This window comes from Schistocerca serialis, unplaced genomic scaffold, assembly GCF_023864345.2.
Source record: "Schistocerca serialis cubense isolate TAMUIC-IGC-003099 unplaced genomic scaffold, iqSchSeri2.2 HiC_scaffold_1451, whole genome shotgun sequence".
Classification (NCBI taxonomy): domain Eukaryota; kingdom Metazoa; phylum Arthropoda; class Insecta; order Orthoptera; family Acrididae; genus Schistocerca; species Schistocerca serialis.
The window spans coordinates 1,324,082-1,468,260 of record NW_026047682.1 but is presented as its reverse complement, the minus strand read 5'-3'; the positions used below and the strand labels follow the sequence as shown (position 1 = coordinate 1,468,260).

At 43.8% G+C, this 144,179-nt stretch overlaps 1 protein-coding gene across 1 annotated transcript; it reads right to left on the bottom strand.

Annotated features, from left to right (window-relative positions):
• Positions 1-36,776: 36,776 nt before the first annotated feature.
• LOC126443323 (uncharacterized) lies at positions 36,777-100,775 on the bottom strand. Its single transcript, XM_050090916.1, has 7 exons — positions 100,616-100,775; positions 90,813-91,065; positions 81,073-81,239; positions 69,461-69,588; positions 58,650-58,825; positions 49,835-50,043; positions 36,777-39,310 (listed from the first exon to the last, which is right to left on the bottom strand). Exons 1-7 carry the CDS (start codon positions 100,770-100,772, stop codon positions 37,833-37,835), a joined length of 2,568 nt encoding a protein of 855 aa, XP_049946873.1. The 5' UTR covers positions 100,773-100,775; the 3' UTR covers positions 36,777-37,832.
• Between the last annotated feature and the right edge of the window lie 43,404 nt (positions 100,776-144,179).

The window sequence follows — 144,179 nt, the reverse complement described above, 5'->3', positions numbered from 1 at the left end:
TGCAGGAACGTAATTGAAATCTGACATACGAATGTCTTCACTCAAATGACTGGTAATTTACAGAAAATGTATACGTACCTGCAAACACAATATTTGGACTAACCAATCGTCACAATGAGAAAAAGGTAAATTTAAATTATCACTTTTACCTGTATCAGATTTAGCTGACGCACACTAGACAGCATTGTTTCAGAAATGTAGAAATAACATGTCCATGTTTCATTTTTCAATACGCCTTAAAAGGGCCGAAAGGAACGAAAAATAAGCCACCAGTTAATTAACAAAATTATGTGGAGCAAATGTTCCAACTGACCACGGTTCACGCTGGCATAGCGCCTTAAATACTCAACTGCGACCTCCACATTCCGTCACTTGATGCTTTGGCTTTTGGTCAAATTGTGGTTCCGCACCCTGTGTATGCCAGACAATGCGTGACAGAATGTTGGTCAAATGCTCAGGAATCAAGTACACCTAACCTTTGGTGGAGAGTGCTAACAAAGGCAAAGTGACGGTTGCGTTGGTAGCTATCAGTAACTTTAAAATTCAGCACACAATAAGTATCATACATTTGACAAAGGCGCTAAGAAAATAGATGTATAATACAGAAAGTCCTCTAGTAAAGTAGTAAATGTGTAAACGCCGTGACATGAGTGTCAGTCGCGCTGTTATGGGGCAACACATGAGACACTACGGAATCGGTATTATTGATAGCAAAGACTGTGCACCGCTGGTCGATTGCCAAAGCATTGAAAACGAAACAAAACTTTTAACTGATTCGCTCACATCGATCCTATCACCATGCGTAAAGACGGTATTTTTTAATATCGTCTGTGATTCAGTAGTGATGAACGAGAGACTGTTCAATACGGTGATATTAATTTCTTTTTGTATCTCTATATGTACCTAAAACATATGGGCAATGACCTAAGTTACCACGCAGACGTCGACCAGAATTCAATATTTGCTGCGATTTTCCACGTAGCCTATTTACTGAGCTGTCAAGGTGAACGGTACGACAGATACGACGTTTACACCGGACACTACATCCATAAGGCGAAAATTTCGGAAACCGTTTTTCTCTACTTATGTTTACATATTAAACCTTGACAGGTTTTGCTAGTCCTTATTGCGAGATTCATGATTTTTACGAGTATCGTCTCTGCAATGCAACTGTCCTTGGTACAGCGAACTTATTGGTGCTTTCCTAATATGGAGAGGAGACATTAACAATTATTGGTGGGTATGGATTTCTTACGTACGCCAGTGAAAATATAAGGAAGAGGGGAAGGAGGAGATTGCACGTAATGGGATGCTCAAAAGTACTATCCACGTCCGTTAAAGTGTTGCAAGGTGCTATATTGAGCGTCCAAAGTTAAGCTTACTAATGCACGGTTGTGAATTAAGTGCAGATATAAGTTGCGCAGCAATTTGTTTTGCGGCTTTGTGGTATAGACTATTCAAACACGATGGAGAATGGACGGCATACTTGACAAGAGGTTACAAAAATGATAACTTTACGTGTTTCCACATTGTCAACAAGCCAAGTACGGGCCTGTTTTTATATACGACCGGAAAGTGCAGGAGACCACAGCACCATATCGGGAAAGAAGATGTCGCAGCGATGTAAACATGTCGTCCACACGGTTCAGGCGATCCTTTTGCTGAATCAGGAGACAGAGCGATTAATAATTATATAGTTGGTAGCTGTAGCCAGGAGAGCTAAAAGCAGGCGGAAAGATGTCCGCCGTTTGCGTTTTCAAGGTGTATTAGGCGTAAACTAGACCAAAAATGGAAAAAAAATGCTTCTTTAGTAGGGTCACTCGATTACTGGGTTGGCGCGTTTGTCAGGGCAGGATCGCTCGTAATGAGTGAGTCGCGAGTGTCGATGTTATGACGTCACCATACTGTCAGCGATAGACGCCCTCCCGAGATCTGAATATATGTAACACCACTGAAGCGAAGGGAACAGTTGATTCTGGGAAGCCCGCCATATTTCTAACATTTTCCCTCGTTTGATACTTGCCTAATCTGAGCGTAATATCTCGCTAGGCGTTGTACGGAAAACTATTTGGAGCACTGTTAAAACGAAATATCGAGGAATAGACAGATTCCTTTCTATAAGGAAAGGGCTTTACTTTTTCTGTCATCATAGAGGCCGCACAGATCAGATTTCGCAAACATGATTTCAACCTGTACAGTGGCTGTTCTGCAGAGCAGTTCGTCGAATCATCTGCTTCCCGACTTTGGGGAACAGCGTCGCAGACGTCGACACCTTGTCTGGCAGCACGGCGATAGTGATGCGGAGACGAAGAAAAAAGGCGATGGACCTATCTGAATTAATCCCGAACTGCTACTAAAGTTCATCTCGACAAGAGCACGGACCTGGCACAAGAATGCCGTCGCGAGAAACACCGTTCCCAGCTGTAACGGAATTTCCCGGCCTACAGCTGTTTTCACAGCTATTTATTGTAAACACCGGGCCATTTTAATTATCCGTTTACGTGACCGTGACGAATTACAGCGCGGTGAAGTAGAAAGAGCTGCGATTACGACGATAATCCCAAGGCTTTTCTTAGCAGTAATTTAATCGAAAGAACGTAACATTTCTTATCGTGTTTTCTGCGGATTAAGGGAGACAACGCTATGCCGTTTCAGTCTGTCCCCTAAGCAATGAAACTAAAAGACAGATTTGCCCCGAGTGGAGAAATCGCTTCATCGTATCGCTAGTACGGACGACCTCCAGATTCAGCCGTTGACAAGAGTCTGCTATCGACGCTTCCTCAGCTCCCAAATAGAGCAGTGCACACACCTAGAGGTGAGTAACATACACGGTAATGAATGACTTCGTTAAATGTATTGATATCACGTTTCTTTTTTTTCTGGTCTCTCTATAAACCTACGGCACAAGAGTAACATACTCTGTGTCGCACGGTGGTGGTACGTGCAGGTACGGTGAAGTATAATCTGTCGAAACAAAGAGGTGCTATCAGTTTCTTCTGACCAGAAGACATCGTAGCTTCATATACTACAAATATGTTACCGATTCTGAGTAAACTGAAAGTACCTAAGTACTTCCTCCAGAACCGTATCTGCACTGGCTCCAAAACTTTAATAGTAGCAGGAAATTTCAATATCTACGTCGAAGCATCGGTCTGGACGAATCAGAAGAGTCCTATTGTCTGTGTCATGTAAGAAGGCGGCCCAATTTTCAGCTGTTCTCCTCATCCCCTCCACTAGCCACTGGCGGCCACTAATATTCATGCTCTTTCCGAGCGGCTAGCAGCGAGTTACAGCAGTGAGCGAGAATCTCGCTCCTACGTGCAGCACTGTTGCCGCACTTCGCCACAACCGAACTGTCCATCCAACCATCAATTTTTTTCTTTCCTTTATTTTCTTGCAGCAGTACAGCTGTGAATGTGTACCTCGTAAATGTTTAAGAGCGATTAAAAAAAAAAAGTTATATGACGGCAATAAACGTGAAGTGCATCACAAGCAGGCGAGGCGGATTATTTACATTTATAACTGTTTCAAACGTGAATTTAAAAGCGCGTCTCCTACGGTTGATATTTGAAAGCACAACAATGGCCCCCAGAACCATGTGGAGTCGGCAAAGAACTGTTAAAGCGAATTGTAAAGGGAAGTGTCAAGACTGTCGGAACTGTAGAAACAGTTGGTTTCGTGTCGCCGGAAAGCATCGAAATCGCAAAGAACCTGTACCACAAATGGATAGTTTTAACAATGTTGTTTTAAAGAGATCCGTGTGAATGATGAATGCCTGACATAACAAAAACGTGTTACAATTACGCAGGCTTCAATGGTAAGCGCTTCGTCAAGGTAAAGAATTTTCAAAGACATTGGTTCCAGATATGTTAAGAAGAGAGTTTTTAGTTCAGACAAATGATATAGGTGCAGCACGAACTACATCCCATATAAAGATTCACGATACAAGAGAAGCAGGTAGGTCAACAGTGTATTACCTTGATGAAACATGGGCCAATTATAATGATTCCAAGAAGATGTGCTGGAAAATTATTGATGGTACTGGCGGTTTTAAATTTCTCATAGGGATAGGTTTTCGGACAATTACTATGCAGGCTGACTCTTCTCGTTTTATTTCTGAGAATAAACTTGTATTTACGTGCAAGTAAAACAGCAGTGATTACCATTCTGGATGAACGCTGCCAGCCTCGTGATGTGATTCACAATTCTTGTCATAGCTCGCTTCGAAGTCGGTCATTGCCAATTATAGTTAAACTGTTATAGAAAAAAACATCAAGTACAAACACCTGAAATGTGGATATTTTTCCCCAGCTTAAAAATAAAAATAGTAAGCATCGTATAATCTAGACTCGTGTCGATCTTCTGCAGCTCGTTAATTTATACTATACCAGTCACGTGACAGAACGTTCACACACGACTTCCTTGCACATGAATGCGGTCACAGCATTTTGCGTTTACTCACGTGTCACTGTCATTGTAGCCACATGGAATTAATTTGGGCAAAGGGTGTTAAGACTATGTGGAAGAAAAAGAAACAAAACATTCAAGGTACCATACAGTGAATCGCTTGTACATGAGGCAATAAGCAACGAGGCAACAGACAACATCCCACCTGTACTGTGGGCATAGTCTGTGTGGCATGCTAGGAAGAAGAAATTGACAGGGAAACGATGATTGATATAAGACTTGAACCTATCATCATAAATTTAATACCAGATTGTTCAGAAACAGACTCAAACACAAGTGAAGATGGTATTTCAATGTAGACTTTGGAACAAAGTAATATTTCTTAGTTTTAAAGACTCATGGCTTAAAAATGTGTTTGTCAACAGATCAGTTGCATACATAATAATGAGAAATTCCTAGCCTTTCTGATTAGGACTTGTATCCTTTCAATTATGCAAACCACAAATGTATTGCCCAAGAAGAAGTTAAGCTTCTCCCACCGTATTGTAAACCTCTGTCATTTTCAAGTCACTTACTGGACAGGGCTCAAAAATGACAATGATGGTTACCTGTCGACATATCGGTAGTTTTCGATGTTATCGGTCAGATTCCCTGGAGTTATTGCCAGGTGGAGCTTAATTTTTTGCTTGTTCAATTGATTATCGATGCGGTCTCTCACTGTAACATCTAACGTGTTAGTTTACACTCACAATGCCCGTTAACAAAGAAAAATATGACAACTTACTGACCATTCTTACGGTAGTCTTTTACATTAGTCTTTTCTTCCACTAATTCTTTTTTTACACGCACTGATTACACTCAACTACCCTCAAACACACACACACACACACACACACACACACACACACACCTTAGACACAGAGCAGAAGCAGTTGTCAAGCAGATATAATGATTTCGGTTTGTGCTCGAAGTTAATTTTGTAGTGTACTAAATTTCTACTTATAATGCATTTATAATCGCAATAAATGGTAATTATTGCAAGCAGTTTCAATGTCGTTTTGAGAAAAATGGTACTTCACTTCTTCACAAAACTGTGTCAGCTGTTCTCGAACATTTACTATTTCCCTCGTAGATTTGAACCTATAATACTCGCTTTTGTGTGGCTTTTCGCGTAACTCACGGCGGAACTGCTCGTGTTTAATACATTCTCTTTAACAATTTGGATCGATACGAACATTAGGGATGGCGAATAGTGTGTTAAATTAGCGCGTCGAGTGTTTAATAATTTATTATTTATCGCCTTGTTACAGTCGTTTAATCGCTGATACCTTGAGCGAGAATAACGTGCAACGAACAGAAAATAGTGCCACATGCAGTCGGGCCGTGTTTCGATGTATCAGTGTCGATTCCTGCAGATTTCTCGTACCACAGTTGTTGGAAACGTAAACCACGCCTTCCTGGTTACGTCACTGCAACGAAATAACCAATGTTCGTAGAGGACGCAAGTATGCGAAAACCACCAAACAGTCAGCACTTCGGACTGAGTGAGTTTCAGTGCGACACGGCGTCTGTTGCCACTGATTCCAGCAGCCGTGGCTGTCTGTAATTCTGGACCGCCAGCCGAGAGTGACAGCAGGTTGCCTCTGTTGCGCCTTGCAGTGCTGACAGAAGTTTATTTTTCAACATTTCGCTTAATTTGGCCGAATTTGAACATCTAAAATGTTGTAAAGTACTCATTCAAAGGTATAACCTGCCGTTACGGCTTTCACACAGTAAGAAAAGTATCACAGTTGTAAACTCAAGGCGTGTCGCACGGCGCTGAAATACGCGAACGTTATTCACCCAGTTTTGAGCACTTGGCGACTTCGAACACACGTTAAGAATAATTTCAAAGCGTTCCTAAACTTTTTCTCGCTTACATACTTAACGTCAGGTATTACAGACGTTAACTCGTCTGCAAAGTAATCAGACGTCCGAAGTTGTTTAGTGCGTAGGCATTCCGAATCCTGTACTGCACTCGCGAATCAGAACTCGTGACGTCATGCCGACATGTTTCTGACGATGAAACGCAGCACTTGTGTTTATTTCAGTATTTTTACAGTTTTCTGGAATTTAGGTTGTGATGCACGAGCGATCTGTTGCTTTCCCCAACCTACGTTAGACTGAGGCGAAGATTTGGTTGCTTGTTGGCGAATTCTTGAAAATTTATCGTAATGTTTGCGTTTCATGAAATAAAACTTCCTTATTCTTTTTTATCGTCTGTGACGTCACCTTTCGTTTGTGATTTGCTGATCAAAGAGAAGCGATCACACACCACAATTTTTTTGCTCTGTACAAGTCTGCAGCGCCAGCCGGAGTGACCGAGCGGTTCTAGGTGCTACAGTCTGAAACCGCGCGACCGCTGCGGTCGCAGGTTCGAATCCTCCCTCGGGCATGGATGTTCAAAATGGCTCTGAGCACTATGGGACTCTAACTGCTGAGGTCATAAGTCCCCTAGAACTTAGAACTACTTAAACCTAACTAACCTAAGGACAACACACACATCCATGCCCGAGGCAGGATTCGAACCTGCGACCGTAGCGGTCGCGCGGTTCCAGACTGTAGCGCCAGAACCGCTCGGCCACAAGCGGCCGGCGGGCATGGATGTGTGTGATGTCCTTAGGTTAGCTAGGTTTAAGTAGTTCTAAGTTCTAGGGGACTGATGACCACAGAAGTAAAATCCCATAGTGCTCAGAGCCATTTGAACCCAACTCTGCAGTGCTTTGTCTGGCTATCACGTGTTATTATTTTCCTCATAAGAGACAAAGCAACGCATGAGAGGTCTTTGAGACGCGTCATGTTCTCTGCGGCTTGTGTGCAGAAAAGTTGTCGCAATCGTGCTTGCGCATTAGTCGTATCTTACGTGACCAAAGAATGAATGATGGTGATTGAATGTCACTTGCCAACTTCTTTATCTGACGTTCAAATGACACAATTAAAGTGCAGTGTAAATTTTTATATGCGGCCTATAACGACGGCAGCATCTAGATTTAATTTGTGCCATTTCCAGTGCAATATTTGCGAGAATCGAAGTAGATTTCCTATTAGTTTCCGTCAGAGCACTGAATCACGTCGGAATTACATTTGTGGCGGCATTTGCTAATTATATTTGACTGAAACCTGTAGCAAATATTATTTCGTTTAGGCAGATACTGCTACAGAAGCCTTACCCTTTACTGATGGTAAGTCACTGTTTGGGAATTATCGGTAGCCACTGACGTCCGATTTACCGACATTTTAGCATGATAAAGTACTGAAAATCTTGAAGACTTCTGAAATGTCGTGTATCATTTAGACTACATATCGTCATAAAACGCAAATTTGAGTAACAAAACTGTGAAATTGCTAACTTTAACTTCGCAAACAGGTAGATCAGCACAGTAACTGTCCAGTTTGCTCCCCGCATCCAATCGCAGCACAGGACGCGTGATGTCACATAAAAGTGACTGTCTTCACACGTGAGGGACGGGATGATTAAATAAAAGTTCCAAGAATTTTATGAATAATGCGTAACTCGAAATCTGAGCTCCAAATGGCTCTCACTTTCGTGACACTGTAGTGTGTGTGTGTGTGTGGTGGTTTCCGTTTTTATACTCGGCTATCACAAAGTATGCAACACAATTGGAGCACCGTAATGAAGACCTGTCCAAAACGTCTCGTGGGTAGCGAGATCAATTGGCTGAATTGTCGGGAAATGTGACGTTGACGGATGAAGAGTGGCCGCACCCAGAACAGTTTCAGAAAAAGGCCGCCATTTAATCGAGAATGTGTGGAATTCGCTCTCTGAGGCACACATCGATTGCCCATAATAACGGAGTAAGATCGCTGGTGACTTACGAATGTGTACAATGTTTCTGGGTGCTTTTAATTCTTCACGTGTTCTGTCCACCAGCAGAATCTTTGACAGTGTGGTGTCTCACACGATACTTGGGCTGGCAGTAACGGCACTATACCACTGGGTGCTCATAATCTGAAGTTGAGCCACTCACAGGGGTCCAGTGTGGACTGTAACTATTGTATGGTAGCGAAACTTGGTATACTAAAGCCCCCTTGCGGAACCTGGAAAGGAATTATTTTCGATTTTGGCCACCAAATGGCTCTATCAACGGAAGAAAGACGTATAGGAATGTTTCCATATGTAATGGATTGGCAACGGAACGTGGGCAGGAAGGGTCAAACAAGTGACAAAGGCAGAAGGTAGGTCTTGCTATTAACCGCCAGGTTCAAATGGTTCAAATGGCTCTGAGCACTATGCGACTTAACTTCTGAGGTCATCAGTCGCCTAGAACTTAGAATTAAACCTAACTAACCTAAGGACATCACACACATCCATGCCCGAGGCAGGATTCGAACCTGTGACCGTAGTGGTCGCTCGGTTCCAGACTGTAGCGCCTAGAACCGCACGGCCACTGCGGCCGGCTAATTAACCGCCAGCTGCACTACTTGTTCAGTATGAGAACCGAAGACTTCGGCGAGACGTTGCACAACGACAGAATCGCACCTGGTAACTAAAATCGGAACTGATTTCCTCCGGCGCAAACTGGTTTCGAATTAACGCCTTAGCATACCTGCCAAGTTTCGTTGCCATACGGTAATTACAGACCACAGTGAACTTCGGTGAGTGGCTGCATTTTACTTACGACCACCCGGTACTTCCATGCCTCTGCTGAAGGAAAAAGCGATTCGCGAAAATTTCGCTGTCGCATTTGTGGCCCATTTGGTCATAAACCATTTAGTAGTTAGCCAGTTAAAAAAAGTTTGCAGTTGTCTGACTTCCGTCTTGTTTCACCTTTTTGAAGCATCAACACTCCTTAGGTTCTGCAAATACCCGTCTTCCCAGTACAGGCGACTGTCTAAACTGGAGCAGGTCGCAGCTACCGATAGGGGGCGTCGACATTGCCCCGTGGCGTAAGGATGTATTCTGTGACGTCATATATACTTACGGATACAACAGAACGCGGTGATGTTTTCATGGCTGCTATATTACGCATTTTTTCTGATATAGGTGGAAAAGTGATGTGTTGCATAGCCCGAGGTCTAGGCTGGGTTGACAGGTTACAGTACCGTCATCAGTTAGCGGAGCCAAAGAAATGGAGTGTTACAGTAACGATAATTCTTGCTGTGTCAGATATTTTATGCACGTTACATTTCGACGAGTGTCTTATATCCGTTTTGATGTCGTCATGGATCCTAATACAGTTGGAAGGGCAGGTTCAGTATTTTTCAGCATTGGGCACAGTTCGTAGCTAGTGTAAACAAACGTACGTTTACACCTGTGTAAATTTGCGTGTGCACAAGACGGACGCAGCCTTCGCACAAAGAGGCATCGGTGCAGCCAGCCTCGTACGCCTGTTGACACGTGGGCGCGGGCAGTCGACACGTCCCAGGCGAATACAGGCCGTGCTGTCCCGTCCACGGTTTTGTTTCGTTTGCTCTGTTTTGCTGCGCCGCACTATTAAGTTCTAGTCTTTCGTGCGCTTTCAAATTTTTGTTAACCCATTGGCCGAGTGGCCTAAAAAGGAACAAATGGATCTGAAGAATATTATCGTGCATACTTATGACTCGAGTTATCGGTATCATCTAGTGTGTCTTCTGAATGGTATAATGGATAATCGAGTTGAACTTTTTACTGCTAATGTTATGAGGAAACGTGCTTTCCAATGCAGTGGCAACGCGTACCAATTGCTAATGGCCTTTTGAATAATATTCATGTTGATTTGAGACACACTATGTAGTGCCTGTTATCTATCGCTGCATTCTCGAAAACAAACAGCATGAGAAACTAGGCTGTAGTAAAATTATAAAGATTACAACTTAATTAGAGCAGTCAACTACGAATATGATATGGAAAGTTTATTTACACAAAACCATTGCCGGTTGCCGATTTTCAAAAACAAGTTGTTAGGTGGCTTTCAAAAGCTGATCAGTACTTTGAAAGGTGGCTACACTGAGCCACTGCGCCAGAGATTGCGCCAAAGAGTACTGTTAAGCCGCCTCCACAGTGCCTGTTAAGAACTCGTGGCAGTCAGTGCTTATTGAGAACTCGTAGTAGTCAGTGCGTGGGGAGAGCTCGTAGAAGACAGTGCGTGGGGAGATGTGCTAGTGGGCACTGCTTGTCGTGAAGTCGGAGTGAGATGTGATAGTGGAGAGTGTTGTTCCATGTTTTATGCAGTTATTTGATGGGAGAGATAGCAGATGTTATTCTAATGGAAATACTGTAACGATCAGAGTGCTTTTCGTCAATATATATGAAGGTAAAATATTGCGTGTTTTTTCATTAATTCCATGTTTAAAATAATGCGTCATTACAGGTTCAGTCAACAAAGCATCTGGCGTGTGTTCTTGTATTAGAGTGTAATTCTGGTTTTCTTGCGTAATTATAGTTTTTCTAATTTTCTTTTATCACGTCAATATAATTGGTATTTAAAATTCTTGTCTTGTTGAAGAAGAACCGTGCCAGATGTGCGTTGAGTCACACTCCCACATACAGAACAGTTACTCTTGTGCTTATTGGTTTTGTAGGTTTTATAGTTGCTGGGGACTTAATTAATTAACTGTGTTTACGAAAATTTTCTTTCATTGTTTGTTGCAGTCAGATTGCGTAATAATTCTAGTCAGGGCCAACCGTTTACGAGACACAGCGTAATCGGACATACAGCTACTAAAAACAAAAAACTAAAAGTATTTTCAATAATATTTAATTAAGCCCCCATGCACGTGGCGACAGCTGCTTCGGATCGTCCCTTGGAATCTTCTGATTGTGAAAATAGTAGACTGTAGTATTGTTGTAGTAATTTGTAGTTCAGTAATTGTAGTCTGTATTGAATGTGTAGATTCGGTAATTGTCATTCTTCTAATGGTATTTTTTTCTCAGAATTTGATTTGTTGTCTTGTTTACGCGTTTGACAATTTAGTGCAATTATTTCAATTGTTCGATTGATCGTGTTTGAGGGAGACATTGCATGTAAATGGTATTGTTGGAGATAAGGAGTCATTGTGTGTGATTTTCGAACAGTGACGAATTTTTTTTATGTTTCGCAAATGATTACGCGATCGATGAAAAAGGCAAAAATGATGGATAGTGAGAATGACGAAATTGTTAACATGGCGAACTCGCCAACAGAGGAAAACAGTATGATGGATAATGAAGTGGAAAACAATGTAATAAGTCGGGAAAATAGTCCGGAACCATTTCAAAATTTTTCGCAATCAGATAATTTACAGAATACGAGATTAACGATAGAAGATTCTGAAATAGTATCGAACACAGATAGCTTTATGACTATGCAGAAGGAAGTTAGTTTTGCGGGAAATGTTCGGGGCGAAAAGAATTTTGAACCATTAAATATGGAGCAGTTGATGGGTGCAATATTAAATTTGGGATCTGAATTAAAAACAGTGGCAACACGTTTAGAAACACGGATGGGAACAATGGAAACACGGATGGGAACAATGGAAACTCGGTTAGGATCAGAATTTAAAACAGAGATGGGAACTTTGGAAACACGGATAGATTCACGAATAGGGACATGTTTCAAAAATATGAAAGATGAATTAAAGAAAGAAATCAGAGAAGAAGTACAACCAATTTTGAATGCTCACAATAATAGATTAATTGCAGTAGAAATCAGACAAAGGGAACAGGATAGAGAACAGGAAGAAAGAGATCGCGTGATAGTACAGAAATTTTCAGAGTTAAATTTACAACGTGCAAAAGATAAGGAAGAAATATTTGAGAGAATCGAAGAATCCGTGCCAAATGACAGATTAAATAACCTAACACAACAATATGAACAGTTAACTACTAAATGTGTCAATACTGAAACCCGAGTCACGACACTTACGGAAGACGTAAATAAACAGAAAGAACAAATAGGTGACTTGTCGGAAAGAGTTGAGGAGATTTCAGATAAATTGACAAATCTTAGTTTACATGGGGACAGAGATTCGGATGATACAGCTCCATTACCATTCGCAGAAACCGAAGAGTACCAGAGCATAAATAAACATGGTGAAAATCAGGGAAAATTTAATGAACGCGTTAAAAGGGAAGTTGAGGCATTACGAAAGCAAGTCAAACAGATCGAAGGCGAAATTGTAGGAAAAGATAGCAGAAGAAATTTAGAATCACAGGTAGCAGAGGGGTTTGAAGAAAATAATTTGTTTCATTTACGGGATGCAACAAGAGAGCGCCAGGCGCGCGAACTTGACAATAGTCAACATTGGGACTGGCACAGACGCGGTAGGTCTTTGTCGCCACGAGGCGAAAACTTTGACTATAAACACATTTTGACTGTTCGGAAATTTAAGATCTTCCGCAATTCTAAGAATGACATACATCCATGTTCATGGCTAGATCAATTTACGTACGCACTTCCGCCAGATGTGCCACTAAATCACAAACTGGAAATTATGTGCGGCTATTAAAGTCCTCAGGGGATTCACTACTCTAAGTGAATATGTGCCGTAGCGAGCATAGGGCCCCGAGCTGTAGTGGTGCTATTTCCCTTTTAGTTTTCTGTACCGCTGCCTACTCTTTTACTATTCTTTGCATCTGTCAAACCAACTCTTCGACTATCAATCTATCTAGAGAGTAAGTAAATAATAACCGGATTTAACTAATTTACCCAAAAGTGGTTTCGGAAATTACCATGTGGAGTTACTGTACCTTCAGCAGCATTCATTGGTAGCTTAAATGAAATTTTACCTGTTTATCTTCGTACCAATATTACTTCATATGTTGCCGATATTCTTATTGCTAAATGTTCTTGGAGTGAACACAACAAAATTTTGGATTCATTATTACGTATTTTTGCACGAGTTGGCATTACTGTGAACTTGGAAAAATCTGAATTTGGTCGTTCATAGGTGAAATTTCTCGGTCACATTATTTCTATAGAAGGTATTCTTCCTGATCCAGAAAAATTAAACGCTGTTCGTAATTATGCTGTTCCTACCACAAAACGTGAGTTTCGTAGTTTTCAAAATTTTTGTGGAACGATATACTTTTGAAAAATTTTTATGGAATGACATACTTTAGAGAACTAACAGCTAGATGTAAACATGCGGAGAGTACAAGGATACCGCGCTGTGTTTTGGCGGCGGCACATACTCAAAGCAACAGTCAAGTCTGCGCGCCGCACAAGGCAGTCGTGGACCGCGAACAATTGCTTCCTACGTCACGCGCCTACAGCTGATCGAGCGCTCAGTGCGAATGCACTGACAGCCGTAAACAAATACACAGTTTAATTTTTCCGACTAAATTCAGTATAAAGCTATAGTGACTTGATGAATTATGTTATTAACATTCAGTATTTTTCAGGATACGGTTCTATAAAATATTTAAGAACTTCAGGTAAACTCTGTGTGTCTCCGACGTTAAGAGGACTTGCTATCGAGAAATTTTCAGGAAGAATGTAATTTCGATGAAGAAACTAATAAACTAAAAAGGGTAACTATTAATTGAGTTCATTTTTCAGGTAACATATTTCCACTTAGGTACGTACTTTAGACGTAATTTGCTGCTCGCGATTACGTGATTCATACTTTGTGCTAATTTCATGTTCTATGAATTTACTTGTGAAGCGACGTGATTGCGTACGTTAACTGATTTTGACAATGATTATTAATGAACTGGGTTGTAACTTGTGTATATTATGCATCGCTTGGCTGCACTGCTTTTTTTCACCGATGTCATATTTTTTTTTAATTATGTGCCTGCTGTGCTTATTTATTTAAATTATAATTGTCACCTGATTAGTTGTTCTGATATGTATGTAAGTTATACTTTGTAATTTATCTGCTTGCGCCTTCATGTTTACTTATTAAGATTACATATGAACATTTATTTGCTTATGCTGATATGATGCTAGTGACCTGTTTGCTGCTGTGCGTATGGATTGCATATTTATACATTTCTGTTTGTTGTCATAACTACTCTTTAATTTGGTGTATAGAAATGCTGATACACTGTGTATAAACATAGAGTTTAGGTCACACTATTGTATTAATTATAGATTGTTCGCTTGGCAGAGCCTCGTTGTAAGAATTGTGCTGCATACACTTGTTGACATTCTGTTCTCTACTGGTATATTTACTCGCTATTGCTTGTTTCGCTTACGCTCAGTGCCTTATATTTTTAAGATAAGAAAATGAACTGCTATAATTCGACGAACGACATTGGTACAAAGAACTTCGTTGAGGTCACATGAGCTGCAGGTTTTATGGAAGCTGCATAAATTTATGCTAATAGGAAGGAAGCTAACGACATGACATACCAATACTAGGTTTAGACCATTAACAGTTATTACACTGCATTTTTCGTGAGCAATTGAAATAGCAAGTGACACTTGACACAAAAATACTCCACATGTTTGCTTCTGCCATAATTCTTGAAATGGTGTACACACTGTGAAATATTATGATTATTCACACTCCGTAATCGTACTTAATTACTGAGAGTTATTCGAACTAAGTCTGTTAGAGGTCATGTATGCATTTCTTTGTTTATAATTCATAATGAGTAGAAGATTGGGCTCAGATGGATTACACAGAGGTTGTGTGTTGACAATGTGTCTTCGGATTGTATGGGATGATGAGGTTTGCATTAGGATTTTATCTGTACTTGTTCGAGGAGACTGACTAGAGGTAAGAGTTGTGTTGGAAGTGAGGTGATATTGGCAATAAGGTTCATATTTATCGACGTATTAAAGAGGTATTATTGAGGTATAGAGATTATATGAAGTTGATGATTATTGGAGTTTTTGTGGACAAGAGGTAAGGTAAATGATATTGATGATAAGAGTTATATGTATCGACGTAAGAAGTATTAGTGAAGTATTGAGATTATGTGATGCTGATGATTATTGGAGTTTTGGTGTATAAGAGGTAAAGTAAGTGAGGAGCATATTTTTTTTTGTTGGTCTTATGGAACAAGGAGGATGAAGATAGCAGACTAGAACACTAAAGTAGAAGGAAGATAGTCTATACACACACTTTGTTAAATCACTAAGCAGTATATACTTTTTTTTGAAGAGAGGAAGTATTTGCATATCTTGGCTCACTGACAGTTGTTCAACAACAGTACATTTGATCTGGCTTGGCAAACATTGGTCTTGACATGATGACTATGACGTTGACTTAACTATTATTGACTGTTATACATTGCTGCCACTACTACTTGATACACATGATGAACATCAAATTTTGACAGAATTGCATTTACACAGTTAACACTATTCAATTACACAGTAGTACTTAATGTGAATGAAAGATGAGTGAGTGTGTTTTCCTTTCCTAATCCTACCGACCTATCTCGTAAATATTATTTTATTTGTTTGTAGTGGCTTGTACTGACACCCATAAATATTATAGGTTTACTGATATTTGAGTATTTGTGACAGTTAATATGACAATTATCTGATGCCATATTTGTGTTTATTAGAATTTGTATGTTTAGTGTAAGAGCATTGTAAAAGCATTTGTATGTGCATTCAAACTATTGTTCATGCCTGAACTGTCAGATTAGTGAAGGTGAATATTATGGACTGTTACCTGCACTTTTTTCAACGTAATGTGTGACACTTAGGAATGATTAATTTCAGCTGTTGAACTGTGTTATCAGTGATAGTGAATATTATGGACTGTTACTTGTACTTTTTCTTTGGTGTCACTAGGACATGTTTAATTTTTGCTGATGAACAGTGTGATTAGTATGTGCATTCAAACTATTGTTCATGCTTGAACTGAGTGATCGGTGATAATGAATATCATGGACTGCTGTCTGCACCTGCTCAACATTGATGGGTGCAACTGATGGACTGTTTCTGCTGAAATGATGTCACTTGTTGGTGTCTGCACCTGCTCTCAACATTGCTGGGTGCAACTGATGGACTGTTTCTGCTGAAATGAAGTCACTTGTTGGTGTCTGCACCTGCTCTCAACATTGCTGGGTGCAACTGATGGACTGTTTCTGCTGAAATGATGTCACTTGTTGGTGTTTGCACCTGCTCAACATTGCTGGGTGCAACTGATGGACTGCCTCTACTGAAATGAAGTCACTTGTTGCTGTCTGCACCTGCTCAACATTGCTGGGTGCAACTGATGGACTGCTTCTACTGAAATGATGTTACTTGTTGGTGTCTGCACCTGCTCAACATTGCTGGGTGCAACTGATGGACTGCTTCTACTGAAATGATGTCACTTGTTGGTGTCTGCACCTGCTCAACATTGCTGGGTGCAACTGATGGACTGCTTCTACTGAAATGATGTCACTTGTTGGTGTCTGCACCTGCTCAACATTGCTGGGTGCAACTGATGGACTGTTTCTGCTGAAATGATGTCACTTGTTGGTGTCTGCACCTGCTCTCAACATAGCTGGGTGCAACTGATGGACTGTTTCTGCTGAAATGAAGTCACTTGTTGGTGTCTGCACCTGCTCTCAACACTGCTGGGTGCAACTGATGGACTGTTTCTGCTGAAATGAAGTCACTTGTTGGTGTCTGCACCTGCTCTCAACATTGCTGGGTGCAACTGATGGACTGTTTCTGCTGAAATGATGTCACTTGTTGGTGTTTGCACCTGCTCAACATTGCTGGGTGCAACTGATGGACTGCCTCTACTGAAATGATGTCACTTGTCGGTGTCTGCACCTGCTCTCAACATTGCTGGGTGCAACTGATGGACTGGTTCTGCTGAAATGATGTCACTTGTTGGTGTCTGCACCTGCTCAACATTGCTGGGTGCAACTGATGGACTGTTTCTGCTGAAATGATGTCACTTGTTGGTGTCTGCACCTGCTCTCAACATAGCTGGGTGCAACTGATGGACTGTTTCTGCTGAAATGAAGTCACTTGTTGGTGTCTGCACCTGCTCTCAACACTGCTGGGTGCAACTGATGGACTGTTACTGCTGAAATGAAGTCACTTGTTGGTGTCTGCACCTGCTCTCAACATTGCTGGGTGCAACTGATGGACTGTTTCTGCTGAAATGATGTCACTTGTTGGTGTTTGCACCTGCTCAACATTGCTGGGTGCAACTGATGGACTGCCTCTACTGAAATGATGTCACTTGTCGGTGTCTGCACCTGCTCTCAACATTGCTGGGTGCAACTGATGGACTGCTTCTGCTGAAATGATGTCACTTGTTGGTGTCTGCACCTGCTCAACATTGCTGGGTGCAACTGATGGACTGTTTCTGCTGAAATGATGTCACTTGTTGGTGTCTGCACCTGCTCTCAACATAGCTGGGTGCAACTGATGGACTGTTTCTGCTGAAATGAAGTCACTTGTTGGTGTCTGCACCTGCTCTCAACACTGCTGGGTGCAACTGATGGACTGTTTCTGCTGAAATGAAGTCACTTGTTGGTGTCTGCACCTGCTCTCAACATTGCTGGGTGCAACTGATGGACTGTTTCTGCTGAAATGATGTCACTTGTTGGTGTTTGCACCTGCTCAACATTGCTGGGTGCAACTGATGGACTGCCTCTACTGAAATGATGTCACTTGTCGGTGTCTGCACCTGCTCTCAACATTGCTGGGTGCAACTGATGGACTGCTTCTGCTGAAATGATGTCACTTGTCGGTGTCTGCACCTGCTCAACATTGCTGGGTGCAACTGATGGACTGCTTCTGCTGAAATGATGTCACTTGTTGGTGTCTGCACCTGCTCTCAACATAGCTGGGTGCAACTGATGGACTGTTTCTGCTGAAATGAAGTCACTTGTTGGTGTCTGCACCTGCTCTCAACACTGCTGGGTGCAACTGATGGACTGTTTCTGCTGAAATGAAGTCACTTGTTGGTGTCTGCACCTGCTCTCAACATTGCTGGGTGCAACTGATGGACTGTTTCTGCTGAAATGATGTCACTTGTTGGTGTTTGCACCTGCTCAACATTGCTGGGTGCAACTGATGGACTGCCTCTACTGAAATGATGTCACTTGTCGGTGTCTGCACCTGCTCTCAACATTGCTGGGTGCAACTGATGGACTGCTTCTGCTGAAATGATGTCACTTGTTGGTGTCTGCACCTGCTCAACATTGCAGGGTGCAACTGATGGACTGCTTCTACTGAACTAATGTGACTTGTTGCTGTGTGTACCTCGTCAACTTTACTGGGTGCCACAGATGGAACTGCTTCTACTGAAATGATGTCACCTGTTGGTGTCTTTTTTTTGTATAAACTAATCATTGAAAGCATTTTATGTGAACATTTGTATAAACTGATTTTTTTGTGTATTGTGTAAACTATTATGAAAGCCACATGTATGAAAAGAATTTGTATTGCCTACTGTATTTTATATATTAGATTATTGAAAGGTCAGTGCAAAGCCAAAATTTTAACTAGTTATGTGATATTTAGGTATTAATATTATCTTTTATTTTTGTCTGTACTTTTCTGGACGAATTTGTTGGTATCTTCACCACCAATGCTGGCAAAAATACCATCAAATTCTGGCCTGTGGAGGAGGGGCATATGAAAGGTGGCTACACTGAGCCACGGCGCCAGAGATTGCGCCAAAGAGTACTATTAAGCCGCCTCCACAGTGCCTGTTAAGAACTCGTGGCAGTCAGTGCTAGGAGAGAACTCTTGGCAGTCAGTGCCTGTTAAGAACTCGTGGCAGTCAGTGCTTGTTGAGAACTCGTAGTAGTCAGTGCTTGTTGAGAACTCGTAGAAGTCAGTGCTTGTTAAGAGCTCGTAGTAGTCAGTGCGTGGGGAGAGCTCGTAGAAGACAGTGCGTGGGGAGATGTGCTAGTGGGCACTGCTTGTCGTGAAGTCGGAGTGAGATGTGATAGTGGAGAGTGTTGTTCCATGTTTTATGCAGTTATTTGATGGGAGAGATAGCAGATGTTATTCTAATGGAAATACTGTAACGATCAGAGTGCTTTTCGTCAATATATATGAAGGTAAGATATTGCGTGTTTTTTCATTAATTCCATGTTTAAAATAATGCGTCATTACAGGTTCAGTCAACAAAGCATCTGGCGTGTGTTCTTGTATTAGAGTGTAATTCTGGTTTTCTTGCGTAATTATAGTTTTTCTAATTTTCTTTTATCACGTCAGTATAATTGGTATTTAAAATTCTTGTCTTGTTGAAGAAGAACCGTGCCAGATGTGCGTTGAGTCACACTCCCACATACAGAACAGTTACTCTTGTGCTTATTGGTTTTGTAGGTTTTATAGTTGCTGGGGACTTAATTAATTAACTGTGTTTACGAAAATTTTCTTTCATTGTTTGTTGCAGTCAGATTGCGTAATAATTCTAGTCAGGGCCAACCGTTTACGAGACACAGCGTAATCGGACATACAGCTACTAAAAACAAAAAACTAAAAGTATTTTCAATCATATTTAATTAAGCCCCCATGCAACTTGCGTCAACCGCCATTTAAAAGAATATTCGTTTCTGTGCAAAATATCAAACCTTCACGATCGGTTTTTCTCTGGAGATGTGAAGTTATCGACTAAGTTTTCACATGCAGAGCCGCGCGGGATTAGCCGAGCGGTCTTGGGCGCTGCAGTCATGGACTGTGCGGCTGGTCCCGGCGGAGGTTCGAGTGCTCCCTCAGGCATGGGTGTGTGTGTTTGTCCTTAGGATAATTTAGGTTAAGTAGTGTGTAAGCTTAGGGACTGATGACCTTAGCCCATAAGTCCCTTAATTTTTCATTCTTGAGGCTGCACGGAAAGAAGTTCTAGATTTAATTACAGAATTAAACACACGTTAGCTATTAACGATACCTGTGTCTTGGTCTATGAGTACGTCAGTCAGGTGCGAAACTGCGTTGGGTTGCATGTTCGTACTTAATGAATAGTGTACTGGAAAGGAGTAATGAAAGTCGGATACAAGCAGGCATATACTCACCATTTACGTACGTCACCGTTGATGGCTTACGGCAAGATGGCAGATGGTGATGTACGCAGTGTAGGTAGTAGCATTGAAGTCACTACATAGTTTTGGCACTGTGTGTTTAGTTCGTACAGAAGTGCTAGTACATTCTGTGAATGAAATATTAGGCGCTGCGGTGATTAATTGGAAATGCACAGAAGTACTTTGATTCCTAACATTATCAGGAGAATCCTTGGAGGCAGGTTTTGTGTGCAAATATTATCTATATTATTAAAAGAATTTGTAAATACAACATTGTCAACCTTTCCGACTATTAATTAAGAGAACTTTTAGCGTCACATGAAAACAACAATGGGATCGAAATCATGAGTTGAGTCGCTCAGTGACCATACCGTCACAGCAATGGAAGACGACACAGGAGGCGAAATACAGGGCTACCAATAAATTATTCACTGGTTTCCAGAACTCTACATATTCCGAAATATTATCCGCCTCAGCGAGTTTAGACTGTGCCGACCTCCTCATATTAACAATGCAGCGCCTTGCGAAAATGCCGACAAAGCGAGAGAAGAGTTTTCGTGTGTTGGAATGTGCGGGATATTTGACCAAATGTTGCAGCTGCGGCCGTGGAGGAGGGTGAGCGAGATTTTTGTACAAAGAAGTCAATAGCAGCGACAAGCCGCGAACTCTGAATACCGCAGCAAGGTGTGTGGAAGACCGTGCGTCGGCTGTTACACTTCGAACCGTACCGTCTGCAGCCCGGAAGGTTGCGGCCGGCGCCTTCAGATTCCCGCCACAACGGAGGGATCACTGGAGGATGAACCTCCATGCTGATCTTCAGCGACGGAACAACCTAGAATTTACCTGAAAAGCTTAATCTCCGCAATGTGAGTGTGGGCTACTGAAAATCCTCATGAAATTGCGGCGCACGAACCAGATTCGCATATGGTTAATGTTTTCTGTCCAGTGTCACAGACAAAAGCTGAATGGGCCGTTTTTATTCTGTGAAGGAACTACGACGATCCTCGGTACGCCACACTCTCACATTGCGGACATAAACATTTTCGGATAAATGCAAGGTTGCTTCGTTACTGAATATGAGAATGGGGACGAAATGTCCATCCTCAACCGGTCCGTGCATTGTGGCGCAAATCTGAAGGCGCCGGCTGCAACCTTCTGCTTTTAATAGTTGTGAGAAATGCAGACGTCGCGGTTCGATGTGTGACCGCCGACGCACGGTGTTCCACACACTTTGCTGCGGTATTTAGAGTTCGCGGCTTGCGCCTGCTGTTGACTTCTTTGGACCGCGTACAGAAATCTCGTTCACCCCCCTACACGGTTGCAGCTGCCATATTTGGTCAAATATCCCGCATATTACAACACGAGAAAAGTGTTATCTCGCTTTGTCGGCATTTTGGCAAGGCGCTGCATTGTTAATGTGAGGTGGTCAGCACAGTTTAAACTCGCCGAGTTTGCTGTTATATTCATATACCAATCATATTTCTACATGTAATATTTAGGAAAATTTATAATTCTGGAAACGAGTGAATGATTCATGGCAGCTCTGTATTTCGCCTTCTGTCTGTCGTCTTCCGTTTCTGTAACAGTATGGTCACTGAGCGACTCAACTCATGGTTTCGATCCGCTTGCTGGTTTTATGTTATGCCAAAAGTTAGTTCAATTTTAAGTCAGATCGGTTGACAATATTGTATTTACGAATTCTTTGAATAACGTAGGAATATTTTCACAGATAATCTGCCTCCAAGAACACCCCCTACAATGTTTACAAACAAAATACTTCTGCGCCATTACTATTAGTCACAGCAGCGCCTAATATTTCTTTCACAGAACGTGCTGGCACTTTGCCCCTTCCTGACCACACAGCGCCGACACTGAAGGTACCGCCTCTGATGCCAGTACTTACACTGTGTACGCTACTGTCCAGAATCTTTCCGTAAACAATGAACGATTACGTACGTAAATGGTGAGAATAGCCTACTTGTATCGGACCCTCAATACTCCTTTCTGGTACACAACTTATGTACGTACAGTCATGCTCAAAAGTATCCGAACGAATCGAATTGCATTTTGCCTGAATCGCATGCAACCCGCATAACGCAGCTGTTTAGCAGGTCCTCTAATAGCCTCTCAGTACAGTCGTTTGACCGTTGAAAATGGTTCCAACAAGTCACCACTAGGAAACACTGCTCCGTATCACAGTAACTCAAGATGTAAAGTAATACCACGACACTACAAATATCAGGGAACCCCCTATCACATATAAACTGTCCTTAACGCTTGTAAGCTCACATTTATTACAATAAATGACATACCTCAAATGTTACCACTCTCATTGTTACGTCAGATAGGTAATGCACGTAGTAAGTTCGTCATATTCATGATTTTTTCATGAAAGTAACATACCGTACTTATTATTTAACGCAAAATGGCATTAAAAATTTAAGTTATTCACGAGCAGCTAGTTGAGAATATCTATGGACTTCAAATGACACGACGAACCGTCTCGTTCTGCATATTGATTCAAACCCAGGTCATGTAGACTAAGCAAAGATTTCGTGACAGACGGAAACTAACAGTCATTCCTGACTAGGTGTACAGAGAGTGATATACCTCGATTTTAGACAGTATCAGTTAGCAAATATCAACTATAAATTACATAACGTAAACATTTTTAACGGACGCGGATTCCTACCCAGCATCTGTTGTCCTTGTTAAGGAACTACGAAAGATGTTAAATATTGCTTCTTCACATGTAACTTATTTGAAATGCCGTGACGTGAAGCTTTGTGTTGGACTGGGGTTCGAACCCAGAACCTATTCTCCTCACACTGTCACCCGCCTACTCCTGTTCCGCTCGCGAATGTCGCGTGGTTGGGGCGATCGTCGGCAGGGCCTCTTATATTGGCTGCAATTCCTCAGTTTTTCTCGTCGTGGCCATTTCGCTGCAAGCCTGAAAGCCTCGAGGAGACGCGTTGGCACGCCACTTTTTCAATTACATGCCACACGTCCTGTGGATACATTCAGTCGAGACCGTTCGTAGCGACATCACTTTTAACGACTTATTGGCTACAACATCGAAATCTAATGGTTCTATCTAAACCTTACATCAATGCTGCATTTAGGCTATAACACAGGAATCTAATGGTCCCATCTAAACCCTATATGAACGCTGTATTTATTAAGTCCCTTACGACGTCTCTTCTTGCGACTTACCCATAAAAACTACGTATTTTTATTCCATTTTCGGGCAATTGTATCGGATGTAAGATCCAATGTTAGTTTTTTTTGTCGCTTATTTGGGGAGGTAACTCTTATTTTCAAACATTCGATTTCTGCAGATTGTTGGTTTCAAATCAGGCGTCACAACGAATACATCGTCAAATGCAAAGTGAGTACGTACACCTTAGATGCTAAAAGCAAACTAATATAACAGAGTACGTTAAATAGGGCAGTATATTGTAGTATGTGTTACTGTACAGCGTGTAGTTCAGAATCGCTAACAAGAGATCCATTTTTTGCATTCACATGACACAATTGTATCGTCAGTTACTTTCCTAACCATTTCAGGAGCGAAAATTTTTTTGATTGATTCAGATACTTCTTTCCCAGCTGGACTTCTTCTCTGAGGTTTATGGGCCAAGTTCGCAGAACCACTTTTACGTATTCTTGGAGCTGCTTCTGGATACACTCTACCAGAACTCGTAGCATATTGGGAGTGTTGTCGTGTGCATTGTTTCTTCATTGCCCCCACCCCTCCCCGTATCTTCTTTATTTTTATTCTCTTCAATGTCTATATAATTCGACTCGAAATCCCTTAACTCTGATACTTGTTCGTCTATTAGATGTTAAGCGAAAATTTCCGCCTCGTTCAGGTCTCTATGACTCATTGTAGAAAATCTTCCTCAAAAGAAACACGTTTGCTCAACTGTGACAAACTGCTAATAATAATGGTTAGTCTATAAATCAACCATGAAAATGAAACTAAGCAACTAGACATTCAACAATTCGCCATCAAACTTGCGTTGTGGGTTGCCAAAAGAAATTTAGACCGAATTAGAATTGCGGTCGCAGGTGGCGTCAACCCAGTGCAAAATATGCCCTTGGGCACAAAAGTTAAAGTTTTTTTTCGTTATTATTTCCCATTTTCAAAAGGGATGATGGGCGATCTGTTATGTTATAATGTGTGGATAAAAGTCGCATTTCAAGATCGCTAAAACTCCTGTACTGATTACTAGTTTCAGATCATTGACGAGACTTCTTCAGATATAAAATACAAAAAGGTAGCATAAAAGAGGGCAACTATAGCATAACACGTTTTATGTTTAAAATTCCTGCATCATTTTCAGTTTCGTGCAGGCCTATGAAATTCTTTTAAAAAATTGAACAATTTTTTTTTACTTTATTCAGAATGGGTTGAATGTGTGGAAGCCCATTCTGAGCAATTAAATTGAGTGTGTGCGCAAAGCAGGGGATGTGTTTCCAGGCTGTGAGTCTTATAGCTGCCACAATATTAGCAGCATTGTCGCTAAGAACACACACGACTTTTTCTGGAATGCCCCATTCCCTTGTGACATGTCGCAGTTCTTCGGAGAGTTTTCCTGACGTGTGCCTTTCGTCGTATTTAAAGGACTGTAGGAGGGTAGATGCCAGCTCCAGGTCTTTAACGTAGTGTGCTGTCACCAACAAATAACTCTCATTTGTGGTTGAGGTCCACCCATCCATTGTCAGCACAACCGCTACCGCAGAATTTATTTTGACTCTTACAATGGTGTGCTGTTGTTGTAGTAGTGTACTGGAAATGGTCTTCCGAGCTGGCATTCTGTAAGCTCCATTTAGTTTGCCTACAAAACTTTGGAAATGTTTGCTTTCCACTATGTTGAAGGGTAAATAATCCTTTACAACAATCTCCAGAAGTGTGAAATCTATCTCTTGATTTCTTCTGTTCGAAAGAGGTTTCGAAAAATACGTAGGTAATGTCCTGTGTTATTGATGCCTGCTGTCTGATAATGAAGTGATACTGTTATTTTCTGGCACCGACTGCTGTTCGCTTCTGACAATTGCTGGTGTTGGTTCCGGATTGTCCGCGTTATTTGTGCAAGAAATATCGGAAGATTCAGGAGCAGGGGGCGCTAAGCGCCTGACTGACAATGACACTGTCGGATGCAGCACTCGAACATGACGCGCTAGATTAAACGTATTTCCTCCTTTATATGAAACACACTTAGAACAACAGCTGCACTTTGCTTTCCCATCACCTAAATCGGCGAAGAAACCCCAAATTCCACTGCTTTTACGCGATCGCGAGTTGCTAGCCATAGCATAAGAGAGTGTTGCGACGAGACGACGCCGCCACTCGGCTGATAACCCGAGGAGAGTTCGTCGAGTGACGCCTCGGTTTCCGGGCTCGCGCCCCTCCGCCACGCCCACCAGACTCAACTGTCTCAGCAAGCTGGAGAGAGCCTTTAATCTCCCCTGCACAGCCGACACAGCTGTAAGACTAGGCGACAGTCGTAAATGGGAGAATGGCGATGTTGAACAGCTGAAAAAATTTTTTTTGCCGTAGTCTCTTTCATGGTTTCAGACCACCGTTTCTCACTTCTCTTTCGCGCTGCATCTGTCATTTTCTCACTGAGGCAAAATTTTCGCTTTAGTTTCCTGTTGCAGTTTCTCGGGCTCGCTCTTTGGCCGGCTTGTATCCTCATTCATTCGCAGGACTGCACAAGATGAGGTGCCACTTCCCCTTGCGCAGTTCTCATTTATGCCCTTATTTATCTAAGATTGCTGTAATTTTTCAGGGAATCCAGCGTAACTGGACTGTCTGTGCATATTTCTCGCGAGTCGTCCTGAGCTTCTGTGCCTATATCTGGAACAAGCAGCATTTTCTAAAATATATTTTCCAGTTTCTAAAATTATTCTCTGTTCCACGGCTCGAAATGCCTCGATAATGCCCACGCGTAGCTCATACATGTGAACAGTCACAGTTACTTTCATCATTTCCACCGGAGGATAGCGATGGATTTGCAGATATGTGTGCAAACTGAGGAAGTAACTTAATGAACCATGATCGCTGCACCTCAGAACTCTAACGATGCTGAAATGACGGTCGAGTGGAGGATGATTAAACTTTGCTATCAGCACACGAGTGACTGGCCTTTTCCACTACTATAGACATATTCGTAAGGTACAAAGAACGAAATACAAAAGGACTGACACGTCAAAAAGAGTGAGAGGTAAACTATTTAGTGCTCGTTCCACAGTATCGAACGTGAAAAAGTGCTCATAGCTCATAAGGTATGCATTTTAGAACTTAGTTCACTGGACCGTTTCTCTCTGATCGCCCTTTATAGAAGTGTCCTTCTTATTCTACTGAACTGGATAATGCGCTATATTGCAGTATCAGTAGCTTCGGAGACATTTAAGCTTGCCTCTCCATTACTTAGTACTTACGTATTCCACTTTTTTCCGTATCGTTTCTTCCTGACTAATGTTTCAAACTCAGTCTACTCTTCACCACTATTAAATTGTGAGCTGAGTCTATAACTGCTCCTGGGTATGCGTTACAATCCAAAACCTGATTTCGGAACCTCTGCCTGACTATAACGTAATGTAACTGGAATCCTCCTGTATCTCACGGCCAGCATGTTCTCCAGACATAAGCCCTATCGAACATGGCTGGGACAGATTGAAAAGGGCTGTTAATGTGCGACGTGACACACCAACCACTCTGAGGGATCTACGCCGAATCGCTGTTGAGGAGTGGGACAATATGGACCAACAGCGCCTTGATGAACTTGTGGATAGCATGCCACGATGAATACAGGCATGCATCATTGCAAGAGGACGTGCTACTGCGTATTAGAGATACCGTTGTGCATAGCAATCTAGACCACCACCTCTGAAGGTCTCGCTGTATGGTGGAACAATATGCAATGTGTCGTTTTCATGACCAATAAAAAGGGCGGAAATGATGTTTATCTTGATTCTATTCCAGGTTTCTGTACAGGTTCTGGATCTCTCGGAACCGATGTGATGTAATACATTTTGATGTGTGTATCTACAGGCAGATAGGATTTGCAAACCTTTTTAGCATCAAATGCTAAGCATTGTCCTAACAGAAAGCCTGAAGGTAGTACTATTGGACCTCCACTTACAAAGTCAATACCGTCTTCAGTTGCTCATATCTCTGTTTTAAGTATGTGGGTATTTGCAAGTAACTTGAACCCTTCTTAAGCTGTTTTAAATGTGTGTTTATATCGTCGAAATTTTTTCACACTGTACCATACTGCCCCTATTCACTCAATGAGTGAATATATTTGCTGTATGTATGATTGAGGGTTTGCAGAATAGTATGACGTGTTTATCATATCTGTAAATATCTTGCATAATATTTGTTTTGCGCTGGTGCTCTTTCAATGAAAGACAAATACACATTTTAAATAACTTTGTTTATTAACGTTTTATACATGCACAAAATAAAAAAAAAACAATTGACACATTTCTTAATATTCGTTGTGTCATATATCTCTGTATTATTCTTTAAATAATTGTTTTTTTATGCTATAAATTCTGCTTCCATTGTGTTCAATGCAACAGGAGCAACGACGTATCTCCGTCGTCTGTCTGTAAACCAGGCTCTACAGTTTCAATATTTATAGGGTTATAGTAGCAGCCCTTGGTGCTGCAAGCATACATATGTTTACATATTGTTCTAAATCATCTTGTATGCAACATTCACTTACATAACATACAACATCGTTTAGTAACGCTTTCACATATACTTGCCACCGTATTTGTCTGTTGCAATCCGTAGCGCACTGCGTAACCAATACAACTTCACGACACTTTTATACAGGTCGATGATGGTTGCCTTATTGCTACAGATGTTCATGTGAAGAGGAAGTTGAAAAGGATCGTAGTCTGTTGTCATCAACTTCTCAGTGTGCTTCATCGGCTAACAATGCTCCCCCTAACTCGTATCTGTAAATTGTGTTTTACATTACGACGGACATCCTCAGTTTCTACTATAACTTCACACTCACGATCTCATGCTAATCCCACATATACATGTTTTGAACCATAAGCTAACATGTACGTACTGGTAAATAGTAGCATTCTGAAATGAACTGATAATATCATAGAGCTGTATGGTTTATATACCTCTCTGCAGTATAGATGACCTCGAAATCCCAAGACTTAATGCAATAACATGCAAAAATTATATAGCACGACGACAGGGCAGTTAACACACTTTCTAAGCAGTGAAGACATAGTGAAAATGACACTGTGCCGCGACTCTCGTCGGTAAGTACTATTTCAGTATCCACAGTCCAGTTCACTTCAGGATACAGAGACCAAGACCATGGGAGAAGCATAACTGATAAATCATATGTAATTATTTGATGAAATTATGACATACACCTCAGGATCCAGAAGACAGCCCCTGGGTAATTACATATCCTGATGATTAAGCATGTAAGTAATCGAATCAGCACATGTGAGGGTAAAGAGATCTCTGGAATTAGGACGATTTGATCATGTGACGTCACAGCAGCGGGCAGGACGTGCAGCTGCCTCAAGCATGTTGCAACATGTGACCCTGTTTCTGTTATCATAATACTGAGGCCATTGAAACTGGAATATTTAGAAAGCGACATTGAATTGTCTGTAAAAAGAGCACTCACCCCATGCTTGAGATAAGCACATCAGCCTTCTCCACTGCTAATCCATTTCAAGATCCTCTACTGATGTCTGGGGAGATCGAATCCTGTCTTCATGAATGGGTCCTTGACTAGATGCTTGTTGACTATTGGTGACGGATTCCACTGAATTTCCCGTAAATGGTTGACAATCAAAGAGAACACAACGAGGTTTTCTGCTGTGCATGATGAGGGTTTCCTTGATTTCAAGTGTTGATGTTCTGCCTGTGGAGCATCTCAATGACTGGCCGGCTGAGGATTTCTTCAGAATGTTCTTCCAGACCTTTAGGAGAGCTGGTTTCTTAGAGCTGGGGGTGGGATGATGCTGAGAACAGGAAGTGTTAGAGCGATTGTACTCTGAATACATTCCATAATACCTGATTCAGTTGGACATCTATCTTCTTAGTATGAGCACTATTGATTCTGGTCGAGCAGTAAGCTTCAGCAACAGAGCACCTATGATAGGGTTAGAGCTATGGATCTCAAAACACGAGCATTAGCTCCCCATAAGATACCACCAAATTTTTAAGACTGTTGTTTCTCGTTTTGGCTTTAGGTGCTACTTGTAAGTCAAGAGTTCTATCTAGCGCTGTTCCTGTGTATTATGGTGTAATGCAGTACAACGAGACTTGGTCTCTGAATCTGTCTTCTGGTGTGCACTCTGACTGTCTCTTGCATACACGTAATGTAGATACAATTATTTTCTGTGGATTTAGGTGGAGCCACTATTTCTTGATGTATACATCTAAAACTTCCATATCAGTGGATAAAGAGGTTTCAGCATCATAAACGTTGAGGCTCTGGGCCACCAAGCAAATGTCATCAGTATAAATCAATTTTTTTGAAGACTTTTGGTAAGCTGTGCATGTACAGACCAAAGTGGTAGTGGACTCAGAACAGACATTTGAAGTAAACTATCATTTGGTTTAATTACCCTGCATCTGTCATTGTGAGAATTGATATGAAATGCTCTATTGTTTAGCATGTTGTTAAGTAAGTCCTTAAATTTACTACACAATCGTGAATTTCTAAAGAAGTGCTTCTCACCAAGCAGTGTCGAGAACAGCTGATAGGGCCAAAAAGGCAGCTACACTTACTGATTTCTGCTCATACTCATTTTCGATATAAGTAACTAGAGAGAGTGTCTCTTCCGTAAATTACTTTCGCTTTTTAAGCTGGGCTAGCGCATTTATTCTTAACGAAAGAGTGTGTTTCAATTGTTACTATATGTTGAGAGTTGCACTCTGTAACTTCGTTGGTGTAACCAATAGTCTATGGAAAATGTGGTTTATTAGTCAGCATGGGATGTTTTCATTATTTCTATTTGCTTAATTCTTTAATATCTGAAAACAGTTTACTATTCACATTCACCCGATAGGTAGTTTCCAATTACTTACACAGTTCCAAGATATGCTATTAGATGATGGCGTTCAAGCCTACAGAATTCATAGCCACATTGCATTTACCATGATTGGCATATCATTACGCAATACTACGTAACTTCCTTAAATTTGGTTAAATCTAAGGCAATTCCCTGTTTATTGTTTCTTTTACAAGCTAACAATAGTTGATTGGCAACCAAAACGTGTAATGATTGGTAAAGCAATGTGGTTTTGCGAACAAGAAAATTGAAAGGTTTCGTAATTAAGTTTTAATGTTTCAGAAATACATAAGATCACTTATCTGCAGCACCTGATAAGTCAGGTCTTAATAACATGTCATTAATGTCAAGATCATTCGTCGACTACTTCAGATTGACTTTGTTAAAGAATGTCTGTTTCTCAATTGCTGATCCCAATTACAGTCACTGTTGACAGGGGAGAGGTGAAAATGAAAATGTTTAAGTTTAGTACAAGCAGCAATGTGCCTTACCAAACGTGTTACTCTTTGAACGGAAATGCACTTAAAGATGTGGTGACGGTGTTCATCTTTAATCTGACGCTCTTCTTTGGTTTTGACGCAGCGTGTAATCCTGGCGGATTGGAGAACGATGTTATTCTTACAGCTGAGTCCTGGCATTCGCCTTATGAGTGGGTTAAAACCTTACTTTAAAAAAGCAGCACCTGCGTTTATTTGTCCATCGTTAAGGCATTTTGTTTCCTGTTACATTGTATTGGTAGTCTTTAAGACAAATGCTTAGGAACTAAACTCTAGTATGATACGAAGGGATTTGTAAGATAACTTTGTAGGTCGGAGGTAAGTGCTATGTTATGTGGGAGAAACTGCTGTCTGAATGGTGTAGTGGTCTATGTCTTTGTATAGTCAATAGCATAGCTACATCATATTTATAATTTCTGCTGTCATGACATTACATAGGTTTTGTTTTCAGCAAATGTAGTTATGTCAGATATATATCTTACTGAAGGTAATATTACAGATAGGGAAGTGGTCATGGATGTAAATGAGGTGGAAGATGTAACTGTACGAGATCAAATTTGACAGTGTTCTGAGATATCTAAGTCGAAACGAGGCCCAGGGAGTAAACAGTCTTCTGGCAGGATTACAGGCAGCCTCGGGAGAGCCGGCCACGGCGGAGCTCTCCCACCTGTTGTGCCAGGCGTATGAGATAGTCGAAGTACCCACAGGCTTTAAGAAGAATGTAATGTTATCAATTCCAGAGAAAGCAGTTGCTGGCAGGTGTGAAAATTACTGAACTATCGGTTTAATAATTCGTCGTTGTAAAATACTAACACAAATTCTTTACAGAAGAATGAAAAAACTGGTAGACGCCGACCTCAGGGAAGATAAGTTTGGATTCCCAAGAAACGTGGGAACATGCGAGGCGCAACCTGACCAAATGGAGGGGCGGTTGGTAGGACACGTTCCGAGACGTCGACAGGTAACCAATCTAGTTTTGAAGTGAAGTGTGGGTGAAAATCGTAGAGTAAGACCAGGTGGTGGATACAGTAAGGAGATTGGGATGGATGTGGGCTGCAGTATGTACTTGAAGAGGCCTGCAAGTTATACAGTAGAATGGAGAGCTATTTTTAAAACCAGTCTTCACACTGAGGGGCGGAACAACATCTCTCTGTTATAACAGCTTATTTTCCAGTTGGTGTATTTCTTCATTGTTTGTAACTGACTGTCAGAGTACCTCTGAAGATGACGTGAGGAATATATATTTATTTAAAGTAGGGATAGTTGAATATCACGGGTTGGTGATGAAGGATAGATTTCGTTGATCCACTGTATTTTAATCTACTCGACTTGCTTAGCGATGATTCCTGCTTGTTTTTGAAGGGGCTGACCTGCTCGTTAATTCTGCCGCATGTTGGGGCGCGACAATAGTACGCAGTGTCGTCTGTGTACAGGGCTGTTGTTTCGATCCTCGACCTTTAGCGATGTCAGCCGTGTTGTTGGTGTGTAGCACTGGAGACGTGACTGTCCCACGTGGCGTCTCTGCGGCTGGCGTAATACTTGTCGAATGGTGATCACCAAGCAGCGCTTGTACTTACCTATTTCCAGCAACATTTTTAGTAATCTGCACACTTTGGCATGCGAAGTTCAAAAGTAACGTTTCAAAGAGCAGCCCAGCATGCCACAACCAATGGAAGGCGCGTTCGCCGTGCACGAGAAAGCTTGCTGGCGTTGTGCCTGCCGTGTTGCGTTCAGCCTGCGTCGCTCTGCTGCTCAGTCCTGGGACCGGGTCGCCTGTGCTGTGGTTGCCGCTGAACCCGGCTTGTTCTTGTGCCATTATGTTGCTCAATTCCTTGAACAATTTTAGTCTGTCTCGAAAGCTTTCCCTGTCACTGAGAGCACGGTAACCTGTGATTTGATGTTGTTTTTAGGTCTTTCGGGTTGGGAAATCATCTTGATTTTAGCTTGCTTCTATTTTAGAGAGACTATTTTCAGTTTCATGGCCGCGATGAAGAAACGTCTGATGTGTTTGAGGCAGGTGTCTTGTGAAAGGAGTGATTTATTTTGTTATCTTCCAGTGCCTCCAGTCTCTGATCTGCTTTCTTTCCATTTCATATTCGTCAATCTTATAAAGTAGTGGATGTTAAGCGGTTGCATTCGGATTTTCGAATATTATTTCCTCGTCGGTTTCATCGAATTTTGGATACCACGGATGACCGTGAATGTTTTTGTAGCACTTTGAGGAACTTTTTTGAGGTCGTCAGTAATCAATGACATTCTCATCTGCTATTAAGGATGGTTGTTCGCAAATGGTGTGCTATGACCTGTTGGAACTTTTTTCCAAAAACTACTGCTATTGTGGGACCTAATTCTTGTGATTACCTCGCGCATCATTTGGTGGGTTTCTCTTCTTATTAGGTCATTGAAAACGTTGAAGCCAATCGTAGCATATCCATTTGGTTAGTGCCGTATGGTCTACAGAATTTCCCTACTGTTTAATTTTGTTTCTTATGTACGTCAGGAGTCTTAAGGAGTGGTCTGAATAGTTGATTGGTTAGGTTTTGTGTTAAAACGTATCAATCTGATTTTTTCGACTATCCGATTTCGTGAGTTTATGATCGTTTTAAGTTTTTTCCTAGTTTTTGTGATTCACAGCATAATAAATGATAGGTATTCGTTAGCTATGCAGTCGCCAAATTCAGTGTAGCTTCAGAATCTGGGTAGCTATGTTGTACGTAGTATATGTCCAAAGATAGAAGTGCCATAGTGATTGATAAAAGGCGGCGAGTCATTTCTGAGTCTAGCGTGATTCAAAATGGCTACAACAAGTTTAATATCTTTCTTGTTCAATTTTTCAGCAAATATCGCAGATCTAACACTGAGTCTCCTGTTCCTTTAGCTGGGCACAATGAGGGTATATAATTAACGAGATCAGTTGGCGGTTCCTCGGCAGGATACATCATTGGTGTGTTTTATATGAAAGACTATGAAGCATCTATCTCAGCTTCTACTACGGTCTGTTTTGCGTGACAGATACAGCTATCTAGATTGATTTCTCTACCTGCTCATGAGGTACGTGCTGCGACTATAATACCAACTTCTTTTTCTCTTGCTATGCCTTTAGGGAGTTTGTTTTTAGAGCAGAAACCCAGTGTGTTGACAATGCAGATAGTGGCAATATCTTTCTTAGGCTTGAATGTGAAGGTTAATTCTTGTTTCCTGGTGTCTCAGGCCAGGTTGGGCATTGGCCTCCTTGTCTATCAATATGGCGATATAGACGTGGATCCGTGTTCCCCAAAGAACGTAGTAGGAGCTTTTTAGAAACTGCTGTTATTGTTTCCCTTCTTTCAAATATCATGTTGGGAAGGGCTGTAGTGAAGACTCAGAGTATGTTTTCGTGTCATTCTTGGACGAAGACCGTGATTATTTTGATCAATGCGCTTAATGTGTTCAGATTTGTTGGCTGAGACAGGCTGTTTTGGTCTTTCTTTGCAACTCTCATCACTATTAACGTTATCAGTGTTGCAGCTCCTGCATTTTGATGCTTCTTGTTTCGGGTCTGTTTTGCCATTAAAAATTCGATGCGCTCGACTCCGTTCTTCACATTTCTCTTTATATCGCAGCTTATTGGAAAGTGTTGCAATATGGACGTAGCTGTTATTGAGGAGGTAGTCTTTAAATAGTCCAACCTTGTGAGGTACACAGTGCATTCTGATATGGTGAACAAGTAGCTTGTTAGTTGGTTCTTTGTAACTATAGATGACTGGAAGGAATAGCGGGGAATTTTGATTTAGTTTCCCGGTACCTTTAGGTCCCCTTCAGTTTTTTCGTTTGTTGTATCACGGTCAAAATTGGTTATCACAAAGGCGAGCGTGAGTCTGTGTGGTTTCTCTTTTGCTTACTGTTTGGCGTGCGGTGTGATTTCTGTTACTGTTGCTTCAGATCGGTAAGTAACTCAAACTGTTCTCTCGGGTTTCGATATCTGATGGGTGTGTTGTGATGTTGGCAAATTTTTTCGGATTTTTTTTGTGAACGACTTGGTGGCCCAGGCAACTGTTTTAGTGCAGGTTACAACGATTTGGCGGTTTCTTTGCCACCTTCTTAGTTTATAGTTTATTGTAGGGTTTGCTAAAGTGCCATAAGTTGTGTTAGATGTGCGTTAATTCCATCTGCATCCAACCAGTTGTAAACCTTGTTCTTCGTGAGATGTATTTGGATGAGTGTAAAGTTTTTGTAATTGGAGTATCGTGTTTGTGGCGGCTTTGCCTGTTTACTTCGGGTTTCTTGTCCGGGTTTTCGGCTAGTTCGCGTAGCGTTGCGTTTCTGGAGATCTGGTGGAGACAGAGTTCCCTGCTTCAGTCTGGTGCGCTGAAAACTGTTGTTGCATATCGGAAACAGGACGATCCATAGTCCCCCCCGCTCTGCTTGAGAGCGCTCGCAGTCAGCTTCGAGTTCTGTGCCTTTAGCCTCGGCAGATGCGGGTTGGTCGTCCCTGTCTCAAGTGTGGCGGTTGTGCAGACTGCCGATCCCAAGTCTGAGTCGCTCTGACAATGCTGCGTTTGACGGCAGTGGCGCGAGTTACGCATGATGCACTTTGCAGCGGACATCATCTGAGTAACACGTGTGCTGTCGAACATCTACGTACATGTAACAACAGTTCAAGCAGTTTCGGCTGCGAGAATGCTTGTCTCCAGATATATCAGAGGAAAGCCCTTAGTAGGTATATCGGTTGCAGAAGTTAATGCTTGATACCCCACGAGTGAAAGGGTTGTAACAGCTGATTCCCTGACCACCCATATCTGCTCGCTGGTTCGCCTTTTTGAAGACCAGAACGTGACAGCAGCGGCTGTAAGCAGCAGCAGGTAGTGGCCAGTGGTGGGGCTTGCAGTCCGCTGCTGCTCCTGATTGGCTGAAAGGCCCACGTGTAGAAGGATTTCGTGGAAAGGCTCGGAGCTCGGGGAATCGAAAGCTGGCCGTCGGCGCCCGTGTGGCCGACGTGGCGGGTCGCGGGCGCTCTGGAGCGGAGTTCTGTGTCGCGACGCGCAGCGTTCTCGAGTTTCCAAACGCCTTCTCGTTTGCGCGCATCCATTACCGCTTAAGAACTTTCCTGTCGTTATCTGCGAATGTCGCATTGTAATTAGTGTGGGCGTTTACGGCGAATTGTAGCTCAGGGAAAACTCGGTGATGTTAGCTTAGTGGCAGTGGTGCTCCGACTCAAATGACTGACTTGGCTGGGGTAATTGGATAGCGATAATCTCAGTTTGTTATCCAAATCTGGGAGTAATGTTTTTTGAGTGACCGTCTTCCTGTTGAGTTTGAACTGTGTATTTCGTACAGCCAGTCGAAAGTAATTTCCCGGGCTCGGCTGTGAATGTTCCCAGTACTGCGGTCGTAACTCGGGATGTTGCCTGGGGGTAAGTAGGTAGCATGAGGGCCGTTAACTACTGGCTTTCGAGCGATGAGGTTCGATACTTTCCAGCGGGTCGAGGCTCGGCTGGCGACCACTGTGTCGGGCTGACTTTACGCGTGTCCCGGTGGTGCAGGACGCTTGTCTGGGTGGGCCCCGTGTCGGCTCTGGCCGCCACCACCTAAAGAGAAGGCCGTGGCGCGCTCTCGTGACGTCACGCAGAGCGGGCCAGGGTTGGCTTGGCGCTGCGCTGACAGAATCGAGGCGCACGGCCTGCAAATCGCCGTCAAACGGTTTTACAGAATGTGTTGAGCTGCCGGCGCCCCCCTGCGGCCAGGCGGGCTGCACCCGGCACCTGCCTCCCTCTGGTTCCACTGCGTTCAAACGGAAATCGCGGTTAACACTGCGGGTGCCTGCTAAGTGCGAAATTCACGAAAATCACTCCAGGTAGTACTATTTATCACAGGATTTTCAGTTGGGCTGGATACTAAATTCACACAGACACTCCTTTACTTTGCTCACTCAGGTTTTATTTGAACAAATGGGAGATCGTCTATTGATTACGAATCACAACAATTTCGGCGTACTGTGCGCTTCTAGTGAAGCTACTATGGCACATGTTTTCCAGGACTCACAGTACTGGCACAAGTTTATCCTTCCACAGTACTGTTTCTGTAAATACGCCTTTAAGTAATGTTCTTCCTTGCCCAAGAGTGGCACGTGTAACATTAACTTTTAACATCTGCCATAGTACCCTTACAAACCTCTAGCTTAACAAATCACCATCTTGTCTCACAAACCCAATAATGCTGATCTCATAACTCTGCCATTCGACACTTTGCGTTCACTTCAAGCCACATTTCACACAAGTCATCTGTTACTTTATTACCATACCTGTTTGAGCCACTCTATGTAATCGAACCACTAATAAGCTCAACAAACCCATTTACACTTTCATGCACACACCACTTCATTCATTGGCCCCTCTCTTTTGATTTTATAAGTATCTGAATGTCTCTTGTCATGGTACTTGAATTACAAATCATGTAAAAGTACATCTTTCACACACATATGGAAAATTTCTTTGTTTCAGACATAATATGATATATACTAATATCATACATTATACATTAATAAAATCGACAAACTGCAAAGACAGATCCTCGACGGAAAACGGAGAAAAGACGTCATACGAACATGTGTCCAGAAATGCACCATCGCCACGGTAGATGACACTGACGAACGGAAATTCCTCCGACAACGTGCTGCGTTTTACTTGTATATAACATGCCGTGTGATTGACGCAGCCTGTTGTATGCACAAAGCATTTCCCAACAATTTTAGTAAGTAGTCTCAGTGCATTAGAATAGGTAGACAGAGGCTACCACTCACAAATAAGCACACAGTTATAAATGAAGGAGACGTTAGGAAAGAGAAGTACTGGCTGTACGATATCAGATTTAATGACATTTGATATTGTCATACCAGGTAGAGTCCATTTTTATTGCTGGGTTTAATGCAGTGTAGTGTGGAGACAGTTATTTGCGAAAAATACTGAAGGAGGCTACACCGAGGATTCTGAAAAGGGAGACTGTTCATTGTTTCTCCTGGCCAGATTCCTCTCGGCTGCTGAACATAGCTCTAGACCTGCAGGGATGTTGGTTGGGTTCCACCAAAGAAGTATCCTGTTCTTCAGTACGGGGAGCGTCGTTCCATTGCAAACGAAACAGACGAAGAGCACTGGTCCTTGCACCATCGTAACTAGATGCATATAGTACACTAACTGCGCTATTCCCTGAGCCTGGTGGAACCCAATTCTAGTAATAATTCCTGTTCCACTTAATATAATGGCTTTAACTGACATAAAAAGACATTCCTTCTTTGAGGCAAATTTCTTGTTATCAACAATTTTGAGTCGCCGCATGGAGCACCGATTACGTAGGTACATGTATCCAAGCAGTCCGAGACAAACCAAATTGAATGCCACAGACACTGAAATCCCTGCAAGGACTACCATACGACTGTAGATCAGGTAATATTTACTCGTCTTTTCCAAAGCAACAGCTGCCACACATACTATACTCCACGGTATAAGCACACACAGCACCTCACGACGGAATAACTGGCTTACTTCAGCAGGTAGTAGCTGGTTAGGAAGCCTGAGATGGCGAACACAAGCGTACATGTGGTAGCAGAATGAGTTCAGCCAGAAACAGCTGAGAAGTGTGAGGGCGCTGTCTATCAGCACTGCTGTTGGTAAGTCAGGGACGCCTGCCATACGATACACGACCTCAGAACACAGGATCTGGACTATGCACGTGATCTGAAAGGACAAGAGTATCTTTCCAGGCAAGTTGCGCAACTGGGGAAGGTACATGTATACTCCGGCAGTCGAAAAACGGAAAATGATATTTATCAGTATAAATGAGATTTCTAAAGGCTTCAAGCTGTCGATTTTAAAATCCTTGTATTTCAAGGTGGCGTTGGTTAAACTGTTTTTGTAGTTCAGTGTTTGTTCTGTTAGCTTTTGATCCAGTATACTAGTCCTACTATAGACCCATAGAGATCCCAACGTAGTGTACGTACAATTATGGGAAGTCTTAATGGAGGAAAAGTCATGACACTTTAGCAACAGAATAGCTCTGGAAACAGAGCAGATTGCTTCTGTAGCGTTCGACTGCAGACATGATTGATCATCAGGACTATCGAAATAGCAGCGAGCATCGTGCACGCACTGTATCATACTGAACGGGACGTCCTGACAAATGCCGTACGAGTTGACAGCCATCCAGGCCAGCAGACAGAGGTTGACGTTTGCCCTCTGCGTGTAGGCCAGGTAGCTGGTGACGGGTATGTGGGGCGACCTCTGCACCACGTCGTCCCACAGCTGCTCGCGGCAACGCTCGCGCTGCTTCACGGCTTCCAGTGGCAGGTCTTCCAGCGGACACGTGGGGTGGTCCAGGGCGTTCACCAACAGCTGCACGCAGTCAGTGTCCACGGAGAGCGTAGCGTGGCTTCTGTCCTCCAGCTGCCACTCCTCGTCTGCAAGAAAACGACAGCAAGTGGGTGGTGGCCGTACACTGCAGGCAGCTGAATCCAAAGCCTTCTCTGGGTGACGAGCCTGGGCGTCGTTTACCCACATTACCCTGGTTCAGTTACCCAGAACTATGTAAGGCGGCATGTCAACACAAAGTAAGAGTATTAACAAAGACAGGTATCATTGTTACTATGCACGTCTGTTTCATCTACAGGGTGCCCAAGAAGTCCCTGTATCGCTCTTGACATACTAAAAATAAGGAAGTAAATAGGTTTTATTGATAGTCCTGCATGGAAAAAAACAACGTTATCAGAATTATATTTTTGTTTCAGCACTGCAGTCTTTGAGTTCCGAATCCATCTTGTAAAGGAGGGATTACTGGAGGATTCGTGGGTTCATGAACGTCCGCAGATAGGAAAAACTATGTAACGCATGATGAGACCATTTGCCTCAGTCCCCCTCGTAAAGTAGCCATGCCTGATTGAGATAAATGTCCTGTATTTTCAGGCTGTCTGAAAGACAGGCCACGTATTGGAAGCAATAAAAAGTGACAGGAAACGTGTGTCACCCACTCTTAATCAGATGAGCAGTCTCCAATGAAAATCATTTGCAAAAGAGTAGTTGGACTTCAAGCATCTTCTTCAACAATGCACGACCACACTGAAAAAATATGAATACGAAAGGATTTAGGCCCATGCTTGTTACTGAATTATCTGACAATGGTGTGGAGCAACGATTTGTAACCTACCGTACTTTGTTGTGGTGACTTCTGCCATGTCTCGCTCAAGAGTGTTGTTTACGTATAAATGTGCCATATACCACTGTTTGATCAGGAAAAAATTGTTTTCTTGTCTAAGGAAAGTACCCATATTACCAAGAGTTGGAAAGGAACATACCTCACCTTATGTGGGCCATTGTGTGATCAGAATACCTGTTAGGACCACATTCTTTTGAAGCTTACATGAATGGGAACTTCCATTTCTCTGTACAACAGAAGTTTTCAGTATCTCAGCTCCATGACAAGGCAGTCACGGATCTTGTGTGGTTGTAGAAGGAAGGAGCTTGAGTCTCGTTTTGTTGTTCAGATGTGTGGGTTTCTTAATGAACAACTTATTCTCGGATTATTTGGTTCTGCAGCATTTAAAGCCACATTAAAGTGGTTACCACGAAATCCCAACATTACCACCTCAACAACCTTTTGAAATCGTCATGACAAACTTTTGATCTTACCACGCAAATAACTGAATATGAAGAATAATAAAGCCGCTTGTGGCTCAACGTTGAAAGATTAATGGAAAATTGACACAAGTGTTGAAGAAGTCTTTCTAAGCAGAATTACTAGAACGATCCGCAATAAAGCAAGGGGGACAGCGAGACACATAGATATCTGAGGAAGGTGTGATCGTCCATACACTGATCCGTTGGATACGTATTTTTTTTTATATCTAACTACGTCCATATAGAATATACTCTTTTGACATAACTCCATAGGCGTCCTGTACAAAGAAATAGGATGCAGGCTGAATTCTCGTCTTTGTGATATTTCACTTTCCTCCGTGAACTTAGTGACCCCATCACGCAGCGTAAAAAAAGTGATGGAGCATATTTGTCACCAGTTTGTTTCGTTAGCACGAGATTGTCGAGAAAAAGCACAACAAAATACATTAACTGACGATTTTGGGAGTTCCTTTACCACAATGAACGATTTACTGTTAATACTCTGTTTGCATACATTCAAAAACACGCAAAAAATGTAATTACTTTGTCTCATTCGTACCTTGTGTAATGATAATGATGCAGCAATAAATGCAATTGGGACATATATGCCTCAGCTGCTGAGTGGATGAATGTGGGATTACAACTCCAGAGATTTGGGATTCAGGCATTGCTCCCGAGATTCCTTCTGTCACTTATCTCTTCTTTCACCTCTGACATTGATTTATGGAAATCGAAAATGTCGGAACTGTAGAACTGTTCAGAGACCCAATAATTAACTGTGTCCCACAATTATTAACTGGGTAAGTTAGCTCAGAAGTAGGAAGACGGCGAGTGACGACAACCTGCAGTAGGACAGCACTGTGGTGACCAAACCAGGCTTCAGGTTGATGACTGCTTTACCTACTGCATTCTGAGAAGTCCTGATGGTCGTTGTCCTCGAGCACTATTCCTGTTCAGAGTACAAATCAAAGGAGAGTGATACTGATATGCTACACGTCATCCAATGTATACCTCATTGGCGTGTTGAGCGCAAATGTATAGCCAGTAAGACGAATAAGTTCTGAAAGATTCTCATACACAGGCACAGTCTGTGAAAAGCCGAATGCACGACTTTGTCGTAAACACTCCACTTTCTTTGTTATTCATTCCACTCCCACCACATTATCGTGTGGTGCGCAAGGTTCGGAAACTTTGCTGCTTTTTGGGGAGAATGAATAAAATGATAGGTTTCAAAAAAATAAAAGCCATAGCGTCTCTACATAAACACATGTACATTGAAGTTGATGATGGTGCTATGGGGAAGATAAGGCTCTTGCTTCTGGCAAGTCACTGGCAGTCAGTTCCCAATAACTACTACGAGGGTAATACAGTATGATGCAGGTGCCGGCCAGAAAGGGTGTATGTATTCAAGGTGTTGGAGTGGGCTGGGAAGTATGATTGACAAGTTGATGTGGGTAGAGAGAGGTGTGAGGGAGGGATGACAGTGGTCAGGAGGCTGGAAGCGGGATCATCTACATATTGAAGAGGCGTAGACGCTAGGATTATAGCTGGTTGGAGGAGTAAGTGTCTACATACTATTCTGTAATAGGAAGAACCAGCCAGCTGAAGTTCCGCTCGAATAGGATACAGAAGGGTGGCAAGTGGAGGGCGCACCAGAAGCCTAGGTATTCAGAGGATAGGCGAGAAAAATTGTTTTTGTTTCCCACGTTGATGGAACGTTTGCAATTTGTGACAAAGTCTGAGGAACCTCAGAAGAGAGGGCAATGTAATCAGCTGCAGAGGTTGCGTCTGCGACTGCAAATATGATACAGAATGCAAGGTGTTCTAAGACTGTAAGGAATGGCAAATTTTTGAGAGTGCTGAGATCCAAGCTATATTGGCGAAAGTAACACTGGGGCCACTAAGGCTTTTGGAAAGACGAAGGAAGAGACAAGATCAGGGGTTAACGTCCTGTTGGTGAAACAGCAATTAGAGCATAACCCAGAATTGGGAAGAACGGGGAAGCAGGACAGCTGCGTCCATCCATAGGAACCGTCGTGTCATTCACCTTAAGCTGTGTAGGGACATCGCAGAGAAACTAAATATGGTCGAAAATCAAGTTTGGAGCCAACAGCTTACCACAGCATCGCCTCGTTCAGTGGGTTTTACCCAAGTACAGAGGATGGCTGAATGATGAAATCCCCACATTGTCGAGTTTCCTGTCTTCTTAATTTGAGTTTGTTGTAAGCTGTGGACGCGTGATTATTCCAAGATATGAGAAAGTGAGAGTCCTCTGCCCATGTCAGCAGAGAGGAATGGAGCAGCAAGTCCACCGCCTTACTGCAAGCGCTTATCTTCCTCCACGTAATTGGGCACTGTCCTTGCATTGTGAGAGAACTGTGACTCGGAGTTATCTGTTGAGTGTACATTATAATGGATGCGTTAAGAGCTTAACATCCACTTCCGACACACATGTTGTAGTGTCTTGGTTTTAATAAATTTACAAGTACATAAATGAAACAGTCAATGAAAAGAACGCCTTGTTGTTTGGAAAGCGATAAACTTATTTTTAACACCTCGCGGCTGTGACTGCGGGAGCACGCGTGGTATTAATTGGGGTTCAAATACGCAGGAGCTGCTGAAAACACTGAGCGGCATTACAGTGCAGGTCTGAAGATGATGAGCACTGAACGTTTACTACAACTGTGCCAAATGTGTGTCTGTTGTTGGCCCTCAACTCTCTGTACGTGCATGCTTGGCCTGAGTGACGTTACGCCGACACTGCACTCTGAAGGCAGAAATTCGTCGCTTCTCTGCAGTCGTCATGGAACTGTTGATACCCTCGTAGACAGAACAGAACTCAGGCTGGACTCTGGCAGAACTCGTACCAGGCAGTGGCAGAGCTGGAAATACTTGTCGTGTGTGGCGCCTCGAAGCTACAGGAGGCGTGGCTTACTACTTCTTTCTCATAGGCGGTGGCGATGCTGCTTACGTGTACAGCATCTCTGCGGTGGTCGATTGTCGATTTGCTGCAGGCGATTATCGTCGACACCACATGTGTCACCTTCAACAGTGTCACAGGCATCAGTGTATCATGATACACTGAGGAGAGGTAATGTAATGCAGAACACTGACACGAGGTCTGGTGATGAGAAACTTTGTGCTTCAATTCCCCCTCCCATTACTGGGGGAATACCAGCAATGCAAATTTCTTCCATTACCTGGATTCGAACCAGCTTACCTTTGAAGAGAGTACCACCACACAGTCATGTTTATGTGTGCCATGGTGGAAGTTAGGGAGAGAGAAATGATTGGTGGTATTTATTGTAATAATTCCTTGGGTTTTTAACAAAAGTGTTTTTGATGTAGCAGAGGCTACACCAAGAGGTGAAGTTATCGAGGCAGATGGAGGTATGCTGTTGAGTAAGATTTACAGTGACAAAAGAAGCATGGTGTGCCAGGCAAGGAGCTATACAGTAAACATAATTCATTGGGACACCTGGCACTTGCCAGTGATCTGAATGTGCGACTATTGCGGAATATTTCGCCAGTGGAGGAGTCATCATACCACTTTTCAATTATAGGCCACATGTCCTGTGGACAGACACCAGTGGTTCCCATTACCTTCTGCATTCTCATGCCTTTGAGCATTGCAGACTCTTCAGGGTTTTAGGAGCAGGGGAAAAAAGTGCCTTGAAGCTCTATCCTCCCATCCATCATTACTGACGATTTTTGTTCTAAATTTAAGCAGTAGCGAGGTTCGAACCTGGGTTCCATGACGTTTTGATTAGTATACAAAGACACTACCCTTAAATCGTAGGGGAGCCGTCGGATGTAAACTTGCGTACAGTATGATATCACACAACTTGACTAGAGCTAGTAGGAAATAACAGTTTTGCTTCTCTCTCTCTCTCTCTCTCTCTTTTTTTTTTTTAAGGAGGTCGAAAGTAATGGAGTCATGAGCAGCCTCTCATAAGAATTTCCTGAAATTGTAAGACGTCGTGGTCTCCTTCATTGCTTCCATATTCCGCCCTCACAATCATATTCTGCACATCAAGGCGCTTCATTCGAGCCCAAACTCGATAAGATAAAGTCAGTATTGTATGAATTCATGTAAACGATATGCAAATAACTAATAAGTCGCAAGTGCACACCGTGGTTGAAATACTCGAGGCTGGCGTACACACATACGTTCCAGACTCGACGGTCACAGGAGCTTTTAGCTCGAGAGAGGCAACTGCACCACAGGAGGCCGGTCACAAGCTATCTACGTCGGCCAGTGACCGCCTGTAGAGCAGACAGCGTTAGCCCTAGTGAAAGGACGACCCCGTGTTCGGCTTAAAAGCAAATTCCGCTACATTGTGTGGGAGCGGCCAGCCTACGCATTCTTTACACATAGCACGCAGTTTCAGAGATTTTCACAGGGAGACAGCAAACGCCAAACACCGATACTACAGATTTCCGGATTGGTCACCTTAAACAAAACGTCATTCTCCCGTTTTAGAAGAGCAATGCTGACTGGCAGAGGATATTTCTGACGCCTTGAGCTGAAGGAGTAATGGAAGAGATCGAAAGATATACCCCTTCACGTCTGGCGTGCAGAGGGGCCGTTCCGTTGTCGCTCTTGGAGCGAGAACACGTAACGAGAGCGTGCGCGCTCGTACGTGTACTCAAAGAGCGAGGAACAAGTCTCTCCTCAGTACTTCACTAGGAGAGCACCTCTGTCGAGAGCGAATCGAAGTGCAACTGTGTATTGAGTCCTTGCGATTAAATGTTGTTCACTGTGTTGGCCGCCACACTTATTGTGCGGTGTGAACGGACTGAGTAATAGTTAAACGCCTGCGAGCGAATTTTTGAGTGGCATCGCGGTGGACTGGTTACCTGACCGGTGTACCACGCCAATAGTTAGACTAGGGGCGAACAGGAGTCCTCGACTTCATCAAGGCGTAGGGAGAGTTTGATTGGCGAAGGTCAATCCAGATAGAACGAGAGTTGTCTTATTTGTCGGCAGCGAGCGGCGCAGACAGCAGTCATCGCAGCTACAGCTCTTGCGACCCCCACATTTCCTCCACAACAGTACCCTTCACTGCATATCACACGTGACAGCCTCCACTGTACCTAGCAGCATTCTAACCGATAATTATTCAAGTTGAGTAGGTGCGGCTCTCAGCCATTCTGCCAAGTCAATAACAATCTTAAACTTTGTATAGAAATTTCATTACCGAATCCTATCCTTAAGAGGTAACTTCACATTCTGAAAAGAACCCACAAATAACGTGTTCAATTCATAACTAAAAGTGCTATTGTGATTTCTCAGAATTTTTGCAAAATAAATAATAATTTTCGTTACTTTCATGTATATCTTACACTAGCACTACTCCAGTACCCAAGTATCCCACTAGTTACGTAACACATTTTGTGAATTTTTGTGTCATTTCCTTACAGTGGACGACTCTAGAAGGTATTTATTGCTGAAAGTTATTCAGGCATTTCTCTTTAGAACTTTAGGAGTGTCTGTCTGACTTCTGTAGTAGTGTGGGGGTGGAAATTGCATCTTGCAGGGGCCAAAGGGTAAAGGGTACATCTCAGATTAATCTGTTGCGCAGAATGACAGAATAGCACCAACCCACACGCTCACAAAATGTGTGGCTTTATAGTCTTGTGTTGTAAATGCTATATTTAATTCGTTTTGTGGCGTTATAGACAGGTATTTTAAACTGGGACCAAGAGATATGGTGGTCGTATTTGTGTGACATTGTATGTACCGAATTGTCGAGCAATCATTAGATACAGTGAGTATATCTTTAAGATATGAAGCACTGAGTCTGGCTTGTTGAGGTTGTTTGGTAACGTGTGGTTGTTATGGATGAGAGGAGAATGAATCCTTTTTCAATAGAGTGTTCAGTTTATGGAAAATGTGGCAGTGTTTTTGTTCATGTGTATCACCAATCCCAGGGTTTCTGATCTGCAGAGTGAGGTGCTGGTATCAGGATGTCTCACAAGCACCCATTGGCAGTACCATCTGATTCTATGTTGTAGCAATTATCTGTGCTTTGTAGAGTGTATAGTGACTGGGACTGTGTTACGAGACTGTAACAATTTTCATTAAAGTATTGTTGTAGCATTGAGATAACATGTGAGTGATGAAGATCTCGTTGGAGGTGAGGGAACAGACATATGGGTGGAATGCTATGCTGCTGCATTGTCTTGATGTTTTATGTGGTGAAACAAGGTTAGGTATAGGTTTTAAGCCGATGTTTTGGTGTGGCTGAAGGTAAAGTAGGATTGCTTTTTGGAATAGGTGACTTGGATGTTAAAAGTGGAAGGTGACTGTTGGTGTTGCCGTCATCTGTTGGACGAGAGTAGAAGGCGAGTGAATGTTGTGGAAAAACTGGATGTCTTTCATGTTAGGGATGCGACACAAGAAACTGTTGAGATGATGACGGTGAGCTCGACTGATGGTGTAGAACATTGTGGATCTGAACTCAATATATTTGATGGTGAGGATGCAATGCACGTAGTTGTTGGGATGCGGAATGTAAGTTTAGTGTCGTGAATAATGCGTTTACTTTATATTTATTAGATCATTCGAGTTGAGGCTGTATAGATGATGCAGTTGTGCAAGGATTGTATATTTGGGCACAGTTAACATGGGTGGTTTCCCAAACTTCCAATATGCTGCAGTAGTTTGGGTCAGCAGCTTCTGGTAATCAGTGAACGAAAAACCGTTCCAAGGTTTTGTTCTTTCGACGAGTTATCTGTATGCGCTGTAAATATTCATTGCACGTTATTGACATCTTCGGAAATGCCATTTTCGACTATGTTATGGTGATTTGAAAATGGGTCTCGGTCCGAATCAAGTCATCGAATGAATAAAAAATAAAAATTTGCAACTTGGACTGGTTTTTCGTCCTACTGATGGGTGGTCGTGTTTGTAACTGGGATAGGCCAGGTGGTTCTGCGATACTGGGTCAGATAGTCGTCACACAGGAAGTATTTGTGACATCTGTAGGCTTGGATTTGCGATTTAGGTGATGTTACACAATGGCAGCGACAACAGATCAGGGCTCAGTTCTTGATACGTTGGTCTGTTGTGGGCAAGCATCTAGTTCTGCCGGACAGTGATGCGTAAAGAAGCCGGCAGAGAAGCGCCACGGTTTTAATAGTGGCGAGGGCAACTCTTTCAGACAGGGGCGTTGCAGCAGCCTGCTGGATGGTGCAAACCATTTCGAACATCGCCACGTGCTCAGAAGAGGTTCGCACCGGTTTCTTCTTTCTCTCCCCCTCCCCCCCCCCCCCCCCCTTATCTCGACCGTACTGCCACAACCTCTCCGATCTCTCTGGATTATCACGACAACTTTCCCCTGAAGGTAAAATGGCTCTGAGCACGATGGGGTCATCAGTCCCCTAGAAGTTAGAACTAATTAAACCTAACTAACCTAAGGACATCACACACATCCATGCCCCAGGCAGGATTCGAACCTGCGACCGTAGAGGTCACGCAGTTCCAGACTGAAGCGCCTAGAACCGTACGGCCACACCGCCCAGCGCCTGAAGATATCTTTAAGGTCGGGCTTAAATTTAGCTTCCAGACAAACGGCTAGTGGTCCACAACTCTGTAAGGTCTTGTCGCTGCTCATTCTTTAATATCTTGTCGCCACTCTTGAGGAATTGAAACATCAACTAAAGCTCACACGTTTGTTCTCGGTGTCCATAACAGTTACAATCATAATTATAGACATGCTGCAGAGTGCAGCTCAGTCTGGCAACAGATGGGTAAGAGTCTGCTTGTTTAGTAACTTGCTAACAATGCGTATTTCCTTTTATGTGCCAGTATTATTTGTATGAGTGTCTGCAGTAAATTATCGGCGACAGCCGAAATTTTGGAAAGGCCTTTCTTCTCAGTATTACAGTTCCTGGTTCTAGTATACGGATATTCTTATGATAACTTACTTCCTTATCTGTTGTAACCCTTTGCGACCACCTTAGTTTCTTAATTAGTCGGCTTACTACCAATGAAAACCCTGCAAGTTCGATTGCCTGAAGCGGTCAAGATTGATAACGGCAGGCATAAATAATTTTTCCGCTGAGAGAGCACAAGCCCACTGTCCTACTTTCCTCTCATTTAAATGGAGTTACTCCCTACCGAACAAGTAGCTATCAGGGAGGTACAAAGAGAGAATTAAACGATTACAACTCGTTTCATGTCTGGTGCACGATAGATAGATGATCGATAGATGATCCAGCAACGAGAATAAAATAATAAATTTAAAGAATATAGTGATTTGAACAAATAGAGTTGTTTAGCAGACAGGTGCGATAGCTGAAAATGCAGTGTTTCCTCAGTCCTACTACAGTTCATAGTATTAACACTTCTAAGGATAATATTAACAGTGTATTTCGTACAATTAAGTGTTCAGTTACAAATGGAAATATTATTCGTCAAAGAAAATTAGTAAATACGAACAGTATCATGCCAGGATCATAGATGAGAAATGTAGAACACTACACAAGTTACAGTACTGACAAAACATTAGCTTGTCTGTAGCCGTTAAGTTGCAGAAACCATTCGCCATTTTTAAAAAGCCTTAGACCAGGTCTGAAAAAAACTACATGTACAGAATTTTAGAGCGTTTATAGAAGATAAGAAGGAACACATTTTTATATGAGGCACGTGTCGCACACGTATGAAGGTCTTATCTGCACTGACGTTCAGAGACAGAGTTCAAAGTGCTGTGGGATGGGCCCTGTTTTAGAGGTGTTGCGTGCCTCCTACGGGAGGGAGTTGTTGAGTGTACCAGACACTGGCGGACACACCAGGTGAGGTGGTTGCCTGTTACGCTGAGGCTGCAAACATTATTTGTGAGACACCCACTTGTTTCGAGTGTGTTACACAACCATTAGCAGCCAGCTGGCACTTGAGTAACGTCTCTAAAACATCACACAGCCTCTGTACATCGCTGGCGTCGAAACCTTCACGGGCCACGAGCAGGTGGAGGGTACACCTGCGACATCTGTCTCACATAAAATTTGTTCTTTTTAATCTCCTCTAAACAATCCAAAATTTTGTGTACGTAGTCTTTTTTTAGTCCCTGCATAATGAAGAAGTCAATAATATATCGAAATGAAGTAGTTAGCTTGTCATAGATCCAGACGGAGAGTTGCCGAGGAATCTAAAAACTGACTTTGGAAAGAGCACCAGAGATTATCTTGCGTGGCGTGGAAAATCACGCAATATCTAAAACTACAAATCAGAAAATCTCATTCCTCGAACAACTGAACAGTGTTCAGCGCATAACCGTGAAGTGGCCGGGTCCCAGTATTAAACTTACCTACAATGTTGACATCATCTCCGTAGGATGAACCGATGCGCTCAGCTGTATGGTACCAGTAGAAACGATGGAAGGCGTACAGTTCGTGAGCGAGGCTGAACATTTGCGACGCCTCTGGCTGCCGCTCCTTGCACAGCGCACTGTAGTCGTCGTCAAAGGAGGGGCTCCACGGCTGATAGCGCAGCAGGCGTTCACTCAACAGCGGCCGCCTGTAGCACACAAGCTGCCAGGTTAAAAGTTGAAAACCTAGCATGTATAGTTTATGCAAGAACGTACAAGTATCCAAAAATGTGTGTGAAATCTTACGGGACTTAACTGCTAAGGTCATCAGTCCCTAAGCTTACACACTACTTAACCTACATTATCCTAAGGACACACACACACACACACACACACACACACACACACACACACACACACACATGCCCGAGGGAAGGCTCGCACCTCCGCCGGGACCAGCCGCGCACCCCATGACTGCAGCGCCTGAGACCGCTCGGCTAATCCCGCGCGGCTAAAAGTATCCAGAGCGGATTTCCACTCAGCAGTGCATTAGAAACTTCCTGGCAGATGAGTACTGTGTGCCAGACTGGGACACAAACCTGGAACTTTTTCATTCTTTAAAGGATGCATAGTAACACAGCAAACAATCGCAAATCTTCTTAGCATTTTAGCGCATCGAGATTTCATCTTTAGATTTCAGAGCACTTGAGTGAGACACCGATTGTAACTATTTCTTGCAGATCATCCACTCCGTTCTGTGCTACTATACCGTTTTAACTGGTTTCAGGCACATCACACAGCAGAACTCCAGCGCTTCCTGCAGAATACCTCTTTTCTTTAAAGAAGAATTTCGTATGCATTGCAAGAGAGTGAACATGTGATATTTATGTTAAGGATATGAATGACTTGTTCGAATTTGTTATAGATGATTTTAGACGCTGACATGTAGACATGTCTGTCATTAGCTGAAGCAAAATCTTCCACATTACCACTTGAAAATGGCTCATAAGGTCGAAACTGCAATTGTAAAACAATTTCTAAAGTCAATGGCGAATATGACGTCCTTAAAAAAATAGACTTAGAGCTGGGCAGGCAGGAACCGAGAGCCGGCGTCACAGCCTTACTTCCGCCAGTAGCTCAGCCGCTGCCTTCCAGCCGTCACAGAAGCTCCCCTGCACGGCTGGCGGGACCAGCGCTCCCGGAAGGATGGGCACTGCAGTGACCAGAGGCCTCGGGAGTTGGTTCCTGGGCGAATCCTCACTCTGCAGTGGAGAGTGCAGTCACTTGAAACGTCGGGGATCCGACACACGGCTCTGACCTGCCAGGGAGTTTCCTATCTGCATTAGGTGATGTGACATCTGCGATAATTTTCCGTAAAGACTGTATGACAGCTGAAAGCGGAACTCCCACAGGAAGAAGAGCTCTATGGACAAACGTGAGTGTACCGTCAAGCAGGTCCACTTATTCAGTCCCTTTCAGCCAATCCAACGGCTAAGGGCAGCGCGATACGATGACTTGAACTATTTCAAATCCGTCTTTGCAAATACCAAACATGTGTTTTTATTTCACAATAGGTCTTTCGTTTTACTCATTATACCCTTATCAGCTGTGGCATTTTTACAATGTTTCCGCTTACATCCGGCAGTGTGCATCCCACCATCTCACACTGCTATGCTTGACGTGCAGAAGTACATGTCTGCTGACGTAAAACTTGACAAAATGACGCTTCACTATTGCATAAAAATGTTTGTTTACTTGGCTCTCAAGCATTCGCTCCGTCTCGCTTCGTGATTGGTTGGTGCGGGTGTCTAGTTTGGCAGTGCAAATTATCATACAGAAATTGTTGGCCGTAAAACTCTGTCCTAAGGTCAGTGTTCGGTACATCGATTCGATGCATATGTGTCAGGTACATATTATGATGAGAATGGAGCCCTCAGAATCGGGTATGAGACAATTTTTTCCTGATTAATCTACGACTACATTCCCTACAGCCCATCAACGATGGAAAGTTTCCATACAGTGCAGAACAATCCGTACTCCGTGTACTCCTTGTAGTATGGTCCTTGGTTATCACTTTTAATTGACAACGTCATTGCCAATTAAAGCATGAAGCTGCATCATAATGAGTTCCGTGTGATGTCTGGGTCCTCAGTTTGACCGGAAAGCTGTCCCTCCCATAAGACATGTGGTGCCATGGTGCTAAGGCTCACAAATCATTTCCACGCCACGTACACCAGCACGCTGTTCTGCTTGGAGTTACAGTACCACACCTGCAACACTGACAAGCTGGGACTCAGAACCCGTGGCGTGATGAAAATCATCATTTCTACGCCCCAGATGCAGGATGTACGTGCATACTGACAATGATCTGAATAAACATTATACGGAGATTTGGTTGTGGAAGAATTTCGGGAAAGGGCTGTTTTAACGTAATGGAGCCGTTCATTCCATAAGGCAACGAAAGAACGGATTTAAATGCAGCAAGGTAGTGAACAAACAATATCCACTGAAACAAGCTCTAAAGAAAATCTCGAAACTTCTGGACAGTTGCGAATGTACTACACAGCTATAATGATACAACACTGACTGCCATATTCAGTTTAGGAGCAAGTGCGTTGCAACGCAAATTGGCAAATCAACAGAGGACGAAATAAATGCTCGCCACATGGAGCTGGAGTGTCGACAAGCGGGGCAGACCGCTGCCACGAAGTCAATCGTCGACAATTTGCGTGCAGAGGCAGGGAGGGGTCTGTGTGCTATAGGCGGCTTTGGCCTGTAGTGCTGGAGCCATTACTAAAGGTGTCATGCGAGTCCAGTAACGAAGTGGATTGGAGGAATTTAGAAATGACCGACTGTAAATGGCGATACGTGAACTACAGAAGAGACACGAAATGGTGCGCTGCCTGGACTAGGAGGGCGCTACCTAAGCTGCACCACTGCCGTTGGAGCTCTGTGACCACGCCCTCCCCTTGACTTTGTACTGACATCCAACAGAAGGTAAACACGCTGGGTCGTATGAATAAACAAGACGACGTTCTCTAGGGAAGATTCTCGGAGCAAAAGGAAAATCTCTGAGAAAGCTCTTACGAGCAAAACATTCGAAGCCATAATCTGTGACGAGAGGGTTCCTTTTTCTCACTACCTCTGCTCCCTGCTGAGTTCTCGGTGTGTGTGGTCTGCCGTGTCCGGCACAGAAAGCACGTGCAGTGTCACGTGTCATTCAGCTCGCTCAAACGGGCGACATGTCTGGAACCGGCACCAGTGTGTTCAGGCAGAGTTGCACTACGTTTCATTTTGTTTATTTTATGTGCGGCAACAAATTATGAAGACAATTACGTACAGCTTATGAAAATGCATTTTCTTGAGGTTACCGAATTTACAACATGCGGAAAACTTTTCAGTTATAGAAGTTAGGCGAACATTATGCGAACGAAATCTTAAGATTACATGACTTTTTATCTACTCCAAGCTGGAACTCTGTCAGAGTTCACTAACACGAGATAATTTTGGTTAAATACGGCCCACAACTGTCTGCTCGCTTGGAAAGCACGTAAGCGCCCCACCATGCGTTCGTTACGAGTAACAGGTAGCTAGGTTTGCGATAAACCAGTTATTAATTTTTCTGGTAACCCTACTTATTTCTAACATCACACTATATAAGACTTATGCTGTGAGAATACATGATGGTGAACGTCTGGAAAAGTCAGCGACACGGTTGTTTGGTGTAGGCCTACAGCTAAATGTTCTCGTACGTCAGTCTGAAAACTTGGGTCTACTAAATAGCAATAAAAATGTTTCAATTTTCACTTCTTTTGAGAGGTCGTCCGTAGATGATGTTCTTATTGTCAAAGCGATATAAACTTCTACAGCTCCTCAATTCAGCACTTCGTTGGGCTATATATTTCTTTTTTTGCCTCCCAAGCAATATGAATTCTGCCATCATTGCCAAAATGTAGGTAAAACTTAACAGAACTTACTCAGCCCGAAGACTGCTACAGTTCTCGCTTCAATATTTTCCGGTTGTGAGAAGCTCCTCTAGTTTTGTTGACACGAAATCGGAGAACGTTCTTTGTTTTGAGCAACATCCCTCACCCTTTTACTCGCGATGAGCACATTCTCGGCTGGAGTATATTCTCTGACTCGCTTTACTCATGTTAACCTCAAAATGTCCTCCCAAAATTTCCAGTACAAAGTATATCCTCCGTTTTACTGACACGCCCCACCATACTCCGCCAGCACCTCAGCTCTCAGCTGGACTCTCCCAGTGGTTCTTCGCCGACAATCTCCCACCCTTCGTCGTCGTCTTCACTGCTTCACCACTCACAGAGAGCCGTAGTCCGGCATCCCCTTCGCCACTGCCTGCGTCAAATGCTCCACCACCGTCGCCGCCACCTGCGCCACCGTCGAATCCCTCTCCAGCAGCCTCTGCCGCTGGCTCTGTCGCCAACACCGTCGCCAGCCCCAAACCGCGGCCCGCCCCAACGCCCCCACCACTGCCGGAGCCAGAAGTTCCAACCACATCCACATTCGTCACCGCCGTCATAAACTCCTGTCAATGTCCTTATCTACACCCAACTGGGGCCACCTATTACACCACAACCCACATGCATGCAGTCACAAGACCAAACAAATGAAATAGAATAGATAAAACATCACGATTCCAAATGAAACCAAGCCAAAAATGATTTCACTAAATTTTCGGACATGAAACCAATAATTCCTCTCAACTATCGTCCTTTGTGTCTACATCTACCTACATAATCTGCAAGCCACGGTGCGGTGCGTGGCGGAGGGTACCCTGTTCCACAACTAGTCGTTTCCTTTCCTGTTCCGCTCGCTGACAGAGCGAGGGACAGACGCCTGTCTATATGCCTCCTTAGGAGCCGTAATTCCTCGTATCTTGTCTTCGTGGTCCCTACCAGAAATGTATGCTGGCATTATTAGGATCGTTCTGCAGCCAGGTTCTCTACATTTTCTCTGTTGTTTTCTTCGAAATGAGTGTCTTCTTCCCCGCTGAGCTCCAGAAGCATATACGTAACACTTGCATGCTGATCGAAACTCCGGTAAGAAATCTACCTGCTCCCCCTGAATTGTTTCGATGTCTTCTTTCTATCCGACCTGGAGCAGATCCCAAACACTCGAGCAATGCTGAACAAGAAGTCGCTCTGGCGTCCTACACGGGGTTTCCCTTACATACGAACCACACTTTCACAAAACTCTCCCAATAAACCCAAGTCGACCGTTCGCCTTTCCTACCAGAATCCTCACACGTTTATTCAATTTCATCTCGCTTCGCAACATTACGTCCAGATATTTCAACGAAGTGACTGTGGTAAGCAGGACACTTGGAGTGCCGTATCCGGATATTGCGGGTTCGTTTTTGCTACTCATCCGCTTTCGTCTACAGCAAGAGCCACCTGCCATTCATCACACCAACTAGAAATTTTGTCATCTTGTGTCAACCTGCAGTCTCTCAACTTATTCCATATGCTCGTTCTTCCGTTATCACCCCGCAATGGGACACCGTGACAAATGCTTTCGAGAAATCTAGAAATATGGGATCTGCCTGTTGCCCTTCATCCATAGCTTTCAGTGCATCATGCGAGAAAAGGAAAAGGTGAGTTTCACAGAAGCGATGCTTACCAAAACCGTGTTGATTTGTGCACATAACCTCCTTAGTCTGAAGAAAGTTGATTATGTTCGAACTGAGAATATGTTCAAGCATTCTGCAGCAAACAAGTGTTAGGGATATTGGTCTGTAATTTTGTGGGTCCGTTCTTTTACCTTTCTTCACTTGCACTTTTTTTCCATTCGCTTGGTTCTTAGAGCTGATCGCAAGATTCGCGGTAAATGCAAGCTAAGTAAGGGGCCAATGCCATACACTACTCTTTATAAAACCAAACTGGCATACCACCTAGGCATTGCCACTTATTTATTTTCAGCTGTTTCTCTACGCCAGGGGTACTCATTACTATGATTTCCATACAGGACACTGTGCGATGGTCAAACGATGGCACGTTTGTACCATTCTCCTGCGTGAACGATTCCTTAAACGAGGAATTTTTAACTTCGGCCTTCCTTTTGGAATATTCTAGCGCCAAAGCAGACTGGTCAACGTGTGACTGAATAGAAGCGTTAGATCCGCTTAACGATTTTGCAGAGGACGAAAACTTTTTCCGGTTCTCCGGTGGTAGCTGTTGTATGATTCGCGCAGAGATCTTTTCACAGACGCACGAATATACAAACCTTGCTGTCCTCATTTGGGCGTTCTCTTTTGAACCGAGAATGTAACAGCCTTTCGTTCCTCAGCATTTTCCGAATTTTGTTATTAAAGCACGATGAGTCTTCTCCGCCCTTGATCCACTTAGTAGGCGCATACTTTTCCGGATCACGATTTACAATCTCTTTAAACTTTAGCCATAATTCCTCTATGACGATAATTCTGGAATTAAATGATTGTATTTTATTGTCTAAGTGAGAGCTGACAACTGCATATCAACTCTCCTAGCCTTCTTGACTGATTTACTGACTTTTGTAACCATAGTCGCTATGATGAAATCACGATCACTAATCCCCATCTCTATGCTGACGCCATCGATAAGGTCCTGCCTGTTTGTGCTGGCTGCCGAACTACCTGCTCAACACAGTTTTCGGGAAATGTGTTCCAAAGTCCTTCACAAGACTGTCTGTCAGCACGACCTGCAGTGAATCCATAGACGTCCCAGCCTATACTCGGTAGGTTAAGGTCACCGCCAGCTAGTGTCGCGTGATCTGGATATTTATGCAATGCTGATTCTTTGAATGGCTCCACATCTGTCCCAGCGGAGTCGGGTGGGTGGTAAAAACATCCAACAACTGATATGGTTTCACCTAGTCCTGTTATGTGCGACCACGTAACTTCACTATTGCACTCAAATGCAACCTCAGTAAAGAGAATATTTTTTGTCAACTGCAATGAACACTTCCCCTCCTACGGCGTCGAATGTCTTTCCGATAAACATTCCAAGACTCGCTAAATATCTCAGAGTTTTTTTACTTTGGGTCTTAGCCAGCTCTCAATTCAAGAATAATTTGAGGCTGAGAGCGTTCATGGAGGAGAGCAAATTTGGGAACTATGTTACAAATACTTCGACAGTTGACTGATAAAAGTTTCAGAGTCGAACTGACTTTACTCTGAAAGCTATCTGATTTCCCTACATGTGTACCAACTGGCGAGTGTTCATGAGAGTACCTCAAACTACTGGCCAGCCTGAAACCCCCCACGTGCACTCCACAAGTACTCTGCTATCCGATTAGCTGCTTCCTTTGTGTAGTGCACCCCTGTCTTCAAATCTACCCATCTCCGATTTTCAGTTCACCTTCCCAATCACTGTTACCTTCATTCCCACTGCCTGACACAATATCGATGGTTTTATCCCGTCACACTATCTGCATGTGTCCGTACACAGTGAATCAGTAACCCACTCACAGTTCTGATGACAGATGTGGAGTAGCAAACCAAAAATCCCCACACCATAAACATCGTGGAGTAACAATACCGTTCCTCAAAAACAGCTCCAGGTGGCTACAAATCATGTTCAATCATCCTGCATAATACTTTATCCTGAGTGTGTATTTTACCACCCTGGCCGTGATCTGTCCTACTGCCTGTCTCTGTCCGAGAAATCCTATAGCACATAATTTCGTTCCTCACACTGACCACTGCCTCTCCACAGCTGTTTACCCACATCAATTCCCATGATGAACTTAACTGTAGATGTCGGATGATCACCTTCGTTTCAAAAGACCTAGTCCATTTCCCAGACACACTCATCCCAAAGTAGCTCCCCTACCGACATCTTCAGATATAACTGCAAAAGTCTTTCATCTAATTGAGAGCAATCACGACTGAGTCTAACTGTCCATCCTAATCCATGTTCTCCATCTCCATAGCTATTCCACAATAAGCCACCTGAAAGAGTCCAACAACACCGCCACAAGACCTGGGGTGCCTGCTGGGAGCTTGCCCATTCCCACATAGGAAGCCACCTGGTCACCCTCCATAGTGCCAACATATCTCCTACAACACTCCATTCCACGGCCCCATATGTCAAACACTCGAGACACTATTCCGCTTTCCTCCCGCTCACAACCTCCACTATTTACGCTCTATACTACGGACTGATTTAAACACACCAACCACAGGACAAAATATAAGAACGATGGCTATCCGCTTCCTGCCCTCTGCTGACGTCTTCCCATCTTCCCTCATCGCTGCTTAGATTTTTCCTCCATGTATTGAGATGAACATGACTTGTGGCCTCTTTCCCTCACCGACTGGATGCCATTATCTGGACTAGAGTCGCAACTAGACGGTATTACCGTAATTTCTCCCGAAGTGTTTTTTTTTTTTTTGTCCCGAATAAGACGAGAACACGCTCACTTTTCGTGTCAGGTTCCACATCATTGTTTCCACAAATTATGAAAACTTCGGAAGTGTCTGTAACGATCAATGCTTTCTCTAGTAAATGCAGTAGCATCGTTTTTTGTGTCAGTTTTCTCCGCTGGTCTGTTACGTAATACGTGGCACATTTTAAGACACAATACGAATCAAAAAATCGAAGGCTTAGCGGAGTCAAAAAACTTTGTAAATCACGAGTTTCTGTAACCATGTCCTTCACTACTGTCTATTAGTGCTAGTTCTTTACTCCATTCTGAATTAAATGATCCCTGTGTTTTCTATAACTTTAATGAATACTTCCATGGATAAAAGTGAGATAAACTCCAAATAACCATAGTGAGTACGACAGACATTTGAGTGTACACTGGTCTATACCTGAGTATCAAGTGCCCTGGGTGGTCCTTGTCTTCTTCCACCTCGTAGTGCTCCACCTGTTTGCTGGCGAATTGCAAGTCCTGTACCCATCCGGTTAATTTCGTGCGCAGCATGTCTTTCACACGTTCCATGTCCTTAATCCAACCGTGGAGTTGCTGACCACTTGCGTGGTTACCCTGAGACACACAGAAAATAGTTCAAATTACTTTCGTAACATCCACAAGCAGCAGCCTGTCTTAATATACAGTAACACGTAGCACTATTACATGACACTGAAATTACTGCCAGCGCATGAGTGTAGTACATTCAGTTTTGTACAGGCATAAAAACATTACTGCACAGCAGATGCCTAGTGGGGTTTTATTAAATAAGTGCATTTCTCAAACTGTGACATCCGATAAGAGAGGTGCAGATATTTCTTGGTAGTTGAAATTACAGACGTCTGAATGTATGAGTGTATACTCCCGTGACGATGTATCCAACTGAAATGCTCTGGAGCTGCCAGCAGCGTCGAGTTCCTACGTGTAAAGCCACATGGCGTAGCTGGAGCTCTGACGAGATTCTATTCAAACTTTTGAACGATTTTCGAAAATAGAATAGCCAGACTGTTGACAAATCCGTCAAAATCCTACTCGTTACCAACGCTGTGAGAAACCTAAACACATGTTATGACCGTCTACAAACGCAATGATAGACATCAGCCGCTCCATATCTGAAACATTATCTGAGTTAATTGTGCACACACGAAATGTCAGTTTGACTCAAAATTTTGTAGCGTTTGTCTGTTGCCTGGCTGATCGCTTTTGCCAAAAATTTGCGTTTGATGCTCGTCATCTAACACGATGTCGTCTGTATCTGAACATGTCTCGAATATTGCAGATTTGAAGGAATGTATTGACTGCCCGAGTGTTAAGATCATTTTTTCTGGACCATTTTCGGGTACGAAGTTCGCATTTATGTCACATATTAAGGTCTATGCTCCTTTGGCGTTGTACAAATTGTAGGTTTCTAAGTCAATGCAGTAAAGATATGGCCATTTAATTACACATTTTCATACACGAAAAATCACTCACAAAAATCTATAAGGTGCTCCCTGTTGATTTAGAATCATGACATTTTGGAAGAAGCCAGATTTCACCGTGCAAATAAAGGAAAAAATCATAAAATCCATAATTGGTAACTATATAACTCTATAAAATACTTTTAGTATTATTTTTTATCAGTCTATTTGTCTGTCCATCTGTTGGGAATCTTTTTCTCTGGATCAGTTCTGGGTATCATGTTCAAATTATGTCACATACAAAGGTATATCGACCCTTGGCGGCGTAAAAGCTGTAAGCTTATAACTGACTCCAGTCATCAGATACGGACGGCCGTTTATGTCTCGTGTTTTGATAATCGAAAACTCACTCGTCGAAACCTATAGGGTGCCCGACGTTGACCTGGAATCATGAGATTTGGCAACAACTAAGTTTTCCGGTACAAGTAAAGCAAAAAATCTGAAACTTGTTAACTTGTAATTATATCGCATAAAAATGTCGTTTTCAATTTGGACATACATTGTATTCATCACCTGTTGAAAGTATAACATACGAACATTACTGCATCCAAAAATAAATTGTATGTTGTATTCATGATTTAGTACGTAAACAGAAATGTGTTATTAAATCTTCTCTCCCTACATACATAAACTAAAGTCCTCTGCTTGCTTGTTCTTGTTTGTTTGGGCTGGGCTGAGGAAATAACGTAGAATATCTGAACCGATCTTGGTGTTCCTGGGACCAGAATCTTGCTAGTAAAGTTACAAAGTGTCGATAACAGGCAAAAATTATTGGGAATCTTGATTCCCAGGATGTAGAGTTTGTACAGAACCCTTAGTGCGTGAGTTCCGCTCGCACTTTCCCATTCTGTTTTCCTTTCTTGTATCTACCCTAGCATCACCCAGTATGTTGTTCTGGAAGGTGAGTGCTCACCACAGACATGGGTGCCGTCGGGAGAGTCTGAGGGAAGTGGGACAGAACTGCTCTTGTTCTCTGTACGTGGGGTCCCCAATCCTTTTGGGTCACACTGAAACAGGTGACAGTGATTGCACAATAAATTAAATTGAGATAGGGAACCAATACTCGAAAGTGCATATTTATTGTGTTAAGGACATACACAGCATACACCACCGAACAACAATGTAGCTCATAGTAATTCTTCAAAGCAACGACTGTCAGTCTGAATGCATGTATTGCAATGATGCCTGCAGTTCTTCACACTCTGGCAAAGATCTCGGGTGTCCGTTGTGCACTGGAACAGTAGCAGCTGATAAACAGTGTAGACAGACACCTGACCACCAAACGGACCTACTGTGCACAACTAGGCTCGTAGCACTCAAGCATCGCAGTGGCGCATTAACCTGTGCCGCAAGCACACCACTGACCCTGCTGTCAGCTTCCATTGCATCAGATAGCTTGTGTCGTGTTCATGGTGAGGTGTGTTGCTGTGTACAGCGCACAATGAGTAATCAAAGATGAAATGTGCAAGCACTGCGACGAACGGATTTTGAGCCCTATGTCTGCTTGTGTCAATCCAGTATCGTTCACTGCGCTGTACTGTCCAACTTCATACAGTTTGTATTGTTTGTGGATGAGGCCTCATTCATCCGCGATGTTGTTTTCAAAAGCCAAACAGGCAGATCTAGAATGAGGACAACACCCACGCCACCCATATCGGAGGCCAACAGCAAAGATTCTCAGTCAAGGTATTTTAGGGCATTATCCAAGATCATTCCACTTTAATGTTAATGTTTGCAAGCACCAAGCACCAGAAGAATACACTCATTGTAGGACTGGAAAGGGGGGGTCCCCTCTGATGGCCATTGCGATCGCTGGATCTTACAACCCTAGACCTCATTCTCTGAGGTTATGTACGAAACACCTGTAGATACAGCTGAAGACCTGCTTGCCAGGGTCCAAGCTGCCCGCCTCCTGGTACAACATTGTTGCTCACGGGCGAGGCCTCCACGACGAGTGCGGCCGCTTCATGTTTAAAGATGATTAAAGGTGCGGCTGTTGTCACACGCATCAACTCAGTCTGTGTTTCGACAAGTTTCTACACAGTTGTCACTTCCGCCCAGCTGCTCAGAACAACGAAGTGTTGCATGTCTTGGAAGACAGTAGCGTGATTGACTCGATCCCACTATCGCAGTAGCCGCCACGATACAGGAATGACCTGTGAGGATATGCTGACATCACTCCGAAACTGTGATCACAGAGAGAGCGTCCTGCACGTCAAAGGTCGTGAGGTGGTGGCAAGAATGTGGGATATTTTCAAGAACACTGCCATCCTGAATTTGGAATCATTCAACTGTATGTCAGTCAGACACCTTAGGCAAGTGTACGGTGATGGAGAGAAAAACGGATTTACTTGTGTTGCAGATATTTGCAAATATTATTTTCTTAATAAAATTTTTGTACTTATTTAGATACTCCCGAGCTCATTTTTTACAGTTCTTTTGTCAGCTACGTTTATTTACCAGGTGACATCTACACTAATTTGGAGAACTGTCGAGATGATTTCCCAAGTTTCTGCAATGTGTCGCTCAAAAGTAGCCGATCAGCAGCTACTTGCAGCCAGCATATTCCATTTCGTGCGTTTCTGTCACAGCACAAACTCACTCGTTTAATATGTGGAAGTTCTTCTTCTTACGAGAAATAAACCCGTTTGTGCTGCCTTGCGTCCACGCTTGGTGAGTAATGAGAGTAGTAGCAAGTTGAGAGAGGCATGTTCAAATGTGTACCAACACGCTGGGCACTGTCGCAATGCGCTATGTGTAAGTAATGTTAGTGGGGAGAGAAGAAGCGTGATGGACTGCGACTTGAATTACTGATCAGCGCACGCTGCGTGGCCGAAGGGGTTTGTAAACAGCCCTGCGGAGGGCGACGCGAGTCTTTCTCCCTCTCCGACTGCCAGCCAGCCCTGATATCGGAGTCAAGCGCTCGTGCGGTATCCGTGACGACGATGGTGACTGCAGTCATGGCCACGCACGTTGGACAACAATGACGACGCCGCACTGCTGTCACTGTTTACCGACGACGCTGTGATGTCACTCATCATGGTCACCTTGGCTGAGGATGAAAGCAAGTATACATATTTTCTATAGTGTTTTTGTTTATACACTACTGGCCATTAAAATTGCCACACCACGAAGATTACGTGCTACAGACGCGAAATTTAACCGACAGGAAGAAGATGCTGTGATATGCAAATGATTAGCTTTTCAGAGCATTCACACAATGTTGGCGCCGGTGGCGACACCTACAACGTGCTGACACGAGGAAAGTTTCCAACCGATTTCTCATACGCAAACAGCAGTTGACCAGCGTTGCCTGGTGACGCGATGTTATGATGCCTTGTGTAAGGAGGAGAAATGCGTACCATCACGTTTCCGACTTTGATAAAGGTCGGATTGTAGCCTATCACGATTGCGGTTTATCGTATCGTGCCATTGCTGCTCGCGTTGGTCGAGATCCAATGACTGTTAGCAGAATATGGAATCGGTGGGTTCAGGAGGGTAATACGGAACGCCGTGCTGGATCCAACGGTCTCGTATCACTAGCAGTCGAGATGACAGGTTCAAATGGTATAAATGGCTCTGAGCACTATGGGACTCAACATCTTAGGTCATAAGTCCCCTAGAACGTAGAACTACTTAAACCTAACTAACCTAAGGACATCACACACACCCATGCCAGAGGCAGGATTCGAACCTGCGACCGTAGCAGTCCCGCGGTTCCGGACTGCAGCGCCAGAACCGCACGGCCACGGCGGCCGGCCGAGATGACAGGCATCTTATCCGTATGGCTGTAATGGATCGTGCAGCCATGTCCAGATGGGGACGTTCGCAAGACAACAATCATCTGCACGAACAGTTCGATGACGTTTGCAGCAGTATGGACTATCAGCTCGGACACCGTGGTTGCGGTTACCCTTGACGCTGCATCACAGACAGGAGCGCCTGCAATGGTGTAGTCAAAGACGAACCTGGGTGCACGAATGGCAAAACGTCATTTTTTCGGATGAATCCAGGTTCTGTTTACAGCATCACGATGGTCGCATTCGTGTTTGACGACATCGCGGTGAACGCACATTGGAAGCGCGTATTCTTCATCGCCATACTGGCGTATCACCCGGCGTGATGGTATTGGGTGCCATTGATTACACGTCTCGGTCATCTCTTGTTCGCAATGACGGCACTTTGAACAGTCGACGTTACATTGCAGATGTCTTACGACCCGTGGCTCTACCTTCATTCGATCCCTGCGAAATCCTACATTTCAGCAGGCCAATTCGTGACCGCATGTTGCAGGCCCTGTACGGGCCTTTCTGGATACAGAAAATGTTCGACTGCTGCCCTGGCCAGCACATTCTCCAGATCTCTCACCAATTGAATTCGTCTGGTCAATGGTGGCCGAGCAACTGGCTCGTCACAATACGCCAGTCACTACTCTTGATGAACTGTGGCATCGTGTTGAAGCTGCATGGGCAGCTGTACCTGTACACGCCATCAAAGCTCTGTTTGACTCAATGCCCAGACGTATCAAGGCCGTTATTACAGCCAGAGGTGGTTGTTCTGGGTACTGATTTCTCAGGATCTACGCACCGAAATTCCATGAAATGTAATCACTGTCAGTTCTAGAATAATATATTTGTCCAATGAATACCCGTTTATCATCTGCATTTCTTCTTGGTGTAGCAATTTTAATGGCTAGTAGTGTAAGTGATTCTTATGGGTTCCACTTCTCCTTTTCTAGGTGTGAGCAGGCGTTACTCGCTGTGGGATCTGAACCCAGCAGCTGATAATGATGATGACGATGATGATGGTCTCTGGGGAACGACTTCGATCGTTCAGAGGAAGATATCGCTTATTCTACAGTATTAAATTTTTTGTTTGTTATTTTTGAGATGCTCTAGTTTGTACTCAATGCGATTATCGCTGTTTTGACGCGACCACCAGCTACTAGTTCTTTTGCACCTGTGTTTTCGTTTGGGTTTGTCCATATTCTTTCAGACACACTCCCCTGCCGACGTCATACACCTCCTCTAGATCCCATGCTGGATATGCCCTTAATGACAAACATGCCCACTGATGATGAGTTGCTGGAAGTGTATTCCAGTAATGAACACAACAACAGTTCTGTGTGTAAGTACTCAGAATTTATTATTATTATACGAATATGGATTTTTATTTCTCCTTCCTTAGATACTTAACAACTGCGTTTCTTTCTCCTTCTCGTGTGCAGAATTATTAGGAGTTCAGCGTGTTGTTGAGGGGAAGAGCATTGTCCAAGTTAGGGGGAGAGCTGTCGTGACATCATGGGGTGAGTCGATACCAGAGTGGTCATGCTGAGTCACTTTTCTGAGGTGCAGGAAAGGGAGTCCTGTAAGACACTCAGCTGTATGCTCTGCCTTGATTTATGTTCATAAGATTTTGATCAACTTATTGTGGGGTTCAGTTACATCTCCGTTCAAAAGTATACATTGCTAAAAAAAAAGCATGTCCTAATGCCCAGAATCATGATGAGAGGAATTTAAATTGATTTCCGTGGTTGCTTCTCACTAGCGATAGAAATTAACCAAAAAATTCAGGGCATACAGATACACAACAAACACCAGATATCGACTGACGATCTAATTTCTCGTATATGGCCGGAAGTTGGAAAGCCATAAGGAGAAGACAAACATTAACACACTGTGTGGCACATCAACAAAGAAGTCAAGCGTAAATTAGGTGGTCCCCTCTTCTTGTCCATATTAGCTGAGAAAGATCCAAAAAGTGTAGACCTGCTGCTAATCTCTGAAGGCGATAAGCAACACAGCGTTTGGATCAAATGCATGTCCCACCTACGTTCCTCTGAAATGAAAACAGAAAAGGTGCAAGACATTTTTGCTGTGGATGTCTCGTTTACCAAGAGCATGTATCTTGAAAGACACCTGATTGACTGCTAGAGCCAGGAAACAATACGTGTGGAAATGCTTATCAAGGATAAACGGTTCCCGAAGTTTAAGAACGCCTCCCACCAACACTTCTGTCCCTTCGTCGTTTACGTCGATTTAGAGCGCCTCCTAGCTCCTGTGGTACAGTGTGAACGTGGTGCCTCTGCCTCCCATATCACTGTCACAAAATGATGCATACGATATGTGGCTACCCATCAAGTTCTGAGCACGTATAACTCTAAAATTAAAATCTTATGTCAAGGGAATAGTGCGAGATGGCTGCTCACTGAGCTTGAAAGTCTTGTACGGGATGTTTATAACATTTATAGTGAAAACGTCCTCATGACCAACGTGAAGGAAATGATGCACTGTACAAGCAGGCAGCTGATCGTTATACCTGGGGACTGTGACTGGACAGAGGTGAGGAAGCTCCCTGTAGAGACTGTGGCCACGTAACGGGGAAGTCCCAGAGTGCAGCTGACAACCCATGTAACTGTAAGTACCAACTGCCACAGCACACAGCCATCTTTTCCACAATTTCAGCGAGCATGATGCCCACTTTCTAGTTCAGCACTTTGACGAGTCTGGGTTGTAGGATGACAAATACATGCCGCTTCAAAGAGGATCACACCACTTCCTGGATTCACAACGCTTCATGCTCACGTCTCTTTAGAAATTTGCTGAACCAACGCGTCCTGAAGATATTCGTAGCAAAGGGAGCCACTTATCTCTATGATGTAGAGTTTCAGCTTGTGATGGAGAAGGGGTCTTTCCAAACGAAATCTGGACTCTCTAGTAAAATAAGAGGCATTTCCATAATGAATGCAAAGAACGGGCACTTGGTGAATGAATGGGAGGACGGCATCTCTGATTTATCAGAACATGTAAAATGATGAACACCAATGTACATCTGACCGACAACATCGAGAAGTTCTGTAGCATGGGGATGAGATTTCGTGGGATGCCATGTTAAGAAAGACACAAGCCAGCATCGAATTCTTGACCAACGTTGACATGCTTGTCTTCCTGGAACATGCCAACGTGTGCGCAGGTATGCCAAGGCAAATAACCTGCAAATGATCGAGGTGGAGTACAGGTTGTCTGACGATTTCAGTATCATCCTTTACCTGGATGTAAACTGTCTCTACAGGAAATTAAAAAATTACCTTATTCACAAAAGAATGTGTATATTGTAATGAATCAATTACGAAATAACAAAACTGTTACGTATATAACAAATACGAGAAAAAATGGAAATTAAAAAGCTTTCAGTTGTTTTCACAATACAGTTGTTCTTCTTTTTCATATTTTTTGAATGAAATACCTCCTTTATCAGTTTTATATTGATGGCAGGCGCCAGAGAAAAATAAATCCTTTTCGAATACAATATTTTTTAAATTTACATACATACATACATGGCCGACCGGTTCTAGACGGGATCGCGATTTATCGCCTCCAATTCGTATTTGCGTAAGTAGAGCTTTGCGGATGTGCGCCAGGAATACTGCACGCGTTTACGCGCGTGTGTGTGAGGGACGTGCGTCACGTCCTCGCTGTGAGAGCATGCGGTTAGCGGTCAGCGGGCAGCTAACATCCCATCTGTGTTCTGAGCCGCTTCGCGCTTCCGACAGCCCGGCTGTGGGCGTCACAACAACACAGGGCGAGGGAGGCCAGCGAGCGACACGGGCCGAGTCCACCCAGTAGCGGGCCCGGCGTACGGACAAACCCAAAATCACTGTAGTGGTGGCACGTGGCTGCAGTCGACTCTTACCCGTACGTCGATAAGCAGTACAAAAAACGAGAAATAAAATTCAGAATTTCCATCGTTGTGCAGGAGCAGTGAATTGGAAGGTGCTGCACACTTTTGTATCGGCACCTTCCAAAACGTTGAATCCGTCGTCCTTGCCATGGCGCCACTGCGCTTTCTGCCATCTAGACCTAAACTATGCCGGCCGGTGTGGCCGAGCGGTTCTAAACGCTTCAGTCTGGAACTGCGCGACTGCTACGGTCGCAGGTTCGAATCCTGCCTCTGGCATGGATGTGTGTGATGTCCTTAGGTTAGTTAGGTTTAAGTAGTTCTAAGTTCTAGGGGACTGATGACCTCAGAAGTTAAGTCCCACAGTGCTCAGAGACATTTGAACTATTCTGACCATACATACATACATATTTGTGCACAGTATTATGTGAGAGCCCAGTTCCCAGGGGCACAGGGTCAAAATCGTAAGCTGCGTCGTTACCTGGGCCACAGCACGCCCTGCCGTACTACTCTGCAGGGCTGCAGTGAAGAACCACGAGAGGAATTATCTCGAATACGAATACCTCAAGACTGCTGCAGCTGTCTGAAGACTCAAGTTTCATTCAGAAAGCAAAGTGTGTCTTTAAATCGAAACTATCTGTACAACATTGGTTTCACGGAATAACTTTTCGCAATTACACTTTTCCTAAGCAGGTGCAGTGTGATCAACGAAGCGTATCTGCACCGCAAATGTAATAAAGAAGTCGTCCTTTAAACATTCTCGCAAGCTGTGAGGTACTAACTCTACAAAATATTGGATACGTATCAGGTAAATTGCCTTTCCTGCAGTGAAATGCATAGATGATGGTAACGAAAACAAGATGCAATGACAGGACATGACACGATGTCGGCAGAAACCATCCTTAAATGCGGAACCCGCAACTATCAATCTTTGAAATTACCATCCAGCAAACATCCGTAATATTTATAGGAAAAAGATTTAATCTACTCAGAACCTTTTCAGTTCACTAAAACAGGTATCGCCTAATTCTCTTCTCAAACGATCGAAATTGAGGCTCACATGATACTTTAGGGACTGGCACGTTGCTACATACGCCACCAAAAGTTACACAAAGACACAGATCATATTGCGTCCTTTTGCTTTCCATGTATACTACTTTCAGAATCCAAACAGTCATAATGTGCAGTGGCCATTCTATGTGTTAAGGTTGGGTTGTTTGGGGAAGGAGACCAGACAGCAAGGTCATCGGCCTCATCGGATTAGGGAAAGATGGGGAAGGAAGTCGGCCGTGCCCTAAATCAGAATGGCCGGACACGGGATTGAACCGTCGTCCTCACGAAATGCGAGTCCAGTGTATGTGTTCACATAGCTTTTATCCTCGGTAGTGGGAAAATCACTGGTGGTGGTGTTCATAAATCACAGACAGAGAATTCAGACTCGATAATGGTTCGAGTTAGGCCACGAGACACGTGCAGAAAGGCTAACGACTGAGATGGATGCTCTCAGAAAGCAGCATCCGGTTTCAGGTTAGTCTGGCACAGATTTTCATTGGCCTTGACGCATTCACCAGATATTCCGCTTGTGACTGTAGCAGCACAGTGCCTTTAACAAAGCCACTCGCTGGCGCAACACGCGCTAACTGGTGGACCTCAACTGCAGGTTGATGCTGATGGAGACTTTAAATGCCACACTGAGACTCTAGACCACTCTCCACTGAATATGAAGCTAACATGCTTCAGCTTGTAAAGCAGGATTGGATGCAAAGTTATCTGAATCTGTAAGAGAAGTAGCTAGCAAATACGAGAAAAGAAAGATACAGACGATTTTCTTCGATCTCTAACCATTCCGAGCTTAGCCTCCTTGTATCATGGCCCCAAAAGGCTCACAGAAGTAGAGGTTGGTTCAGAATTTTTCCAGATGGTTAGTATTAGAACTGGAGAGCCAAAGATAGCTACAGTGTGAAGAAGGTAAACTCGGAAACACTCTCCAAGAACTGACCAGGTGGTGTGTGTCATTTTCTCACCCCCTGTACGTATAATACAGTTTATAAGAGGAGAAAAAAACTCCACTTACCATACTTTTGAATGCGAGGGGAACCAACAGCTGTGAGGCGTGCGTCGCACCGTGAGAGAGCAGCTGCGCCAAGTCCCGCCAGCAGCTGGAGAGTCGTCCCCGCAAAACAGCCGCCTGGGCCTGCAGTCCTGCACAAGACGGGAGACGACGGACTGGTGAACAAGCCAGTGGATCAGACTTCTGTAGGAAGCACAGCTTTCGCTTTCTGCCCCCACAAAGTGTAAGCAGGTAGCATTTACCTTTTGAAACTAGATCAATATACAATGTCAGTAATCGTATGAGTTACAGCACGGACACCTTGACCGGACGTTACAAAGCTCATATTCCAGCGACAAATTTAAAGAGCACATCAAGCAAAGAGAGAGGAGTACCATCACCTAACGTAGATCCAGTAATAAAAATTAACCTAAGGGTAGAAGTATCAAAATATCTGAAGAAGTGGAAATATACAACTATTTCAAAAATCACCCACACGGCTTGCCCAACAATAAGATAGATTTAAGAAATAAGAGACCTCGAGATAAATTCCAGTCAGTTTTACGTGCTAATAATAGAAAGCAACATAAATGAGTATGTATAGTTTAGCTATTTGACTTTGACTTACTGACAAGCATAGGACGTAACGATTTGCACAGGATCGTGTCTATGCTGGTTTTATAATATGAGTAGTCTTTACGACGTTTCCTGTGAGTTGTATGATATGTATGGAAATGAGAATGAATTATGTCCACTCATACACGTTTTTATAATTAGGGTGTATTTATTTTAACATAAGTAATATATTTGAATAATTCAGTAAAAAAATGAATAATGTGTTTTGCAAGTGTAGCTGAAAAAGCCATTCTCGGCCTAAACGTTCTAAGGGCCATGGAAATGTATGGCCACATTTGTACTGGTACAGTACCTTACATATTAACAGTACATTTTGCAATTACATGGTGATACATATAATGTTCTGTAATTTGTGAGAAATATCTCATCACATGTCTTTACGTCATTTTTGTACTCCTTTTTCTTTTTATTTGTCCAGTGGATCAATTCATGTACGAAATTTGTTGTGAAGGCGATTTATGCCTTTGTGATGTTAATATGGTACAAAGAATACACATGTATATATATATATATATATATATATATATATATATATATATATATATATATATATATATATGATTATTACTGCCATGTTTTTATGAGCAGCCAAGCTACTGTAAGCCTTTGACGATGGATACCATATGTACTATTACGCACTATCACAATAAAGAAATGTCTTATCTTATTTCTTTACACCAAATGCTTGTATCGTAAACAGAATGCCAAATTTTGTTAACAAATGTAAACACGATATTAAGATACTCTGGTATAAAACGTTTACTGTGGCATGTACAATCAATGCAAAGAAGAAACGACTTGTGAATATGTTCCCCACCAACCGCCTCAGTTGTCGTATAAACATCATGAACAGTGATTTGAGGAGATTCATGTTAGTGATGTTAACATCAGTAACAATAAATTTACCTGATGCCATTGCTATGATCCTTACGCTCATCTAAAGTTGATGTACACTCGGAGTTAGGAGGCTCAACATACAGAGACAACAGTGAGATATACACACGTCAGAAGATTCGTAAATTTTGACACCTCCAGTGGCCCGATGCAAGTGATGTGGTGTTTTTAGCATTTTTTGTAATATAACTGCCTCATGTATGGGAGGATAGTGGCGTTCTATACATGCCATGTGCACTTCACTTTTCGGTTATTGCTGTATACCTGTATAAAGTGCATAGGATTGAAAATGTAGTCGTGAAAACAAATAATGTTACAGTTAATGGCAGATACGACGTCTTTAAGAAAAATACTGCATTATTTTTCGCATTTCATCCTTATGCGAGCTTATTTTCAGTACAGAAAAGACATTGCTAAAGATGGAGAATGATGTGTGTACACGATGTTTATTGCGTTCCTAATGCTATTGGAATTACTCAGCGGCAAATCGCAAAAGAGAAAGTCCAAGGAACGTGCATCTTTACGACTTTGTAAAAAAAAACGAATCATCGGCATGAGGGACTTGAGAGCATCGTACCGACACATTACACTGGCATCTGGCTGTAGGGCAACGACTGCAGAATGTATAGCAACGGGTTGGGAGAAGTTCGCCAGCCATCACAGACAGACCGTTGTAACCTGGGTTGAGATCTGTGGCTACCACTGACACCACACCACAAGCAGCATAGTGTAGGGCGTTCTGTGGTGTTCAGCGGCGGGAGTCGCTTTTGCCTGTGGCGGTCAGGTCGACGCTGCTCTGTCCTCAGGTGGCCTCGTGAGACGTCACGGGAAGCAGCGGCCGTCGAGGGGCCTACCTCCCCAGTCCACAGAAACAAACAGGGGTCAGGAAGACTCGCGATCAAATCATATGGAAGGCATGTGGAAGAGTTCTTAGGAATTTCGAAAATTGTTCAGAAATTTGGAAGCCAAATTATTATTCGAACTGGTTCTCCAGATAAACAATCAGTATCTCTTGAAAATATCATTCACATAGTTCTGTATGTTCAAGGACACATAAGTGCGAGGACATCCGCACAATTACCTAAAGAGCTCTCACACTCAAGTTGCTCACAAGAATATGTATATAAGAGGAAAAAGTAGATTGAGGAAGTGCTAGATTACGATTAATTTGGTTTTAGGAAAGGTAAAGCCATCAGAGAAGGATTTCTGGGTTGGCGATTGATGATTAAAGCGAGACTTAAGGAAAATCTAGAAGCGTCCGTAGGATTTGTAGTTAGATAAAAATCGTACGATAATTTAAAATGATGCAGGATTTCCGAAACTCTCATAAAAATGAGTGTAACCCCTAGCAAAAGAAGGGTTACGTGCAATATGTACATCAAACAAGAGGAAAAAATAGGAAGACCAATAACTGCTCAGATTAGGAAAGGTGGAAGACATACATGTAATCGCCCCTACCATTCAATTTGTATATCGAAGAAGCAATGACAGACATAAACGAGGGGTTCAGAAATGGAATTAAAATTCGTGTTGAAAGGCTATCAATGACAGGAATAGCTGATGTCATTGCAGTTCTCAGTGGAAGGGAGAGGTAACTGTAGGAAGTGTTGAATAGAATGAACAATCTAATGTGTACACTCTGTGAATTAAGACTAAACCGAAGAAAGACTAAATGAATGAAGTCTAGCAGAAATGGGATCAGTGTTGAACTTAAGGTCAGAACTGTAGACGAGGATCTAGACCAACTGAAAGATTCTGCTACCTTGAGAATAAAGTAACTCATAATGGCCAAGTTAAAGAGAACATGAAAAGCAGAGAAGAACATCCAAAGAGGATGTTCCTGGCCAAACGAAGTCAACTAACATCAAATGTCAGTTTTGTAACAACGAAAACAAACAATTATTGATAAAAGTATTTAATAGGATAGATAAAAGAATCTACTCACGAAGCAGCGGCAGAACACACATGAAAGACTGTTGTGATTGGCAGGCTTTTGGAACCAGTGGCACCTTCTTCAGACAGAAGGGTTGAAGGGGAAAGAAGAAGGGTGAAGGAAAAGGACTGAAGAAGTCTAGGAAAAGGGGTAGATTTTGGGAAAGTCACCCAGAACAGCGGGTCAGGTAGTCTTACCGTACAAGATGAGAATGAAAGACTGATTGTTGGGGACTGCATCGGACAGGATTTGGAAACCTGAGAGCTTAAAGAACACAGGGTAACATGCAAGACAGAGATTACTGCTAAAACAGTGATCACAAGTTAATAAGAGTGTGTCCTCCTATGACCACCTATAATAGCCCCGTAACTAGGAAAACATATTCTATCAAAGGGAGAGCCAGTTGCGAAACGACACAAGTCGTATACCAGCTATTATAACACTGTTCAGCCTTCTACATAGGCATGACTACCATCAGATTATCAGTTAGCATGAATGGGTATAGGGTGAGGGAATACACTGCCAACTCACAATATCCTGTGGCAGAGCGTGCTCTACAGCATGACATTCGTGACCTCGGTGCCTGTTTCACCATCTGGATTCTTCCCCCAGACACCAGTTTCCCAGAACTCTGTAGGTGGGGACTACCTCTACAACATGTCCTTCGTTCTCGCCACCCAGCTTTTTATCACTGTTACTACTCTTTGCTTCACTCCGTTTCAGTTTCCTGCATCTTTCATTGTCTTTTCCATCTGTTTTTCACCGCCCCATCCCACCTCTGTTATGTACAATGCACTTAGCTTCTCACTCTTTATAACTTGTGATAAATGTCTTACCAGTAATCTCTGTCGTACATATCACCTCGTCTTCTACCTTTAAGCTCTTAGGTTTTCAAATCTCGTCCGATGCAGTCCCCAACAATTAGTCTTCCCTTCTCATCTCGTACGGTAAGTCTCCCCTGACCTGCGGTTCTGGGTGACTTTTCCAAAATCTACCCCTTTTCCTAGACCTCTCCAGTCCTTTTCCTTCACCCTTCTTCCTTCCCTTTCAACCCTCCTACCTAAAGAAGGAGCCACTGGCCAGAAAGCTTGCCAATCACAACAGTCTTTTATGTGTGTGCTCTGCTGCCGCTTGGTGAGTAGTTTTTTTTTTATCTATCCAATTAAATGTCGGTTTTAGCTGGAATACGAGTAACTCATAGTGTAAGTTTGGAGCACAGAAGTCTATGAAAGTGAATCATGGACAGTGGGAAAACCGGGACAGAAGGTAACTGAAGCGTTTGATATGTGGTGCTGGAGAAGAATGTCGAAAATTAGATTGACTGATAAGAAAAGAAATGATGAGTTTCTCATCAGAATCGGTGAAGAATGGAACATACCAAATACTTTGGTAGGACGATGGGACTGCATTTTGTTCTTGGTCATGCAACCTTATTGTTCCCTCTTGGTTCTTGTACGTGTTACCCGTCTTTCTTTGCAACTTACTCTTATTTTTCTCAATATTTCGAACATTTTGCAGACTTTTACATTTCCGGATGCTTTTTCTAGGTCTACAGGGCCTATGAATGTGTCCATTTTATTTTCCAAGTTTTGCTTCCCGCATCAGTTACAATGTCAGACGTGCCGCCCTCTTGTGCTATTAGCCTTCTGACAGTCAAAATGATCGTCATCTATCATATCCTCTATTATCTTTTCCATTCCTCTGTATATATTATTCCTGTCGACAAATTCCATACATGAGGTGTTAAGCTGATTGTGCGACAGGCCTCGCAAGTATCTGCATATATCTTCAGGGTTGTATCTAATGGTATAGCGCCATTCTCGTATATTCTAGACGCCAACTTCAGTAGTTCTTGGTTGACACTTTCGCCAATGATTTCGGAAACTCCGAAGGTATGTTACCTATCGCTTCTGCCTTCCAAAGCTGTGTTAAGCTCTGACTCTTATGTGGGGTCACCGAGCGAGGTGGCGCAGTGGTTAGACACTGGACTCGCATTCGGGAGGACGACGGTTAAATCCCGCGTCCGGCCATCCTGATTTAGGTTTTCCGTGATTTCCCTAAATCGCTCCAGGCAAATGCCGGGATGGTTCCTTTCAAAGGGCACGTCAGACTTCCTTCCCCATCCTTCCCTAATCCGATGAGACCGATGACCTCGCTGTCTGGTCTCCTTCCCCAAACAACTCAACTCAACTCTTATGTGGGATCTCCAGTGTCTTCCGTTGTGATTCTCATTTCTTCTCCTGTCAAGTCATCAGACGGGTCTTTCCCCTCGTTGATGCCTTCAGTTTACTCTCTCCACCTACCTACACTCTCCTCTGCATTTGACAGTGGAATTCCCAATGCTCTCTTAAAGATGACGTCTTCACTTTTAATTACGTCAAATGTTCTTTTGAGTAATCTGTACAATGAATAAATCTTTCAGACGACCATGTGTTATTATTTCTCTTCACATTTTTCCAACAGCCATTTCGCTTTGGTTTCACATCTACCCCTAGCTACTCCGTTCCCAAGGGACTTATACTGCTGTATTCCTGTGTTCCTCTGAACGTTTTTGCACCTTCTACATTTACCGATCAGTTGCAGTGTTTTTTTCTGTTTGCCAAGGTTTCTTTTCCTTTAGCTCCTTATATCTAACTTTGTTTGATATATGGAACATAAAATCCCGTCTGAGGCCTGCAATCATTTTTATGTTAATAATTGGCCATCGATGCTGTACAATCGCATGAGATGTTCAATTGAATCTTTTATTATAACATATTATGCGTTTCGGGATTACACCCATCTTCAGACATATGTTACAAGCAAGTACAAAACATAAGTGAACAGCACACTCAACACGTCTCAACGTTACAGAAAATGAGATCTGGCCATATGAGTTACATACCACAAACCTGAACTCCTTCCTACCCTACCAGGCGTACAGTCTTGACAACTCAAAGAAGGTGTCGGGGCGCTGCATGGTCATGTGCTCCATGCATTCACATGTAATTCAATAATAATATACTCAGAATATAAATCTAACAGGGTGTAATTACGACGGGCTAACGGGTACTCGGAAAAATTTATACGACAGTTTGGAGCTAAAATTCTTAACAAGACGCGGCAGTCAGGCCGCCAAAAATTAAATAGTAATATTGTGTCAATGGAATATGTTGGACCATGTTGCCAAAAAAACAACTAGAGCCTTTAGGAAGGCTGGCGTTCGCTAGGCTTCCATACAAGGAAGTAGTTGGGAGGAATATTAGTACATACGGACGAAGGGAAAACAGATAAGTTTAAGCAATCCGGTGTATACGAAATTAAGTGTGGGGGATGTGCTGGGACATACATTGGCCAGACGGATAGGGATTTTGCCACAAGGTTTACAGAACATAACTATAGTAATAATAGTGGGCTGGGGTGTCATATGAGGGAGACTGGCCAAAAGCGGGCCCTGATAGAAGATAGCCTAAGAATTCAGCATTTATAACCTAAAGGGAAGATTTTAGATAACTTTGAAGATATGGAGATCTACGCGCGTATACAGCACGCTGCACACCCAGTATTTAATAAACAGGCTTCCGGTGGGAACAACTGGTTTTCTGACTTGTTTGAACGGATACTGTTTTGAACTTGGTATCTATTATCCCCTCATTAGAAGTATGATTGTGTATTTTATAGGAGTTGGTGGTGTTCTGTCCACGTAGCGTTATGATAAGCTAGGTTTTTTGCCGAGTGGTTGGCTAGTTTAACGTCATACAGGGAACGTTAGATGGGCGTATAGGTTAGCATTTACAGATTTGTTCACCACCGTGCCCTTTGGGTGCTCTTTGGTGACACCATGGTTTATTTTATTGATTTTAGACTAAGGTTTTAACACTTTTAATGTTTTGTATTTGTTTTTTAAAAATCTATAGCTCTCCGGTATCCAGACAGCATAGGTAGGACTCGGGCAATTGTCGTGCCACTAGTTTATATAAGGAATGAATGAGGTATAGCCCACGTATCTTTTGGGATTTTATGAAAATGCTCTTCCTCTCACCATTAAACTTTTTCCATGTGGTAGAGGGGTGTAAGTTGCTGTTTGAAGGCTTCTGTTTGGGCAATCATGGCCCATGAGTATCACTTGGCTGTAACTCGATAAGCGGATGGCTTCCGCCGATGTGGTTGCCGTTGGCTATAACAGATGGCGCCTAAGACGTTTGTGTACGCGAGCTGATCACAGGGATTTAGTTTATGATGGATAATGTTGGTTATATTTAATTTGGTGGTATTCTTTTAGAGATTTGAGAGGTTGAAAGGTTTATTCGCCAAGGAACTCCGACCCCCTCTCCCTATTATTTATTTTATATTGACATATGTTTTGAGTAGTGTTTAGTGCCACTACTGGCTATAGGCATAGTATGGCAATGTAAAAAAATTTGGAGTTTAGAAAAAAATTTTAAAACTTTTAGTGTTAACGTGTACAGAAGTACTATTCCGACTGCTAGTCGTAATTACACCCTGTTAGATTTATATGTTGAGTATATTATTCTTAAATTACATGTAAACCATACAGCACCCCCTACTGAGGGCGCTTCGCTGCTGGTTGACTTGTTTAGCGTCAGTATACGCTCTGCTTCAAGACTGCTCGAGCCGCAGTCATATGTTATTCGACACTTTCTTTGAGTTGTCAAGGCTGTACGCCTGGTTGGGTAGGAAGGAGTTGAAGTTTGTGGTATGTAACTCATATGACTACATCTCACTTTCTGTAACGTTGAGACGCGTTGAGTGTGCTGTTCGCTTATGTTTTGTACGTGTTTGTAACATATATCTGAAGATGGGTGTTAAACCTGAAACGCGTAACATGTTCTAATAAAAGAGTCAAGTGAACATCTCTTAACTTTATAGCGATTGTAGAGCATTGGTTGCCAGTTATTAACTTTGTTTGTCCAACTTCTGTGATGCCCTTTTCATAGACGTCCATTCCTCTTCAAATGAACTGCCTGTGTGGTATTCATCAACGTAGTATCTACAGCCCAAGAGAAATTCAGAGGCCTTTCATGAATGCTCTCCACTTCAGTGTCCCACTCCTTCCCGCATTTATCCTGCCAGACAATTCTCTTAAACTCCTATCCACTCTTCATCGCAATTCAATTGAGATCTGAGCTTATATCTGGCCCTAGGCGAGCCACACAATCTAAGAGTAGGATTTAGAAAACGATAGATTTCGACTTCTAGACGTAGATAATCGGAAAATTCTTCCCATAAATACAGAAGTACGAGTATTAACAAGAGCCTCACCAGGACGTAACCTCAGATGGAACTTTCCTGTGCCTCCATCCTTTTGGAAGCCTACCTCCCGTGGGGAAGCGAGAGTTTTCTGTAGCTACCGACGGTTGCGAGTTAAAACAAAGAGCGACAGAGGGAGAGAGAAAGGGACTCCCCCCTCTTCCACCCCGCTCCAAGGCCAAACGTCGTGTGCAATCATGACTGTTTGTACTGAAGCAATAATGTTATGTAATTGCAGTAGGTAAAGTTTTGATATTTTTATCATTATGTAATTTGTTAAAAGAAAGGCGAACAAACATGTAAAAGTAATGCATCCACAGTTTGAAACAGTTACACTGTTTTACATTTAAGTGAACTTAAAGATGCAGAGCTACAATTTTTGTAGTATGTGTATTCTGATATAAAGCATAGCATGTGGAATTTATGAAACCCCATATATTAATTTCTGTCATCAGTGATAATACCTGCTACAGTTGCAACATTTTACATCAGCAGTTGATTTTATCACTGGGGATGTGTATCAACAGTTCTGCATGTCCCATCAAGAGAAACGTGTATTCTAATGTGTCTCCATTGTTGTTGTTGTTATTAGCAGAAGTAGTATAGTTATCACTACCGTGTGCTGCCAGTGTACTTCGCATGCCGTAATGTTGACTCATTGAGATGTCAGGTTATATGTAAGAGAGTGCACTAATGCCTTAATTTTATCAGGTGGAATACACGCATAAAGAAGTAAATAAATGTACACAATGTGCCAAATTCCGCTACTTTTTATAACGCACTTTACACTATTTCTAAGGACACGGGCTCTGTCGTTTCTTGCGACTCGTATTGTTTGTTCTGCTGGGGTCCGCATCGTTTAGTGGATCCCCGTACGCTCTGTAGCGTGTAGCATTAAAGGTCCAAAAATTTCGGAAAAGTTACTGTACCTTCCTGCATTGTCACTTTTATCGCAACGACAATGAACGGGAGTCTTAAAACGTCACGTGTCAGAGATCTGTGCTGAAGTTTAGTGAGCGAGCAGTCTAGATCGCATCACATCGCATAGTGATTTTTTAATCGGGACCTGTGCGCTACCTTCATGCTGAGTGCCCTGGGGACGCTCCCAAGACAGCAGCCGTGTTCACGGACCGCGTGGACACGCTCCTGGCTGGACGGCCGAACACTCAGCCGTCCTGCCGCATCCCGACATGCCCGCTAAGCCATCCGGTCTCAGCCTCACAGCAAATGTCTGCGACCAGCGTGTGGACAGCGGCGGTCTCAACGTCGCTGCGATCTGGCGGCTCTACGGGACCTGTTGAGTGACGTCAGCTGAACACGACACGAGAGACTCGTGGACTCTCTTTGTCGGCCAACTTAGGCCCTTGTCGAGGCTAGAGGCGGTGTGCTCTACTCCTGTGTCAGCATGATCTCTCTTTATCTGACATCGAATGAAATCTGTCCTCAACCTTCATGTTTATTACTTGTAACCTTCCACGTAAACATAACTAACTCGACCTTCTTTTGTAACGAGAAAAACGTACACTTGCGAGATCTCAATCCTAGATGCCAAACACCCGCCCTCTCTTAAAATAAATGGCCATACTTAAGATAATACTCATTTTAGACGTCTTGAATGCAGAGTTTTTAGAGTTCTGTAGGTGCAGGTTGCCTGCCACTGGCTGCGCCCCACTGCAGCTGCCTGATGCACGAGTGCAGAGTACTGTGCAGCGGGGTGACGTCCAGAGCCCTCAGACCCGCTTCATGTCGCAAGTGTGGGAAGACGTGCGTGGAGCCGGTCACGTCTGCCCCATGTGCTTCGAAACTTTGTTCTTCAAGTAGAACACATGTTATTTAACATGAAAAACGGGTAAGCAATATGAGCAGATAGTATTTCAATGCCATGCGCATGTATGGTTAACACTGTTTGGCAATATTTTAGGACATATTCTGCAGCAGTTTTTTATAAAACACACGCGCACACACACACACACACACACACACACACACACACACACACACACACACACACACAGATCTCTGTTACGGGCAGAGGCAAGGTGAAATCTGACAATATTACCTCTTCAAAGCAAGCTTCCTAAACAGTCAGTTCGTGATTTTACGTCTCCGTCGCATTGTGCCAATGAAGTTGTTTGACGAAAATGATCGTGGTGAAAGGGTATCGTCATCATTGTCACCACCATCCTCTCATAAAGAATAGTCTAGCGTCAATCAACTATTCTTCTCTCCATTTAACGGGTCTTCTCTATGACTGCCGCAACTAAATCGCAAGGTACAAATAGTAGCACAAAGAAACGCTCATAGAGTTTCTTTTGCCTCGTGTAAGAGTTAGTCGAATAGCCACATATAACGACGCTTACCGGTCACAACTGTCGCGAGCTTTGACGTTTAAACGTGGCAATTTGACCGTCACTGTATACTGCTCCTGGAGGTGCCACACTGTCGCTTGTCGGTTCACCGGCACTATAAACGCGAACCTCTTACTCACCGTACCGTACAGTAGTTCGAGCTCCGACGATGGGCGAACGCAGCGGAGCGTGCCAGAAACAAGTGGTACACGAGCGTTGAAAAGCTATGTGTTGAGAAGGTCTTAACTGCGTACAATCGTCCAAATCTCCGCGCGACATAGACAGCTGGGGCTCACACCTTGCAAGTGAGCGTTTTGTATGTGAGACCAGGTTGGTGATCTTCTCTTGTTAGATGCAATCGGTTGTGATTAGATAACTGCTTCTTTTCTTCAGTGTGATTATTATTTAGTTCTTATGTTTTTATTTCTGTGCACTTTAATTAGGACAGAATTTTCAAATGTGGTGAAGCTCCATCACCATGCGTTGATTAACTTCGACGAGAGTTTTTATAGAAAACCTAAATGAGCACATTACGCTTTATTTAACAATAACGAACTTCCAAATAATATACTCACCAGGTTTATCCAACCACACTAACTGAACACGACGCCGCTCCTCACAATTCACCCTGCTGACCGTGGCTATTGTGATGCGCCGAACAGCACGCACTGACTGGGACAGGATATGATGCCTCAGATCATCCGCTTGCAGCGTTGTCATGTTCCATTCCATGTTGTTCAACCTTTCAAAATAAAATGGAGTCAGCTTATGTGACAGATGATATTCTGAAACTTGACTGTATTTTGTAGACTAGAATAGTGAAAACTAAACTGAACTTTCCCCTCTCCAGCTTTTACGTTTCCCATTGATAGAGGTCGCCAGCCCCTTAGAGACGAATCGAGGTGTCAGACAGGAATTCTGGCGTAAATTACGGCTGGTATGCGAGTCTGCTAACATATTCTGGTGAACTGATCGTTTCTGATGAAATACAAGAATTCGCATACAAACATGCAGCCAGAACTATGATTGGACAAGCACGGCAGACCGCCTTCAAAGGCATGGAGTGGCCGCTCCCCCACAACATGGCTCACCGTCTGCTCCTTGGCGCCATAATCACGAGCAGCACTTCCACTATAAGACCACGTTTTCAAGACGCTGCCATGTCTCCCTTGTGCCGTTTGGATGAGGTTGAATCTTGATCTTTCGTGACAAGAAAGCCCATTCTGCTCTACCTTACTCAGTTGGACTGAATATTTATTGAACCCTGTCTTAGGAATTAGCACCTTGGCATCCTTGATTGTGAGATTAGCAGGGACAAAATTTGACAGAACATGCAACCCCTAAGTGGGAGCTGTTGTAGCAATGTCATTAAGAGTCAACATGGCTCCTTAACGCTTTAGCACAATATACAACAGCTCAATAACCAACAGAAATTGCAGCGTTGTTTTGTTTGTCTATATTTGCTCCCAAGTTTTTTTGCAGGAATGTAGTGCAGTTGATTTAGAATAGAACCAAACGACTTTCACACGTCCGCGCAGTGCTGCATAAATGACAGTGACAGGAAGAGGGAGACACCAAGGTAATTAAGGAAGTAGCTGCAGGAAATTTTGGTCCTATCCAGGGGCACATATGACTGCCTGTGTGCCTCTGTATCATGGAGGTAGAACTCTGTGGTCTCAGTTCCGCTTGTGTTTTGCTCGAGTCTCTATCTGTAAAAGTACTCCCTCAGTTTGGTGTCAACTCGGAGGCTCGTCGGCACAATCAGTAAGTAGCCAGTTTCACTCGATGAATTTGGTCACTAGGCGACCACTACGAACAACAATAACAAACTACCTGGGACCTTGGAGTGCGAAGAAATTGCCTAAGGGGACACGTGAAACGGAACCTGGATCAGTGGAGTGGGCTTGTGTTCACCGGCGAGTACAGGTTTCGAACGTCGACTGGGGATCCGCGTACAAGGCTGTGTAGGTGACCAGGCACCGGTGCAGGTCTCTCTCTATCCACGGGTTCTGCTGCGGGGCGGGACTGTCGTATTTTGGCCTGCTTTTATGGTAATATCAACAGTAGCAGAAAACAGTATAACGGGAGTCGGATTCTTTAGGAAGGTAGAGCAGAGAGTGTGTTACAGTGAACAGTTCAGTGATACAGTTACGCTTATCACAATCGACAGCAAACCAACTCCGACAACGATAGTTCAGATACTACATGCCGGCCCTACGAGAGCGACAGCCAGGCATCCGTCTTGTATCCTCAGGTTCTTCGCTTCATACAACTTCTTGGAATGTTGTGAGTAGGTATTCATCTTGAGGTGATTTCTCGACATGAAATCTCACTTTTTATCTCGTCTTTGATTTAAGAACAAAAATTTGAAAAGATTCAACCTTGAACAAACACGGTTTCTTCCCTTCTTACCGATACGTATTTCGGCCATATTACATTATCACCAGCGGGTCTCCTTTATTCTTTTGCAGAGTAAAGAGTAATCTATCGCATTGGGATACGCATATTTTTGGGAATGTGTTATTTTTGCTCAGAACGTTATAACAGACATGTAAACCATAGTAACACATGGACGTCATCTGCAATACCGAGATACCAACCAAACTGGAAATAGCAGACAGGGACATCAGCAACAGCTTGTGCCATTAACGCATACATCTTTCTGAGAGCGTTTTGAATGCAAATGTACAATTCTAAAATTATACGTTTCCCATTGTAACAATATATTCTTTCTAGTATGAAATTTTCTCTCTACAGCGGAGTGTGCGCTGATATGAAACTTCCTGGCAGATTAAAACTGTGTGCCGCACCGAGACTCGATCTCAAGACTTTTTCCTTTTGCGGGCAAGAGCTCTACCAACTTTTTTTATTTTCTTTTTTCATGAAGAGGAAAAGAATTTTTCGCATCCACCCACGCGCGAACCCATGAGCTTCCGTATCCTATTCCCGCGCGCTAACTACTTCTTTTTTTTTTTTAAGGAATGTCACAGGGCGTGGTGCACGCCGCACTAGCAGTGGGGTCTCTCCACGGCACTCCTCCCACCCCTTTTCTCATGTCCCCAGTTGGGTCATAGCACTAAGTGTGCAGAAATCTTAACAGAAAATTCCCATTCTCCGATGTAAGAAACACAAAGCAACCTCTTCTCTGAGTAGAAACTGAACACTTATAAAAACTTAACAATTCTTCTTGAATCACACAAATACTTTGGAAGTCGAACACGAGTAATTCTGAACAAAATGTTTTGAGAAAACTCTTCGTGTAACATAGAAGATTCGGAAGCAAGGTAATAGTAAATAATAATAACACAACTGACTTTTAATTTTCTTCTGTTCGTTCTCGTCCAAGGTGTTGTAGTTCCACATATTTAACCGACACCCATTCTTTCAAAAATGATCTCCAGCATGTTGCCGTAGTGCTTCTTGTGGTTGCGATACGTGCTGATTTCTGCGTATTCACACTCCATGTAAACGCGGAATTCTATCTCGTTGTCCGACCCAAGTTTGTTGATGACATAACTAACATATTTTCCCGGTAAGCAGCTAATGGCGTTGGTTTTTAATTTCGGAAAGTATGTCATGTCTGGTCTCAGGAGGAGCGATTGCGTTATATATTCGGCCGAGGATTTGGCGACAAAGGCGATTTGTTGCCTGATCCAATTCCTGTTATTCACACTGCCGCCACAGGTGAATCTGTGGATGAGTGTATCCGCCAGATTGCGTTTTCCACAAAGGTGTGTCTGGTTTAAACAGATCCCATATAGTCTCTCGTTGGTGCTGATGACATTGTTAACTGTTTTGTACCATGCGGAAATAGCGTCTGCAGATAGCCCGGCATAGTTGATGTTCCGCCATACAGCTTTCCAGTCACAATTAGGGAATTTCTTTTCAGTTTTGTTTCTGCCCTCATTTAACTTCCTTTCAAGTATGATGTCGCGCGTTGTGATACATGTGTTGCTTCTGATTTCGTCACTAAGGTAACTTGCTTCGAGGAAAAAGTTCCTCACATACTGCAGACGGGCATTAATCCTTCGCACATCAATCGGTGCTTGCAGGCTATGGGGTGTCACAGCCTCAAAGAGCTTTGCGGTTATACATTGTGTAAGTTCTCGGAGTACATGGAAAGTCCGTTTGAGGAACAGAGCAGACGCTTTATTTCGAATGTCCTCCAAACCGAGGCCCCCGTTTCTGACATCCAGTATAACGGTAGTCGCACCGAGCCTGAATATATCTCCTCGCCATAAATAATTGGTAACAGTGGACATGATCCCTTTCGATACTAGTTTGGGGATTGGAAATACCTGTGCAGTGAAATACGTTTTAGACAAAATGCAGGAGTTCATGAATCTGACTTTTCGCACCTGGTCCACAGTTCGATGGATGTTCTCCATTACAGCACCATGAACTTTCCTCCTAGCTTCCGTCCAGTTAAAAGCAGCCATCCTCATCGGACATGTCATTAAGGTTATTCCCAAAGTTTTGTGTTTGTTGTCTTGTTTTGCCCATGACAGTCGGAGGTGATCTAGGCCCCGCAGATTCAATATTTTACTTTTGTTTTCATTGGTTGTCGCTCCCGACGCTAGACAATACTTTTGGATTTCTCTTTCCAGTGTAACTGTCTCCTCCTTATTCTTATTACAACACCCACGTCATCAGCATAAGCTCGTATGACGGTTTTCTCACCACTCAATGTTATGCCTGTTAGTCTTGCGTGGACACTGCGGAGAAAGGACTCTAAACGTACGGAAAATAAAAACATAGATAAGGGACTGCCCTGTGGAACCCCTCGCCTTATCTGTATGGGTTTAGATGTTTGGCCATTGATTGCTATTTTCGCATTTATACCTGTTGCAATATTTCTTAGCATGTTGACAATCTGAGGGTGGAAAGCCATTCTTGACAGCGTCGCAAAGAGGTATCTATGACTAACGCGGTCAAAAGCTTTGTTGAAACCTATAAAGATTAAAGCACATTTTATACTTACCACTGACTTAATTGCAATGACGTCTCTGTATGCAGATAGACTTTCGAATATCGTTCTGGTTGGAGAACAAGATTAATGATGACTCAATATTTTGTTGGAAAAGGCAGGGAATCTTTTGTTGATAATACGCGAAATTATTTTGTAATTAGAATTTAGTAGCGAAAGCGGCCGAAAATTGTTTAAGTTGGTTTTGCCTTTACTCTTAGGAATCAGTACTATTTTACTTTCCTTAAACTCTGCAGGGACCGCTTTTCCGGTCAGGACCACATTCGCCATGGAAGTGATCTTGTCCCCAATTACAGACCAGTAGCGGGCATAAAAATCCACAGGGAGGCCATCAAGTCCCGGAGATTTTTTGAGAGGTGAGTTACGCACTGCCTCATGCACTTCATCTGTAGTAATAGGTGACAGGATGTCAGCGTTTCCTGTTCCCGACAACTGTGGACCTAAAATAGTGAGAAAGTCGTCCAGAGCTGCATCGTCCACTGTGGTAGGGGCATATAAGTTGTCATAGTACCTGTGGACTTGGTCCAGTATTTCTTTCTGGTATGTGAACCTTGTACCAGTGTGCGTCTGGACTTCATCAATAAAAGTTTGACGTCTGTTTTCAGCATGCCGCACCAAGTGATACAGAGAAGCAGTTTCACCAGCTGCTACTGATGTGGCTTTCTATTTAATTTTTAGTCCCTCCATCTGTTGCTGTTTAATGCTTAATAACTTGGCTTTTGTTTTTTGATATCATTCAGACGAATTACGTCATCATTTGCCTCTTGATAAAAGTCTCTTAAAACTTTATAATAAAACTCCATTGTATTCCTCAACTCCCTGCGCCTCGCTACACTATACTGCACGACAACTTTCAGCAGCCTTGGTTTAGCCCTCCTAGCCCACCAGTCACTGTTGGGTGATTGTCTGCTGTGCGGAGGCACATAGTCCACGCTACTCTTATTTTCTGTTCCAGTTCTTCGTCAGTTAAAACAGACATACTCAAATTCCATTGCCCTCTGAATCGACGGGTTGGCTGTACACTTAAATTAAAGCAAGTTAAAAGTGTACTGTGATCGCTAAAATACACGGGAACAGTTTCAACGTTTAATAAAAAATTTTGCAAATTTGGTGACACGTAAATTCTATCTAGTCTGCTGCGGGAGTGGCTGGTTATATACGTGGAGTCGACTGATGTCGGGGCTGAAGTTCCTATACATCTTTGAGTTGTAGATCACTTACTAACTTTTTTAACTGTGGCGAGTAGTTGAAATTGGGTTGTTGATCTTTCTGGTTTAAAACACAGTTAATATGTCCACCTAATATAAGAGAACACGGATTTTTCCTCAATAAATAAATTAGTTCATCTTGAAAAAACATCGCACCATCCAATTTATGGGAATTTCCTGATGGGGCGTGAAGGTTAAGCACGGTCATATCGAAAATTTTTATGCCTACGGCTCTTCCTGATTCTAGTCGTTCGATTTCAGTCACCGGAATGCCTTCCCTTATAAGAACGGCTGTACCGATATGGCTTCCGTAGAAACACTAACAATTCCAAAAAAGCCTGGGATCCGAAATGCCGTCATCGCAACTTCTTGTAGCAACGCGATATCTGTCCCAGACTAGTACAAGAATTCTTCTGATATTGCCAATTTGAAGGGTGACTGTATTTATTAATGTTAATAGTAGTAGTGCTATAAACTTGCATCACAGACATACCAGAAGAAGCTATTTGGGATGAGGATCGGTATGATTATAGCAGCAACGACCTTCTCTACAAGTCACGATCCTTAGAAGCTGTGTGCCCATTACATGCACTAACTTCATAGAAAAAATTTTACTGCTTTTAAACAAAGTGCTTGAAAAGAAAATTATCCTGAAATCCTGACAATGCATTGCTATAAGTCACTGTGGTCTTTCTCTTTCTCCTCGTCAGTGGTGGCCCTGATGACTTCATATTTAATATTCTTTTTCTTGACGTCTTTCTTCTCTGGTGCGGCTTTCGCTCGATGACGCGTGACAGCAAGACCTTGTTTCGGTCGCAGCCTCCGACGGTGGCCGTCTTGCGCAACGGCTGTGGCTTGCGAGTCGTCAATATTTGGCTCCGGGGTGTTGTCAGTTGCGTTGTCTTGCTGGCGAGGCGGTGATGCTTGTTTATTTCCTCCTTCGGCGCGGCGTTGCGCTTCGGAGCCAGCAGGTTGTTTACTTGGTACTTCCTCGTACTGTTCGCACTGTATGGGCTGTGCACTCGATGCAGTTATTGCAGCTGTGACCTCAGGCTCAGGGTCACATTTCTGTGAAAGGCCACTACCAGCTGCGTCACTATCTGCTCGTGGCGGTATAACTCCTTGTGCGGAAGTGGGAGCCAAATCGACCTGCATTTCATCTCCTTTTACCACTTCCAACAGGACTTGGTTTCGGCTTCCTGGCAACGGGTGTTTCACAGGAAGAGTCCTCATCAACATTTTTTTCAGTGTCCTCTAGAGGACGCTTTTTAGTGGGAGTCTCGCTGTCACGGGACGGAATTTCAGCAGTTAATGCAGGTTTTGAAGGCGGAAAGTCATTAACATTAAGTGCAACATTTTCAGAGGTAGTAACAGGATCCACGACAGCCGTCGCCTCTGTTGTATTACTGGCTGGCAACAAATCGTTGAGTGTCAATTTCCGGCGTTGCGTAAGGTTATTTGTTAGCACAAAAACACGGCGAGGGCAGTCCTGACGGAGGTTACCTGACTCGTTACATACATGACATGTAGGGGTTTGCCCGGAGTACATAACATGCGCCTTGTGCCCGTCAACAACGATGTGGGAGGGAATGTTTGCCTTCACTTCCATCTCCACGGAGCGAATGCCGTTAAAGCACTGCAGCTTGAAATGCGAAGCCCACCTTTCGTTGACTATTTGCCTGACAACCCTACACTTTCAAAGGACATCTTTAATTTTCGAGTTGTCTACTTCTACCGGAATATTCAAAACCCTAACATTTGTAATTACAAACTCGGAATTCCTGAGTTTTACAGTACTTGTAGTACCATCACGGTGTATAAATTCCGTTTCATAACCAAATTTTTCCAGAAAGCGGTCTACACTCACGGAATCGTTAAACTTTACAAACATGCAGTATTCATCAGAGTCTAGCAGCATGGTATGAGCAGATTCAGGATGAAGCCCAAATACCTCGGTAATCTAGTCGTGTATTTCCAGTGCAGAGGGCTGTACTCGACGGGTGCACTTGTCGAAGGTGAAAATCACGGTGTTTTTTCTCACGGAGTTTGCCACGGTGTTCTGCAGCGAAGAAATTTCGGACAACGCCGAAATCCCAACAGCACTACGTAGAAAGACAACATGAACGAAGACCAATAGCCAATAAACAGTCACGAAACACGAAAACACTGGCGTAAACACTGAACGTTCACGGAGCAAACTCGAGGAGCGTGCGACCGCGGCGACAGCTAAAGCCAGACTGCTGGCTTACACGATCTGTTGGTCTACCAATGTGGACTGTCCAAGTATCTGCAACGAATGGTGAACCACTCGTAGTGATGTGAGGCAGTGGCGTAAAAAGATTCTAGCTGACAGGGCTGTTGACGAGTGTCACTCCAAGTGACTGGCGATCGGTTTCAAACCAGACGCAAATTGCCGATGCCTGGCAAAGCAGCTCCATCTGAACCAGCTGCCTAGCAATTGTTCGGAAGGCGGCTGCACAGACTCGACATTTGGAGTCGGCGGCCGTCGTTCACACAGACACACACAGCTGCGAGTCTTGAGTGGGCCAAACCACACAGAGACGGAGAGTGGCTGGGTGGAGGTGCGTCACACGAGTCGCGCGATTTCGCCTCTTCTGAAATTATGGAGGTGGCGATGGGACCGACGGCCTATAGAGGATGCAGTTCAAGCCACTGGTGGTTGCATGGTGTCATAGGGGTGTTTCTGTCGCCGTGACTTGGATTCAGTCACCAAGGTTAATGTGAACCTGAAGCAGCACGTTTATTTCAACATTGTCGGTGACGAAGTATTGCCCCATTCTCTGGACACTTGCGTTGTAGAAGATGACACACACAGTCGTGTTCCCAGGGCTGCGTGCATACACTCCCGGTTTCACGAACACTCGGGCGCCCTACAGCACCTCGAGGCGACCTCTAGACAACCCGGTCTCAGAGCCGCAGACGTTGCACGGTACTGTCTGGAACAGCGGCTGAGGCGTGGCAGCCGACATCCCCACACACTGGTAGCTCTGCGGGATCTGATGCGTCAGTGGGAGGCCTCGGGCAGATGCTGCGTATCTGAAGAAACTTCCGGAACTCTCTTCCCCGCCGCGTTGACGAAGTCTTCGAGGCTAGAGGCGGTAATACCGTGATGCCATTTCATGATCCTTGAAGCAAAAGTTGGCTTGAATGTGACTGTCTTACTATAAGTTAATGACGTACGGAATGAATGGGAATCATGCACCAGCTACTTGTACTTGACAAGTTTATTCGAATCCTTACCTAGGTTTAAACAGATATAAGCCTTTCTTCCTTGGAAGAAGTAGTAACGTGTGTAAACTTATTGTGTGAAAAGAGAAAACAGGTCATAAAGCTCAGTCAACACTAAAATGACCCATATAAATGCTAACGTATAGCCAGATGGCTTAATGAACAGTAAAGCAAGGTAAAAGAGTGAATAAACATCTGACGTGCCACTGGTTGGCTGTTCGATTCCTATGGCTTCCATAGTTTTACTGTTTCTGACTGCTGCCATGTTAGAGATTTTAACTACGTATGTACAGCAAATGTTGTGGAGTATTACTGTAATCTGGTGGTGCAGGGTGTCGGCTCTATAATTCCTTCTTTCGAAAAGTAATTAATTTAGCCACTTGCAGTGTTTATTGTTCACTTTTGAACTAATTTACAACTAACAACGATACCGGGCTACAGCTGTTGTCATCTCAAACGACGCTGTACTGTTATTGATTTTTGATAATACGGTTCGGAAATAGGAATATAAATTCAATTTTAGTAAGGCAAGCAGTCTCGATGAAAAGCTTTTTTTGTTCGTTACCGCTTTCAGTCTGTGACTGTCATCATCAGATCATTTACTGTCTGCTGTAGCGACATGCGGAGACAGAGAGCGGAGAGAGACGTGTGCCACGAGGCACATTCCATTGACTGCTCGGTGGAAAGTGTCAACAGAAGAGGCGGCGGCAGAAGGTATTAGCGCGCTTCGTCTTTGGGTCTCATAAATGTGCCCTTATTGACAGATAGTTAGTATCGCAAAATAGGAAAAGTAGGTGACAGCATTGAGAATAAATTTAAAGAAAGAATTAGTTGTACGGTCAGTAGTAATGGCGTCGAGTGGTCTACATACCTCGGTACAGAGCAGGAGTCGATACAGTCGTCAGCAATTTGGCACTCGAGCTCCTCGACGAGTTGCAAGTATTCGACCAACGTGAGGCGGCGGAGCTGCGCCAGGGCGCCGGCGCACCCCCCTCCCTCCCCCGCTCGAGCTGCTGGCGGCGGCGGCAGTCCGTAGGCCCTGAGGCGGTCTGCCAGGCGCCGCGCAGCTGAGAGCGCGGGGGGCTGCTCCGGGCTGTCGCACGTTGCGAACCGCGGTGGCCAATCTGCAAAACGTTCTTCAGTCACCTCGAGGTCTGCACTCTGACTCACGAGCTTCCACGGGCTACTCATATGCTCATCAGTACCAGCAGCTACTGAAAGTGAAACACTAAGAGAGCTGCAGCCAACGATAATCGACACGGCGTGAGGTGTGCTGCACACTTCTACAAGCAAAAGGTCAACAAGTCAGCCGACTGTCAGCACGGCGGCCACTGCTGCGGCTCCCCTTGACGAAGGAGCGGGAAGAGCTGCGCCGACAGTACAACACTGGACACTGTGCCGTCATTCCGTATGAGCCCAAGTTCTGACTGCAGCATCGGTGTGGGCGGTCCGTGCATCGAGGCCCTGAGCAGAGCGGAGAATGCCACGTTGCACTCTCGCCCATCTCACGGGGAGCCACTCGGTATACAATACGTGATTGGTTACACTGGTCGCAGCTGTTACATTTCTGAGTCCTTGAGACAGCTCGCTTGCGATATTTTCGACATCCTTTCAACAAAATAATTTAATGTCGCATGTCAGCCATGCTGTTATGCCCCAGCTTGACAGAGTTAGCACCGCTACCACAGGAACGTGCGATGTACCTGGCTAGGCGTAGACAGTATTATTTAAGACAAAATCACACTTATCGTTAACTGGTTTGATTGGCGAGATTGGGAATAAGACATATGGTCTCACGTTGGTGTCAGAGCTGGCAGTGCGGGGCTGGAGAGGAGACTCCAGGCTGGCCGAGACGCAGCTGGGCTGCAGGCGGCAGGGCGCTCCAGATTGGAGCGGCAGCCGGTGGGAGCCTTTCCTGGCGACTTCAGATCTCCAGTCCAGGCTGGGCCGTGAATGACGACCCCGGGCATTCTGTACTCTCATCTCGTGGAGCGCCGCACACTTGGCCTGTCTCATCACAGTCTACCCGCCAAGTACTGCATCACTGTCAAGTAACTGCAGCCGGAAAAGCTGGAATTCCCAATGAAGTAATCGGCATACCACTCTCCTCTCGCTTTAATCTCTGGGATCCGCCTCTGAGCTGTATTTTCCTCTTAGCTGTAGCCGAGTTTACCCAGGGTATCTCGTTAGGTAAGCAGCAGAGGCGCTGCCATTCGGTGTTCTGTAAACTTCCGTCCGCAGCTCGTGGTCGTGCGGTAGCGTTCTCGCTTCCCACGCCCGGGTTCCCGGGTTCGATTCCCAGCGGGGTCAGGGATTTTCTCTGCCTCGTGGTGACTGGGTGTTGTGTGCTGTCCTTAGGTTAGTTAGGTTTAAATAGTTCTAAGTTCTAGGGCAGTGATGACCATAGATGTTAAGTCCCATAGTGCTCAGAGCCATTTGAACATCTGTACACTTCCGAGCCAGTAGTTGCACTTCTGTCCCTTTGTACTTATGTGGGAACGTTCAGCGCTTACGGAGCAGGGAGAAAACAAATGTAATAGCTAAGTACTCATCAGATGTTGAGATCCTTTTAGAAATAATCGAACAGAAATTGTCGACCGATATGCGAGTGCGGTTGACATACGGTTCCTCGCCGCAGATAAAGCAACAATGAAGGCACTGAGTGGCGGAGAGTGGCTTTGCACTAAAAAGCGCTGATCTGTTCTCACCTGCCAGAAAGGTTACGGCAGAATCTCTGGACACACAAAAGATATTCTGCCTGCTCATTCCCTCACGAGGGACTCACGTCTTTTTGAGCAAGTGCGTGACAAAACCCTCAGTGAGTTCAAAATGAAGCAAAAGGAAAGAAGAAAGCGTAATGTCTCTGTGAAGGAACAGACGGTTAGCCCGCGCAGCTACACTCGTCAGACCCGCTTCGCTAAGGGAGTCCAGCTGAGGCTACCTCGGCGGTGAGCTGACCTCGCCGGTAAACATTCTGAAAGTTCCGTACCCGCCTAGTGAGACTGCTAATTCTGATCACGTCTCTCGCTGTCGGTGTGGCTACCGGGCTGTAAACATACAAACAGTGGCTTCTGATGGGACTGTGGGCAGCTGCTACTGTTAACCGAAAAATCGGGATGCCATTGCGGTATGCCACTTGTAATTAACCACTGCGCTCTCCGTAACCTGCGATGTATTCTCGCGAGAGCTTGTCCCCGTCAACTGCGTAACGATACTTGAAGCTTCCCGTACTGGAATAATGCCTCAGTTACGGCCAATGCTTCAGGGACTTTCCCCGACAATCACTGTAACCAAAGGAAACTACCCCTGTTACCATTAAGTGTGTTTACGGCCGACTGGCGCGCCTCCTCCACGTACTCCACGACCTGTGTGTCTGGCTGCAGGCAGGCCGGCCTCCCACGCAGCGGGCCACGGCCCCCACCCCCGCACTGGACGACTCGCGCCGCGGGCCGCTCGCGTTCTCCGGCCGTGGGAACACACTCCAGCCACAGCCAGGAACCTCTAAAGTCTGGAAACTCTACATGCCCCAGAAAAGCGCTGGTTGTGCAGATTATAAATATATGTAATGAAACAATCGTACTTCGATTCTGCCTCGTACGTGATCATTTTTTCTTCATATTTAGTTTTTATCGTGTGATATTTTATCTTGTTCAAATAGCAAGTGTATGACTGAAACCATTACGCGGGGACTGTTAAGGTTCACTTTGTCTTCTGAACCTCCGCGAGGAAGTTTATGGGCATTCCTACAGCAGACAGGAGTGATGGGAAAGATCGCCAGTAATATACTGGCGGAAAAGAATAGCAGCGCAAGAAATATAATTAGTGTGAAGTAATGAAATTGCGGGAGTACATATCTCTAGATGAAACACCTTAAAGCTTCGAAGGGAATTATGAAATTCAGAGGCCGCCGCCTCAGCTCGAGTTAAGGCAACCGTAAACAAGCCGAGGTAAGGCATCCTCCAGCCGTGTTAATGTAAATGGACGTAAAAGCAACATTTGCATTGCCTGCTTCACTCCTACCAATAGCCCATTTTGTTTTCCGTGTTTGCTGTTAGCTAAGGGTAAAGGCACGAGCTGTACATGCGTTGGCATGTCAGATCTAACGTCATTCGACGCCCCACATTTTGCCTACCGTGCTAACACAACACTGGCTGCAGATGCCAACAGAGGGAGGGACTGGAGCTATCAAATGCTGTCGACAGCACGAGGCTACGGAGCGTAGCTGAACTGCTTAGTTGACGAGTAACTCACGGTAGTGCTACAGTGCTAATGGTGTTGATACAAAGCAGAGCAATGGCAACGATAAACAAAGTAAACATTGCGTTATATCTTCAGTAACAGTAGCCGAAGTTGAGATTCCGTCAGAAAGAAACCCAAGAAATTTCGCTGAGTGAGAAAGAAGTGGCGGATGAGGGATTAGCCTTTCTGCAAATGAGTCAGTGGAATAGGTGGTGTCGTACGAACAATGTACAAAAGGCATATAGTGTTGATGATACGTGCACGGCAATAGAAAGAAAGTGTTACTGAAACAGGTGTGGGGCACTTCATCGACACTGTCGGACAGGGAGCCCCAGTTGCCGTTTCCAGTGAAACGTACTGAAGGACAGTCGCTGTCCTAGGAGTTGGTACTAAACGTAATTTTGTATTTGGAAAATCATCCGTGGCATACGAAAACAACAATCACGAATATACACTACTGGCCATTAAAATTGCTACACCAAGAAGAAATGCAGATGATAAACGGGTATTCACTGGACAAATAGATTATACTAGAACTGACAGTGATTACATTTTCACGGAATCTCTGTGCATAGATCCTGAGAAATCAGTACCCAGAAAAACCACCTCTGGCCGTAATAACGACCTCGATACGCCTGGGCATTGAGTCAAACAGAGCGTGGATGGCGTGTACAGGTACAGCTGCCCATGCAGCTTCAACACGATGCCACAGTTCATCGAGAGTAGTGACTGGAGTATTGTGACGAGCCAGTTGCTCGGCCACCATTCACCAGACGTTTTCAATTGGTGAGAGATCAGGAGAATGTGCTGGCCAGGGCAGCAGTCGAACATTTTTTGTATCCAGAAAGGCCCATATGGGACCAGCAACATACGGTCGTGCATTATCCTGCTGAAATGTAGAGTTTCACAGGCATCGAATGAAGGGTAGAGCCACGGGTCGTAACACATCTCAAATGTAACGTCCACTTTTCAAACTGCCGTCAATGCGAACAAGAGGTGACTGAGACGTGTAACCAATGGCAGCCCATACCATCACGCCAGGTGATACGCCAGTATGGTCGTGACGAATACACACTTCCAGTGTGCGTTCAGCGCGATGTCGCCAAACACGTATGCGACCATCATGATGCTGTAAACAGAACCTGGATTCATCCGAAAAAATTACGTTTTGCCATTCGTGCACCCTGGTTCGTCGTCGAGTACACCATAGCAGGTGCTCCTGTCTGTGATGCAGCGTCAAGGGTAACCGCAGCCATGGTCTCCGAGCTGATAGTCCATGCTGCTGCAAACGTCGTCGATTTGTTCGTGCATATGGTTGTTGTATTGCAAACGTCCCCACCTGTTGTCTCAGGGATGGAGACGTGGCTGCACGATCCGTTACAGCCATGCCTGTCATATCGACTGCTAGTGACTCGAGGCCGTTGGGATCCAGCACGGCGTTCCGTATAACCCTCCGGAACCCACCGATTCCATATTCTGCTAACAGTCATTGGATCTCTACCAACGCGAGCAACAATGTCGCGATACGATAAACCGCAATTGCGGTAGGCTACAATCCGACCTTTATCAAAGTTGGAAACGTGATGGTACGCATTTCTCCTCCTTACACGAGGCATCATAACAACGTTTCACCAGGCAACGCCAGTCAACTGCGGTTTGTGTATGAAAATCGGTTGGAATCTTTCCTCATGTCAGCACGTTGTAGGTGTCGCCACCGGCGCCAACCTTGTGTGAATGCTCTGAAAAGCTAATCATTTGCATATCACAACATCTTCTTCCTGCCGGTTAAATTTCGCGTCTGTAGCACGCCATCTTCGCGGTGTAGCAATTTTAATGGCCCGTAGTATATTTTGAAGAAGTTCGCAGAAATATGACCGTTAGTGCATAAGAAAAACTACGGTTATTGAACAGACAAGACGCACTTGTCACAAAAACTGATGTTTTCGCGTTTCAAGGATGCTCGATACAATTTACGGGATGAAGATGCTGGTGACCTACTACGTCATCCACATCAAACTGCGCGCGACATACATATAGTGATTTCAAAAGAAGCAGTGGATGCTTGCTTAACGTCAAACTGTGCTACAGAATTGTAGGACAATGAAATTTCAAACGAAGCTTGACGATGCACAGCATACTACGGAATCGGCCCAGAAATTTGTAGGGGCGGTATTCAAACTTACCCTATCGTTGAGTAAGGAATTTGTTTTCAATTGCAACCAATCTGCATTTGAAGAGGAAACACATATGAAAGGGACCCTGGAAATTAAAGGTATCAAGAGAATTCTGTCAAGATCATGGAACATCAATTCGTATACAATTAACTGACTCTTTAACCGGATGGTAAATATGCTGGAACGCTATTCATTGCTCTGCAAGAACTAAGAGTTGCTCTGCGCCCCTCGATTCTTTCTCATGTGAGTGACTTTGGTAAGGGCAGTAGGGGATATTTACATCATAGCAAGCAAGAGTGGGAGAACGGTCGTTAGATAACTGCAACTATGGTATGAACACTGCATTTGGCTAATAGCTCGTCAAAATAAGTTGCTTTTGTTTCATTCGTAGTCTGCGTATATAAGTCATACTCCTAAAGAACAAACTATCGCTCCTGGACATTGCAGTTCATACCACCTGGAACCACCAGATTAATTCAACCTCCACATGTTTGTCTTTTCTGTGCGTACAAATTATTGCACTATCTGCATCAACGCCTTAAAGGACAGCCAGTTTCACGGTAAGCTGTTTTGCATTCGGTTGCACGCCATCACTTTCCATCAGTTCCCGTCACCCTGTTACTCCAATGTGATTTCTGTATGCATTCTTCAAGAGTGGATGCCTTGCACGCTTCGTAGCTGCCAAGGAGCTCGTCTTTGATCTCGATGGTGCGAATCTTTGTGATCATTGAGACGCGCCATTTTTATTCGGTTTCCATGGTCCAAGTTAATGGTTTGTTTCTAACATTTCTTGGATGTCGACGATGTCCATTTTGTGAGGTGTAATACATGCACCCCATAGAAGGTTGATCTCTGCGCATCCCAGACTCTCGTTTTCTGTGGACATGGTGCGTCATCACCAGTTAATATTTTTCTGGTCATAATTTTCACTTTCGAATAAGCCTTACTAAAGACTGTTCCTGGGACGTCGGACTTAACAGTTTCCTTGTAAGTCATCTAACAGAGAAGGTTAAGAAGCGTGGGGAATCTATTGGACATAAGAATGATTTTTTAGCATTATCAGTCGTTGGAAAAACACAAATTATGCAACATCCTAGCTTTCAGGCAAAATACAGAAAGACAGAACGGCGATATAACACAAACTCGCTATGTTCTTTCCAAGATAAAGTTCTGCAGTGAGTCTGAACTTGCGCTACGTGTACATGATGAAACAGTACAATCTAACAGTCCTAGAATACTTAGGGAACGGGTAAATTTCACTTCCGCGTCAGCTGCGGATGTGAAAGAGCACGTGAACAATTCTGCTGTCTTTAGGTGCACCCAGTGGTATACAGAAGAATTTATTGGACTGTACGTTACATGTGTGTCAGGACGAAGACAGATTTTGTGTCTCTGTTAGCAGATGAAACATCTGATGTAGCTTCTAAATTTCAGTTACTGGTAGTATTTCGTTTTCTGTTATCTGCTGAAGAGCCGGTTGAAAGATTTTGCGTGTTTTCAAATCAATCGCGTATCAGTGGTACCTCCTTGGCTGATTCAATTAAAGATGTATTCGCCCATGTTGTCCAAGAAACGAAAGAAAACGTAATATCTGAAATTTATGATGGCGCCAGCGTCATGCATGACCATCATACAGAAATACAATCAACTGTAATATAAGGACATAATTTCGTGTATTACGTACATTGTTATGAACACTCACTGAACTTAATTTTTGCGCAAGTGACAAGTCGAAACAAAAAAATGAAACCGTTTTTCAGAACTACTGCGGAGGTAGCAATACTTTTCTGTCATTCACCTCGAAAAGTGGCTGTTCCAGACGCAGTTGTGAAACAAACAATCCCACATGGATCAGCCATTACATAGAACTTTAAATCGTGAAAAGTGCTCACAGTTAATGTGAATAGAGAGGACACTCCAGAATGTCTTAAACACGTTGAAGATACCAGCAGCCAGACAACAAATGTAAATCAAACATGTCGCCTAAGGATAAAACTCTATAACACAAAAATTTCCTTTCGGTTAGGGATATCTTATAAAAATAAATAGCTGACAAACCCAGCAACGTACAGCTATTCATTTGGCAATTTTCTATGAGAAATGAAAACAAAAATTGAACTGCGTTTTTCTGTAATATCGAAAGAAATTCATTTATATGTATTCATGAAAACACTTAAAATTACGAAACGAAATATGCATAATTTCCAGAAGTGTAAGCACAGCTTATTTTCATGTCTGGACCGCGATTCTGTAAACGTCTGCATAGACTCTTCACAGCCCTACAGGTGGCTGTTTTCGCCTACAGCCGTTTGCGCTTCGCAGCTGAAAGATGATGAAAGCTCTGCCAGGTATCGGGGATTTCTCTTAAGTGGACTCGACTCTGTGTGTGTCTCAGCTCTAACGAATAAATGTATTAAAAATTCATACATGACGCCACATCTCCTGATCCTTGCGTCATGCAATGGCATGACTTTGCAGGTACATTCCCTGGTGTACGACGGTACTGTGTGCAGAATGTGCTGCGAACAGAGGTGGTAGGGGAGAAGCAGTAAATTTAGACGTCATGCACTATGAGGCAATCTGTCGTGCATCTCACTGTTTACGACGTTATGTGTCCTGAACTATGATAGATGAGTAGTTATTACGCCCACAGCAATTCATTTTTGGCGGTAAGAGATGTGTGTAAGAAGTTTGGTTGAAATCGGTTCAGGAGGGGATGTGGTACATCTGCAAACCACACACACACACACACACACACACATCCATTTTTATAATATGTATGTATGCCCTACGTGAACATCTAGTACAGCCAATTCCAAAAATATACCACTGGTCGCGTCTCAATAAAGCAAGCAGCAGCATCATTCCGAAACGAAATTTTTAAAATTAGAGACAATGTTAATGATATCACAGAAGAAACAGAGGTTTGAATTCTGCAGCCACTTGTTGCCCTCTAATTTACTCAAACACCGCTTCTTTCTTTCATTGAAAAATTAGTGTCCTGAAAATGTGCTATCTGCTGTTACGCAGTCCTATCAATTTTTTAAGTAAAGCTGAGTTAAAAACAGAGCTACAGACCATTTATTCTCGAAATAGGTTTCAAGAAAAAAAAGCGCAGGAGCCCTTATAAAGTTTGTCATTGAAAACAATCTGCAAGAACCTTTTGGCGACGTCAGGAATCTGCTGAAATCAGCGGCTGCTGTCCCATGAGAAGCTGTGAAGCAGAGACGTGTTTCCGCACGTTGTCGCGGATCAAACAGTTTCTTAGAAGTACCAGAGATGAAGATAGGCTGTCTCATCTTGCCATGCTATCTATTGCAAAGAAAACGATTCACAGGTTTCCAAATTTCAACGACAGAGTCATAGATCCATCACGAAAAAGGAAAGGAGGATGGTCTTTTTCTATACGTCTACAGGCGATTCAACCCTACGATCGTTGTCAGGCTCATTGTAAGGTAATTTTAGAACTACAAAAATATTTTACTTAATTTAGGAAATTAAACATTGCAGTGAAGGAAGTGAACTCCGTGCCAGCCACGTCAGGCGTCAGCCACCGATGTCTGTGCTGTGCCGCTAGGGATACGTCATCTGCACCGCGATGACACAACGGCGAATGTTAATTTCTGAAGCGCAGAATACAGCCCACCGTTTTCTCTTATCACTCGGAACTTTCCACTCCTCACTGTGCTTAGCAACGATCGAAATTTTGTTCTTGGTTTGTATTTTATTCTCTTCCTTATCGATGTATCGCTGTACGTTAAGTAGTTAAGATCCGTTTGACATCACTATATTCATTGTGAATTGCTTTTTATTGTAATATCAATGTCCACGATTATGTAGAATACAGAACTATGGAAAATACGTAAAGGGTGCTATTATGACGAGGTACAGCAGAAATTATGCAAGAAGGTGCTTTGGTTTTAAAGAATCTACTCGTTGTATTTCACAACATCTTACTTCTATCTATTCTCACACATATGAAAAACGTTTTGGGCTCAATTCGCAAATATAGATGCTTAATTTACCGTCTTTCCAAATCGTACTTTATGATATTTTTCACATGCAAAAGGTTATTACAAAGTACATTGACCGAAAAGGGTGAAAATGAAGTGCAATTTGTCCCCAAGGCGGTCCTTCACTGTCAGGGAGAAAACGTATAACCTTTGATAAGAGCATATGTAAGCCAAGGCGCCTGTGCGTGAGTGAAAACTGCCCTGTGCATAACGTCTTGTCAGTCTGTACTGCACGAAAAAGCACTTACCTTTATCAGCACAGTAGTTCGATCGCACCAAATCTTCAACGGGCCTGACTTGATAGATTCTGCCATTGATGAGGTGCCAGCAGAGGCAATCCATCACCGATGTCGCATTTCCTGCAAGCAGAGCTGCCACTGTGGCAATTACGCCCGCCGGCTGCATTGTCCGCTGTCGACACTGGGGAGCAAACAGAAGCAGTGCGCGCCGCAGGGAGCGCGCGCTCAATATGACGGCGGGCGCAGCGGAAGTCTGCCGCAGGACGGCCAAACCACGGGAAGCGTGGCGTAACGCCTCTCCTCCGGATGACCGCCGTATTCCTGTCTGCCTGGTGAGAGTTCGCGAAAGTCGTCGAGTAAAACAAGGAAGTGTTGTAGTCATTGTGCTGTTCCTAATCTATAAAAACGATTTAGGAGGCAATCTGAGCAGCCATTGTGTGCAGGTGATGCTGTCTTTTAGCATCTAGTAAAGTCATCAGAAGAGCAAAGCAATAGCAAAATGATTTAGAGAATTTATCGGTGCGGTACGCAAAGAGGCAGTTCAACATTAACTTTTTTAATTAAATTTGTGGTAAGAGCTTATGCGATCAAACTGCTGATGTCATCGGTCCCTAAGTTTACAAACTACTTAACCCAACTTAAACTAACTTATGATAAGGACAACACACACAACAATGCCCGAGGGAGGACTCGAACCTCCGACAGGGGGAGCCGCGCGAACCGTGACAAGGCGCCACAGACCGTGCAGCAACCCCGCGCGGCAGTGGCAGCTGATTCTAAACAATGAAAAGTCTTGTGTCACCCACATACGAACTAGAAGGACTCCGTTATATTTCTTTTGCTCGATGAGTCACACAAATTCAAAGGGAGCCATTTCAGCTAATGCCAAGGGATTAGAATTAGGACCAACTTATATAGGAACGATCAAGCAGAAAATCTTGAGTGGAAGACGAGCCAAAGTCTGTGTTTTGTTTGCAGGACACGTAGAAGATGCAACAAGTCCACTAAAGAGACTGTCAGCTAGGGGTGCTAGAAGCACGCTCCGTCACACACCACTTGCTGGCATGCTGAGCATTGTTGTAGATTTACATGAACATCTCCCTATACTCGCAATAAGTCACAATATGGTGCATGACGGAAGCTGCCTTCCACCACTACTAGTCATTTCCTCTCCTGTTACGCTCTTAAATACGGCAAGCGAAAAACGACTGTATATTTGCCCCCACGGACACCCTAATTTCTCTGTATTAGTGCTTCTTGCGCCAAATGGACGTTGATGCCCGTGAAATCATTCTGCAGTCAGCTACGAATATCGGTTCTCTAAATTTTTTCTGCAGTGTTCCTCGAAAATAACATTGTCTTCCTTACAGGGGTCCCTATTTGGGTTCACAAACCATCTCTACAACATGTGAGTGTTGTTCGAATCTACAGGTAACAAATCTAGCTGCACACCTATCAATTGCTTCGATGTCTTTCTTTAATAGGACCTGGTGTGGATCCAAAACACTCAAACAGCACTCAAGAATGGGTTGTACTATTGTCCTATATTCTGTCTTCTACAGATTAACACTACGTTCCTAAAATTCTCCCACTCGAAGTCGTGCATTCACCTTCTCTGCTCCATTCTTAAATGCTCATTCCATTTCATCTCGCTTTGCAACCTTACACAGAGATATTTCATCGATGTGACTGCTAATGCTGTATTCCACTATTTCTACGCTTAGATCCAACTACCATTCATCTCACCATCTAGAAATTTTGTGTAAGTCAACTTGTACCGTCCCACAGTCACTCAAGAATTACATCTCCCCGTACACCACAGCATCATCAGTTCATTCTGTCTGTCAGATTATGTTCTGCAGCACGCCAAGCTGTCTCGAGTGCAATGTAAGAGGTTCTGTTATCAAGAAATTTTTCTACCACTCACATATCTAGAAACCTATTGTATACGCTCGTCCATTCGTTAACAGACTGTACTGAGGCACCTTAGCATTTAATCACTGTGGACTGCGAGCCAAATCGCTGCCTCAGGATCTGTCAGTAGTTTTCTTCCGGTGTCGTATTACAGCAGACGTGCGCTCACCTTTCCCTCCCCACCCCAATCCCCCTCCATTCCCCTCCGCCACACTGCTCTCGCCCCATTAAGGATCGCTTCAGGTCTGTATACAGTAGTGAAAAGAACGTTGCGAAGTGCTATCATCAGGGATGGGCCAAAAACCAAATATATTCGATTACACCTATGTGTTTTTTCAGCAGGGTAACAAACTCCAGCTGAAATGTATCAGCAGGCCACAGACTACCTTCCAGATTTATCAGACCTGCAGTCTTTCTATTCAAAATGGTTCAAATGGCTCTGGGTACTATGGGACTTAACATCTGAGGTCATCAATCCCCTATAACTTAAAATCACTGAAACCTAACTAACCTAAGGAGATCACACACATCCATGCCCGAGGCAGGATTCGAACCTGCGACCGTAGCGGTCGCGCGATTCCAGACTGAAGCAATTATTCAAAAACAGTCTTAATAGCATTTATTATTATTATATCGCCAATCGGTTTCAAGCTGACGTAGGGGTCATCTTCTGGGCGTCTACACCGTGAAATTATAGATATCCGTCAGAAAGACTCCATTATACAACAACTGAAATTACGTAAATTTTAACACGTTACCCATTGGTCGACTGCTGGTGGTGTCACTCCTGTCTACATAACTGAGGAAACTATGCGAGACTAACCCTTCGTATGGGCTTAAATAGCGTGCTGAGGTCACGTGAATAGATGGTAACACCCCCAGCGGCGACCAACGGCAATAAATACAGTTTATTATATGTAAATACTAGTCACCTTGGTTTAACATAAATGTGACAGTAAATAACAGAAAACGGAACCATTGCATTTAAAAAGAATTACAATTATACTGTTAATCATAAAATAATAACGTATGTTCAGTAGCCAACTCGTAAAATTCGTAAAACTATATTACATTATGTGCCATAATATAATGTAAAACAATTTGTGACACACAAAAACTGGTGTCGTCTTGTATTATAATATATCTATTCGTAGATGTGCGTAGAAAGCATTTGAGTCAATTACTAAAACGGCCAATACGGATGGGCTACAGAGCCCTCTACTCCTTGTGGTGAGGACGCCGTTGCCATGGATTACAAAGCGTACATCAGGCACCCTCTAGTCTGTGCAGCGAGGACGCCGTCGTCATGGTAGCAGCGGGTGTGCATATATGGTGTTATCTTCGCCCTGGTCACGGCGTCCGTTGCCATGGTAGAGGTATGTCATGGCTCTTCATTCACAGAGAAGTTGTCACCTATTTGAGATTATGGAAATATCGACAATCAAGGATAACCTAAAAAATCTAAAGATAGGATAAAAGTTTATGGTACGTTTGTAGTACCGATCAAAGGAATTAAATTATTGAAATAATAAAAGGAAAAGTATCATCATTGTGTACAAATACTATTTTCGAATAGCTCGAAATTTTTTTTATCGTGGCTCTATTTTTTCTTTCAGCATCGCTCCGGATTCCGTTTATTATGTATAAAAATTTCCAGACTCTCTAGAATATCCTTCATAGGACCTTTTCGAGTTACATGCAGTATCTTCAGATTATCCCTTATATTGATTTCTGCATGTTTTTCCATATCTAAATGCTGTCCAAAGAGTGACTTATTACGTGCTGTTCCAGTAGTATGTTCTTTAAATCTGGTATTAAAACTTCTCCTTGTTTGCCCGATGTAAATTTTGCTACAGTCTTTACAAGTCAACTTATAAATTCCTGATTTAGGAAGCATCTTGTTTTTAACATCTCCTATACTATGCCTAAGACTATTAGCTAGAACCGCTCGGCCACAGCGGCCGGCAGTCTTTCTATTATTATACTCAGACATCAGAGCTTCCTCAACTCACCAAGTCTCGGTTAAGTTGAAGAAGTGTATCGCTTTTCACCAACACATATAATTTGACTGTTAGTCTATCTAAACCCGTGAATGTAGATCCAGAACCCGGCAGTGACTTTGGGATGGCTGTAGAAGTAGAAAACTTTCCAAGTGTTTTTGGCACGAAAAGACTATCTGTGAAGCATGAGGGAGTATTCGAAGAAGTAGATGACAACAGAGTGTGGTGCATTTAAACCACCAACCGACATTGAAATGTATGGGAGGAGAGTTTTAATAGTGGATATATAATAGGAAGCTATGACTGAATCAACTTCAGGGGATATGCGAATTTAAACAAAACATTTGGGTGTGGGGAATTTGGGTGCTTTATAATACGTGTTAGCGACTGCTACAGACGGGCTAACATGCTGGTATCTGAATGTGGGAGGAGCAGGTTATAACTTCATGTATTCTCCCTGTGCCAGGAGAGGCCATTAGTATCAAGTCCATTGAAGCAGAATTTAGGGATGGTATATCTACTCATATATGTGCTACTTTCTGGACTGAACACTGTACAAGCTGAATTTAACGCTAATATAAAGCAATTTCCCGGAAAACAATGCTCAACACAACAATGTATAAATAAAGAAAATACAAAATAAATTGTTCTCTCTGTCCCACCGCATCCCAGTCCGCACCATTGTACTGCACATAAACGTGCCATGAGCCAGTGCTTACTCGGGAGTCTCCAGCAGTGTGCGCGAGACGCCTCTGTGGCGCACGTGTCGGCCGGGCAGTGCTGTGGCAGCTGCCGCCGCGGGCCCCACGTGGCCACTGGCTGGCTGGGAGGGGAGCCGCCAGCCCGCCTACCAGCCCGCCTCCAGAGGAGACCTGCAGGGGCGGGGCCGCAGCCAGCCAGCCACGGCCTCCACAGCAGTGCTGGCGCCGCAGCTGGTGGTCCACGCAGGAGGGCGGCCAGGGGGGTGGCACGCCACAGCGTGTGGCCCGCAGCAGTCAGCACTTTAATGTTCATGATGAATTACGTGTAGTTACTGTAACTCAGCGGCAGTGTTTTATGAAGCAGCTGTGACTGTACATGATATTATTAATTCCTATTGTTTTACCTTGAAGTTTACTTTGTGCTGATATGTAAGCTGTCTATTTTTGAAGAAAAGACATGTGTAATGCAGCACACTGTAAATAAGTAGCCACATCTTACAATATTGATTTTAGGAAATCCTCCTTTTTCATCATTTACATCTGGCTAGTCATTTGTAGTGATTAGGTTCTTTTCTATGAAATAACAATGATATTGTTAAGAATCTTTTTTTGTAAAAAAAAGATCGATGTGTATTTTTTACTATATTCAATTTCTATACCATCTAAGCCAGCCGGTGTGGCCGAACGGTTCTGGCGCTTCAGTCTGAAACCGCGCGACCGCTATGGTCGCAGGTTCGAGTCCTGCCTCACGCATGGATGTGTGTGATGTCCTTAGGTTAGTTAGGTTTAGGTAGTTCTAAGTTCTACGGGACTGACGTCCTCAGATGTTAAGTGCCATAGTGCTCAGAGCGATTTTGAACCTAAATGTATGGCGTGACACGCTTTGTCACTTACATGATGTGAGTCTCTCCATGGGCATCATGCCAAACACCAACAAATAATCTAAAATAAATTTCGTCTGTTCCGAATAGCTACACCCATTGGTAACCGCTTCATTAGGTTTTAACTGTATATCTACAGATATAAATAACTGATTTATAAATTTTATATAAGAATATAAGGAGAAGATTAAATCGATTAAGTAGACATATAGATATAAGAGTAGCAAATTTTACCTGTTGATTATCAGTGCAACGGAGAATACAGAGAATCTGTGGTACCCTCATGTCGTTTATGTACGAAGTAAAATATTCGACAATGTACACTAAATTACTCCAATCCCTCCTCCGCCTACACTGTTTGGCGGAAAGACCCTCGCCGCCGTGGGGTGGCGTGCGTGCCTCAGTGATGCCCACAGCCGTACTGCAGATCCAACAACGCGGAAGGGGCGTCTAAGCAGGAGCCAGACCAACATATGGTTCCCGTAGAGCGGCAGCAGCCTATACAGAATAATGCTGAAGGTATGATGGGTAAATTCAGTTCTTAACGAAAAGTTACATAATCGAATGGATGAAACATATAGAAGGAATCGACTGACAGCAAACGTCTTCAAGTATCGAGGAATCGTTGGTCAGGTAACGGAACAAAGTGTGCGGTAGTACAGAAAAAGCAAACAACCTAACAGTGAATGGTTAGACGTATCAGGAATTCTTTACGTCATTAGCTACAATTGAAAACATTACTTACAGATATTAGCATCCATAAGTTTAGTACTGATTCGCAGGGCAATTTGAGACACATTGCCCATGATATCCACTCGTGTACATTACGAACGACTGTGCAAAGAGTATTACTAAAATAATGGTCAAAGTTTTGCTTCGGGACAGAGATTTTCTTCGATCAGTCCCCTACTATTCTACCTGTGTTCTTCAGAAGTACAGTGCAATGTTCTTTCGGACATGCATACATATATGCACGCTTGCATGTCCGAAGAAACATTGCGTCGTATTTCTGAACAACACAGGCACTGCAGCATCGCATTCATCCGCCGATACCGGGCAAGCGACTGTCAGTTAACATGTCTCCAAATCAAATGGCTCTGAGCACTATGGGACTTAACTTCTAAGGTCATCAGTCCCCTAGAACTTAGAACTACTTAAACCTAACTAACCTAAGGACATCACACACATCCGTGCCCGAGGCAGGATTCGACCCTGCGACCGTAGCTATCGCGCGGTTCCAGACTGTAGCGCCTAGAATCGCTCGGCCACCCCGGCCGGCAACATGTCTGTACGGGAATATACATAATGTATCTAAGAGTGCAGGGGTAGCAGACACGTGGTTGACGACATGTGGAAATCGTGGTCTGGTCTTGAAGAAATGCAGGTGAATTTACGCTAATGCGCATGAATTTATGCGCCATCTCGCCACATAAGTCTTCTAATGTCAATTATGTAGGTGGTACAACACTTGCATTTTTTCCTGGGTTTGTTGGAGAGCTAAAGTTTTCATTTTCTTCATTTCTTTCCCCGAGCGACCAGCTCGTACTTCCTGTTCCACTTTCTGCTGAACGTGAATGTGGCGTTCCACGTTCGCTCCAAAAACTAAACGCAAGCATACACTCTCAGATGAGAACAGCAGACAGTAAAGCGGTGTACCATCCGCAGTTAGATAGAAACACAACACATTGACAAAGAAAGAAATAAAGAACTATTTACCCATTGTGTGATAATGCAATGACTGCTGTAGCGATGAAAATTAATACATTGCGCTGGGTGAGAGCAGTAACAGGCGGTAGTGTTCTGTCTATACCAGTGGTATGGGCACCAGTCCATGCCCCTGTGCATACACACACTCACACACACACACACACACACACACACACACACACATAGTCAGAAGGTTAAGAGCTGCAAAGACAACGAATTTGTTCTTATTGAGGTAGTGGATAAGTTGCAGAACATAGTCGATGAAGGAGAAGTTCCAAGTGAACCCCACTCTTATTGACAAGAAGATGTACTGGTTATGGAAACATTAAATGCAGCCGTGTTCAGAGGTCCATTCCCTCCAATGTGTTGACCACCCCACCTCAATCATGTGCAAACAGACACACCTTGACTCTAGCCATTCCTAGACCCACGCAATTTTATAAAACAAACAACCACTTTTCAAACTCATAACTACAGCCTTAAGAAACCATCCTATCCAATTTACTAACTTATTAAAATACCCAAGACTAACCTTAGACTGTACACTAATGTGAAAGCTGCACATACAGACTATACAAGGAAAGTGTACAACATAAGAATACTTCTGTAGCTACCTATTGATCAAACATGAGAATTGCATCCTTCTACTGTACTCCACAAACCTGGGAATTGACTTGTCTCATTTTCCAGAGCCTGGAGTGTCGCTGGTATGTTCTATGACGCCCCCTGTGGACATCAAATGAATGACTACTGTCGATTGCCTAGCGCCGTGAGACGAGGCTCCAACCCACTGCAACTACATTTTCGTGATATTGACAGAGAACAGGCGAGTAGCGAATTACTATAGAATGCATCAGACGTAAATTAACGGTTAAGACGGAGGTGAACGTTGTTGGACACGAATGCATTTTAACGAAAATGAGATCGTCGTTAGCATCAGCTAACATGTCTGCACACACACATACATAACCTAGGGTTTTGTGAATGTAGTCTCTGCACGTGCCCTAACTGATATACGGATCACTGTCTGTTGCTTTTTCAGCAAAACCGTACTGAACATTCAAGTTTTCGCAGGAAGCGGCGAGTTCTGCTCTCGAAGAATAGGAGGAATGTTTAAAGTTTCAACTCCTCTTGACGTCGAGACCATTCGAGTAGGGACATGTACTCTCACTACAGAAGAATGAGGGCAGAAATCAACAGTACCCGTATTCAAGGGAAGGCCGCACTGGTTTCTGCAGTGGTTTGGCGAAACCACAAAAAACCTAAATCTGGGAAGATGGACCGTGATTTGATCGTTACCTCTGTACCACAGCTTTTCCTGTACATTTTTGGTTTCTGCTGGCGTTCCGTGTATGGCCACAGCGTGGGATGTCAGGCACGCCAGCTGTACACATCACGTGGAACACGCACACAAATGCGCACAAAGTGAGTATCTGTCGAATAATGTTCAGAGAAATTTGTTGCCAAAGCATTCGTCTGCCGCATTCTATAGACAAGTTGCGTAATCAGTCACTCAGGAATTCGTGTTCCAATGGAGCGTAGTGTCCAGCGGGATCTGAGTTGGAAGTGTGACGTCATAAGGTATAGATTCTTCTACGATATTTCTGCAGCCGTGGTCCAGGGGTAGTTCCGCATCGAGCGCCGGATGGGAGGGTCGCCAGTTTGCTGCCTCACCACAGTACGCGCATGCCTGGACAGCTTTCCCTCAGTGTTTTCGTGGCCTCGTGTGTAACACATCGTCTTGGCCAGAAGAATTTACTTTGGTCCCTTAGAGTGATGTGACGGGTATACGATGTGAACGCCATTCCACTCAATACCCTTCGCAGACTTAGGATCCGTTCAGTGGAGATGGTAGTAAAATACAACACTCCTTCCCATCTACAGTTTTGTGTGTACCGCATTCACACATCATATTATGAGGAACTAGCGACGTGCTTTCTCATCAGCTAAAGTAGCCACCTATTAACTAATTGCTAGTGGAGGATATTTGTGTTGATCTCGTTTCTACTGCTCACGAGATTGTTGCCACGTCTTGGCCAGGTGCAATGGAGCAACAGAGGGAAGCGCATCTACCTGCTCCTGACTTTTCAGTTTGATCTTAGTTGCATGGTCGTGAAACTGTTGTTAGTAGACTCGCTGTGTCCGGCTGTTAGAGGCAGCATGGCTCAGTACTTCTGGAGGGGACTTCCAATGACTTGCTGAGGCCATGCCACATAAAGTTGCTGTACTACACTGGCAAAAGCAGGTCCCACACGGTGTAATGAGGTATCCCACCTCATTGTGTATCTCGCGTTGGTAGAATGAGGATAAGATGAGAGAGGTTAGTCTGCGTATGGTGGCTTACGGACAGTCATTTTTACGTGAATGGGGTATGGAAGGAAATAAATAGTACAGACACGATTTTCCCTACGCCATGCACCGCCTTACTCAGTAATTATTACCTGTAGATGTAGGGAATGTCGCCCAGCGGAAAGTAAATCAGCTAAACAGTTGGTTTCCACTTACCATTAGTAACAGTCATGGGGCACCTCCTAACATCGTGCCGGACCTCCTGTTGCCTGGCGTAGTCCGACGAGTCGGCGTGGCGGGACTCAACAGGACGTAGGAAGCCCCTGCACTGCTACTGAGCCATGGTGTTCCCAGCACAGGATTCTGGGCACGGAGTGATTTCGTCCCATAAATGTTGGGCGGGACGCCTGTCGGGCTGTGCGGGTGGCCAAATCCTCCGCTCTAACTGTCCAGGTTGTTCTTCAAATCCGTAGCGAACACTTGTGTCCTGGTGACATGACGCATTGTTGTTTGGGAAGATAAAGTCCATTGAATGGCTGCAAATGTTCACCAAATACCCGAGCATTACCATCTCTAGCCTCGATTGATTCACCCGGGCCAGAGGACCCAGTCTGTTCCATGGAAGACAGCCCACACCAAGATGGAGCCACCATTTCTATTGTTGGACGGCCGAAATGCCACTCAGCTGCTCTGTTTCCATGTTCTTCTGCATACGCTATTACTTTCAGTTTATAGCCCACATCATATGAATAACTTTTATTTTTTCCATTAAGAAACTATCTGAACACCTGGCTGAAAATGATTCACAAGTTCGTGGCACCCTCCATCGGTAATGCTGGAATTAAATATGGTATTAGCGCTCCTTAGCCTTGATGACACCTCTCGCAGGCATACGTTCAATCAGGTTCTGGAAAGTTTCTTGCGGAGTGGCAGCCCATTCTTCACGGAGTGCTGCACTGAGGAGAGGTATCGATGTCGGTCGGTGAGGCCTGGCACGAAGTCGGCGTTCCAAAACATCCCAGAGGTGTTCTGTAGGATTCAGGTCAGGACTCTGTGCAGGCCTGTCCGTTACAGAGATGATTTTTTTAGTCCAACCAATCCGCCACAGGCCGTGCATTATGAACAGGTGCTCGATGGTGTTGAAAGATGCGATCACATCCCCGAATTGCTCTTCAACATTGGGAAGCAAGAAGGTGCTTAAAACATCAATGTAGGTCTGTGCTATGATAGTACCAGGCAAAAGAAGAAGACGTGGAAGCCCCATTCATGAGAAATACGACCGCACCATAACACTACTGCCTCCGAATTTTACTGTTAGCACTACACACGCCGGCCTATGACGTTCACCGGGCATACGCCATACCCACACCCTGCCATCGGATCGCCACATTGTGTACCGTGATTCGTCACTCCATACAGCGTGTTTCCACTGTTCAATCATCCAATGTTTACTTGACAGGATTCGTGAGAGAACAGTCTTCTTTTGAGTGTAGTAAGTCAGCTGGGGGACGTAGTCGAGAGTTGTTTCCCTGTTTCTAAATTTCAGATGCTACTCAACTGCGTTGAACTGAATGTTTCCAGATCGTAAACAATGTGATAGGAGAGAGCCATAACAACGTAGAACGAAGTTCCAAGAAAACTGGGACACACTGAATTCAGTGTTCTCACTGATGAGTCAACAGATGTAGAATATGTTAAAACCTCGTGTGTTCTGGTAATTTTAGGATCCTTTGTGAAATTTTAAAACATGGTGAATATGATAAGGTGCAACAAGTAAAAATATTTATAGTAATATAATGCTTCCGTTTTCTGAGGACAATATTTCTCAAAACAATGTTATAAGATTTACTTGTGCTGATTGCAATTATATGATGCGATCAAGAAACACTGTTGCTACTCGCTTAACTGAACAATGTCCTGGACTAATTATAGTCAAATGCATATTTCCATTTTCACATATGTGTCAGTGAAGCTGGTAAATGACTTTCCAAACCTGGCTGGGAATATTCATAACCATTTTAAAGCTAGTGTTAAGTGTCAGGATGTGCTACACACAGGTCTCCGTACAGTATAGACGCACTTGCCTTTTAAGGACATGTTTATCCTTTAGTGGCAAGCCACTTACGCAGGAACGCATATTTGCGTAACGAGATCATTGCGGATGTGCGCCAGGAATACTCCAGCTTCTTACGTGCGTGTGTGTGGGAAGAGCAGGCAAGAGTGCTGGCGTCATATCCTGGCTGTGACCGCAGGCGGCTAGCGGTTTGCGGTCAGCTGAAATCCTGTTTGTGCTCCAAACTGAGTCCCGGTTGCCACAGCGCGGCCGTGGGCGTTATAATGCAGGGCGTGCGAGGCCGGCGACACGGACCGGGACCGTACAGTTTGGGGCCCACCGTACGGGCCAACCCAAAATCACTACAGCGGTGACACATGACTGCAGCTAACACTTACCAGTACAGACAATGTAAAATTAACTTCAGAATTTCCATCGTTATGCAAGAGCTGCGAATCCGAAGCCGCTGCACACTTTAGAATCAGCACCTCCCAAAACGTTGAATCCGTCGTCCTTGCCACGACGGTACTGCGTTCCCTGCCCGCTAGAGTTCTGGCCCTGACACCAACTCATTTCTTTTCCAGGGGTTATGTGAAATACCTATGTCTAAAACCATTACACAACACAAATCGCTCATTTCTGATGCGACAATTCATCCACAGACGCATCTAACTGTATGATACGAAATGTTCTCGCTTACATACTGTCTGTGTCGACAAGGGCTTCATACAAAATATCTATAAAGAATCTAAAATAAATTTGCTCCGTACGGAATATCTACAGCCACTGGTAATCGCTTCATTCTGTTTTATCTGTATACCTAGAGATAGAAATACGTAATTTATAAATTTTACATAAGAATATGAAGAAAGACTCAGAAGACTAAAAGGATTCAGTAGACATCTAGACAATTTTACCCGGCGATTATCAGTGCAAGCGACAATATAGAGAGCCTGTGATACCCTCATGTCATTTACGAACCAAGGAAAATATTGGACAGCGTAGGCTACAATAGTCTAGTCCCACCTCCACCTCCACTGTTTAGCAGCAAGGCTATGCAAGATTGGGGTGGCCTGAATGCCTCAGTGATGCAGACAGCCGTACTACAGGTGCAACAACGTGGAAGGGGCGTCTATACAGCAGCCAGACCAACATGTGGTTCCCGAACAGGAGGGCAGCCTGTCCTTTAGTTAGAGGGGGTCAGTCCAGATGAGTTTCAGAAGGTCTGGCCTGCAACATTAGCCCACCGGCCCTCCATACGTTGGTGTTATGGGTGAATGATGGCAAGCAGAAAATACAAGTGTCATGCTCCCATCGTAGCAGAATCTGAAATGCGATACAGAATAATTCTGAAGATAAGGTGGTGAAATAGAATATATAATGAAGAGGTACAGGATCGAACTGATAGGAAACAATAGAGCCACTGTCTGACTAATAGAAGGAATCGATTGACAGGATACATCCTCAGATATCAAGGAATCGTTAAGTAGGTAACCGAAGGATGTGTGAGGTAGTGCAAAAAAATCGGAAAAGCAAGCAATGAATGGTTGGAGGTATCAGAAATTCCTTACGTCACTAGGTACACCTGAAAGCATTACATACAGATATTAGCATCCATACGTTACACGCTGGTGCGCAAGTCAATTTGCGACACATTGTTCATAATTTCCAATTCTGCTAATGTCAAAGAACTATACAGACTTTCCCTCAGACCACAACTCAAACATGTCCTACGGACGTAAACAAACTAAAGAGTGTGACTAAAATATTGGTCAACATTTTTGCTTCGCACGAGAGCTTTTCGTGGGCCAGTACTATACTGCTCCACCTGTGTTCTTCAGAAGTACACTGTAATGTCCTTTCGGACATGCATGCAAATACGGACGCATGCACGTCCGAGGAAACATTCCATCGTATTTATGAACAACACAGGAACTGCAGTATTGCATTTGCCCGCCAATACCGGACAATCGATTGTCAATTAACATGTCTCACCTGTTGGGGAATATATTTAGTCTCAGTACGAGTGCAAGGGGTTGCAGACATATGGTTGACGACATATGGAAATCATGGTCTGGTCTTGAAGAAAAGCACGTGAATTTACGCTAGTGGACAAGATTTTATGCGCCATATCTTTCATAACTATTTGAATGTCAATTAAATAGTTGGTAGGACACTGGCATTTATTCCTGTGTTTGTTTGTGACTGAAGCTTCACATTTTTTTCATTTCTTTCCCTGTGCGACTAGCTCGCACTTCCTGTTCCACTCACACACACACACACATAGTCAGAAGGTTAAGAGCTGCAAAGATGACAAATTCAGAAATGTAATGGGGATGATACAGAAATGCACGACGTTTCAGTGTATAGATATGCTGATTTTGAACGCCAGGAAGAACCTGAACCTGAATGTGGATGTTCAAGGAGTGTACGCCGACCTACATATGAAGAAACGATCACCATAATACAATAAGGGAAATCAGAGATCGCACGGAAATATATAAGCGTTGTATTTTCCATGCACTATACTTGATTGAAATAACAGAGAATTGTGAAGGTGGTTCCATGAACCCTCTGACAGGCACTTAAATGGGATTTGCGGAGTATCCATGTAAATGTAGATGTAGATGTAGACTGCTGCTGAAGCACCTGGAGACCTGGTCAAGTCGGCATGATAGCGGGTATGGGGCAAAATCAGAAGGAGTGCTAGGACTGAGCATAGGGAGAAGTAACAGAGGTAGTTGTGGCATTCAAACCGCAGTGTTTGACAGAAGGACGAAGTTGTTTTCGTGAAATTCTCAAAAAAATGGTGCAAATGGCTCTCAGCACTATGGGACAACATCTGAGGTCATCAGTCTCCTAGACTGAGAAGTATTTAAACCTAACCAAGTTAAGGACATCACACAAATCCATGCCCGAGACAGGATTAGAACCTGCGACCGTAGCAGCACCGCGGTTCGGGACTGAAGCCGCTAGAATAGCTCGGCCACAGCGGCTGGCGTGAAATTCAATTAGGTGAATTTACAGAAAAGGAATTCGAGGCAAAATGTGCTACATTTACGTTGAAACTATTGCAAGTCTGAAGTAGAAGCCTCGAGAACGAAGTCAGAGAGATTAATGTGCGTACAATGGTATCTATTCTGTCACACACACTCGCTAAATATGGCAAAGAAACAGTGGATACATTCGTTAAGGATGTTACAAAGTACCATTGACCATGCTGAATACTATTCATTGATGAATCGTCAGTGGTTGTTTGCTTAATGGTTCCTCTAAAACATGATACTCAAAAATAAGGCTTGCATGTCACTGCCCGGGGAGCTGATGGACATCAGAACAACTTGTGCCACTTATCGCAGAAAGCGACGGAAAGGCCGGTGTTCTTGTGGAACATCGTCTCCTACTCACCCAGCAGAGGTAGGACAACGCTCTGGACACCTGCAGAGTGCAGTAATTCCTCAGACACAGGAGGATCGTTTCATGTTAAAGTTCCCCAAGACACGAGACTGAGAGTGTATCTGATTCGTCACTTCCGAGGGAACTGATTACGTTTTGGAGAGTGACGCTGCGCTAAAAGGGTATAAATGTCTTGTCCTGGTGAAAGATCACCCCCAAAAGTAGCACAGTAGTACAGCTTGGAGGAATCCAGCACAGTTTAGTGTTCCCTCACAGAACAACATGGGTTATTTTAAGTTACAGTTGGCCACAAAGGATATTTATTAAGTGATCCTTTAACCAGTAATACAAGATATGAGAAACATCTGCGCTTGAGCAACTGTGTGATTCAGGAAGTTAGTCAATAAGAGCTGCCCTGCTGAAACATCACATCCCAGCATAGTTGTGCAAAAGGCAGCAGATCAGGCTTGTTGTATCCAGAAAATTCTGTGTTTTCCGACCAAACACCACTGGTTATCTTGGCTTATTATTCTGTCCAGCATGAAACGCCAATAAATCAGCCTGTCTGCGACAGGTGAGGTGAGGAACACCCTGCAGTGGTGATCCCTGTAACACAATAACTGAGTAGATGGGTGTCGTTCTGAGCAAAGGTTAAATCAGCTGGTTTTGTAGGAACAGGTCTGGTGTATACTGCTGTCATCAGGGTGCCGTGAACAGGCCTCAGGGGCCACTTTCGGCCACAACTGAACACGACATGCAACCTGGATTAGCTCTTAGATGACACGACCAGGTTGGTTGAGCTACTTCAGCACGACTGGAGCTATGAGTGAGGCGCATTGTCGTGCTGGTAGATACCAGTGTTGCAGGGTCAGTGCAGGCTAACGCTTCTTATGTTCTCCACAGTTCAGCGTCTCCTTAACAAACACCGGGCTTCGTTTCACCCTACGTTTCCGCACAGCATGATATATTAATCTGGTCTTGCATGTCTTCATGGTGGGACATAATGTGTATCACTTCAACTGTATCACTGTAACACAGCATGGAAGGTGAGGTAATGCTGATATTGTACGAACGGCAGCAGAGCAGGCTGCATGCTCCTACTAACTTCAGTTTTACCTCCACAACCACGATATGTGGTCTGCTGTAAACTCGTAATATTCACTCTCGCCTTTAAAGTTATCTTTCACATCAGACTCTATAACGTTTCCACGTAAAACATGCTTTATAACTATGCAATTACAATTTTATTTATGTATATACAGGCACTGATTACGTGTGTGAGCTCTGAGTAATAATAGAATAGAGACAATTATGATACATTTTGTACTTGTAAAGGATTAAGTAGTGGATTCGTGAAATAATGTCTGTGTCGCCGAGTTCTGAAATCGCCACAGAAAAGAAGTAATGAAGAAAAACTCAAAGGTTTCATGACAATCAGCCATTTTATAAGTAGTAGTGTAAGAATAATATTGTCGTTGTCGTCTTCTTGGAGTCACATAGAGAGGAGGAACCTGTGACGCTATGTTTAACACGTAGGTAGCTTTCATTTGGCAACATTGTAAGCAGGACGCTATTGGGCGCTGAGTATAAAGAATGGTGTGTGAACTTGTTATTCGAGTTTTAAATGTAGTTGTTTAATGAGAATTCGTATGGTACTATTAGAAAGCTTGCCTGGTATTTTACACGTCTATTTGCGACACTTTCAGCTTTTTAAGTCGTGTCCGCGGTGCAGAGCTGAGACACGGCGGAGCGAGCCGCCGCCGCGGCAGATTCAAATCTGACAATAAGGGCAACCATACGGCAATAAGCGGTCAGGCGAAAAGTGCATTTAAAATTGTTTCTCACAGCAGTTCGAGATCGGAGTACAAAGCAGCAGATTTTACGTTGTGCTTCACAGGCGGACGCGGGCTGCTAATATTGTAAACTTTAACAGTATCAAAGTTAAAATAGTTTCATGTTTCAAAAGGAAACCTTGCTATGCAAAAATTATGGGCTCGTAAAAGTTATAGAGAAATCATTTTCCGGTTAATAATGATAGTCTTACGCTCTAGTGTTAGCCATGGCACTGATTAATAATTAATGTTGACGAAAAATCCACTGCAAGGTTTGAGGTTCTTTAAGCATTCCGTACGGTAACTTCATTATTTTTGATAACAGAAATAATTTCAGAACATTTTTACGATAACTGTAGCAGTGGTGGATATGTTGTGCCGTCTACTGAGTTACAGTAACAAAACTGTTCATTTAATAAGAAGCCAGTTCCAGTATAATAACAATTAATCTCATTTGTTCGCAACATACAATTAACCAAAAAAAAACTTGTGTACAGAAAAAATAACTGGATCGCGAAAACACACGCAACGAATTTTGGCAATAATATCCCACGTACTAGCAAAAGTATGGCAACTAACAAATCTGGACCTGCGGTGGGGGGAGACACAGTAATACGGTGTGACCTTCAGAACTGGAACATGGGGGAGGAAATCGACATAAAACTGCAGTCTCCATATGCCCATCTCTCAGTCACTCGACATGAATTTCCAACTGTTGCATCTCACTTCATCCTCAGGCCGCGAGTTAACGTCATTCCATTCCAGTCTGAGCATCATACGTGAAATGCAAGCAAACCCTGTAATACACAGGCAGGGGCAAATTAAAATAGCAAGGACGAATGGATACGATTGGACGTGAATGTGTGCACATAACCGTAACAACACGCTGTGACGTATATGCCGGCCACGTGATCCAGACCAGATAAGAGCGCAGTGCGAGTGGAGCAGTGCAAAGGAGGCGACGGTGCTCACAGAGGAGCAGCGGGTGTCCGTTGTGGAAAGTAACGTCACAAAAAGGCATTGGAATGGTGTGGTTACTTGTTTGCCGGCAAGAAACACCACGCAACGCTTAGTCCAAAAATGGCCTCAGACAGTATCTGTTTTGAACAAGTCAAAGAACATTCCAAAACGTGCCTGGACTCGAGAAAATGTGAATGGAGCTCACCAGAAAATGCTTTAATGTCCTATCAAATCAGTCCGACGCCTGTTGCAAAAAACTCGAATGACACGTCGATCATGCTGACGAATATAGCTGAGCCTGCACTTGCATCCCTACTGAGTGTCTGTTGTTCGGGCATTAAAACCAGCAGAGGTCCCTTAGTGCCTCCAGTTTTGTGATTAGCTACTTCGTGTCTACTTGAGTGGTTATGTCAACTCACAGAATCACAGGTTTTGTGCAGCGGAGAATCCATATAATTTCCACAAAACACAGCTGCATTATCGCAACGATGGGGTTAGGTGTGCAGTGTCTGCACACCACGTTATTGGCCCCATCTGCTTTCATCAGAGTCTGACTTCGGGGCGTTACATTGCCAACATTTTGAAATCATTTCTGGCAGCACTAACGGAGGAGGTAAACGCCTACAGTTAGTTTCAACAGGATGGAGCAGCTGCCCATACAGCCAGCCAAATCTAGGAGTCACATGTGACAGAGGTGTTAGCGGAGGTCAGTCTGGTCACGACCGCAGCTGGCCAGCCATTTCACCTGATCTGTCACTGTGCAATCATTTTGTGTGGGGAGCTCTCAAGTCTAGGGTGTGTCGCACCAACCCTCATAGTCTTCAAGGACTGCAGCAGAGCATTTGGGATGAGACTGCATCAATCCCAGCGGTCCAGCTTCGATCCACATTTAGCAGCTGGCTGACCAGGACCCACAAGTGCCAAGAGGTGGACGGTGGTCACTCGCGGCATCTGCTACAGACAGGTCAGTACTGTGTTTCCTTCACCCTGCTGTGTTCCTTCGTACCCTGGAACTCTGTCCTCTGGGCCACTTTTATTTGCCCCACCATATAAACTGGCGAGCTATCTTGAAGGCTAAATGCATTATCAAGTCTCATCATAACCACATTTATCCTCAGATCATTAGTTTGTAGCTCGACAGCATGACACTGTTGTTGTTGTGGTCTTCAGTCCTGAGACTGGTTTGATGCAGCTCTCCATGCTACTCTATCCTGTGCAAGCTTTTTCATCTCCCAGTACCTACTGCAACCTACATCCTTCTGAATCTGCTTAGTGTATTCATCTCTTGGTCTCCCTCTACGATTTTTACCCTTGATGCCTCAGAACATGTCCTACCAACCGATCCCTTCTTCTGGTCAAGTTGTGCCACAAACTTCTCTTCTCCCCAATCCTATTCAATACTTCCTCATTAGTTATGTGATCTACCCATCTAATCTTCAGCATTCTTCTGTAGCACCACATTTCGAAAGCTTCTATTCTCTTCTTGTCCAAACTATTTATCGTCCATGTTTCACTTCCATACATGGCTACACTCCATACGAATACTTCCAGAAATGACTTCCTGACACTTAAATCAATACTGGATGTTAACAAATTTCTCTTCTTCAGAAACGCTTTCCTTGCCATTGCCAGCCTACATTTTATATCCTCTCTAATTCGACCATCATCAGTTATTTTGCTCCCCAAATAGCAAAACTCCTTTACTACTTTAAGTGCCTCATTTCCTAATCTAATTCCCTCAGCATCACCCGACTTAATTAGACTACATTCCATTATCCTTGTTTTGCTTTTGTTGATGTTCATCTTATATCCTCCTTTCAAGACACTGTCCATTCCATTCAACTGCTCTTCCAAGTCCTTTGATGTCTCTGACAGAATTACAATGTCATCGGCGAACCTCAAAGTTTTTATTTCTTCTCCATGAATTTTAATACCTACTCCGAATTTTTCTTTTGTTTCCTTTACTGCTTGCTCAATATACAGATTGAACAACATCGGGGAGAGGCTACAACCCTGTCTTACTCCCTTCCCAACCACTGCTTCCCTTTCATGTCCCTCGACTCTTATAACTGCCATCTGGTTTCTGTACAAATTGTAAATAGCCTTTCGCTCCCTGTATTTTACCCCTGCCACCTTTAGAATTTGAAAGAGAGTATTCCAGTCAACATTGTCAAAAGCTTTCTCTAAGTCTACAAATGCTAGAAACGTAGGTTTGCCTTTCCTTAATCTTTCTTCTAAGATAAGTCGTAAGGTCAGTATTGCCTCACGTGTTCCAGTGTTTCTACGGAATCCAAACTGATCTTCCCCGAGGTTGGCTTCTACTAGTTTTTCCATTCGTCTGTAAAGAATTCGTGTTAGTATTTTGCAGCTGTGACTTATTAAGCTGATAGTTCGGTAATTTTCACATCTGTCAACACCTGCTTTCTTTGGGATTGGAATTATTATATTCTTCTTGAAGTCTGAGGGTATTTCGCCTGTTTCATACATCTTGCTCACCAGATGGTAGAGTTTTGTCAGGACTGGCTCTCCCACGGCCGTCAGTAGTTCCAATGGAATATTGTCTACTCCGGGGGCCTTGTTTCGACTCAGGTCTTTCAGTGCTCTGTCAAACTCTTCACGCAGTATCTTATCTCCCATTTCATATTCATCTACATCCTCTTCCATTTCCATAATATTGTCCTCAAGTACATCGCCCTTGTATAGGCCCTCTATATACTCCTTCCACCTTTCTGCCTTCTCTTCTTTGCCCAGAACTGGGTTTCCATCTGAGCTCTTGATATTTATACAAGTCGTTCTCTTATCTCCAAAGGTCTCTTTAATTTTCCTGTAGGCGGTATCTATCTTACCCCTAGTGAGATAGGCCTCTACATCCTTACATTTGTCCTCTAGCCATCCCTGCTTAGCCATTTTGCACTTCCTGTCGATCTCATTTTTGAGACGTTTGTATTCCTTTTTGCCTGTTTCATTTACTGCATTTTTATATTTTCTCCTTTCATCAATTAAATTCAATATTTCTTCTGTTACCCAAGGATTTCTACTAGCCCTCGTCTTTTTACCTACTTGATCCTCTGCTGCCTTCACTACTTCATCCCTCAAAGCTACCCATTCTTCTTCTACTGTATTTATTTCCCCCATTCCTGTCAATTGCTCCCTTATGCTCTCCCTGAATCTCTGTACAACCTCTGGTTCTTTTAGTTTATCCAGGTCCCATCTCCTTAAATTCCCCCCTTTTTGCAGTTTCTTCAGTTTTAATCTACAGGTCATAACCAATAGATTGTGGTCAGAGTCCACATCTGCCCCTGGAAATGTCTTACAATTTAAAACCTGGTTCCTAAATCTCTGTCTTACCATTATATAATCTATCTGATACCTTTTAGTATCTCCAGGGTTCTTCCATGTATACAACCTTCTTTCATGATTCTTAAACCAAGTGTTAGTTATGATTATGTTGTGCTCTGTGCAAAATTCTACCAGGCGGCTTTCTCTTTCATTTCTGTCCCCCAATCCATATTCACCTACTATGTTTCCTTCTCTCCCTTTTCCTACACTCGAATTCCAGTCACCCATGACTATTAAATTTTCGTCTCCCTTCACAATCTGAATAATTTCTTTTATTTCATCATACATTTCTTCAATTTCTTCGTCATCTGCAGAGCTAGTTGGCATATAAACTTGTACTACTGCAGTAGGTGTGGGCTTCGTATCTATCTTGGCCACAATAATGCGTTCACTATGCTGTTTGTAGTAGCTTACCCGCATTCCTATTTTCCTATTCATTATTAAACCTACTCCTGCATTCCCCCTATTTGATTTTGTGTTTATAACCCTGTAGTCACCTGACCACAAGTCTTGTTCCTCCCGCCACCGAACTTCACTAATTCCCACTATATCTAACTTCAACCTATCCATTTCCCTTTTTAAATTTTCTAACCTACCTGCCCGATTAAGGGATCTGACATTCCACGCTCCGATCCGTAGAACGCCAGTTTTCTTTCTCCTGATAACGACATCCTCTTGAGTAGTCCCCGCCCGGAGATCCGAATGGGGGACTATTTTACCTCCGGAATATTTTACCCAAGAGGACGCCATCATCATGTAATCATACAGTAAAGCTGCATGCCCTCGGGAAAAATTACGGCTGTAGTTTCCCCTTGATTTCAGCCGTCCGCAGTACCAGCACAGCAAGGCCGTTTTGGTTATTGTTACAAGGCCAGATCAGTCAATCATCCAGACTGTTGCCCTTGCAACTACTGAAAAGGCTGCTGCCCCTCTTCAGGAACAACACGTTTGTCTGGCCTCTCAACAGATACCCCTCCGTTGTGGTTGCACCTACGGTACGGCTATCTGTATCGCTGAGGCACGCAATCCTCCCCACCAACGGCAAGGTCCATGGTTCATGGGGGGAAGACATAGCAAGCAATTAAGGAGATGCAAAATTGCTCTGGGCCACAAACTCCGCTACAGCATGGAACTAAGTTTCTGATGATGACGTTCTTATGTCATATGTTCTCGACATTCCTTCCGTGTTAAATCTGAAAAAAAGTTCAATTTCACATGAAATAACTCCATCGTCGTTATCAAAAACAACAGATGACCACTGTGCTACCAGACAAGGGGTCGGTGGCGGCCCCACCCTGTACATTCCGGAGCTATCTCGAATGTTGTTTTCTCAAGTTGTGATGTAAATAATTTGGCGAATTACTTTATAGTCTCCTAGGGGTAACATAATGACCGTCATTCCCGTAAAAGCTAATGCCCTACATTCTGATGTCTACAGCCACTTACACAGCAGAAAATGTAAGACATGAATGGGGTGTCGCATTTTTTATTGAACAAAACATCCATGTCCGTCTTCCGAGATTTACCTGCTCCTTTCTCTTCATTTGTATTAAATATATTTTAGTTTTCTAACATTGTGTACTTTTTTCGAGTATTTTTCTGTGGTTTGTTAAACAGTTCCATCATACACAGTGCCGAAAACTCGTCACGGCGTAACCAGCGTCTGACAGGCATAAGCAGACGTAAAAAGCACCTGCCGTAGAAAACTGCCGTGTCGCTGCACGCCTCACGCGGTTATATAAGTCTGTGACGTCACGACATCAGCACTTGTGACACGGTTATTACGAGCTAGACTGACCCAGCACATCCTATCTGGAGAGGTCGGCCCTACATTCTTTTCACTACATTAATGCTTTGTAAGTGTCCAGAACTATGGAGGGCAAATTCTACATTTGTTTTTTGCCTCCTCAGCGGTATTGTGTTGCGTGGTTCTCGTATTTGTCTGTCTTCTCTGTAGAACCAGTGGAGATAACTCAGTGCAGTCGCAGAGTGGCGCTGAGGCGGCCTGCGGCAGGGCACACACTTTCCACGCGTCGCCGCTGATTCTGCATAAAGCCTCGATGCAGCTGACGTCAGTACCCCATTCCCACCCGCTTCCTTTCTTCCCCCTCCACCTCAATTTACATATAAAAATACATATTCCTCACACACTGTCAGTCGAACAACGACGAATACAATACTGAAATTTTTTGTTTTAGTCTTCAGTAGCAGTTTATTTATTTTGCTACTGGTTCAGTTTACTTCCCAAGTAGATGTAACGTGTCAAATAGAAAAATCTGACACAGTTACTTCGGAAGTGAGGGTCACGAATGCGTGCCAGAGGATGGCCTGAGGATGGTAGTGTTTGCCGCAACTGGTAGCTGGGAGGCAAAATAAACAAACTGCGGCTATAGACTAAAACCAACATTTTCAAAACAAAAATAAGCGCTCATTTTCACCTTCTTGTATCAGTCCACCTCAACATTACTTCACCTCGGTGTGAGGGCGGTTTGGTCGACCTGTTATAAGTAGTCACGTAATCGGTTTGATAGTTTATGCTTAACGGACCTCAAAGCATCGACGTACAGTGAGTGTTCCTTAGTCACCTATGTATTTCTTTACTGTAACAGACTTGTCCGAGTCGGCGACACCAGCCTCTCGCGCACTTTGGTCCACTCTCCTATGTACTGTGCACTCGGCTGAGGTTCGGGCACCTTTTCTTTTTTCCTTTATTGTGATTTCATTCCACTGCCCCATATGGGCAGGGGAGGGCTGTCAGTGGCACAATCCGCCGTTCTTCAGCCGAGCGACATGACAACTAAAATAAGAAGAAAATGTTACATACATAAGGCGATAAAAAAGGGGAACATAAAACAGAGTAAAGGGAGAAAATGGAGGTAAAATTAGACTGACATGGAGATGTTCATGGGGGACAGTTAAAAAACACAGTTGGCGATGCTTAAAACACAGGGAAGACACTGAATGAACATGCACACTACTAAAAAAACTCCAGAACAACACACTTAAAACCCACTTGTAACACACACGACGAAGAATAAAACTGCCAGGTGGGACCTGCCGAGGGAAAGGTCAGAGAGGATGGAAACGGCGGGAGAGCAAGGGGCAGCAGGGGAAGTGGCGGGATGAAGAGAATAGGGGTGTCAGCAGGTACAGGAAGAGACCAGGAGATACGTGTGGCAGGAGATGGAGAGGGAAGACAGGGCAAGACGGAGTGCAGAGACACTGAAAGAGGGCACAAGAGAGGGAGGGAAGTAGGAGGGGGAAGCCGCTCAGAAGGAGGGAGGGGGAGGAGAGGGAGCTCTGAGGAGGAGGTAGGAAGATGGGGTTAGATTTGGTAGGAAGGGTAGAAGTCAGGGCGAAGCTCATCATCTGAGAGGGGTAGACGGTGGAAGTTGAGTTGAGATGGAGGGTGTGGAGATGGAGAGAGGGTGGGACACAATGGTAAAGGCGTGGCAACTGGTTGGGGGTGGAGAGGAAGGGAGACACCTGGGGTTGAGGGGGATCAAGGCGGCGGACAATACATAGTGTGTAGATGTGTTCAAGGAAAAGGAGAAGGTGGGGGAAGGGGATGAGGTCGTAGAGGATGCTCGTGGAGGACGGAAGGCAGATGTGGACGGTGAGGCGGAGCACAAGGCGTTCGAGGATTTGGAGGGCTTTATAGAACCGGGGAGGGGCGGAAATCCAAGCTACACTGGCACAACAGAGGATGGAGCGGATCAAGGATTTGTAGGTGTGAAGGGTGGTGAAAGGATGCAGACCCCACGTCCAGCCGGACAGGAGTTTCAGGATGCGGAGGTGGTTGTGAGGTTTGTTTTGGATGGTAAGGAGATGGGGAGTCCAGGTGAGGTGGCGGTCGAGTGTGAGGCCAAGGTATTTGAGGGTAGGAGTGAGGTGGATAGGACGGCCATAAATGGTGAGGTAGAAATCATGGAGGTGGAAGGAGCAGGTGGTGCGGCCTATGATCATCGCTGGGTCATGGAGGGATTGATACGGAGGATCCACTGGTTGCACCAAGTGGTGAATTCGTCAACGTGGGTTTGGAGGGTACGTTGGGACTATTGAAGGGTAGGATAAAGGGCTAGGAAGGCGGCGTTTCTGGAGGGGACTTCTAATGACTTGTTGAGGCCATGCCACATTAAGTCGCTGTACTACACTGGGCAAAAGGTGGTCCCACACGGTATAACGAGGTATTCCACCTCATTGTGTATCTCGCATAGATAGAATGAGGATAAGATGAGAGAGGTTAGTCCGTGTATGGTGGCTTACGGACAGTCATTTTTACGTGAATGGGGTATGGAAGGAAATAAATAGTACAGACACGATTTTGCCTACACCATGCACTGCCTTACTCATTAATTATTACGTGTAGATGTAGGGAATGTCGCCAGCGGAAAGTAAATCAGCTAAACAGTTGGTTTCCACTTACCATTAGTAACAGTAATACACTAACGTGACAAAAGTCATGGGGCACCTCCTAATATCGTGCCGGACCTCCTCTTGCCTGGCGTAGTCCGACAAGTCGACGTGGCGGGACTCAACAGGACGTAGGAAGCCCCTGCAGAACTACTGAGCCATGGTGTCTCTGTAACCGCCCATAACTGTGAAAGTGTTCCCAGCACAGGATTTTGTGCACGAAGTGATTTCGTCCCATAAATGTTGGGCGGGACGCCTGTGGGGCTGTGCGGGTGGCCAAATCATCCGCTCTAACGGTCCAGATTGTTGTTCAAATCCGTAGCGAGCAATTGTGTTCTGGTGACATGGCGCATTGCAAATGTTCACCAAATACCCGAGCATAACCATCTCTAGCCAACGATTGATTCAGCTGGGCCAGAGGACCCAGTCTGTTCCATGGAAGACAGCCCACACCAAGATGGAGCCACTATTTCTATTGGTGGACGGCCGAAATGCCACTCAGCTGCACTGTTTCCATGTTCCTCTGCATACGCTGTTACTTTCAGTTTATAGCCCACATCATATGAATACCTTTTATTTGTTCCATTAAGAAACTATGTGAACACCTGGCTGAAAATGCTTCACAAGTTCGAGGCACCCTCCATCGGTAATGCTGGAATTCAATATGGTGTTGGCCCCTCCTTAGCCTTGATGACACCTCTCGCAGGCATACGATCAATCAGGTTCTGGAAAGTTTCTTGGGGAATGGCAGCCCATTCTTCACGGAGGAGATGTATCGATGTTGGTCGATGAGGCCAGGCACGAAGTCGGCGTTCCAAAACATCCCAAAGGTGTTCTATATGAGTTAGGCCAGGAATCTGTGCAGGCCTGTCCGTTACAGGGATGATTTTTTAGTCCAACCACCGCCAAAGTCCGTGCATTATGAACAGGTGCTCCATCGTGTTGAAAGATGCGATCACCATTCCCGAATTGCTCTTTAACATTGGGAAGCAAGAATGTGCTTAAAACATTAATGTAGGCCTGTGCTATGATAGTACCAGGCAAAAGAAGAAGACGTGCAAGCCCCATTCATGAGAAACACGATCGCACCATAACACTACTGCCTCCGAATTTTACTGTTGGCACTACACACGCCGGCCTATGACGTTCACTGGGCATACGCGATACCCACACCCTGCCATCGGATCGCCACATTGTGTACCGTGATTCGTCACTCCATACAGCGTGTTTCCACTGTTCAATCATCCAATGTTTACTTGACAGGATTCGTGAGAGAACAGTCTTCTTTTGAGTGTAGTAAGTCAGCTGGGGGACGTAGTCGAGAGTTGTTTCCCTGTTTCTAAATTTCAGATGCTACTCAACTGCGTTGAACTGAATGTTTCCAGATCGTAAACAATGTGATAGGAGAGAGCCATAACAACGTAGAACGAATTTCCAAGAAAACTGAGACACACTGAATTCAGTGTTCTCACTGATGAGTCAAGAGATGTAGAATATGTTAAAACCTCGTGTGTTCTGGTTTGATATTTTGATAAGGACACAAATAAAACTGACAGTAATTTTAGGAACCTTTGTGAAATTTTAAAACATGGTGAATATGATAAGGTGCAACAAGTAAAAATATTTATAGTAATATAATGCTTCCGTTTTCTGAGGACAATATTGCTCAAAACAATGTTACAAGATTTACTTGTGCTGATTGCAATTATATGTTGCGATCAAGAAACACTGTTGCTACTCGCTTAACTGAACAATGTCCAGGACTAATTATACTCAAATGCATATTTCATATTTTCACAAATGTGTCAGTGAAACTGGTAAATGACCTTCCAAACCTAGCTAGGAATATTCATAACCATTTTAAAGCTAGTGTTAAGTGTCAGAATGTGCTACACACAAGTCTCCGTACAGTATAGACGCACTTGCCTTTTAAGGACATGTTTATCCTTTAGTGGCAAGCCACTGACGCAGGAACGCATATTTGCGTAACGAGATCATTGCAGATGTGCGCCAGGAATACTCCAGCTTCTTACGTGCGTGTGTGTGGGAAGAGCAGGCAAGAGTGCTGGCGTCATATCCCGGCTGTGACCGCAGGCGGCTAGCGGTTTGCGGTCAGCTGAAATCCTGTCTGTGCTCCAAACTGAGTCCCGGTTGCGACAGCGCGGCCGTGGGCGTTATAATGCAGGGCGTGCGAGGCCGGCGACACGGACCGAGACCGTACAGTTTGGGGCCCACCGTACGGGCCAACCCAAAATCACTACAGCGGTGACACGTGACTGCAGCTAACACTTACCAGTACATTGATAAGCATTACAGACAATGTAAAATTAACTTCAGAATTTCCATCGTTACGCAAGACCTGCGAATCCTAAGCCGCTGCACACTTTAGAATCAGCACCTCCCAAAACGTTGAATCCGTCGTCCTTGCCATGACGGCACTGCGTTCCCTGCCCGCTAGAGTTCTGGCCCTGACGCCAACTCATTTCTTTTCCAGGGGTTATGTGAAATACCTATGTCTAAAACCATTACACAACACAAATCGCTCATTTTGATGCGACAATTCATCCACAGACGCATCTAAATGTATGATACGAAAGGTTCTCGCTTACATACTGTCTGTGTCGACAAGGGCTTCATACAAAATATCTATAAAGAATCTAAAATAAATTTGCTCCGTACGGAATATCTACAGCCACTGGTAATCGCTTCATTCTGTTTTATCTGTATACCTAGAGATAGAAATACGTAATTTATAAATTTTACATAAGAATATGAAGAAAGACTCGGAAGACTAAAAGGATTCAGTAGACGTCTACACAATCTTACCCGACGATTATCAGTGCAAGGGACAATATAGAGAGCCTGTGATACCCTCATGTCATTTACGAACCAAGGAAAATATTGGACAGCGTAGGCTACAATACTCCAGTCCCACCTCCACCTCCACTGTTTAGCAGCAAGGCCATGCAAGATTGGGGTGGCCTGAATGCCTCAGTGATGCAGACAGCCATACTGCAGATGCAACAACGTGGAAGGGGCGTATATACAGCAGCCAGACCAACATGTGGTTGCCGAACAGGAGGGCAGCCTGTTCTTTAGTTAGAGGGGGTCAGTCCAGATGAGTTTCAGAAGGTCTGGCCCTGCAACGTTAGCCCACCGGCCCTCCATACGTTGGTGTTATGGGCGGATGATGGCAACCAGAAAATACAAGTGTCATGCTCCCATCGTAGCAGAATCTGAAATGCGATACAGAATAATTCTGAAGATAAGGTGGTGAAATAGAATATATAATGAAGAGGTACAGGATCGAACTGATAGGAAACAATAGAGCCACTGTCTGACTAATAGAAGGAATCGATTGACAGGATACATCCTCAGATATCAAGGAATCGTTAAGTAGGTAACCGAAGGATGTGTGAGGTAGTGCAAAAAAATCGGAAAAGCAAGCAATGAATGGTTGGAGGTATCAGAAATTCCTTACGTCACTAGGTACACCTGAAAGCATTACATACAGATATTAGCATCCATACGTTACACGCTGGTGCGCAAGTCAATTTGCGACACATTGTTCATAATTTCCAGTTCTGCTAATGACAAAGAACTATACAGACTTTCCCTCAGACCACAACTCAAACATGTCCTACGGACGTGAACAAACTAAAGAGTGTGACTAAAATATTGGTCAACATTTTTGCCTCGCACGAGAGCTTTTCGCTGGCCAGTACTATACTGCTCCACCTGTGTTCTTCACAAGTACACTGTAATGTCCTTTCGGACATGCATGCAAATACGGACGCATGCACGTCCGAGGAAACATTCCATCGTATTTATGAACAACACAGGAACTGCAGTATTGCATTTATCCGCCAATACCGGGCAATTGATTGTCAATTAACATGTCTCACCTGTTGGGGAATATATTTAGTCTCAGTACGAGTGCAAGGGGTTGCAGACATATGGTTGACGACATATGGAAATCATGGTCTGGTCTTGAAGAAAAGCACGTGAATTTACGCTAGTGGACAAGATTTTATGCGCCATATCTTTCATAACTATTTGAATGTCAATTAAACAGTTGGTAGGACACTGGCATTTATTCCTGTGTTTGTTTGTGACTGAAGCTTCACATTTTTTTCATTTCTTTCCCTGTGCGACTAGCTCGTACTTCCTGTTCCACTCACACACACACATAGTCAGAAGGTTAAGAGCTGCAAAGACGACAAATTTGTTCTTATTGAGGTAGTGGATAAGTTGCAGAACATGTCAATGAAGGAGAAGTTCCAAGTGAACAGTCAATGAAGGAGAAGTTCCAAGTGAACCCTACTCTTATTGACAAGAAGATGTACTGTTTATGGAAACCTTAGGAGCGGCCGGGTTCAGACATCCTGTCCATTTCCTCCAATGTGTTGACCATCAAACCTCAACCATGCTAACCACACACACCTTGAATCTAGCCATTCCAAAACCCAGGCAACTGTATAAGACAAACAACCACTTTTCATCCTCATAACTACTGCCTCATGGAAATATGCTACCCAAATTACTAACTCACTAAAATACACAGAACTACGCCTCGACTATAAAGAAACGTGAAAACTGCAAGTAAAAATCATATAAGAAAAGTGTACAACAGAAAGGTACTTCTGTAGCTACTTACTGACCAAACATGGGAATTGTATCCCTCTAATGCAATCCACACCTCCAAACCTGGGAATTGACTTGTCTCATTTTCCAGAGCTGGTATTTTCTGTGAACGCCCCCTGTGAACATCAAATGAATGACTACTGTCGAATAATGTTCAGAGAAATTTGTTGCCAACGCATTCGTCTGCCTCATTCTATAGACAAGTTGCGTAAATAATCACTCAGAAATTGGTGAACACTTCCAATGCAACACATTGACCAGAGAAATCTGATCTGCAAATACGACATCATTCTTCTATGATATTTCTGCAGCCGTGGGCCAAGGGTAATTCCGCATCGAGCACCAGGTGGGAGGGTCGCCAGTTTACTGCCTCACCACAGAACGTGCATACCTGGACAGCTTTCTCTCAGCGTTTTCGTGTCCTCGTGTGTAACAACAGTTTACTTTGGTCTCTTAGAGTGATGTGAGGGGTATACGATGTGAACGCTAGTCCACTCAATATCCTTCACAGAGTTACAGTAGGATCCGTTCAGTGGAGATGGTAGTAAAGAAGAACACTCCTTCCCATCTACAGTTTTGTGAGTACCGCATTCATACAACATATAATGAGGAAGTAGCGACGTTCTTTATCATCACCTAAAGTGTGGCTGGTGTGTGTCCTAGCATCTTCCAGAAACATGCAGGCGTGGGGCAGTCGTTGGGACTTCTGGTGTTGCAATGATTAAACAACAGAAAAACTGAGACGCCTCTAAATTTGTCTGTTCCGTTTAAGTCACCCTTTCCTACGACCTCTTACCGACTTTCTCCTGTTACTGCCATTAAGCCGATTGGTGGCCAGGATGTCCTCCCTCTTTATCCAGATGTGATGCCTGACTCCTCTCATGTGTGCCGATCAGCATTGCAAGACAGAGCGTCTGGTTCAAATTGCTTTTCAGAAAATCTGGCTAATGTTCAAGAACAACCTACGTACCTGACAGCAGTCGCTCTATTGCCTCATAGTCGCTATAAGCAACGCATCTACCCTGAGCGGGTGGAAACTCGTAAAAGGAAGATAATGGGTCCTGGCTCCAAACTAGCTATCAAGTGAATAAAAAAGTGAAATATCCCACATTGTCTGGTTTCTTGTTGCACTGATATTTTGTTTCAGCCAGTATGTTGCTAAAAACGTCCTTAATTTAAGTATTTTTGTCAGGGTCTTCCAGGAAGCCGAAGAATACCTCGCATCAAATGAATTAACTAGTGTCATAAACTTAGTATTATCAACCAAAGAAAATTAAAGGTAAGAGTTGTATCGAGCGGATGGACGTGTACGGGTATAGAGGCAACCTCATGAATCCGAGGACTCTGCATGTCAGCAGGGGCTGTTCATGCTGGTGGAGGCTCTGTAATGGTGTTGGGTGTGTGCCTTTTTTGGCTGATATGGGACCCCTGATGCGTCTAGATTCGACTCTGACAGGTGACACGTACATAAGCCTTGCAACGTGCTGTTCAGAAGAGATCTCCAGCTGCTCGTACTCTCACAGATTTATGGACAGCCCAGCAGGATTCATGGTGTTATTTCTCCCCAGAACTCATTCAGTCATTAGTCGTGTTGCGGCGCTTCTGTGAGCTCACGGGGGCCCCACATGATATTACGCCGGTGTAGCAGTTTCTTTGGCTCTTCAGTGTATAACGTAACAATTCAGAAATGTAATGGGGATGATACAGAAACGCACGACGTTTCAGTGTACAGATATGCTGATTTTGAACGCCAGGAAGAACCTGAACCTGAATGTGGATGTTCAAGGAGTGTACGCCGACCTACATATGAAGAAACGATCACCATAATAAAATAAGGGAAATCAGAGGTCGCACGGAAATATATGAGCGTTGTATTTTCCACGCTCTATACTTGATTGAAATAACAGAGAATTGTGAAGGTGGTTCTATGAACCCTCTGACAGGCACTTACATGGAACTTGCAGAGTAGCCATGTAGATGTAGATGTAGGTGTAGATGTAGACTTCTGCTGCAGCACCTGGAGACCTGGTCAAGTCGGCATGACAGCGGCTATGGAGCAAAATCAGAAGGAGTGCTAGGACTGAGCATACGCAGAAGTAACAGAGGTGGTTGTGGAATTCAAACCGCAGTGTTTGGAAGAAGGACGAAGTTGTTTTCGTGAAATTCTAAAAGAAAATGGTTCAAGTGGCTCTCAGCAGTATGAGACAACATCTGAGGTCATCAGTCTCCTAGACTGAGAAGTATTTAAACCTAACCAAGTTAAGGACATCACACACATCCATGCCCGAGACAGGATTAGAACCTGCGACCGTAGCAGCACCGCGATTCGGGACTTAAGCGGGTAGAATTGCTCGGCCACAGCGGCTGGCGTGAAATTCAATTAGGTAAATTTACAGAAAAGGAATTCGAGGCAAAATGTGCTACATTTACGTTGAAACTATTGCACGTCTCAAGTAGGAACCTCGAGAACGAAGTAAGAGAGATTAATGTGCGTACAATGGTATCTATTCTGTCACACACACTCGCTAAATATGGCAAAGAAACAGTAGATACATTCGTTAAGGTTGTTACCAAGTACCATTGACCATGCTGTATTATTCATTGATCAATCATCAGTGATTGTTTGCTTAAGGGGCTCCGGAAAGGCTTAATATCATGAAAAGTTCAATTTTTACTTTTTTGCGTTTTCTGAATCTGCAGACTATTACCTTTTAATAGATAAATAACTTATTCAATTCCGAAGACTACAACTATTTTTAAATTTTTTTTGAAATGTGTTCTACATGGGCGTGACCCACTGTGGCGCTGTTAAACTGCTGTCAAATGGTATTATTATTAACGTCCGTGTTCATCAGGTACATTTTAGTGATGTGAGATAAAGTACGTGTTGTGGCTAACCTGTGATGGTTCAATATATATCGCTGGTGTGATTGTCGATTGTTCCATGTTTATTTACTCTGTCGTTATCTCGAAAATATTCGTAATTAATTCTGTTTCTTGAGTCTCTGTTTTGTTGAAGTGTAATAATGAGTAAAAGTAAAGTTATTAGAAATCCTCTGAAGGCTTTTAAGAAAAGGAGAAATGTTGGAAAGCCAAAGGTATGTGTTATTACTGTAAACAATAAAGACGATAACCAAGTGAGTGAACCTAACCTCTCAAGTACACCTGCCCATAGCAGTCAAAGTGGGAAAGAAAATACTTCACAGAAGAAGCTTGGTTCAATGAGTGAAAACTATGAATGTTTTATGGGCGAATCGGATGTGAATGAAATATTTGATATGTCGGTTCTCAAAGGAATTTTTCCAAACTGTGTAAGATGTATTCATTGTAGTGAAGTTGGTCTGGAACTCTCCATAATAAAGCACGTAGGACTTGCTAGTGAAATACAACTGAAATGTGATAAGTGTTCATACATGACCGCCATTTGGAACAGTGTTGCAGTAACTGCAACTGAAGAAAATGGTAGCAAAATCTACGAACACAACAGCTGGGAATGAAGATAGGTTCTAACATGGTACGAGCGATGCTTGCTTTAGACAAGGAACGCCTTCGGGCTGCAGACAGGGCTGTAAAGAGTCTAGAAATACAAGCAAGAGTAAACAGGAGGAGCAACAAGAGGAAGCTGGAGGAGGAGTTTGCAGAGGATGAAGATAATCCATCCTATGGACCTGGAATGCACTAAAAAGTTAATCCAATCTTTGTCGCTCGATTCCCAAAACTTTTATTTTCTCATACTAATTACATGTTTTCTAAGGATCTTCCAAACATATTTGTTTCAAACTTTCAGTAAATGTTACACAGTACCTTCTGCATAATTTAACACAGCCTTTTTCCAAAAAACTGTATATTTTTGAATATATAAATAAAAAATTGCAAAAAAATGTTGTGAATTTTCATTACAATTGAAAAAAAATCATCTTTAATAACTGAACTAAAATTTTGTAACATCCCTGTGTTAAGTTGTAGCCCATATTCCAATAAATAATCTGTAAAAAGTTCAACTTCCTACCTCAAATACTTTGTGAGGAAAGATGTAATTTATAAGCGTTATTTTAACATTGCAAGTATAGGGCGTTCCGGAGCCCCTTAATGGTTCCTCTAAAACATAATACTCAAAGTGAGGTGGCATGTCACTGCCAGGGGAGCTGATGGACATCAGAACAACTTGTGCCACTTATCGCAGAAAGCGACGGAAAGGCCGGTGTTCTTGTGGAACATGGTCTCCTACTTACCCAGCAGAGGCAGGACAACACTCTGGACACCTGCAGAGTTCGGTAATTCCTCAGACACAGGAGGATCGTTTCATGTTAAAGTTCCCCAAGCCACGAGACTGAGAGTGTATCTGATTTGTTACTTCCGAGGGAATTGTGGTGCGTATTGGAGAGTAGTGAAAGTGTATAAATGTCTTGTCCTGTTGAAAGATCACCCCCAAAAGTAGCACAGTAGTACAGCTTGGAAGAATCCACCATTGTTTAGTGTTCCCTCAGAGAACGACATGGGTTATTTTAAGTTACAGTTGGCCACAAAGGATATTTAGAAACTGATCCTTTAACCAGTAACACAGGATATGAGAAACATCTCCGTTAGAGCGGCTGTGTGATTCAAAAAGTTAGTCAGTAAGCGCTGTCCTGTTGAAACAACACATCCCAGTATAGTTGTCCAAAATGCAGCAGACCAGGCTTGTTGTATCTAGCAAATTCTGCTATTCCCGACCAAAGACCACTGGTTATTTTGGCTTATGTCTCTGTCCAGCATGAAACGCCAATATATCAGTATGTCTGGGTCAGGTGAACTCCTTGGAGAGCAGATCTGTGTAACACAATAACTGAGCAGGTGGGTGTCGTCCTGTTCAAAGATTAAATCAGCTGGTTTTGTAGGAATGGAGTTGGAACAGGTCTGGTGTATCCTGCTCCCTTCTGGGTGCCCTGAACAAGCCTCATGGGTTACCTGTGGCTAGAACTGAACAAGACACGCTACCTGGATTAGCTCTTAGATGTCACAACCAGGTTTGCTGAGATACTTCAGCACGACTGGAGCTATGAGTGAGGCGCATTGTCGTGCTGGTAGATACCAGTGTTGCAGGGTCAGTACAGGCTAACGCTTCTTATGTTCTCCACAGTTCAGCGTCTCCTTAACAAACACCAGGCTTCGTTTGACCTTACGTTTCCGCACAGCATGATATATTAAAGTGGTCTTGCATGTCTTCATGGTGGGGCACAATGAGCATTACGTCGGCTGTATCACTGCAACAGAGTATGGGAGATGAGGTAAAGCTGATAATGTACCGACGGCAGCAGAGCAGGCTGGATGCTCCTACTGACTTCCGTTTTACCTCAACGACCACGATATGTGACTGTCGGTTACAGATACACTCAGTAAGTTTCGTGCCATCTCATCAACAATCGGTATGTATACATTTTATGTTAAGAGGTGCTGACTATTTGATTCCAAAGACTGATCTTTTATCTCTGTGCCATAAAATCTTAGAAAATTGTGGGAGGGAGAATCAGTTCCACGCAGTATGTTAGTAAAAGCGCGTCGTCTTGCTGAAAGTAAACGTGTTGCACAATCTTCATCGGAATCGACAGGATGTATACAGCACACTGCTGTATCATTTCAACATTAGTCTGGTGCAATTTTAGGTTGTGATTTCGCACAGCACGGTACTCAGACTTGGTCGGGTATGTAATGAACACTTCTGAGAGCAGAGCGTGGAAAGCAGTGAGTACAGTCGCGTTGTCTTGCTGGAAGCACACGTTCTAGCGACGACGTAGTGGATGAGGAAACCTAATGGGTTTTGTTTCATCCTGCACCATAAGGATCCCTCAACAGACGATAAGGCTTGTTTTGGGTTACGTTTGCTTGTGGTGTCCCCTCTATGTTTTGTACATTGTCCAGGAAACTGAATAACCAGCGGAAGGTTGGAGCTGTGTGACATGTTCAGTGAGTGATCGAGCGTTTTGCTGCTGGAAGAACACGTGCCACTTGTAACGCAACACCACAGTATGTAACACAATAATACAGCATTACAAGTGAAATACTTAATTTTGTTCTCTCTTGCCAATATGAGTTTTTTTGTTATATATAATCAGTAGCATCTGAAGTTATATACACGCGCGTGTTCTATAAATGTTTGCATTTTTCGCCATTTGGGTACTGCACGGATATGGTGGGTCGACTATTTTTTGATATAATAGAATGAATTTGTAATGCATATTACTTAATTTTTATGGTTTCAGAGTATATATTACAATAACAAACATCGTAACAGCTTTTCTTGACTTTTGGTTTGACGATTTGTGCCGAAATTGCCGAAGATGAATAATTTCGCGAGTTTTATTACAACCTCTAAACTTCACACTTGGCTCCAGCACCACAGTTCTGCACAGTGGGTGTCAGTAGAAATTAATATCCCAGGGGATTATAATTGACGTGCATCTGCTCACGGAGGCGAGTACTGGCTGTAATTATTCCATGGCAGTGAAATTTGGTAGATATGCTAATGCATTAATGCGGAAACCACTTTTTTCATGCAAGATGGGACAACAACTCAAGTCGTTGAACCCATGAAAGATCTGCTTAACGCTGCCTCCGGAATTCCGATTTTGCCCACCCGTTGCAAATCAGCTTTACATTGTTTGTATGAGGCTAATATATCAGCGTAAGAATGGAAATATCAAACCACTGTCATCTCGATTAACATTTTATTTTCAACATGTTGACATTATTTATTATCTTATTAAAACTGTTGCAGTTAAGACAGTTCACTAACGACGCAATATGGACATCACGTCAATCTAGACGTACTTGAAAATGCGACAGAGCCGAAACAGTCTATCGTAAATAAAGATTGCTGATTTTTAGCAGCTATTCGGTGCATCTGCTCTAATAATCATGTCGTTATCAGACATTCATTATGCTGCTGGCCCTAAAGAAAATAAAAGAAAAACTTCTATACTTCTTTCTAGCATTCACAGCACCAGAGCTGCATCTGATGGCCAAAACTAGAACTACTTTTTTTTTGCCAGCGTAAATCATTTCTGCGTTAAGGCATTAGAATGTCTACCAACTTTCGTGACCATACGGTAATCACAGCCCACACTGGACCGCTACGAGTAATTACACTGTAATTATAACCACGCTTTACGTTCGTACTGACTATCAGACCAACTGTGTGTCTGGACTGAAGAGTTTCTAGCAAACAGAACACAACATGACACTCTAAACGCAGATAAATCATCAGGCGTCAAAGTAATTTCGAGTATGGTCCAAAAGAGTGCTAAATAACTTATTTTTTATCACATAAATGATCTAGTAGATAACGTCAGAATTTCCATGAGATTTCCAAGGATGATGCTGTTGTATACAGAGAAGTCGCGAATTCAAACAATTACTGCGAAATGCTGGAAGACCTGGAGAGGATCGACGCCTGTTGCAGGGAGTGGCAGCTGACGCTCAACGTAAACGAATGTAGTGTACCGGCAATACGTAAACAGAAAGACTCTTTATCGTATGACGACATGACCGCGAAACAATCACCGGAAGCAGTTATTTCCGTAATATATCTAGGAGCTATGCTTATGGAGTGATTTGAAGTGGAACAGCACACAAAACAGTTTTCGGGTGAGGGAGACGCCAGAGTGTGACTCGCTGCAAGCCAACGTACTGTTTCCTCCTACATACATCTCGCGAAAAGACCACGAAGATAAAAGTAGAGAGATCTTAGCACAGACGGATGGTAACTAGTGGTCGCTCTTCCTGCGAACCATACACGGCTGGAACAGAAAAGGGGGAGGTGACAGCGTTGCGCAAAGTACCCTCCGCCACACAGCGCAAGGCCGCTTCTGCAGTATAGATGTAGATGTAGTAGTAGATATTACCACATATCGCTAACCTTACTAATTTTTCCTGAATATGCAAATCAATTATATCTAAGGCTTAAGGTCTAATTAGTACTTTAAAATACACCATGCCCAGTTTCTTGATAGTTAAATAAATAAGGCGATAACTTGCGCTATTCCTTGTCTTTCCCACAGCAAATTTATATCGATTACATCCCCCAGGTTGCAGTTCTAAAGGACATACCTTACTACTGTCTCTAGCTCCCTCCACAGCCCTGGATATATTACTTGCCATTAGCATCACGCCGTATCTGTGCTCACTTTTAATGTGCCACAGAAGCCTGCACTTTTAATAATGACAATTATAATAAAATACGCTACCTGACAAAAAAACATTAAATGTCGAGAAGGGGAGGAGAAAACGAATTGAAACTTTAGCGGTAGAGGCAGATAATCGGTGTAACTTGCAAGATCGAGTCAAATTTACAGGGGTGTGGGCATATGAGCCCAGTTATCAGTGTGACGTTCCACCGCCTCTGCTGGGATGGGTGTCATGGAGTCGCTCTGTACCCACCTGGGGCCAGCAGGCGCACAGCTGTTGATGCTGACACTGGGACGAAGCCGGCGTCCAAGGCTGTCCCACACACATTCCGTCAGGGTCAGGGAATACTTCAACACGACACTGCCCGTTCACAGAGAGACGTGTAATATGTGGTCGAGCATTGTCCTGCTGGAAAACAGCACCACAATACTGTCACACTAGAGGTAGCGCATGAGGATGCAAGTTATTTCCATTCATTAAGTAAACAGAGGTAAAATTTGTTTCATTTACGTTATCCAATATCAGTACTGCCCTGGATCTGATGGCAAATTAAAAAAAAAAACTAATAATATTCACTCTCACCTTTAAAGTTATCTTTCTCATCAGACTCTTGCAACGAATTTTGTCAATAATGCCTCACATAATAGGAAAAGTACGGCATGTAACAAATCTGTGGCTTGGGGTGGGGGCAGACACAGTAATACGGGGCGACCTCCAGAACTGGAACCTGGGGGAAGAAATCGACATAAAACTGCAGTCTCAGTACGTCCATCTCTCAGTCACTTCCAGCTGTTCCATCTCATTTCATCCTCAAGCCGCGAGTTAACGTCATTCCATTCCAGTCTGGGTATCATCCGTGATATGCGAGCAAACCCAGTAATATACAGGCAGGGACAAATAAAAATGGCGCGGACGAATGGATACGATTGGACGTGAACGTGTGCACATAACAACACCCTGTGACGTATATGCCGGCCATGTGATCCAGACCAGTTAAGAGCGCAGTGCGAGCTGTGTCAGTGCGAGTGAAGCAGCGCAAAGGAGACGACGGTGCTCACAGAAGAGCAGCTGGTGTTGGTTGTGGAAAGTTACGTGACAAAAAAGGCGGTGGAATGGTGTGGTCAGTGGTTTGTCGAGAACTTTAATAGTGTCAAAGTGCCAGCAAGAAACGCCACGCTAAGCATAGTCCAAAAATGGCGTCAGACAGTATCAAAAACATTCTGAAAGATGCCCGGACACCAGGAAATGTGATTTTAATGCGCCAGAAAATACTTTAATGTTCTAGCAAATTAATCCGGCGACTGTTGCAAGAGACTGGAATGACACATCGATCATGCTGACGAATATTCTACCTGTCTCGGCACATGCATCCTTACTGAGCATCTGTTTCTCGCGCATGATAACCAGCACTCGTTCCTTAGTGCCTCCAGTTTTGTGACTGGATGAGATAACAATGAATGGCTTGGACATGGATCCGTTCTTTATGTCTGACGAAGTGGTTGTCAACTCACAGAATCACAGGTTCTGGGCAGCAGAGAATCCGCACAGTTTCCACAACGATGGGGTTAGGTGTGCAGTGTCTGCACACCATGTTATTGGCCCCATCTGCTTTCAGCAGAGTCTGACTTCGGGGCGTTACATTGCCAACATTTTGAAATCATTTCAGGCAGCACTAACGGAGGAGGTAAACATCTACAGTTAGTTTCAACAGGATGGAGCAGCTGCCCATACAGCCATCCAATGCTAGGAGTCAAGTGTGATAGAGTTGTTAGCGCAGGTTAGCCACTTCACCTGATCTAGGGTGTGTTGCAACAACCCTCATAGTCTTCAAGAACTGCAGCAGAGCATTTGGGATGATACTGCAGCAATCCCAGTGGTCCAGCTTCGGTCCACCTTCAGCAACTGAATGACCAGCACCCACAAGTGCCAAGAGGTGGACGGTGGTCACTCGTGATATCTGCATAGTCTGGTTAGTGCTGTATTTCCTTTCCCCTGCTGTGTTTCTTTTTACCCTGGAACTCCGTTCTGTGGACCACTTTTATTTGCCCCACCATATAAGCTGCTGAACTATCTTGGAGGCTAAATTCTTCATCGAGTCTCATCGTAACGACATTTATCCTCAGATCACTAGTTTGTAGGCCGACGGCATGAAATACCTAACAATTAAAGTGATGGAAAGTTGATGATGTGCCATGAAAACTGCTCTGGGCCTCAAACTCCGTTACAACGTGCAGCTAAGTTCCTGACGATGACGTTCTTGTGTCATACGTTCTCGACATTCCGTCCATGTTCATTTTTGAAAAAAAAAAAAAAGTTCCAGTTCACAAGAAATATCTCCATCGTCGTTTTCAGAAACAACTGACTACCACTCTGCTACCAGACAAGGGGTCGGTGGCTGCCCCACTCTGTACATTGCCGACCTATCTCGAATGCTGTTTCCACAAGTTGTGATGTTAATAATTTGGCTCAAAAATGGTTTAAATAACTTTGAGCATTAATGGACTTAACATCTGAAGTCATCAGTCCCCTACAACTTATAACTACTTAAACCTTACTAACCTAAAGACATCACACACATCCTTGCCCGAGGCAGAATTCGAACCTGCGACCGTAGCGGTCACGCGGTTCCAAACTTAAGCGCCTAGAACCGGACGGCCAAAGCGGCCGGCAATAATTTGGCGCATTCCTTTATCGTCTCCCATGAATAAGATAATAACCGTCATTCTGGTTAAAGTTATTGCTCTACATTCTGATGTCTACAGCCTCTTACACAGCAGAGAATGTAAGACATGAATGGTGTGTCGCATTTATTTTTATGTAGAACATCTACGTCCGTTTTCTGAGAGTTACCTGTTTCTTTCTCTTCATCTGTATTAAATATATTTTAGTTTTGTAACGTTCTTTACTTTTTCCTAGTGTATTTCTGTGGTTTTGCAAACAGCTGCATCGTACACATATTTTTATATTCAGAGGAGAAAGTTGGTGACTGAAATTTTGTGAGAAGTTCTCGTCATAAGAAAAATCATCTTTGTACAAATTACTGGCATCCCAACTCGTAGATCATATCCACGACACTCTCCACTATTTTTCGACAGTACAACACTAACTGCCCTTCATTGAACTTTTACGATGTCTTCCACCAACTCAGTCAGCAGATGGTCCCATACTGCAGAGCAAAATTTCAGGAGATATCAAGGAAGGATGTAAAACTCCCGTCATGATGGGACGTTAAGCGCCCCCAACCTGAGGCGAAAGCAAAGGGTGCGTGATGGAGGGGAAGCTGGGTTACGAGAGGCACACCTACTGTCTCTCCTGAGTTGAGTGTGGCAGTTGGGCGAGGCTATGAGGGTAAGTCTAACGACGATTCCGGAACCCCGCGGCCTGGCTGCTGCCGTTCCTCACGTCCTGGACGACGTTAAGAGTCTCCCAACCCAAGGCGAAAGCAAAGGATCCGTCGCACCGGGGGAGCGGCGCAAAAGGGACACAACATCTGTCACTTCTGGGTTCTGGGCTGAGTGGCAGTGTGGGGCCGGTGCGGCACGTTGCTGGCCTTGGCTGCGGCCTGCTGCGCCTCCCAGGCGCTGCTGCTCCCCAGAACACAGGGACGCGCCACCGTCCGTGTCTCTGCTGCTGGTGGCCTGGTTTGCTGTCGTGACCCCAAGTCGGCAAGTGTGCCTCGCCACTCCTCTGTCTTCCGAGGCGTGTTCTGCCAAGCCCACGGGGTGGTAACACAGACAGGGTTGGGCTAAATAGGTCCACACCCCCCAACGACTGCGTGACCAGCGCACCACCTGAGTAGAAGTGGGTCGTTGGCAGCAAGGTGGAACCTCAGGCCAGTATGGGTCGAAGGGCGAGAGGTGCGTCCACCTCTACGGACTGCGGGCTGTACTTGCCGATGCAGGACGAGTGAAATCGGCGGTGACCAAGTACTGAAAGTGTGCTGGTAACGAGGCGTTGAACGCGGCAGCTGAGGGGTCCTCAGTCTAGGGGCGAGGCCGGCGGTGGAGCTGCAGTTTAGTCCCCCCCGCGCATGCCAGAGGAGTCGGTCCAGGTTAAGAGAAGTGGTTCCCAATCTCAGGGGCCCTGTGGAAGAAACTGACAGCTCTGGGAAAGGATTAGGTAGGGTTCCATGCCATACACGTCAAAAATTACCTCTTGGTATAGCTCGTGGTACCTCATTGCCACAATTGCGGAGACATAGGTCATATACACAAATACTGTAGCAGGAAGCCTGCATGCTCAAAGTCAAAGCTGAGGACCACTTAAGAAAAAACTACAATAAACCAGGCGTCTGTATACCATGCATGCATAGGGGCAAAAAGACCTATGGTGCATTTGGTACAAATTGCCCAACATATAAAATGTTGGAACAGCACTTAATTTCCAGAATAGATTATGGCTGATGGTGTCACTGAGACCAGGAGAGCCAAAAAAAGAAAGTCTCTCAGGCTCCTATTGGTTTCTCCTCCTCCCTCATCTGGGGGCGTACTCAAACTGATAAAGCGGAAAGATATGTTGGGCAACCAGTGGCAGTGGCTGACCAGTCATAATCCAACGCAGCCCAGTATTAGACAACAGCCCACATGCTAGTACAATAAACACTGCCATGCCCGTACAAGAAGGACTTTCATAACAAATACTACAGGAAAGCACTGTTCCCAGCACGATGCAGCTGCAGGCAGCACAAAGAGCTATGGGAGCAGACCCAAGAAGAGTGTACCCAAGAAGAGTGTAACGTGCTTGACATGCACGTCGTATGCATAGGGTACAAATATGGTAGAAAGGTCACCCTCTCGGCAATGGAGTCTGTAGACAGGATACAACTCAAGTCGATGAATCTCCCCACTGACTTCAGAGCCCTGCGTGACCTCATTGAAAATGTTTTTTGAAAGACGTTGGAGGAAATTTAAATACAGTGTGTCCTAGCAAACGGACACATTGCGTTAGATTGGAAAAAGACCTGACCTGATTGTAACGTACATACTTACTTTCCATAATGTCAAGTGAAATAATGATTGGACAGATAATAGTCACTAGGTCATTCAGGAAGTGCCAAGGGCAGTGGAGGAATGGAGGCTGCTTGTAGGAGCCATACTCCCAAGCTGGACAAATCTCCTTTATGGCTGCCACTTGGCACGTAATGTACACTGGGGAGGAGCCAAAAGCAGCTATAATTGTAGCAATTAAGGCCTTACGAGTTGCTACCATAGCACAATTATCAAATAGCCACTGCAACATCGTGGAATTACAATCACCTGTAGGACTAGTGTACATCATTAAC

Coding starts and splice junctions, on each gene's coding strand:
- LOC126443323 (XM_050090916.1), bottom strand. CDS start 100,772: ATGCAGCCGGCGGGCGTAATTGCCACAGTGGCAGCTCTGCTTGCAGGA. Junction 81,240..90,812: donor GACTCCTGCTCTGTACCGAG/GTATGTAGACCA, acceptor TTATTTTGAAAG/GTTGAACAACATGGAATGGA. Junction 69,589..81,072: donor AGTGTGGTTGGATAAACCTG/GTGAGTATATTA, acceptor CGTCTTGTGCAG/GACTGCAGGCCCAGGCGGCT.